Below are 115,475 nucleotides of genomic sequence, written 5' to 3'. Positions count from 1 at the left end.
TGACTCCAATAGTACTATTGTGGTGAGGGACGCAGCCCCGGAGTAAATGGTACTGTCGTAGTCACCGAGGCCCATAGTTTTAACCAGTACCTCAACAGAAAAGGCATGGTATACTTGTTTTATATCCTGAATCAACAGCAAAAACATAAAGAATTATTTAAATAATCGTTTTTTGAACATTTTAGATTTCATTATATTTATTATAAAAAAAAAACATTGTATACAAAAATTAACATTTGAACATTTGAAAAATCTTAATAACATTTAAGAATTAAAAAAAAAAATCATCATACACAATTTTCACTCCAAAATAGTTCTCCCAAATAGTACCCCCAAATAGTACGTTTTTCAGAGCAACCTTAAAATGGTTGAAATATTTCTTGTCACGTGAAAAGCTCTCAACCAGTCAAAAACAATACATTTTTGATGCAGGATATAATATTAACTATGTAACTTTCCCGACCCGGAAACGAAATTCTTGTGGCCGTGATTGTGTAACTACTTGCTCTTCTGCACTATAACAGATCCCTGTGAGCAGAAGGTGACACTCCCGCCCCCACTCAAGTGTAATTTAGGGTACGCATATGCGTGTTCCCTCCTTTTGAAGACACCCCCCTAAGTCCGGTGTGTAAAGTCAATACGGGCCGGATTTTTGTGTACTACGAGCCGGACTTTGGTTCGTGAAAAGTACCCCTTTACCGGACATTTTGGGAACACGCATGCGGTACTTCCGACCCCGGAGTGGGGAAAGGGGGGGGGGCGTGGTGACACTATGGGTAGAATATACCACAATTTAGTAGTCATTATCCTATTTTATACAACACCTACGTGGATCCCTGTCATTTGATTGGAGGATTGTTGGTCACATGATATTCAATAGATGGTATATTGCACGGTCGTGCATTTTTGGTTATATGCGCCGTGCATTTTTGGTAATATGCAGACTGCGTACCTCTCTGCCGTGCGCGCGCGTATCACTGCGTGTATCTGACGCGAAGCTTAAGGCAATCTGAATGTAATCGAGAAGGCTTGAATCCAACTGGAATTTATCTTTAATATAAGGAGTAAAGCATAATTTGTTGATTAACGTTCTATTAGATCTTCTTCGATGTTGTATAAAACAAATAATGAATGTTTTTCATTCGTTCAATGGTGCGAATATTTTCATTCTATTCAACTCGGCTGACGCCTCGTTGAATAGAATGTTAATCTTTCAACTCATGAAAATATTCGCACTATTGAACTCATGACCATTCATTATTTGTATACTAGTGGGAAAAATATGATACTAGAATAAGCTGTCCTCCTTTCACGACCTATAAATGAGATCACAGCGGATAGAATATATACCATCATGTACGCTATCATGCTTTCACGACTCACAGAAGAGATTATAATGGGTAAAATGTGCCAGTAACTATCCTACTATTACGATCGAGACCTATAACATACGTTTCTCTTTAGTTCATGATCATCGTAGTGATGATTGCTTCTGCTCAAAAACATTTCTCCATTCTATTCTCAAACCTTTTAATTAAAAGTTTTTTCTTCTTTTTATTATTATTATCTTTATTTTTATTAATACTTTTTATTGTTATCATAATTTTATTCGTAATGTATTGAATACTTAAGATGATACTGTAAAATGTAAAAATGCCAAAATGTAAAAATGTAAAAATGTAAAAATGTAAAAATGTAAAAATGTAAAAATGTAAAAATGTAAAACTGTAAAAATGCCAGAGGTAAACATTTCAGAAGTACAAATGTCAGAGGTAAGGGTGAACTCTATACAATCAATGGGCTTGATTACATTCGGCTTTCACCATTCCTCTCGATAGATCAACTTATTCAACTGTATCTAATAACTATGAGCCTACATGCTTGGTTCCAAAATACTAAATAGGGGGAGGGGGTTCTAGGGTTGCTGTTCAAAACTAGAGCGACCACTAGGCCTAAAATAAAAACTTGTTGTATTGCCCTTTGTGACCGACCCAAAAATCTGAAAATCTATGGTCGGTATTGTAAAAAAGGTTTTATTTTTTTACCGTTTTGTAGATTTTTTTAAAAATTAATGAATAAAAAGATAGGTATTTTGTTTGTTTAAATGGGATATAAATGCATAAAATCAAATTATTCCTAAATTCTCACTCGTGCAAGCCATGGATAATTATCAGGTGAAAAAGATATCAATGGAATGATGACGCTAAAACACACGTATTCAAGCATTACAAATTGAGGAATATCAGCCAAAAGAGGGCGGGAAAAAAAAAATCAAATCTGAAAAATATCGGCCCAAAGAGGGCGACAAAAAAAAAAGTTAAAAAAAAAAAAATTCCGACCGACCGACCCATGTTTTGGCACACAAAGGGCAATGCAACAAGTTTTTATTTTAGGCCTTAGGGTGTGTGGGAGTGTCAATTAGAGCTTTTTATAAAAATCTTGAAACGATGCTACTCTACGGAAAAGGAATTATAATTTGTTTTGTAGGACAGTGCCCCATGGGCTACAGTAGGCTGGTGACATCTGATATTGTTGCCTCTAACCTTTTTACCTGGTACCGTATTATAGTGTATATTTGTACATGTATATTCAAATTCAAAGGATAAATGTTGACATGGAGAATTAAAAGAGGAATATAAAATGTTGCCAGAGACCGGAGCTGGGTGTGAACGACATTTTTACTAACTTCTAGTTCCCATCAGCAACTTCACCTCGAGATATGCGTTTTCCATATAGGCCTATATTTAAACGAACTATGTAGATCTATGTCTATGTCTACATATACCAGTGTTAATCCATGTATTAACAAACAAACAAATATATACATACATTTGTATAACCCTACTTGTTTTATTAAAGGACATCTATATATATAAACCTGAATGTTATATTGACAGGACATCATAAAAAAACTGGTGTATTACCCTAACCCTAACCCTAAACCTATAATCCTAAATTCAAAAAAATGTAACTAATTAAACTAATTACTAATGATTAAACCTATTGTTTCTTGGGAGGCCTTTAAGTTTCCCCTGTCTGCAAACGTACGTAAAGGACAGTAATTCTATTGTTCAATCGTTAACAGGACATCACGAAAATGTCCTACTTATGACCATGTCCACTTTATAATGACTCATTTGTTCACTACATATATTCGTCTAATGACGCTGGATGTATTACTTTCACTCTTTAATGTATGTAGTTATGTATCACCAGGGTCCCGTCTTATAAACAGTTGCGATTAATCGCAAGTTATTTGCGATTAATCGCAAGTTATTTGCGACTGTCAGTCGCAACCAAGTACCCAATTCAGAGACAGAAGACTGCAAACTTGCGATTGATTCGGATCAATCGCAACTCTTTATAAGACGGGACCCAGTATTGTCAAATTCATTTTGGAAATAACCTGTCGTTATTGTAATGTGTTCTTCATAAATTTAAATAAATTTCGATGTACAAGTAAGGGCTTTTATTTTTCTCATGTCATTTATTTGATCATTTCTTATTATCAACATGAAGCAAGAAACAAAAAACAAAACAAAACACATACACACACTCACTCACCCATACACTCACAAATTGAAATAGATAAATACATACTGCCGGCTCTAAATGGGCATCATTTCCTTTTCTCCATTACAAGAGAATGAAGGATATGTTCCAACACTTCAATAACTGTAATGTCTGAGGATATTTGAAGAGTTCATTTCCAAAACAGGCTATATTATGTCAGTTATTTTCCCCACCTTAATGAACTAATTGACAGTATCAAAATACATTGATCAACACATTTTGAAAATTAATTTTCTCTGAAAAAGACAAACAAAAAACAAACCAACAAACAACGAAAATAAACAACAAAACAAATTACCCAAAACAAAATTTATCGCCTTGATATTGATAAGTATCAAATATCCATTAAAGTTTGGTTTAAAACCATAAAACATCCACAAATATTTGTTTAAAGGTAAATAATTACGAGGAAAAAAAAGGACCTGGATATTTTATAAAGATCAAATATACTATCACGTTGCAGAGTATTAAAATAGGACCTAGTTTCATTGATACCAAGAGAAGATTAAATTCACACCTCTTTTTAACAGTGAGAAAATAGAAAAACATAATGGAAGAAGACGAAAAATAGCTGGAAGAAGAAGAAGAAATTGTTGAGAGAGAGAGAGAGAGAGAGAAGAGAGAGAGAGAGAGAGGGGGGGGAGAGAGGGGGAGGGGGGGGAGGTCGGCAGAGCTCCTTTTTTTCCTTACCTAGTCATCCTACCGCTGCATTTGATTGGCTCAATAGGAACTTATACGTCATGCGCTAGTATGATACGCACGCACACAAAATCTAATGCGATAATTTATCAAAATGAGATTTCATACGAAAATTACAAATGCAAAGCTATGTTTACTTTAAATAAATGACATTGCGAGAAATTCGGGAGGTTTACCGTAAACGAATGACTCGCTCAGAAGCCCCCCCCCCCCCCCCCCCAAACTCAATGTTATTTAGGATACGCATAATTATGCGTGTTCCCAGCACCCCCTCCCCCTTTTCAGTATAAGTCCGGTGTGTAAAGTCAATACGGATAGACCTTTTTCTTTGTAAGAGATGGGGACAGAAAAGGGGGGAGATGTCGGTCGAGAGGATCGAGGATCGAGTATTAAAAGGGGAAGAGACTAGACAATAATGAGTACGAAAGAAATACCAGAGAGAGAGAGAGAGAGAGAGAGAATAGACAATAAGGAGAAGATGGATGAGCCTAAAGTAAAAGAGTTTGATGGAGAGAGAATGAAGAAGACAAAACAAGAAAAAGTTTCAGAATAACCAGTGGCATATTTAGGGTTCTTTTTCAGGTAGAGAGAGAGAGAGAGACAGACAGAGAGACAGAGAGGAAAAAGAGAGAAAACAAATATTAACAAAAAAGGTCATAAGCTCTCTCTCTCTCTCTCTCTTTATTGCCCCCCTTCTTGTGTGTGTGTGTGTGGGGGGGGGGGGGGAATTGAGCCAGAGAGGTTAATAGACAGAGAAAGAGCTGCGAGAAAACAGTCCATACATTTACAAAGGAATTAAAATGTAAAATTAGAACAGCATGGGTTCGGGTTTTTACAGTAGCGGAAGTGTACAGAAAATAATGTAATAGGAATTTACCCATCCATCATAATTATGCTAATCTTCTTCCGTACAGCTGCGACACTAATGCTCGAATTCTACTAACTATAAACCTCGGCTTAAACCTCGGCTTAAAGAGAAGGTTGAGTTCTGGGAAGAGGTGAAAAATAATTTGAGAGCATTACTCATTCATATAATTATGCAAGTGTGGAAGAACATCAGTTAAGACATGTTCCCTGAAAAGCATGGCTCTTCAAATGCCTTCATATTCTAAATATGCATGTAACATCGTAAAAATCGGGGGCCGGCTTTTTACGCCACGTGTTCGTGTAGTCCCATATATATCTTTCTGTGCAGTGTTTGTAACTTTACCAAGACTTGGCTAAATTTCTTATCATTTTGATGATTCCAGAACCTTGCAATATACACAAATTCTTATATGCTAGATGATCAACCTTTTCTGGTCGGTTCCACACCGTTTCTTTCACAATTCAATCGCATGACCAGAACTCAACTTCATCTTTAAACCGGGCTCTTGGTGGCACACTAATTGCCCTTTCTACTTTGACACGTGTTTTTCAATCATCTCCATTAGCTCCCCATGGAACGACGTATACCGTCAGCCGGATGACAGAAGGGCGTTAGCGCGTGAGCGACTCGAAAACTACCTTTTGAATTATTCGCATTTAAATATTTGTGTCATTTTTAAACTGCTTTCCGTCCCGAAAATTGGTTTAAACATTAAAGACTAATAGGAATGTTGTAGTAGAACACGGCCACAATGTTTTCTCGGAAATAAGTCAGTTTTATAAAAGTTTGAGGCGATTTAGTGCTTACGCCCTTTGGCTTAAATTTTCATTATTGACCTGAAATTTGAGCTAACGCCCTTCTGCCAGCCAGGCGAGTTCCAAATCCTGACTTTAACATACTAATGTCTCCTCAATTCAAGATACTATGTCCCTTTTGCAGCCAACATCAAATTCTGTAGCACTTTGCAGGAATTATGAATATGCCATGTATGTCCTATTTGTGAAATTTAAATTTTTAGCAGTGTCCTAGTATTTAAATTATGCAAGGAAACCCGTTTACCTTTTATACTCCACTGTCAGACACTATTGAGTGACTGACTGACATTTTCTTCTGTGGTAATAACGTACATTAAATGAGCTGTAACAGGTACATGAGCATTTTGTCTACATCAATAACCCACTATAGTTGTAATGGCCAAAAGTAAACTGATTGAATCTTTGTGCAGCACAAAATGTACGACCATTAGGTAAAAAGGGTCTGAAAATCAGACTATTACTTAGGTGATTGCAATCACTTAAGTCGATTCGACAACTAACAGTCGTTATTTTGCCACTAAAAGCCATTTTCAAGCCCTTTCGTTTTGAGGGAAGTTCTAAATTAGTATGTCTTTCAAATAATGTTGGAATTTAACGTTTTCATTTTTTAGCATGCAAATGGGACATATTCCCTTCAACGTCCCATCTCAATTCAGCACTCTTCTCTCACCTTACCACTACTTACCATCATGAAAAGGAAAAGTTATTGTGATGTATCATACTACACTCACTTCATAGAATGTGTAAAGATGTCAGAGTTTAAGTTATACAAGAACAAACAAGTGGATATATGTCTTGACCTTCAACATTCATCCATCAGCGTATCATCCCACAAAACGCGGAGAAAATGAATAACTATTGACAGACAAGATAAATCTTAAAAGTAGGGGTAAATTAAAATGACTGCATATGAAGAAAATTGAAGATAATTGCTAGTCCGATCTGTGGGGATTATGGCACAAGTAACATCCAGTCCGTAAGTGAATTTGATTGGGAACATAACCCGTCGGCATTACAGGTGTACTGTAAACTGAACCAGGGGGCTCCTTCCGAAATTAATTTGTCATGTTATCATATTGTCTTATTACTTATATTTTGTTATACTTGGTAAATAAAATAAATCCATCAATCAATCAAATAAAAAGCAAAGCCAAACAAAGATATAACAAAAAACCAATCAGCCATCCAAACAAATAGACAAAATAAAAGATAAAGAAAACAAACAAGGTAGCAATTTTTTTTTTTTAATTATTAAAAAAAAACGAAACAACAAAACAAATAAGCAAAACATTGAATGATATGAAAATCGCTTCAGAGAATTTGGTAATTGGTCTAGCTAGAGCGACTACTTATCATAAGTTTTGTTCGTATATTTTTTTCCCAGATTATGATTTACCTTTCCCCTTGTCTGAAAGTATGCCGACGGTGACGTGTAAATGCATAGTGCAGCGATATAATTCAATATTATCATAAACATAACAAGACGGGATGATACCTTCTTAAAGGCCCACTGCACTACTTGTAGCTACTTGCGCCCTCTATATAACAACCAAAGCCTAATCGGTGACCATTGGTCCCCCATGATCCTCTTTGTCTTATGTTAACTGAGAGCTGAGTTGATGAGATAACCACCTGTCCAGTGACCTTGTAGAGCGCTCTAATCCCTCCTGTAAACTATGGCAGATAAGTTTTAACATATGCGTATCTATAAACATTTACTTTGTGTATAGCTCCATACAAAAATATATTCGATTGACGACCTTATCATAACAAGACCAAAATTATTATATTTAAATAATAAGTTTGTTATCATATTTCCTTCGATGCCACATTAAATACAAACACTCATTCAATCCAACATCACCCAACATACACATACCTGTAAAACATATATATAAAGAGAGGGGAAGAGAGAGAACAAAATAGACTGCAAGATTGAAGTAAAACATACAACACAACGATGCAAATAAAATATGATTTTATAATTCTTGCAGACATTTTAGACCGGTAAACGCTCTCGACATGGAATCGATAGAATTCTGACTTAGGTCTCTGTTAATGTAATGACCAAAAAATACAAGAACTAAAACTTAACATGCAGAACAAAACCAACTTAACGAGTAAAGGATTAAAGTATTGCCATTCTTTATGGGGACGTTGAACCAAACAGGCGGGGTAATTAAAATATATTAATCTCCTCAGTTTCATAAGATAAAGAGCAGCATATTTCAGAACGATAAAGTCTACTATTGTCTTCTGACACGTCGTTACATTAATGTCAAGCTCTTATAATAAGTAGATTTTCATGAGATAAATGTTATTAGACAGGAGATTGAGATGAAATCCGGTCGGGAGCTTTTACCACTCCTGTACTAATGTTATATACTCTCTTTTGTTACCACTCGTTATGAATGTGTGGTTTTAATAATAATCCAGCAGATCTCTTTCATAGTTGTCAATATTTTCCCCAAACACGTTTCTCCTGTTTATCTATTCAATCTAATCGACACAATATCATAGAATACTCATTCCTTTACAATGATTGAACACGTTTTGGTTCTGTCACGGATTAAGTATTGTGAACATTTTCAAAATTCCGGCTATGTTCACATTTTACGTTCCCCAGGAGGTATTGGTTCATTTTGGGTGGGTAACGTTTGCTTAATTGGATTTGTTCCTAAGTGGTATAAATTCATATTCTAATTCAACTTATTACCTCACCCCCCCCCCCCCCCGAGATAAAATAAAAAATATTTAAAAAGAGACCCAGAGAGAAGATTTAAAATTATTAAACAAAAATGGTATTTTTGTTCTCATTTCAATGCGTCTGTATAGTGGTATTGCTCATGTAATTAAATTTGAGTGTGAAGTAACTGCGTATACCTTACAGAGACCTTTTCTAACCCACACGCGCATTATAACTAACTTCCAGTGGCGTAGACAGGTTCGTACACCTGGGGGGGATGACTCAAGGGCGGATCTAGCTTTTTGCTAAGGGGGGGAGGTTGACCAATAATGACGATGCGGAGCATCGTCCACGAGCCGCGAAGCGGCGAGCCGATTTTTTTGGGGGTGTTTATTTGAACCCCGTAAGTGATGTTTTCCTGGCATCTATTAACACAATGGAGACCATAAAAAGCAGTGCATGATAACGTCTTTTTAAATCAAGTAACAGTTAAATACACAGTTATATCCAGAGTTATCATGTGTTTGGTTAAGTTACCAGATGAGTTGAATATCTTCTCACAATATTTGCACTTGAAAGGGTTTCTCTCCAGCGTGCGTTCTTTTTTCTTTCTTTTTTTTTTTTTTTTTTTTCCTTTTTTCTTTTTGTTTGTTTTTTGGGCCGCCCAAGGGGGGGGGGGTTTAAACCCCCTAACCCCCCGTAGATCCGCGCCTGTTTAATCTTGTGGTTATCTTGTGGTTTCCAAACCACAAGATAACCACAAAATACTTGTAAGATTTTCTTTTTTTTACCGTCTGAATTGGCTTTCACCGTGTGAATGCGGCTAATAACAATAAACACAATTACAATAATGATGAGGATTATTATTATCATCATCATAATTATTATTATTATTAATATTATAATTGTTATCATTATTATTATTACTATTATTATCATCATTATGACTTATTAAGTAAGCAAATATCATTCCCCAAAACCTGGGGGATGATTGTACATGCCATCCCCCTCATCCCCCCGTTGTCTACGCCCCTGCTAACTTCCAAAGCCCTGTAAAGAATCTCATTTTTGCAAGCACTTACGAAGATCATATTATGTTATGAGTTTTCCTATCAGATAATTTGATCTTGAGATCTTTACACGACTATACTCATAAATGGCTAACAAATAAATCTTTAAACAACTGCATCAACAAATAACAAAAAAATATATAACACTATCGCAACTACATCCAACAAATCAAAGGCAATTTCAATGCTTTGTTTGTCACATATTGAAATTTGCGAACATGACAATAACGTATTATGTAATCTGAATATGATTTACATTGGATGCACAAAAGGTATTGAAATTGCTTTTGGAATTGATTGTTCGAAAAGAGCTGTGATCGTGTTATATTGAGCTGTAAGGTTTTGTTACATGGTGTTGTGCTTAAAGTGACTCGGTAACATTGTTGAAGGTAGATGAAAAAAAGGTATAGTTTTTGTATGAAATGTTACTTTTTATTTTCCTTCTACTGTACTTACCCTCTAACAATACAATGTATTCAGACGCGGATCCACGGGGGGGGGGGGGGGGGGGGGCCGACGGGCCCGGCCCGGCCCCCTATTTTTTCAAATACCCCCCAAAAAATTATGCATACTACCCCCCCCCCCCCCCCCAACTGAGCGAGATATCGGTAGGCTCGATTTTCACATTTTCGGGGTCATATACCAAAAAAAAGTGATGCTCCACTACCCCCCCCCCTCCCACAGAGCGAGATATTGGTCGGCGCGATTTTCACATTTTAGGCCCCCCCCCCCCCCCCTATAGGCAAATCCTGGATTCGCCCCTGAATGGTTATACATGCACATGTACTTTCCAGTTTTGATACTCATCATGCTATTATGTTCTTATCATTTCATTGCTTCTGTATTCACTACTTGATTTTCTTTTCTTTGTCCATAGCTCTTAGAGACATAATTGTAATTTGCGCTATGTAAAAACTGAGTATTATTATTATTAATGTGGCAATAATACAAAGTATAGAAACAAGACAGTATACATTTCGGAGAAAAAGAATTATTCCGTGGAAATAGTATGGAAGCGGAGCCGAGTCATAAAGAGAATTTGAAATAAATAGAAAGTCTTCATATCACTTGGAGAGCGAAAAGCACTCTAAAACCACCTTTAGACTTGTCGTTAAGTTTTGCATAAGAAGAATAGCGGTACAGTAACAAAATGTGTATAACAAGACGAATACGTACGCACGATCGTTCACTTAATAAATTATACTTGAATGAAACAATAAATGTGTGTCACGTCAGGTTACATTGGTTTGTAACAATCTGAAAAAAGTTCTTAATACTTACAAGAACTGCAGGGTTTGTAGATCCAAATCCCCACACACCATGAAAAATTGAAAGAAAATGTTAAAAGCGTGCAAAACACGTTCCAAACAATTACTGTACAATTTGATATAAATAAAGAAATGTTCAAACGAAAGGAAAAACTATTAAAAAAAAAAGACGGTATAAATAATACATCATCTTGATAAGCAATACCATACAATGCAATAAAGTCATTTCTATATCGCTCTTACAAACTAACTGTTGTTTCACAGCACTTTACATAAAAATTATCCAAGAATCTATTGTTGATCATGGTCAAAGAGGAGAGTTTTGAGACATTTTCGGAAGACATCCAGCGAAGGTGCTAATTGAATAAAACGTGGAAGCTCATTCCAGAGTCGAGGAGCACATGCATGGAGAGCATTGTCGCCAGCTTTGGTTGTATGTTCGATATCACTTTTCAAACAGCATTGCGTCAGCTTACTCACTTTTGATGCGGATTTAAAGGTTCGGGATACAAGCAGCCCAAGCCCCCCCCCCCAACCCCCACCTCCACTTAAATCCCAGTTGAAAAATTTAAGTATTAACCATAATTTATTTATTATGATATTGCTAATACTATAGGTTTTCCCGGCCAATTTCGTAAAAGCAGCAATCAATATCATTAACGTGCATCCATGTTCGAGCAAAATTTCTCAACTCGTTCCTCCCCTGTTTCATTTTTAAACTTGTTGCACTCAATTTCGTTTTAGAGTCACCGAATTTTCTAAACATGCACATTCAAATCAAAACTTGGTTCAGTCAATTTGGAAATGCGTAAGGGTCATACAATTTTGCCAATGTTGAATGGCAGGTGAGTTCTTTGGCGAATTGCGGTTTCATTTTTGTCTATGGGCAACCTCTTTCGCAATCGAGTCATTCAAATTAAAACTAGACCTCATAATCATAGTATGAGGCTCGATGCTCATTCGGATATTCAGTATTTCATGTTCATTTATTTATTCTTTTTCTCTATGATCTTTTCTGACATGATTTCACATTATACAATGTTCTTATTTGTCTGATATATTTATATTGCATTTTATGTTTTCTCTTTCTTTCGACATTCTTTTTTGTTGTTGAAACATCTCTTTATTCATATCTTCATATTTTTCATTACAAATGCCTTAGGGGTTATTTTGTTAATGTTTTTCTGTTGATCAATCTTGATTGAGTAGGTGATCTTTCTTTCTTTTCATTTAACATCTTTTTCTTTATTCATCATTGTATTTTGTTTCCATCATGTCCATGTCTATTAAACCTGGACTCTACCTCTGTCCAAGATCTGTTTATATATAGCTTGTGCGTAAAAAGGAGAGAAGTCACAAACTGTGCACCTTCTCTGGGGACAGTTACCTGTGTAATGACAGAACGAATACGCAGGTCATTCCTCCAAGTAAACTTTGCATGAAATTATTCAAACAGAAGTATATTAAGTGACAAATTAACATCAAATGAAAAGCAATGCACAAATGTCACATAATGTATACCTAATCACGAAATTGAATGCACGAAGACATACCACCGTCTGTCCAGCGCGAATTTAATGCTCGTTTTGCACGTCTCCGTGACAAGAGTATGAAATCGCATGCTACTAAATCAAATTGAATGACGCAATTAGCTTTTTGAATGTTGATCTACAAAGTCATTCAATTTCGCACGAACTTGAATGAACGTAACGTTAATTCGGATGCTCAGTTTACGAAGTTGGGCGGGAAAACCTATTATTATGTTTATCATTATCATTATTGTTTTTGTATATTGTTTTTGTACTATACGGTCATTTCAACATCTGATTGTACTGCCTATAGAAATTTAGTTTGTAATAAAAGTAATTACAACGGAAGTCTCATCATGACTACTGATACTCCGAGTCTTTTAATTGCCCTAGAGTGCATTTACTGAAAATCTTTTCAATTGTTGTTTTACTCTGATCAATGATATATTACGTAATGACGAAAATCACTGAAGATTTTTTTTTTTTAAGTAGTTTTTAATGGCACTCTAAAAACAAAAATTAAAAAGTTACCAAACTTCCAACCATTCTATTCACAATGTTGAAATTTAGTTTGATACAAATTTCTATCATCTTTAATTGCATCCTTTTATGCAAGGGTCCCGACTACTCTACAAGCATTCTCTTTTCAATGGACTTGGAGTGCCTTGTATATATAATTCGATTTTGTAATGTCAATTGTGTCAATTTTTAATATATCAACTCTTGATAGTGATTGGAAGTGACTTTCAGGAGATCCCCTCGAGCGAAATTCAAAGAAGGGCGTTGCGCATCGCCTATCATCAAGTGGTTCTTTCAATCACTCTTTATATAATGCCTACACAATTGCTCTAGCCATTACAATAAGATGATGAATGAACCTAAATTGGTTTCTTGAAATCCTATGCATAATTCGTTCAAGTGATTTCTTCATTGAAGAAAAAGTACTTGACACGTTGAAAAAATGAAAGGAGAGACAATTAGTAAACCAATTGCAAAGACTTATAAGGAATATAAAAAATGTATTGCTATTCATAATTATATTGTACAAGTTTATTATATAATTTTATTGCAAATATGGTAATATAATTCGAATTTCTGTATATGTACCAAGCAATTTGCCAAGGTCGTTGAAGCACAATTATATATATATCATATGTACAAAATAATTCCAATTTTACTACCATAATACTACCATGCATAATGTTTTACATGTAATTTTACTTTGTCACTGATGTATACCTTGTAAAAGAAACTGCAATTCGGCTCTCGGGCCGCGAATGTTTTTTAATGAAATAAACCATTTTAAATAAATAAATTTAAAAAAAAATAACAAATCGACTCTAGGGCCAAGCGCAATGATAATGATGGGAATAAATTAGAGATATTTACAAGACGAGGCGGGTTGGCTCAGTCAAGCGTCTGATTGTCGAACCAAAGATCTCGGCTTCGTATCCCACCCAGGCAGATGACTGATAGGCCAAGAGCATTAGTTTTAACATGGAAATTTTTGGTAACAAGCTGATTTTTTCAGGATAGGTCCAGGAATATGTCTAGATTAACATACTAAAAGTCCTCATAAATCCTCCTTGAGCGTTTTCCGCAATCCAAGATGGCGTCCAAAATGGCCGCCATGTCCTGAATTTGTTATAGCTTTGCAACTAGATAACCCAAATACAAAATTTAAATGTCTAAATATATGTTTTTTAGCATAAGGAACTCAATAAAATACATGTTGATAAATTCTTAAACACACAAGTAGCTATAAACCCCTTTTAGCCCTTTTAGAAATCCAAAATGGCGCCCAAAATTGCCGCCATTTCCGATTTTCTTCTAACTTTGCAACTAGATAGCCCAAATACCAAATTTAAATGTCTAAATATATGTTTTTCAGCATAAGGAACTTAACCAAATAGTTATTAACAAATTTTGAAACACACAAGTAGCAGTAAAACCACTTGAGCCCTTCCCGAAATCCAAAATGGCACCCAAAATGGCCATTATTTCCAAATTTATCTCATTGTAAGTAGATACGTAATGAATATAATCAAATGTCTAGACTAGAAAAGCACCATTGAAATACATTTCAGTACAACAATCTTTTAATTAAAAAATACTTCTTATGCATAAAGTACACACACCCACACACCTACATACACATATGGCTGCTTCATACTATGGCCATCATCCTCAACGATATCAGACTGACAGTGTGCAACCGTGAAGAGTACTCAACATTAGATGGAATTGAAAATGTAGACACATTAGTACCAAGGTCGCTAAAGCTTTTTATACATAATGACTGTAAGAGGTGCGGTATGGATGTTGCTTTGCTGCAGCACTAGTTGGAAGTAGACTTTTTAACTGAAAGGATGAACTCAGAGAACTGCGACCAATTGCCCGTTTAATTGTATGCAGTGTGACGGTAGTCATCAAGAACTGCTGGCCCCATAAAGGCTTTCCCGGATCCTTTTTTTTACCTCGTCATGGGTGCTTCCACTGCGAATGTATCAAGCAAGCCATAGTCAAGTTTCTTGTGGACCATATTGAAAGTTTTACGACTGTCCTGACGGTAGATTTGCAGAGACCGTATCACACCCTGTCACAGGTTAAAGAAACATCAGCACAATTATATATATCATATGTACAAAATAAATCCAATTTTACTACCATAATACTACCATGCATAATGTTTTACATGTAATTTTACTTTGTCACTGATGTATACCTTGTAAAAGAAACTGCAATTCGGCTCTCGGGCCGCGAATGTTTTTGAATGAAATAAACCATTTTAAATAAATAAATTTTAAAAAAATAACAAATCGACTCTAGGGCCAAGCGCAATGATAATGATGGGAATAAATTAGAGATATTTACAAGACGAGGCGGGTTGGCTCAGTCAAGCGTCTGATTGTCGAACCAAAGATCTCGGCTTCGTGAAGCCTGCATTGTGTGTTAACGTGTTCCTCCCCTTGTTTCATAGACGCAGGCTGTTAAGTGGAAAACACTCCGTCCCTCGGGTAGGACGTTAAATGGAGGCCCCGTGTAGAGAATAGTCACTACCTTTGCACGTTAAGAACCCACTGCACTACTCATATAAGCACTGGCGTAATGATGGGGGGGGGGCAGTTGAGCCCCTTTGCTTTTTTAATAACTGGCCTTTTTCCTTTTGATAAGTGCTTACTTTTCCTTTCTCCTTAACATGCACCCCTAATTCAAGGCGACTTAGAGTCCCTTTTTCTTTAATTTTCCGTTGATCTAACTCGCTACGCTCGCTGTTACTTACAAAAGCAATTTTCAGTCTTTCTTCATTAGATTGTGCTTAATAATCATCAGGGTTTTTTTTGGTCTTCTTTAAAAGATGTAATTTTTCGCACTGGGACCTCACAAATCTTAAAATTTTTGCTCGCTCGCTCGAAAATAAATATTCAGACCATCACACCCAACTGCAAAGTATGTTTCTTAATTAAGCAGTATCTTGTACTACGTAAAGAAAGAAACAAATATTGATATCATCACAAAGATGTAGGGGTATATACCAATGTTTAAAATGGTGTAGGTTTTATTGATGTTTCCCTTTGTAGGTGCCCCTTTTTTTCCAGAAAGTGCCCTTTATTGTTGGTGCCCCCTCCCTATTTTGGAAGACGCTCCGCCACCCCTGCATTATGCTATTTGGTGGTGGTAAGGATTTTGTTCTGACCCCCAAAAGATTTTGCTCACTACGCTACTGCGTATAAGAGTACATGGGGAAACCCCGGTGAAGTCCTGCACATCCCAGTATACGACAACACTCTGTAAAGAGGGATGTACTCAAATGCAAGAAGGAGCTCTGATACAATATGAACGCAATTACAAAAGCAGTACAATATGCTACTGAAGTGGCCCTTAAGTAGGTTTATTGAAAATCTAGAAATTAAGGTGTGTTAATTTTTACTTCGAGTACTTTCTTGATGAATCGACTTGAAAGACAACAAATAAAATGATTGCGAAAGCGTAAACTAGGTCAACTTAAAAAGGCAAGCACACCACCTTATTCTCATACTTGACGATAAACTTCCTATACACATAACAAATATACACTGTCTTGAGAGGTTCTGGTTTAAACTATGCGCAAGAGGTGACTCACTGATGGTACTTTTGGAGTCACCGAGGCCCATAGTTTAAACCAGTACCTCGAATAAAAGGCATGGTATATTTGTTTTATATCCTGCATCAAAATTTTATTTTAAAAAATAAATCCTATTTTTTTTTGGGGGGGGGGGGAATTAGAATTTTGTTTAAATGTCAATTTTTATCAAAAAAAGATTAAAATTATTTTGTTTTCATTAAATTAAGATTTTGAAAAAAAATAAAAAAATAAAAAATGTTCAACTCCCAAATATTACTCCCAAAAAGTACTCTCACATAGTACTTTTTCAGAGCAGTCTTAAAAGAGATGAAGTATTTCTGATCACGTGACTAGCTCTCAACCAATCTAAAGCCAATAAATATAGGCAATACAATAGGTTATAAATATCGCCTTTTAGTTGATTTCTAGGAAGTTCGTTGTCGTTCATGGTACGGACTACGTCTTGATTACGACGTACATGTATATCTCAATCATTGTCGCTTAATATAACTGCTGACAAGTCACTTAAACGAAATCCACACTTTAAATAGGCATTATCATGACTCTCTTGGAGAGGAAGGGAAGGGAAAGTATAGTTTAGCACTGCACAGTTAACCCCTATTATTAATAAAATACTCGCACCCTGTTCATGGTCGACACCTAAATTATTGCCCGCACCATCGAATAAACGGAAGCTGCACAGTACATGATACCCACTGAAGAGGAAAAGAAACAGCGCCATCTAATCATCAGTGATGTAAAACTAAAAAAAAAAAAAAACAGCACAGCCAGGCAGAAATAATCTTTTTAGATTGGTCAGCCTTAAAACCCAACAACAACAACAACAACAATCGACAAAAGAAACAAAAGACACTGTTTTTCTGTTGATATCATCTTTAAAACATATCTTGGAAAGCGCACATTGACAATATCTGCAGTCATTGCTCGCAACACGTTGTATCCTTAGCAAATCAAGACACTTTCTACCCCTTTATATTATGTTTATCTTCCTTACTTATATATTACTGGATACTTATATATCACTGAATATTGTAGGATCGCATATGCTTCCAATATGTTCATTTGAACCAAATTCATGACCCCATACCAAAACTTTGTAATACCTTTGAAGAAAAAAAAATGATATCTTACATTAGTATGTTTAATGTTAAACTGAAAAAAGCTATTAAAAAAATATCTAACTATTCTATCAGTAAAATTAAATACAATGCATTATCCGTGCGATTTCAGGGTATCATGAAGGGGGGGGGGGGCAATCTTGAGCTTTTAATTGGTAGAAAATCAATATATTTTCAAAGAATTATTGGAATTTTTCACAGGATGTTCATGAATACAAAGCAAACACATACGTTTAAGTGTGATTTCCAATTATTTATTAGAAATGCACTTCCTGCCCAAAAATAATATAATAATAATAATAAAATCAATAACAAAAGCATTTTTATACAAAATGTGGCTGTATTTATGTAATCATCAATCACCAATGAAGTTATTAAGCTATCAAGCTACTCAATGTACCCCCCCCCCCCCATTTTTTCTTTGATTTGTCAGGGTTCGAGATTAATTCGCTAATTGCTTATCTTGAAAGGTTGTCTTCATTTGCCTACAAACCAAGTAATCTTCTTCTTTGTGGTTGAGTTATGTCGGGGGGGGGGGGGGAATAAGTATCATTGATGTAACCGAATTAGTATCAAATCAGCTCTCAATTAACATCAGAAAAAAGGATAATGGGGGACCAAAGGGCACCACTAAGGAATTTTTTTTCTATATAGAAGGAGCAAGTAGCTACAAGTAGTGCAGTGGGGCGTTAAAGAAACTGATTAATCATATCTCACAACCTCTTGAATAGCACTATTTTCTGTCGACGAGAACCCATCATTTCACTGGTGGCTTGAAATAGTGCATGGTATTTTGTTTCAAATTCTCAAACCAACCTTCATAATAATAATAATAATTTCTGTCACCGAGGAATCCACAAAATCAAGACTGAAAGCTGGTGCAATACAAGTACTGCAAAAATAGTTGAATGGACGAGAACAGCCTGATCACATCCATGTGTATTTATGGCAAGCCGCTTATTCCTGTTTCTTGATATCACGAATTCAATTCTTGATATCAAGAAATTATTTTCTGTTGTAAAGCAATGTTAATTCTTAATATCAAGATATAGGAATGAATGTTAAAATGGCTTACCATTGACCCCATTGACACGTATTCACGCCGCTCTCGTCCATTCAATCCAAAAGTCCCTCGTATTGCACAGCGTGAGCGCCCTGACAACGCCAGAGTTGCCCGCTGGATTCGAACCAAGGCCAAATAACACTGAGCTCCTTACTTACTATTTAACATATTCAATTGGTTTTCGACATTTGGACATTTATTTGTTATGCTCTTTCGGAAATTGAAGAAATAATTGAGAAATTATAAAAATATAATTTTTTTTATGACGTCACACTACACTACTCTATACTATTCCGTGGATGACGTCATGGTATATCACATTTTATGTATCGGTAACATCAAAGCAATGTTGTGTTTGGTCACATGATGCTATGTTTACACTTACTGAACATGATTTCATTAAATATAATACTTTGTGCAAACGTACTAAATGCTATTTATTATCATTATTAATATTATAATTGTTATTATTATTATCACCATCATCTTTAACAACATCAGTGAGCAACAAAATTTGTCAAATACCTTTTCCACAGTCGCATATAGTTTGTTTATTTGTTTTTATTTCTGCGTTTTCAAAATGGAACATAATCATTAGGCCTACTTAAAGTAACAATTATTTCTTCTTTTTACATAATTCATTTTGTTTAAGTACATTAAATAAGATGCATACAAACACAAATATTTTTCAATGAAAATAGATAAATTACAGAAAATGCAGGAGACCGCCATCGTGAGCGGTAAGCTTGAAATCGATGGCGGCCTCGAGAGAATAGCGGCAAACTCTTAAATTATATAATTGTACACGCGAAATAGATCAAGTGGCTGGGTGAAGTGAAAGTGCATGTGCAAGTGCGAATGGGGTTCTGGTACGTCATGTTTATAATCCAATACTAGTGTATTTTAAGAATTAATAAATTAAAAATATATTCGAATTCAGAGACGTAAGATGGTGTTCTTTGGTGATCGTTTCATTTTCATTACGAGCTCCTCATGATATATATTTTTTTTGTGGCCGCTCAACTTTCAGTAATTATTGGCCGATCATCTAGTTTTATTCTCCATTTGTCACAGGTGTTACAATATGGAATTTGTTTAAAAAATGGCACCACTTGTCTTATTACGTAATAGCAGTGATCTTAAAAGTGATGCAATTAATGTATATGTAGGTATGCTCACATTTGTTAATGGTTGGTCTTTTAAAAGCACATTCATTTACACTAACGAGGCTTCTTGGAAGACAGTAGGCCTAATTAAGAGCAGCGAGAATAAGAGCGACAAACAATGAAATCATCATCCCTTCTAATTAACTACACGGAGGTATAGTCAACAAAGGTTCCCTTTCCAATTAGATTCAAGCTAAAAACCACTTAGGCCTTAGTCATAAACAGGAGAGTGGCGAAAAAGGAAAAGGCCACTATTTGTCTTTTGCGGGCATCCATTCTGAAATGAATGCTTTGTCGTTTCCATAGTTGGGGATTGATGCATTTGTACCGACGGAAAAAAATTCTTCTCCTTCTTAGTTGATCCCTCCACTATTTTGGAGATTCCTGGAGTCCAAATAAAGTAAATTTTTAAATCCGACCGGTTAGGAGCTTTGGATAGTATTAGAACGAGAAATATTTCCTCGATCACCAACAATATTAGAGCAGTGAATGGATGTTTTGTGAAGCTCCTAACTTAGATATATCAACGTGTTGGAATTAAAATTTGTTTGTGTGGTGTTGTTAGTGGCCATGAATGCAACGCCAAACAATTATGATCATCAAATCTTCTATCTAAACCATCATTATCATTTTCTATGAAGAAAGGCTGTATTTTATCAAGTCTAAGCAATCGCACAACCTTTGTAAACATCCGAAGAGCAGTCTTCTTGACATCGATAGAGGACCTAGCTGATTCAATGACTTCCAATATTCATTGAATATTTTGGGAGACGATTCCTACTAATTCATTCAGCGTACTGGAAATCGACTTTGTTTGGTGTAGGTATCAAGAGGACCAAGAGAGCAACGCGAAGTAATTCAAACTTTTTATCTAATTGTCTTGACTCTTGAATCGTGCGGGTGAAAACTCTCACAAAATCCTTTCAACAAACTGAATTCGAATTTTGTCAGTGACCAAGAGAGCAACGCGAAGAAATTCAAACTGTGTATCTAATTGTCTTGAATATTGTGGGAGACAGCTCTTACAAAATCCTTTCAACAACCTGAATTCAAATTTTGTCGGTGTGAACTTGATATCAAAAGGATCATGAATGAAACGCCAAATAATTCAAATTTGTCAGTTAACTCCTCTATTCTGGACGAATATGATCAACTTCCTCCATTTCTCGCAGTATTGGGTTATAGCTATTTCATATTAAACATTGTCTCCTGTCTCGGGTCTACACTGACTATGACTTGCATCCTGTTCAATAAGAAACTGAGAAAACCGACCAACATTATACCCTTCAACATCATTCTTTGTGATTTCATCACCGTTTTTACACATTGCGTTCTCTTCGTTCTATTAATAGTAATAACATTTCCATAAGAATTTTCTATTTTTAACAAAAATTACTATAAACAATTGAATAATAAGGTATGAATTAATGATATGATATAATGACCTATATGAGCCACTCTCGCAATGCTTGAGGTTCCTTACAAGCATTCATCAAATTTAAATAATGTTGATCTTTATATACCTTGTTACGCATTGACATGGAAGGTCAATTTTTTGGTCATTCCGTATGAGCTAAATTATAATACTTTATTAATTCGATGAATGGCTGGTAGGCAAAATAAAAGTGAAAGTACGTCATATTAATGCATTTGTTATATCATTACTTGGTATTTTTGTATTATTAAACTGTCTGTAAAAAGATAAATCAGAATTCGACGTTGGCCGACGTCGGGAAATGACGTTGGGCCAACATTGGACTGGTGGACATGTTAACAGCGGGCCAAATCAGAATTGAATGTTCAGTTGCCTAACCGTTGGGAAATAACTTCGGGCCAAAATAGGGCAGGCGGTCATTTTAACATCGGGCCAATGTCGACGCCTCAAGATATGGCCCAAAATCTGCCCAATGTCGTATTGCTAGCTGGAATACTCTGTTTGAGCCAAATAGGGCATCCGGAAACCAAGGTGCGATAGCTCAGTCGGTAGAGCAGTGGTCTCGTAATCCGGTGACCTGGGTTCGAAACCAAGTCGATGCGCTAAGTGCCCTTTGGCATTAATCCTTATTACCAGGTCCCTCGGAGAGGAGCTAAGCCCTCGGCCGCCTGGCTGCTTATTTACAAGCATTTATGCTTTCTTAGCAGTCAGGTAAAATAACCACCACCGTCACCAAGGTTCTTTACCACACATCCTGCACTTGTCAACATGCAGTATCTTATGGGAGGATTGATTGATTTCTTATAGGTCGGAGTTCTGACCATCTGATCGTATGGCAAATATCGTGTGAGTCAAAAAAAAGTTTACACTCAGAAAAGTGTCATTTATTTTGAAAGTCAACTATGAACGAAAGGTTAAGTGTTTTGAAGGAGTGTTATATTCCGAATAGTTTGGTATCATTGTTTGTGTGGTATGTGTTCACGCTTGGATGAACAGGAGGCATTGTTTGCAAGAGTGCAAAAATCGACTTGTGCAAAAGTATTAAAGTGAGAGAATGTATCAAATGAGATGCATTGCATATGCTTTTTGCATATGCAAAGTCACGCACACACGCGCGCACAAAATGTTCTTTGATATTTGATATTTGATATGTGTGGCATGACTTATTTTGTAAGGGATGTTATTTATATCTGCAAAGACCGAATTAATACTCAGATTTCAATTGTTTTATTCAAACATCACATTAGCAATCCCGGCGCAAGTCGATTTATGCACTCTCTTAAACAATGTCTCCTGTTCATCAAACGTGAACACATACCACATACAAATGATACCAAATGATTTGGGATAAAACACTCTTTCATAAGATGTATAATAATTTACTGTTCATAGATGATTTTCAAAATAATTAGCAATTTTCTAGGTGTAAACTTTTTTTTGACTCGCGCAGTATTTCCATTCCATTCCAAGCTATATTTCCCATACTTTAATGACCACAATTACAGTTTTATATCAGATGATTTTATCAATTACCAAGCCCTACAAGAGCTTGGAACAATTTTCTAGGTGTAAACTTTTTTTGACTCACAACTAGACCTCCCTTTCACCTTTGAGACCAGCAGACTTCAACCTGACATTTACAACCATTTATAGGTGCACTGTTTTGTCCAGAAACTGCCAATGTGGTTCGTCGTCATTCTGTGCTTAGAGTCTGATATCATTCGTATATACCGAATGGTTAAATGTTGCTGAAACATCATTTCGTACAGACCAATGACGTGTACCTTGAAGGATGGAGCATACCGGATTGTGAGCCAGCTGATCTGACGCAGGCGCGGATCCAGGATTTCTTTGGAATCAATTTAAAATTTAGTGTGCTGAAATTTGAAAATCGTGCCGGCCAGGGGGGGGGGGGGGGGGGGTGGTGAGCACTAAACTTTTTTTGGCCGTCGAACATTTTAAAAATCGCACCCTCCCCCCTTGAGCGCCAGGGGGGGGGGCATCTAAAAAAAAATCACGTGTTTTTACACGTCCCCCCCCCCCCCCCTGGATCCGCCACTGAGCTGACGGACGAGCTGATGAGACAACGAATCTCCTTGAATATGACTTCTGGTATCGAACATGAACCGAGCTGCCGTTATAGGGTCAAAGTTGTCTTCCATAATTGTAATCATTACTATTATTACAATTATTATTATCATCATTATCATTATTATTATCATCATTACCATTACTATTAGTATAACTATCATTATTGATATCATTATTATTCTTTGATTAAGTTAATCTCACTTCTCTCATCCATTCGCAGGATGGGGGTACGAGCAGTTTCTCCAGACTTGTGATATATACAGCCGACTTCGTCTCTGTGATCAACATCCTTCTCGCCGCCGTACATCAATTCATTACCATCCGGGTGGACCCGTTTGGCGCCCATGGCATCATTACCACACCCCGTATCATCGCTGCCTGCGTCACCACATGGCTGCTTTGCATACCAATAGCGTACCCCATCTCGACCACGCAAGACCTATTCGCTTTCTACATCTCCGCAGTCTCCACCGACGTCGTGCTCCTACTCATCACCGGCCTCTTCTATCTCTTCGTCTATACTACCGTCTCCAAGGGCCCACCTGGTGTCAAGTTTTCTGAACAGAGGAAACTCGAAAACAGAAAAGTGTTTACCACAATAGCATTTGTATACGTAACGACATTATTTTTCCGAACGATTTATAGGGTGGAATATGTCATTGCGGTGTGTAATAATTACTCGATATCACACATTTTAATTGGTAATATCTTCTTCAGCATAGGAACTATGTCAAACTCGCTGGTATATTGGTGGCGACTTAAAGAGTTTAGATCTATGTTAACGAAGTGCAGAAATAACAAAACTGATGTAATGATTGACGGTTTAAATGTTTGAAAAAATAAATTATGAATCAATACTTTCCAGGTTAATTATCTTAAAACAGAAATAGTATTATAATACTTTTATCTTGTACGTGGTTTGGATAATTATTATAATATATGATACAATTAAATAGTGGATACTCCGCGGGTTCGATTATTGATTAGAGGTCAGAGGATAATGTGAAAATGGTTCAATAATTGATTATGTAAGATAAAATAATTCTTACTAATCCAGGTTAATAATATCCAGTTATTTGGAAGCGCATAGAGAACTTAATACAATTAGGACGGATTATTACTATTAGGCTAGTATGATTTGTAATTTATATTATAGTTATCAATATTATTATTATTATCAGCATCAAGTATTTAAAATTTTTCATTAGTAGTAGTTCCAAGGGCGGTTATATTATTATGCAGAATATAGAACATTTTGAATATGAATACGAATATAGAATACTGTGGTACATCTATCATCATGCATGATCATTTTCATGCCAATCAATAAACGAATATTGTGATGCGCAAAAAGCCCTTTATGGGGAGTATCAATAATCATGCCTCGTGCCCTTTTTGCGCGTTCCCCAAATCTCCGGTAAAGGGGTACTTTTTCGCGCCGGACCGTGATGACTTACACACAGCGGAGATATGGGGTGCTTTCAAAGAGAGGGAACATGTTTATACTAGGTTACGTATGATTGTATACATTGTATTTACTACTTAGATAATAACAAGGATGGCAAATACAGTGTAAGCTTAAAAATGCATAAAATATAAAAGAGTGCATGAAAGTAATTGTTAATCTGTCCGAAGTATGTGAAAATATATGGATCCTGTAAGTATTAAGCATAATGATCAATGCATTGAAAATTTAAATAGAATTAACAAATCATTGAGATATATGTATTTGGTATATACATGTATGTATGTATATATATGAAAGTGAGCAAGTAAATGTACCTTTACCCATTTAAGGATATCATTAGATAACTATATTCAGCAATTATAAATGCATATGTACGAGTCTAAAGGAAAAAAAAAATGTATATAGATTAAAACTTTGTGGCCTGAATTATGAATTCGGGCCTGTGTGTTTAACACATTAGTAACCGATATACATGTATCCATCATGTAGTAGGTGTTTTCTAGCTCTTTCTTTTATATATATATATATATATATATATATATATATATATATATATATTGTCTCTAAAGGAAATTTAAGAGGAAAACAAAATATTATGGAAAAAAATAATTTGAGATTTATAAGCAAACTGATCGAGAAAATAGTACAAACTTTATTTGCGATTTTTTTTTTTAATGTGAAAATATAATTTTGTGTATGTGAATATTTTTCATCTGTAAATGTGTAACTTTAGTTGTAACCTTGTTTGTTAATGTAAAAGTTCATTTGCAATTTATTTAGACCTATGTTAAAATTAATTATGTTATAAATTATGTACAATTTTTCTTTATGAGAGAAATGAATAAAAACCTATGAAAACAAAAAAAATCCTGTATTTATAAAATAGCACATGATTGTTGTTTGTTACCAAGATGAAACTGTAGTATACTTCAGATTTTCTTCAAGGTTTCAGCATTGGGAATATGCTTTTGATAGTGTCCCCACCTCTTTTAGTCACAATGGCATGTACCTTACCATGGAGTATCCATCCATGTTGATGTTACCTTGCTATGGTTAAGAGTTTCAAGCAGTAGTTGATGCCAATGTTTAGAACGATCTTCAAAGATGGCGATACCGAAAATCTTCAGTTTATTTTTTCTCTCATGATCTGTTTTTATCCTGTCACAAAATCTCTTCATTTCAATATTTCATATTTCTCTTTTCTCTCCTCGATCTGTATCTCCCTTCCTCTCTTTTACTCCATATTCAATCCTTCTCCTCAGACGCATCTCTCCATCTTTCCTTTTCCTGCGCATCCTCTCTCCTCCATCCCACCTCCTCCTCCCTGTGCCTCCTCACAGTCTCACTCAATCACTCTCTTTCTCTGTCTCTCCCATTCTCCATCTCAACATGTAACTCTTGTTTCCCTTCGCATCTCTGCCTGTCCGTCCGTCTCTCTGTTCTCTTCAGCTGTATCCCACTCTCTGAATATATCTATCTCTTACACAGTCACAACTACTTTGGGAAGTGAAACCACAGGCAATTTCAATAACCTTGTGCATGACCTATATTTCTATTGGATGTAGAGTAGGGTATTGAAATTACAGTGGCATAATTTTTTTCGGATAATTGCAAGAGTGTTCTCTGTTTTCTTCATTTAAGTTTAAAATTATGTTTATGGATACATTCTGTATTTATTTTAGCAATATAATCTTATTTTTTACACATTAACAATATTATTTTGTTTACACGTCATTTGACATTTTTTATCCTATGGATGCTGCCTTTCAGCTCTTAGATATTGAAAATACATAATTATGTAATACATGTTATGAATAAATACATGTACTCAATGTGTATACTGTCCTGTACAGGGTTTTGTGAGTTGATATCAGTGTAAGTGGAGCATGTCCCCCCCCCCCCCCCCCCAAAAAAAAAAAAAAAAAAAAAAAAAACAGATACACACACACGAACAAAAACAAAGTGGTGTGGAAAAAAAGAAACGGAAAGAAAAGTCAACAAATGATAGGGAAAGGAAACAGGAGAAAAAGACAAGAAAAGAAGCCACCTGGACCATCTTGCACACCCTCCCTCAATCACTAGCATAGCAAATAAAAGGGATTTGTTATGACAATCAAAATATCTCTCTAAAGTTGAAAACAAAATAAAATTGCCAGAATGCTATTCCCAACTCAAGTCTTAAAATACTTCTGAAACCATCAAAGAAAAAACGAATTCCAAGCTTTGTATGACATTCAAAATAATTTATTGCAAGGACACATGTACAAAATACTGATCTGTATGTTGAACCTCACTCACCCGATGCCTGTAGCATCAAGATCACTTTTAATAAAACGATTCCAGAATAAGTTTACAAGGGCAACTTACTCAGCAATACATAGTGCTAACATGGGATTCCTGATCCTAGAACTACAATAGTATAATATGCACAATCAAATTCATATCATAATCACACTTTATTCCCATTTAAAATGCCCGGACGTGAGGAAGAGGAAGAATAAGGGTGGGCACAAATACCCTTTTTATACCGCAACTGCATTTTCTGTGATAGAGCCTCTTATATGTGTTACAAAAAGGGCGTACTGAGAGGGTTAAGGACTCTGGGTGGTATTCCGGTAGCGCATACTAAGTTAGTCCACACTTTTATGGAGTGCCTGTTTCCAACTCATTTACCCTGTACAGATTATTTTCATCCTTCAATGAAAAGTGTCCAAAAAATTAATTTTGCAATGAAATGGGAAGAAAAAGATAATATGAGTATGAACTGAATTTCAACAAAGTCCTTGGTAGATTATCTTTGTCATGAATATAGAGGGAGGAAGATGAAACCTAGCATTCCATAGATGTGTGAACTAAAATTCTTGTTTAGTCTGGACTTAGTCCCGGCTAAAGTTATGAGAAACGACCCTCTATCTTTACAGTGTCATAAGCTATATTGCAATTTTATTATCAACAGTCCCACATATTGAGATTTTCATTTGACCTGTCCATTGCTATTACTAGCATCTGTTACACTCCACAATTTGGGCAGTTCCATACATGATGGCTCATTGCTGTAGGTTGATGGGGAAGGTTCATTTAGATGTCTCCAATCAACATCAAGTGATAACTCCTACAGATCAATAGAATCAGCTTTGACATGTGTCCTCTTCAACTCCATCGACATAAGGCTTTGAGCTATATACAGGTCCTGCAATAAAAGAACAAGTAATAAAAGAAAATAATGAACTTGCTAAAATGGTACCGGCCATCTCAGAAATAATAATTAGTGTGCAGATAGAATGCATAAAATCACCCTCAAAAACCTTTACCATGTATTATCTAGGTTAAAATTTAAGGAGTATGAAGAAAATTAAGGATACATAGTTTAGCCCAAGATAGGCTTAATATGTTCAGTGCCTGCGCTACTCTATGCGAGCACATACAGTGGTGTTGACGTCCAAGGAATTTGGTCATTACCAGATATTGTGGTGTTATGCACAGAAAGGGACATAAATAGTGTCATTTAACTTCATATTTTTCTGACTCAACTTAAGGCCCATTAACTGAATAATATTATGAGATATATTGATCATTATTTGTAAGGCAGGTTTCATGCAACTTTCATTGAGCATTCCATGGCCAAATTCTTTGAGGGTGGCGGTTTAAAGTTGATTAAAAATAAGGTTAATGTGCACGTTAAACAACAAAACATTACATTGGTGAAATTTAGGTTCCATACAATGACCATTGTCTCAAATGGCTTTCCTTCTTGGGGATTATCACACTCAGGCCTAAAAAAGAAAGAATTTGTATTGCCCTCTAGATGCCAAAACATGGGTCAGTCGGTCAGAAAACTTTTTTTTTTTTTAACTTTGGAGTTGGGCTGACATTTTTCAGTTTTGAATGCTTTAATACATATTTTTGTATTCATTCAACATTTTTTCCTCTAAAAAATGTAAAAAACAAAACACTTTTTTTTAAAGCCGACCGCAGATTTCAAGATTTTGGGGTCGGTAACAAAGGGCAATACCACATTTTTTTTTTACGCCTCATTATCGTGCCGATTTGGCTTTTGCGATATATACATGTACCCTTGTATCTCGCTCAAGTCCATTTACTTAGATGTGTTACAGTAGGTAACATCTTAGACTAAAAAAGCATAAACTGGCCCACAGGTTCATATATGTACGATGATTTTATATCAAATAAGTTTGTATCTCGTTTATGCTAAGTATTTATTTCGGGATCATTCTCATCAAGCCAATTTTGGCTTTTATGATTTCCCCACTTCCTTTTATCTTATGTTGATCATGAACAAACATGTATACTTTTGATGTTTTTTAAAAGAGACAGAAATAATAAAATGAAATGTTTGTTTACCTATATTCTAAGTTGCTCTAACTAACATCAATCCTCATCATCAGGGGGAATTCCCAGCTCTTCATCGGTCCACTTTGATGGATCTGGATACTCAAAATGACCCTGAAAAATACAAGTTCAATTTAGCATAAATGGCAAATAGTTGCTATTTGAATGGTATAATTTAACGATATTGACACACACAAAAATGCATGCACTGTAGGGTACAAATAAAGAGTTGGGCAGAATGGGGATAACTTTAAAAAAAAAAAATCATTCTCATATATTTTGTATTCATTTTTAATATTTTCAAATCCAGCATAACGCTTTGTCATTCGCATTCTCCTGAAATTAAAATCGTTTTAATATAATGGTCCATGTAATCATGTGGGCAATCAGTAATACTTCAATCTTCAAGGAAATGGAAAGAATTATAATATACATCATACATGCACATGTATGTACATTGTATGCGGATGTATTTAAGCACACTTTCTCCAAGGGGGCAAAGGAAAAAAAAAAAAGGGGGGGGGGGGGGCTTTCCTGCCTGATAATTAAATTCTAATTTCAAAACTGGTGGACCTAATATATACAAGGAGACCTGCAAAATTAAGGTGTCATCAGGCTTTTACCTATAACCAACATGTACAAGGCTACAACAATTACGACATGACAAAAGATAACCAATTGAATATTCTGAAATATAGACAACATGTACTAAATGTAGTTATGACAATAAAGAAACATTAACGATCAACAAAATAATGTAGAATGTACAGAAATGTGAACAAGCAAAGACCAATTTGGATGAGTATAAAGTAAAGTGATTGGTAAAGGTACCAAAGATATTGAAGATAAAATTGAGGACTAGTCATGCAATTATAATATTGTGGAAAAAACTGTCTGGAAGCAATGGGGGGAAAAGTTGATTGTGTAGACCTACATGTTATGATGTATGCACACATATGGCATGAAAATTTTGTCCAAATCTTTTACTGGGTAAGCCATTTCTTATCACATATTGAATAGGAGGGTATTGACGAGCAAACCTTTTCAGGGGAAATTTTTCCTCTGATATTCTTCCAAAACTGACATAAAAAAAAGAATGACAGCTCATAAACTAGAATTTGTTACCGGTACCTTTCCTTGCACTCAACCATCTCACTAGGCATTTCTTCATCAGCTCGAAATCGCCAAATAGCCCGCTATTTCTGATTTGGGAAATAAGCCCGAAGTTACAAATTGCGACTTCATCAACTTGAGACTCAACGTCAAATCTTGAAATTCGAGCTCAAGAAATCTGCTCAAGATATTTTGCTCAGCGTTCGAGTCTTCAGCCCAAGATATCTTGGGATGATTATCTCAACCAAATATCCCTCTAAGTGCAACTGCCGGGCTGATGAAGATGCAAATTAGCTGGATAATTTGCGATCGGGATACTTAAAATAGCGGGTTATTTGGCAATCTCGAACTGATGAGGACAGGCCTGTTAAGAAACTTACGAAGACATCGGCAGGCTCGTGGTAAAATCTCCAGAGTATCCAGAACCACATGGCCGAGACGACGGCCATTCCTTGAATCTGTCTGGTCCTAGATGGAGCCATAGCGCCACGGTACACTGCACTACCACTGTATAAATGACAAATAAAAGGTAGTAGGAAACATCTTCTTCTGGATACAACTTTTTATAGTAAGGTATCTCCATGCCAGAGTTCTAGTTACGGGTCAAAGAGTGAACATGGTGAAAATCAAAGTATGGATATGATTCACAATTAGCAGTAGGGGCGCTGGTCTGACAATCGTCCTCATAAACGAGGATATCCTCATAAACGCAGACAAAGTGCGTCCTCAAAAATAAGGATCGTCTGCATTTTAGTGGACGTTTTTTTTCATCGGCGCTCTGCAGGTTTCGGGTTACTGAACCGCCCGCTGGCGATGCGAAAAATGGATTCTGCGTAAGAAAATAACCCTAGTTCACCGTCTACTTTTATGGGTTGTCCGTCTTCCCGAGGATTTATCACTCATAATGTGAAAGTCTCTGTACAAAGTCAATGTAAAATGCATCAAGAAAATCATTTTGGAATCAGTTTTTTGCATCACCAACGCCAATCAAAAATATGAAACGTCGATCTGCAAAAATGTGGACAATCTTTACTTTTGAGGACGCATTGGTCGTTTGGTCCACATTTATGAAGACGATCCTTATTCTCGGACTAGCGCCCCTAGACCCTACTAAAAAAAGATAAGAAAATTGACACGAAAGGGGTAAGATATAACGACTTTAGATATCATGTCCATTATTTGAACAAACGATGAAGATTATTTTTGTATGTTTTAGAAGGGCATATCCACGCTGGAGTTGCGGGTCAAAAATGGATACGAAACTAGAGTCTAGAGCCGCGCCAACTCTACACAAACGAGTCCGTCGTCCTCTACCATGTCTACAGCTACACACACTGTGATTGCATTCATTGACCATTTTACTAGTTGAATTTGAAAGCAAATTAAAGACCTTAGTAGTTACAGTTATAAACCGTTTACACAGTACTTACTTCCTCGAGGGTGCAGCTCTGTTGATTCCTGAGATCATACGCAAGCCGTGATTAATTCTGCTTAAACCAAACATTTTGGAGTCGGGAGGGAAAGGGTGAAAAAACTAGCAAAATACGAAGTATTCGTCCGAGATCTGCATGCACAATCTCCCCTACGCGTACGCGATCGGGAGAAGCTATGGTATCTTTGAGATTAAAAGTATTTCAGCCCGGGAGGAAAAATACACTGAGCTAGCTTAAAGTGGGCGGGACCAGACCCCCCCCCCCCCCCATACTCAGCGTTATTTAGGGTGGTACGCGTATGCGTTTTCCCTCCCTTTGAAAGCACCCCCCCTCCCCATCTCAGGCCTGCCAACATTTCTGAACCCCCCTTTCACTGACTTTTCCTGCCTTGGAGATCCCCCTAAATCCGGAAAACTGCTCCATTAATCCCCTATAGACCTATCTATGATATATATATTCAAGATATTTTATAACCCCCTTTTAAAATTTTCTCAGGAGTCCAAAGAGAGAGAGAGAGAGAAAAAAAACACCCCCTTTTTAAAGAAATCTCCGGGTGAAAAGTCAACTTTGTCGCGCGAAAAGTAACCCTTTACCGGAGATTATGGGAACCCGAATGCCCCGTTTAACCCCGGGGTGGGGGATGGGGGATGGGGGGGGGGGGGGAATAGTGGATTTAGAGGCACTTTAATTTGGGGGAATATGTAACCCTTTTGAAAGATTCTCCTCAAGCATTGGGTCATGCAAATGCCCAATTATGCGGTCATAGTGGGGGGGGGGGGGGGTGTCAGAAGTTCAGTTGCTGATACCAGTGGCGGATCCAAGGGGGGAGGGGGGCCGGGGGGCCCGGGCCCCCCCTCCCCTGTGAAAAAAAATGTGTAAAAACATGTGAGTTTTACCTTTTTGGGGGGATATAGGCCCCCACGATTTTCAAATTTTCAGAAGCAAAAAAAAAAAAAATGGGCCCCCTCCCCTAAGAAATCCTGGATCCGCGACTGGCTGATACAACTGCTCTTGAAGATGGGATGGGACCATAATTGCAACTATACAGACAGGCAGTAACGTCTCTAGCACAACACAACTTGCTCTAACCGAATACACCATAAGCTATATAGCCAACATTTATTTTCCTCGCTTCATAATCAAAGCTCCATACAAGTCAGCAGAAGAGCAGGCACGTAGCCAGAGTTAGTTTTTTTTTTTTTTTTTTTTTTTTTGGGGGGGGGGGGGGCACATACATGTAATCGACCGAGGTAAAAAATGGGGTCTAAAAATGTTTATCCGATCTTGAAAATTTTGGGGGGCACGTGCCCCCCCCCCATGCCCCCGTGGCCACGTGCCTGCAGAAGAGACCACACACTCAAACTCTATTTTCCTGAATACAATACTCAATAAAATATAGACTCAGTCATACAAGTTCCCATTCTGTCCCCGGATCGGACCACTCACATCTGGAATCAACTACCATGTCATATTGCAGTTACTGCCCCAACAGTTGCCTCTGCCAGGAGGGCATATCCTTTCTGTCATTAGATGATTGGAACCTCATTTAGGTTCCTATTCTTTTAAGTGCCTTTTACACTTCTAATGAACGCCCCTTTTCAGATGTGAGCTAGAAGAAGTGCTCCTTTTCAACTCTGATAAGTCCCCCGTTACTTTGATACGTGCCTCCTTATTCCCTCTAATAAATGCCCTTTTCCCTTCCGATAAGTGCCTTTTTTCCTTTCGTGGCAAGTGCCCTTTTCCTTTCTTATAAATGCTCCTTTTCCCCTCTGGTAAGTGCCCTTATTCAAATCTGATAGGTGGCCCATTTAATTTAAAAAGTGCCCCTTTTCCCATATGTGATGTCCCCTTCCTTTGTTTTTGAGGGCCTATCATACAATACCCAAAATTAAATTCTGAGTTGTGCTCCAAAGGAAGCGATTTTAGGCACAATAGAAATTAAGTAATTTTCAATTATACTATTTTTTAACAATTAGACCCATTTTTCAAGGTCAAGTACTTCTCAATTAAATGTAAAAATTGCCATTTGAGATTTGCATAGATTTGATTGAATTATCGTTTCAAAAATTCATAAACTTCTCATTATTTGTCCCAATTTCTTTCACACTTTTGTCATTTCTCCAATTTTCACCTTTCACACAGCACAAATGAACATAATAATTGTTAAGGTTGAATTGATACATTTCATTTAACTTATTTGGTCTTGCTTTCAATCGGCTAACTCCTTCAGTGGACTTTCCACTGCAGTGGGAAAATATGTCCTTTTCAAGAAGAAAGTGACATAACCTTTTATACCAAAACACACACATTCCACTAAAAAAAAAATGCTAGCCACAATGAAATGTAACAAAATAAACATGTTCAGGATACAATATATTCTATTTATTTCATTATTTCATTCTTTACAACATATTTGTTCTGTTTCCTATTTTAATAGGTTCTTTCACCTTTCCCCCCAAATACTAGCTGCCAAGTATAAAGTTGGAATGTTTTCATGATAAATGCCCTTTTTAATACAAAAACTCTATATGTATTTTGAAAGGGACAAGGTATAATATCACTATTCTCTGGGGTGCAATAATGTGTGAATAAAAGAAAAGGTATGGGCAATAAAATATGTTAGCATATCATGTGGAAATTCTTTGCGCGTATGAAACTTGGCGATGACAAGAAAATGGAAAATAGACCCGTTATACAGTTTTATTTTGCCTATTTCCCACTGACGAATACAAGACCTTGACTTCATTACAAATACTACATGTACATGTATTTCATCGATTCACCTTCGTGGTAGAGTGGAGCTGTACTTTTATTCAGATTGAAGTCCTAAGTGTATAAATCATACATCAAGTATCCTATGTTTATTCTCTTTTTTTTTCCATCAATTTTCTTTTGTTTTCTTTTGTTTACTTTTTTTATAACTTTTTTTTTTACTAGTGAACTTTTTCGAGGTGATAGCAGAGATCGTCTCAGGAAAATTTCCCAATGCGATCTCCCTATCAATGATGATGACGATGAAGACGATGATGACCGGGAGAAGAATTTCAAGAAATTTGAAATACTCCCCCCAAACAAAAAGTGGTAATTAGCTATGATATTTCAACAAATAAATGATTAATGGCTGCTAAAATATGTAATTGTCATACTTAATTAATAGAACAGTTGCAAATTGTTCACGGCAGAAGAAGACAAATTTCAGCAAGCACATCACATAATGTAGAAATATTAGCTTACTTCATGCAAATACATCTACAAAATATTCTTATATCACCATCAAAGATATTGTTACATGGCAATGGGATGGTACAATTTGTTTATCATAGCTAGTTAACACGACTGCATTAATTAAGAATATATTGTTTATGTAAGCATTCTCATAAGAATAAAATGCAGATGAGAATGATAAAAATGTAACAATATTAATCCAAAATATTCTCAGAACTGGCAATAAAAATTCATTTACAGAATTGGAGCCTAACAACTAACAAGCTTTGTCTATACTAAGTAACAGGTAGACACACCACATACCATTTATGAGGAAAGATCTAAAAAAAAAATAAATTGGACAGCATTTGATGTCACAACAGCAAAAACATATTTTATTTTTGAAATGGAAAACATGATTGCCAGTTCTGAGAATTGAAATATTTACAAATCTTTTTATCACAAAAAAGTCAAAATGAAGCAAAGAGAATGAGAGAACAGAAACAATAAGAAAGAGAGAGAGAGAGAGAGAGAGAGAGAGAGAGAGAGATGGAGAGAGAGAGAGAGAGGAAAATAGAGATGGAGAGATGGCAATCTCATGGGGCGTTCTGAAGAAAAAGGCCTATTGGTCAGGAGTTGTCGGACATTCATGATATAAGTCCCCATAAGTAACACCTCTCAGCTCTTCTCATGAAGTTTCTTTTGAAGACTGGTAACACGGTTGGGCAAACAAGAAGATTGTCTGGTCCAGATCTGTGACATTGAGATTAAAAGAGGTGAAAGAGAAAGAAAATTAATGGCAGCTCCTTTACAAATATAAGATTTTGTAACTTTTTGTGTCATTTGACCAGAATTTTATAAAAGAGAGAGAAAAATCAAGAAAAAAGAAGAAGATAAAGAGCCCCCCTCCTGACTACAATCAATCATCTGTGCATGAGAGTAGTATGTAGTAGTTTCAGATAAATCAGGTGTAAAGCTTTTCATTCAGTCGGAAACTGTTGGCTACTCAAAATATACAAATACCCCTAAATATTTTTTTCTTCTCTTCATGCTAATACAAGCTTAATCAAATGCAATTCTTTTATTGGTTACTTTCTTCATAAAATATCCAATATCTTAATAATTTATGATCTGTTTACTTTATGGAGTGATTACAATTCAAATGTCAATTTCCAGACATTTGTCAAAACATCTTTTCATGGAGTCTTTACACAGACTTTACAAAGTAGCAATCCTTTATCCACCATTAATCATACTTAAAACATATTTGGCTGTACAATACTCACCTAAAACTACAGAAGGACGAAAAACAAAACAAGACTTGTGGATGCTATACGTAGATGCCGACCCATAAAAGCAAGAAAAGGACTCCAAATCCCATAAAAAGACTGGCAACTAAAGCTACTAGCAGCTCCTTGTAGAGATCCCTTGTGTATTTTGTAGCTGTGACTTCATAGCTGATTAATTCAAGTCAAGGTCAAACGTCATACATATTGTAGAAAGTCTAGAAACATACCAGCACAAAAAAAAAAAATACATGGGAGCGTGAGAGAAATAGCTCTTGATAAATTGATAGCTCTTAAAGATAAAGTTGAGTACTGGTCATGCACTGCATTGTGAAAGAAACGGTGTTGAATCGATCAGAAAAGGTTGATCATCTAGCATGTAAGTATTCTTGTGTATTGCAAGGTTCTGGAATCATCAAGGTGATAAGAAATTTGGCCAAGTCTTGGTAAAGTTACAAGCACTGTACACAGAAGGATGTATATGGGACTACACGAACACGTGACATAAAAATCTATCCCGATTTTTACGACGTTACATACCATATTTAGAATATGAGGGCATTTTAAGAGCCATGCTTTTCAGGGAACAAGTTTTATCTGATGTTCTTCCACCCTTGCATATAAATAACAATGATAACGATCAAAAATTATTTTTCACCTTTTCCCAGAACTCAACCTTCTCTTTAAAGGGATCCAGTAACTTTGTCTTAGATCCTTTAGAAATAATCCTTGACTTAGCTCATGCTGCAATGATAATTATAAACCTTAAGGTCAGTCAGGAACTCCATGGCTTTTACAAGCCGATCTGATTATCAAGATATTAATGATTGGAATTACAAATTTTGAAAACCGTTCGCTGATCGGTTTTCATAACACTACAGTGTATTGGGGGAAAACGAGTATGGTAAAACCGGTCACTCAAAGATTTTACAATTTATTGAGGCACTTCTTGATCATTTTGAAGCACAATTTTTTTTTAGGGCTTGAATATTACACCATATCACAGACACTGGTAACATGTAGGACCGTGTATCTTAGATTTAACATTGTTAAACGATCCCTTTAAGTGCTCTGTTAAACTGAAGGGGGAGAAAGGGCTTTGGTAAACAAAAATATATACATGTGTTTACTTTTTTATCACTGTGAGAGAATTGCACTTATTGAACGCCACATCCTAAAAGAGAGAAAAGTGTTTTTTTCACATTAACAAAATTCAATTACATTTTAAGCAGTTGCTATGTCAGAAATCCCGAAGCTACACCATAAAAATAAAGGTTTCAATGGGCTATAATATGAAAACATGCAATGCTCTAATGCAATAAGGCACTCAGTTGATGGGAAGGGACATACCAATGTCTTTGATCATCTAGCTGACTGATGAATGACTGGCATGATGATGCCACAGAAGTCTACTGCTTTTGGAGGGTTTTTTTTAGGGGTGGAGCTTAGCAGGTAGAACCAAAGTAATAGACAAAATAATATAAAATATATGACTTATATGTACATCAAAAGTAAAAAGAAATGTGATGTATATATTATTACAAATCAACAAAAGTCAACATGAATTTGTAATTTAGTCACCCTTTAACCATTGTGCTTCTCTCATTTTTCTGTTCTCTATTAATTAGATTAGTTTGTTATTAAGGTTGGATTTCTCTTTAAAAGTTTCACACCTTTACAGATGTGTGTGAAAGGATACACAAGGAACCATGCCATGAAGAAGATCCCTATGGTCAAGAGGATGAGGGTGAGATGAGGATAGACAGCCGGGTTAACCGGACTGACGTACCGCGTCATCGACTCAATGGCTGCCGACTGGATAAGAGATAAAATGAGAAAAAAGATAATTAATAAAGTTGTGTTAATAATTTTTATCGCCATACCTTATACCTCCACTTCTCGCATATCGTCGGCTGTATGTACAGCTGTAAGCAGCTGCCATACATACACACGGTTAGAAAAAGGATTGCATTGTCCTGAAAAAAGCAATTTCCAAGATCGGTTGAACTTTTTTAGACCCCTTTTTTTTACCTCGAACCATGTACATGTATGTGCCCAAACATTGAACTCTGGCTACGTGACAGGGAAAAATGCCTAAAATTTGACCAAATGAGTTCAATAATGAATTTGGACTAGTTATTCTACATCAATGATGATCATGAAGAAAGATGACGTCCGGCGTCATCCATTGACAGTAACAGGTAACAGTTTAAAATACAGCTGAAAGAATTTCAATACGGAGTTAAATTTCAACAATGAAAATCAGGAAAACAGACCCTTAAATGCATCATACAGTCAATCGATCTGGTAAGTGGAACCGATGTATATTAGCCTACGCCTGATTTTCGAGAATAAATACGTCATTATATGATTCCGCTAAAATATTGATAAAACCTATTTTAATTTTAAGTCCAGAGTCTCAGTTTGGTGGCACTTTTGATTTGTTTTGTTTTGGTGGCATGATTGTGCCACCAATTTCTGACAGCAGACCCTATAGCTGGCTTCTGTCTCGATTCTAAAGAGAGGAGCAGACCCTACCCAAATAAGAGGCTAAGGGAAGAGACAGACATTTTCGGTCTAGTTTCGAAGTTCGAACTTGCAGCCATTCAGCTCAGCGATTCACACATTTACCTTAGTCCCACATACCCATCATTTTGTTGGAAGAACTTGATTGCAACACTATAAAACACAATTTTATGACGTTTTGAAACAAATACACTACACTCTATCTTCGTACAGAAATTAATGTTCATACAATCCCATAATTATGTCTGAAATTGAATTAAATTCGTGATAAATGTTAAATTATTCATTTTTTAAAATAAATAGTACACACTGCCATGCCACGTATGCATCACACACTGCACTGACACAGCACTTCCGGTTGCAAACCTGGCTGAACACTCGATTTCAGGAAAAGAATATACAAAAAATGAAGAAAAACTTGAACGAAAAGGTCTATTATATTCGAGGCCGGTATATCATCAAACCAATACTTCAAAGAATTTAACACATTAAATTTCGCTTACCATGATTACTTTCTGGCGAATCACGAGGATGCACGAAAAACACGACAAGGGATATGATCCGAAGCGAAGAGAGCTTGCCCAGGCCGAGGAGGTCAACAATAGTATAACGTGACCTCAATAATAATTGAATTGGATTAGTACATTATTTTGAAGGGGTGTTTGAACCATAGAATAATAGACTTAGTTCTTTTTTTGAAATATTTCTTACCCATTAATCCATATAAAATTAGAAAAAGTACTAGAAGCTTTGTAACCAAATAAAACCATTTATAAATTTGATTATCCTCATGTCTACTTTATGTTTAATTTAATTCCTATTTTCAGATCAATCATTCTTTCCTAGATTGAAAGTTGAACAAGCATGCAAGGTAGTCATGGGGGAGGCTGTATACAAATTGACAGAAGAAGAACTACGTACGAGTACATGGCATCTTTTCATAGGATAATCGATAAAGTCTAAAGAGGATAAGTTAGTCTTTAAATCGGAGGATAAGTGAATAGGCTGGTAATTTTTGTTGTCGTTGTTGGCGTTCACTCGTTCAGAATATTTGCCTCTACTCTAAGTTAGAGACTATAGTAAAACTAAGACTTAAGATTTAAACGGTTTAACTTAGACCTAGCCTGCATGGGCACTGATGATATGGGCCTGGGCTAGAAAAAAGAAGCGGAGGGACAACAACAGAGAGCTAGAGAGAGAGAGAGAGAGAGAGATGAAGACTGGCTACATAGCTACAGTACAGCCAGTAGATAGAGGCTAAGTCAAACTCAAAGTGCAATATCCAGCCAGATTCCAGGTGCAGGATGGCTACACAAACAGCTACAGTTTTTAGTACTCTGGCCCATGGATGTGGCTCCTGGGATGGTGATTTGCAGAAAGAACTTGATGATGGAATTGGAAATAAGGTGAGCTATTAGTTACTCAACAAGTTTTATGCCAGGGCGCTAGTTTAGAAGTCTATCCAAACTTTGACCCACCCTAGATCTACTAAAACATACCCAAAATGAAGTAAATATTCATCAAATGTCAAAATAAAAAAAAGAAGGTCATAATGTAAAATTTGATATGTTTGTTACCTGTTTCATCATTTCATGTCAATTTTCTTATCTTTTTTGGAGTATTTTTCCTAAAAACAAAGACTTATAATATAAATCTATGCACTTTCTAACGGGATTCACGGCAAACTGCAGCACAATACAATTGCATACCCTACCGACGGTGGGGTGCGGGCGCGTGTGTGTTCAGTTAGTGACCGTAAACTTAGATTACAGTTTTCATTATTTCACGTTACTTTCAGTTTCAAAGTAATTGCTTGTACATGTATGAAGGGGTGACCAAAGTTCGCGCAGATTTTAGAACAAATTAGAAAATGTGATATTCGATCCATGTTTTCTCATATTCTACACAAATCTATTTATTTTAATTACTACCAAATGGACGGCAAAGTATTTTACTACCAATTGGTTCAACTACAACATTTATCGTCGAAGGATTTCGGAGATATCGCGATCTAAAAATTCGATGTCCGATCGTGCATGCGCGCTGCATCTAAAAAAGTCATAAAAACAACGAGACCTAAGTTCACGCACGGGGGTTTACAGCTGATTTATACAAAAATACGATCCATCAAAAATAAGGTAATTTCATAATTTGCAAGGCAAAATATCATACAACCAGACGGTACCACTTATTACTTACAATTTTGAGGATATCTGCTCTCAAAATGAAGATTTCCAGACCCTTATCGGTAAGTTGGTAATTTTTCGGAACGGACGCAAATAACTGCAAAATGTGCCGATCTTTTGTCAATATTTTCACAATTTCGCACCCAATTCCAAAGAAAATTTCGTTTCTGGGTAATTTCATGATCCTCTTTCCATTGGTGATATCAGATTTTCGAAATCTTACCGATTTTTTGAGAAAGCGAACTTTGGTCACGCGCGAACTTTGGTCACACAGCCATACATAGGTCTATATTCTTTTTTTCCCCACAGTCCAAGCTGCTGCCGAACAGATCAAATCTAGACGGTGAGTCGGATGATCATCTGGAGAAACGGGTGCACATTCCAATCCGCATCAAGTCCCAACTCTCTCAGATCAAGAGCATTCTTCGCGAGGCATCCAAGAGATACCCTGAACACTCCAAGGCAGCAGAACAAAGCTTGGCTGACATCATCAAACAGAAGACTGAAGGCACAGAGTATTCTCATCCGCATGGCTTGATGAAGTCTCGCCCTCGGACAGGTGTTATCCGTGCCCACAAACAGCAGCACCGACCCGGCCTGGGGGTGGGGATCAGGCCCCATCGGTTTCATCAGCGAGCAAAGAGTGCTCCATCGTCTCGCCCTTCGTCCCAGAGTCAGATCCTGTCGAAGAAGAAAAGTTCAGCGTTGCCAAAAACCCTGACGACCAGGAAGGGCGCCCTTATGATCTTCACATCGCCCAAGAATGTAGCGTACTCGGTACCGGAGCAGAAGTGTTATTATGTTGATCCTGAGGCTGTGAACTTGGACGAGTGGGCAACCAATCTACGGTCTTTCAAAAGATTAACTAATAGTGTCATGCAATATGGCTCTGAGGTAAATACAAGCATCAACACTATTAAAGTTTGTGTGATAAAGATTGTAATTGGTTTAAATCAATCAAAAGTTCCCAAATGATTATCAGTCAACATACTAATATAAGGATAATAGCAGGTGAATGAAATGCTTCATCACCACACACACCTGGGAATGGAGCATCCATAAATTTTAGCACATTTACTTGATAAACGACTTCACATACATGTAGAACGTCAATTTTTCAAGAAAATGGCGATGCCCATGCATGTCATGCTGAGAAACTGTACATTACTTTTGCTTTATGCTCCTTTCATAAACTTTGGTGGGAAATCTTGTAAATTAATGGCAATAATAAAAGAAATCGTAGAATAAGTGAATTAGTTATTCCTTGGGTTGAGGTTTCCTCTAATATGTATATATGTTATGTTTTTTTTTCATTTGTAGGAATATATATACCGTATTTGCCGGCGATAAGGCCGCACCGCCGCATAGGCCGCACCCCCAACTTTGACATTTCAAAGAGGAAAAAAAAAAAAAAAAAGGAAAAAAAAAACAAACGGACAAAACAAAATAATCATAATTTTCTCGAAAACACTATTTTTTTTTTTACAAACTGATACCAAATTCATCCATATTCTTATAATTTACCGGAAGTTTAGCTAAAAAAGTGATCGCAGGCAGATTTGGTGTCCAATATACCCCTACCACAATGTACGGTGTAATGCGAAACTGCATGAAATGGAAAAACAAAATGGCGACTTCGGATGGATGTTCGCGGCAGCTCCGTTAGACTGTCCCTTCCTTTACCTTTGCAATGCATTTGCACGAACTTAGATCAAGATCTATCGGCAAATGTTGTGTTAGGACGTTTATTTTCGTCTTCATGTCAACAATGCAAGATAAAATTGTCGGTAAGATGTTTGGAAATGTCCTGTACTGTATTGTTATTTTACCGTTTCTAGTCCCATACGTGCAAAATCGTGTTGGTTTTGACTTTCGTTTTTTAAATTTTTTTTTACTCTTTTGTCGTAAAGGCCACACCCCTACTTTTTGATATTTTCTCTTCCAAAAATACTATGGCCTTTGCCGCCAAATACGGTACATGTATATATTGAATGACCCCATTATTTGTTACCCCACATAATATAGAACATTAAATGTAATGGTACATTTGTGAACTATCGATATCACATTACATGTTATCCAGTGCTCACACTACATGTAGATCCATCAACTGACCCCAAATGTAAACCCCTGAGTCATGATCTCCCAATGAAAAGTATATACTGAAAAAGGCATTAATTTGATTTTGTTCATAAGTGTAGATGTACTTTTTATTCTACCAGCCTAAGTCATAACAAATGTAGATTACTGAACTACTAAATGAGTATACATACGTTAGACCCTTACTCATATTTCACTCTTTTTGTTGTTTCAGATTGGAGATGATATTGAGTCTCTGGCCTCGGACTACGACACGTCTTGCTTCAAGTTTCAACGGCAAGAAGATGATGATGTTGGTGTGGATTATAGGATTCAACCCGGTGGTGACTTTGTCTTCTACCTCAAAGACTTGAAGACCAAAGCAGCGTAAGTCAAGCACAATCTTTCATGGTCTCACTCTCTCTCTCTCTCCTTATCTCTCTCTAACTCTCTCTGTCTCTCTCTCTCTCTCATCTCTCTCTAACTCTCTGTGTCTGTCTCTCTCTCTCTCTGTGTGTGTCTCTCTCTGTGTCTCTCTCTCTGTGTGTCTCTCTCTCTGTATCTCTCTCTCTCTCTCTGTCTCTCCCTCTTCCCCCTCTCTCTCTCTCCCTCTCCCTCTCCCTCTCTTTCTCTCTGTCTGTCTCTCTCCCTCCCTCCCCCTCTCTCTCTCTCTCTCTGTGTCCCATTTCCCCTCTATGTTTCACATTCTTTTGTTAACTGTCCCAAAATATAAGTAATATGAAAAACAATAAGAAATTAACCCACACAGGACTGGGAAGAAATATCTTTAAAGGCAAGGCAAGGCAAAGAAAAGCAACCAAAAAAATAAAAGGGGGGGGGGGGCATGTACAGTGCACAAGTAGTATGACAGATATATTTATGAGCAGCATTTGGTCGCATGTTTGCTTCTCTGGTCGGGCAGCTAAAAATTTGAACACCAAGCAATTTCTGTGCAAATTATACATATCGTAGCTGAAGTCAAGTGCTCAGAATATTCTTTTAGTTGAGCAGGACTTTTATATTGTACAATTTTAAAGTACAATAAAAAGTTAGATTGTACTTTAAATTTTAGTACAATAAAAAGTTCTGCTAAACTAAAAAAATATTAAAGTTTAAATCTTCTTAAAGTTACCTTTTTTTAATGTTTTTGCTAGTGTAAGGAACGTTGTATCATCCCTGTCGTATGGCTCTACACCGGTCCTATATGAGGAAGAGGAAGGAGAAGATGTGCATCAAAGACTTGATGAGGATGAGACTGACACATGGCCACAGGAGGATGACAGCGTGCCGCCCAAGATGGAATTCCTACATCCAGTTGGAACAGAGCCAAGAAACCGAGCATGGGGGAGTCGGGCAGAAACGGAGAGCTTGAGCAATGGTGATGCTCTACCGCAGAGCAAGACTGAGCAAGGCAATGGTGGAGAAAGTAATCTACGATTTGCTACAAGGAGTTCCACTGCACAATCTGTGATGGCCAGACCTGATACTGCAAGGTAAATGTTTATGAAGATCTTCAGATTAATTGTTTGCTTTTTTAGGACATTCAAAGTCCTGGCAAGAGGCACACTAATTCACAGATGCTTTTTTAGGCCATTTGCAGATGCTTTATTATGATTTTCCTTTTTTAAGATATGGACAAGTTGCAAGAAAAATAATAAAACGATTCCTTAATATCTTCTGCAGGAGGAGAATCGGCTAATTTTTTTTTACCAAAAACATAGGGTAACCCTAATGATTTAGACTATCACCAGGAATTCACATGAACATCATTTCAGGTACAATTTATAGTGTACAATAACTGTACATGTATGTATGCAAGTGATGCAGGCTTCAAGCTGCATGTAGAGATTGAGTTCAGTGGGATCTGTTTGAGAAGTAAGAGTATAAAGATGAAATCTTTTACTCTGTGATAGATTGTGAGAAGACTTCATGCAGAAGCTTGCATGCAGCAATAAACATTGCCAAACATTTCTTTGTTTAACCTTAGGTAAGATTCACAAGTGCAGTTGCTCTGATTGAGAACATCAAAATCATCTGATCATAGGAATGCACACTGAGACGGTCTTCTACATTCCGTAAATAACCAATAATGTGAGCGATGACTTGCTGATGATTGATGCATTTGCTGATAGATCATATACACTGTATGCATTAGTCGCAAATATATATATCAACGTATAAAATTATACCCCTCATAGACTGGCGAGTCCAACCCATTGTAAGGCCCCTACATTTATCAGCTCAGGTGACCGTAAGGTTAATAGCAGAAAGCCTTGTTCTCTATGTATTCAATTCAATCTGCAAATGGATTGGACTTGCCCTTTCTTTATATTGTTCATGTACATGTAGTCAATTGTGCTGCCAGTTATCAAAACTAATCAGATAATCATTCTTGACAGGTCAACCAGATCAGTTACAAGCCTCAGGTCAGGCACGCCTCTGTCTCTCAGAGATCTCACAGCATCTTTGAAATCTGGTGGATACCTCGGCCGACCAGTGAGTGCCCCTTTCCCACCATACTCCCCACATCCGCGAACAGCATCACTGCCAACGGAAGAAGAGGAGGAGACGGAGGAAGATGAGGAGGAGGAAGAGGAGGAAGAGGCTGCTTCCGTGATGTCACACTCGCGGCAATCATCCAGACCTCGTTCGAGCAGACCAAGCTCCAGGAGGACACAGGGCAGCGCAGAACCTGCGGAAGATGCCATTGATGGGAGGAGCTCGAGGGGTACCAGGAGTAGGAAGTCATCCGCAGGGATGCGATCCAGGCATGGGATGGAGGATGATGGTGTAGGTGAAGGGGAGGATGATGATTGGCAGTCTGAAGATCTTGCCGAGTTAGGGGTCGATGACCTGGAGCCTGATACTGCCTTACCTCTACAGGTATGCTTCGGTAACAGTGTGGAACCATCAAGAAAGGGGTAGAAATAACGAAAATAATGTGAGATAGCAGAGAGAAAGGGAGAAAGAAATGATGAAATGTGAGAGAGAGATACATAGATAAAGAAAGAAAGAGAGAGTGAGAGATAATGTAGTGGCAAGGAACATAAATGTATTTGTGAGGTCTGATGTGCATGTAAATGTAATTTTTAATTTGTTTATGTCTCCTTACAAAATAAAATTATGCATTCACATGTAAGGTACTATATTGTTACAAATAATTTAATTGCTGTCAATTTTTCAACTTGCCCTTATTTCAAATTTAATGTGACATACCATATTTGCTTGTATTGTTAAACAAAGATATTACTTTGTATAAATCATTGATGTAGATCAAAACCGTAAATAAAAAAACTTAACCCAAAGTAAGGGCACTAACAAAAATATTCACTCATTTTGTTTTTCTGTATTTTCTTGTTTTGCCTAGGTTGATGATATTGGTGGAGATATTGATGTAGGTGGGCAAGTCTTTGCACAGGCTGCTGATCCTAGGAGCCAATCAAGAGCATCCTCTATCCCGCCCAGGATGTACACCCCCCAGACCAGGTCCTCCCTGAGATCTACCCCACCCCCTGAAGGTGACCAGTGGCCAGGGTTGGGGGGCATCGGAGGGGAGGGAGAGGCGGTGCTAGCAAGGAGTAGGCCATCCTCTGGTGTAGCACGAACAAGCTCGGCCAAATCTAGACAGGTATGTGTCTTTATTGTTTCCTCTTTTCCTCTCCCTCGATACCTTACTCTCTCTCTCATACCTTCATCTAGTTCTTAATTATATAATTATTGGTAAACTTCAGACCGTTGTGATTCTACAAGTAGTTTATCTAATGGGGTTTCTTATCAAGTTATTGTGGAAGACATAAACTGTAAGCATTTATACATCATTTCTGAATTATATGATAACATTTAATTCTATGCACTATATGGAAGGATTAAAAAATATGACTTGAAGCTTTCTAACTAATTTTGTCTTTGATTTTAATTTTGAAATATTTACATTTTTGACAGCTGTTGATATCTAGTCACAGGGTATGATTATTGTTATTCTTAATGGCCAAGTCCATTGCTCAAATCTTTCTGTTTATAATTCTTGCAATATAAGATTTATTAATGAAGCATTTTTCTGAAAGAGATAATTATTTTTGAAGAACGATCAAGATGACAATATTGAATGGATAGGTAGGGCATATGAACATTATTACTTTGGAGGAGTATCTTTTTCTGCTTTTTGGTGTACAAGATATAAATTTGCTACTCTTAACACAGGTGGGTATCCAGTAGAATGCAAGAGTCATTGCAATTTGCTCAACATTGTGAGGCTCTAACATGCTCCCTGGGGAGTGAAGAATGTGCATACATTGTGTACAGGCAAGCCTGAATCCGATTAACCCAAGTAATAATATATGATCTGTAAAGCGCTTGTATGCCTCAGCCACACCTTTGCGTTTTGCTGCGTATTTATGGCAAGCCGTTTTAACATTTAAATTCTCATTTCTTGATATCAAGAAATGATTTTCTCTTGTAATGCAATGATAATTTTTATATCAAGAATTTAATTTCTTGATATATAAGAAATAGGAATAAATGTTAAAATGGCTTGCCATAAATACACAGCAATACGCAAGCCAAATACGCAAAGGTATGAAAGAGGCATTAGAGACATCGTCGATGTAGGAGTAGGTGCCATATAAACCCAGGATATTGTTCTTGTTATAGTCGAGCCGTAGCAGACCTGGTACCTCAGGTTCAGCCAGGTCTACTGGCCTAGGAGAAGATAACATTCAGGAGGAGATAACGGGTCCTAGTCCTACAGAAGGATTGCAACAACATCCTGCTCAGCATGGACAAGGTAACCGATCCTAAAGTCTCAAGTAATTATAATGATAGGACAAGTCTGTGGTATTTGATCATTTGGTGTAAAGAACACAAATCTCTATCTCCTCCTGTTTCAGAGGTTGATTGCAACATCTTCTGCCATTCTGGTGCACTCTTGCAGTTTTAGTCCACTCCAGCTCTTGACATTCTGTTCCCAGTTGATTCTGGGTCTCGATCCTCTCGGTCTAGTGGGAAGAATGCGAATCTACATTTGAAAAAAAAATCATTATATAACTTTTCTGTTCCAAGCTCTTGTAGGGCTTGGTAATTGATAAAATCATCTGATATAAAACTGTAATTGTGGTCATTAAAGTATGGAAAATATAGCTTGGAATGGAATGGAAATACTGTGCGAGTCAAAAAAAAGTTTACACCTAGAAAATTGCTAATTATTTTTAAAATCATCTATGAACAGTAAATTATTATACATCTTATGAAAGACTGTTTTATCCCAAATCATTTGGTATCATTTTTGTGTGGTATGTGTTCACGCTTGGATGAACGGAAGGTATTGTTTGCGAGAGTGCAAAAATCGACTTGCGCCAAAGTGATGCCTACAGTATGTATTATGTTGGGATTAGCGGAGAATGAATTGAATGTATCACATGAAATGCATTGCATATGCTTTTTGTAGAAGCAAAGTCACATACGCACACTCACACGCACACACATTGATATTCGATATTTGATATGTGTGGCATGATAAGGGATATAATTTGGATCTGCAAAAACCAATTTCATACCCAAATCCCAACTATTTTATTTAAACATCACATACCGGAAAGCATCTTTGGCGCAAGTCGATTTTTGCTTGTGGGAAGAGAATAGCATTTTCCTACCTTGAATAAATGAAGCAAGTAACTTGTTGAGTACGTAGCACAGTTTTCATCCGAAACTGACAAAACAAATTTGTAATCTAAAATATAATCTCTGTTTTCATTTTCTAGGTGATGGAGACACTTTGCAACTTTTTGGTGAAGGAGTTGGTATAGTCCAAGAATCTGGTGAGAGCCATTTGCATTTACAGCTATACCATACATGAGATATGAGAGTGTGTCTCATATTTTGTCAGGTGCCGACATGGCCAAAGCATGAGCATCCACATATGAAGAGTTTGATTCCAAAAGGAGCTAAATCCATTTGTGTACCTTCAGAGAAAAAAGGATTGGTTTACCAGATTTTGTACTTGCGTTTATGGAAAAGTGATATTAGAAGGTCCATTTTTTCATAATTGCTCCCAAATTTAGGTAGATACTTTTGTTGAAAGATGGGTACTTAAGTGAACAATGTTCTGAAATCAATAACTCAATTTTCATCAAAAGTGGATTTAGCTCCTTTTGGAATTATATATAAACTCTTCATATTTTATACATTATACTTTTCAAGTATTTTGTTACAATGAGTTGCAACATCCATTGTTGGCTTTGCTCATTGAGTTTGTTATTATGCATGGTACATTTCACATTTCCTATCTTTTTTTGTTTAATCCTCAAGCCCTTCTTTGAATTACATACATTGAAATCTGCTGGTAACATTGATAGTTGTACTCCTTTCGACTGGCAGCTACATGTAAACAGTTTTCTACTTCATTTATTTTTTAATATGACAAAGTTTTTGACAATCGTCCTATTTGATGGAAAAGTGTTTTTAATGGCTTCCAAATCACTTTGATTTATGTACTGTTGATATTTTTTATGGTCAACAATTCATGTCAAATCACCATTTGTTGTTACTCTTTATTAGTTGAACCATTCTTACCCTCATTAGTGGTAGCTTTTTTGGACAAACCTTTGGCAAGTTACTATGACAACAAAATCACTCCGTCACAAACTGTGTATAAGATAGTAAACCATTAGTAAAGATGTCAATAATCTAAAATTTTGTCTTCACTTTATATTTTGTGTTACTTTTCTTGCCTCACCTTCACCTACAGAGGAGAACACCAAGCCCTCATCCGTCCCGTCGCGCCCTTCAACCAGTCACAGCCCTGCCCCGCCTCAACCCCTCATAGAAGACTCCCCCAAGCCCCCTACCCCAAAGCCTATGATCATCACCCCCAAGGTTGCCCCTCCGGTCGTACTCCACACCCCTACCCCACCCTCGGTCAGAGTGAAGTCTGCTGTAGGGAAGGTCAAGGTTGAAACAAAGACTGAGGAGAAGAAAATGGCTAAGGTTGACTTGAGTGGATTGCAGAGCATGGTCTCCAAGAAACCGGCAGGATCATCCATTCCTAAGGTAGAAGGTTGGATCTTTTTTTTAGTATAGAAAATGTAGATACTTCGTTATCAGGGATCAAGATCAAAATAATATATGCCGAGACCAGATCATCTGAATATGTGATGTATACATATATCATTCAAAAGAAGTGAAATGTTACAAATCTTAAAGTTTGCTTCCAATTTACAATGCGGTGCGAGAAATAACGACTATCCTAAACATTGTAGGTAAATTAATGATGTTTTGACACATCATCTTGATCAGTGTTTTGGTGTATACTCTCATCACTATTGACTGCATTTTTTTTCATCTCTCAATTACTTATCTTTTCACTCTGAAAATGAAGGAATTTGCAGGAGCTTAGGTTATTAAATTGTTGTTTGGTATATTGTATGAAATAAAATTAAAAGAAAATTAATTTCCAAACATTTCTCTTTTGATAATTCATAAAACACTTCCTTAGCACTTAGTTGTAATATAAAGAAGGCAAATTTGACTAAATCTTATTTAATGCATATTGATTTTCATCTAGCCTGAGAAGAGAAGTTCAAGCCCCAAGGCCAAGAAAGGAAGACGAGGGAAGAAGGGCGGTGGTTCAAGCCCCAGCAGGAAGTTTCAGGGTGTAGACTTCGTGGACAATCCCCGGGGTAGTGCATATGATGGACCCTCAGAAGATGAGATAGCTAAAATGATTCAGCAAGAGGTAAGAGTCGGATTATTCCATTATTTCATTTCATTTATTCTTTTTTCGCCATAATACGGCACATCTAAACAATACAATAATATAGTATAGACGTATATTCATACAAGAAACAAAAGTAATGCAGTAAAGATTACAACAAGAAAAAATGGCAAGCACATCTGAAAATACACAGAGCAAAGGTCAAAGAGCAAAGAACAACATTATACTGGCTTAGTTCTCATCTAAGCAATGGAATAAAAGTTTTTTAATTATCGCCACCAATACCCCCAAATGCCTGGATGTTACTTTCATGTCCCCATTTTAAATGTACTCTGGGAATGCTTGGTGGCTAATTGGTCGGCCAGTAGTTGAGTCACTGAGCTAGCTGTCTATATACGCATTGCAATTCTGGTAGATGAAAGGTGCTACCTTTCACTTCGTCTTCGGTTTCTTTGATAGTATATCATAAGCAAAAGATTTGACATTGTTTGATATTATTTTCTGGTCTTCTACGTACCAGCTCGCTGAGCAACTAGCTGAAGCTAACATCAATCTAGATGCTGAGGAGGAACCAAAGGAAGAAGAAAGAGGTAAATATTGAAATGCGGGAATAGATAGATGATAGACTACTACAGTTAATCATCTTAAGAGAGACAAGAAAATTATTTTGGTATAGGTAGGTGGTCATTATGTATCTAGGGTCCTTGAATACATATAATGCAAATCACTATTCAAGAGAGGGAAAATATGGTCTTTATAGAGAGGTGGTCTTTTAGTACAGCTGGGCCCCGGCCCTCTTGTAAACATTTGCAATTAATTGATATCAATCGCAACAATGTACTCTACATAGGAGTTGGAACTTTAAACTTAATTGCGATTGATTTGAGGTTGTGTGATTGGTTCGGATTAATCATAACTCTTTATAAGACGACTAGAGCCCTGATTGCTAAAGCAGGGGCCTGTTTCACAATTAAGACTAAGATTTACTTTCAGTTGGACTATGGCAGGCCAATCATGCCACTAGTTCCTTTAACCATTCCTGGCATTGGTTTCTCAAGGGACGTTTAAATCGTGGTCACAAATCTACAAATTTTACATTTTTTGAGAGACCAATATTTAGAGCAACCAGTGGCTATTTTTTTAGAATTTTTTTTTTTTTAGTGATCACTATCACCCCTGAATGTATCAATAGATTTGTGATTACTTGGAGGATTTATACTTAGATGCATGGACATACATTATTCATTGTGTACCATACTAAAGTTTATTGGAGGTAAAGGCCCGGTCCCACTGCACTTACGGATGCAAAGAGGATGTAAAACGTAAACAAATCTTGCCATCCGTTGGAAAACGCTATGCATTCGTTCTGTACTCTTTGCATACTTGTTTCATACGCTCTATCCGTCGAGCATCCGTCCACTGTGATTTCATCCGCGCAAAAGGTTTTGAGCTGCACAAAACTTTTAGAACGGATGAACTTCCGCCGTGTACGATGTAAATCCGCGACAAATACGAGCAACAAACGTTCTATGTCCGTTATCATCCGTTAAACGTCCGCTGTATCCTCTCTCCATCCTCTGGGCATCCTCGCAACTCACATCCGCTGCAGCTGAAAACGGAAAAAGGGAGGAAAGATAAGGTACATGGAACGTCTATACATCGTTAGTAGCACGGAAATAGAAAGGATGTAAGCGTATGCATCACGTATATAAAGTATTCAAAGCTGTCATCCACTTCCATCCGCTTTCATCCGCTAGGCTTCCGATGAACATCCGTTTAAAATCCCCGCTACATACTAACCACGTCCATTATTTTCCGTTCTGTTTTCGCAAATTTTGTCCATTTCTGGAGCGGATGAAAACGGATGGAGCCACCCCCGAAATTTTGCTCGTCCGCTGTGTCCTTTATTCATACGTTTTGTGTCCGTCGGCCAGTGGGACCGGGCCATAACAAATCATCAAATTACGGGACATGCATACAACATGGATGATCTAACAGTATGCATTTGATATTTGCTTGAAAATAACTTGGAAACAACGTGATACAGTTTTTCATTTAACTATAATTCTTCTTCTCCTTACTTGCTCTTCATTAGATCCCAACGACACTGATCGCTTGTCTGTTGCTACGGACGACGAGGCGATTGAACAAGAAATCAAGAAACAGAGCAAGACAGAGAATGAGGCAAAGAAGAACAAGAAACAACTGGCCAAGGAAAAGGCTGCCCTCAAGGAAGCTCGCAGACAAGAAAAACAGGTCTGTTTTAACACTCTCTTTAAAATTATTGAATTTTTTCATGAATAACTTTGAGACTGTGGGTTGGAAGTTTATCCTGAATTAACAAACCCCTATGACAAAATACTTGTATTGTTTTACATTTGAAGTGCTGTTGCTAGCTGCCCGTTCTTGAGATGGCGAAACAATGTTTTTGCATGTAGCGTCTTTTCCAGTAATTCAGTTTTAAAAAGATGTACATGAATATATGTTGCGCCGGCGCATGCAGACTTGGTCTAACATTATAACTAATAACGAGCACATCAAAATATCATATTGCCGTGTTGAGAAGGAGCATCTGTAATACCGCATATTTTGCCAACGAATTTAGATAATTTTTTATGGGAATGGGGTGCCATTTTTATTTTGTGAATTGTATAAGCAATTTGAATTTTCATTTGTACGAATCTACAACATTCTCCAGCTGTTAAACACAAAGATGTTTGGTAATGTCACTGAGGGTAATTATGATCCGATCATCTTATATTTCAATTTCAATTTCAAATTCAATTTTTTGTCCAATATTGGAAATTTGATTTACTCACATTTTACAAACGTACAAAGAATCAAAATAATTTTACATACATAATGTATATCATATACTTTGACATAGAAATCCTTCCAAATATTACTATACAGAAGTATTCTTACGTTATTAGAAACAAAACATTTACAACTTTTACAGAAGGAGGCTGCCAGACAGGGAGAACGTGAGATGGTATTGAATTAAAAACAGAGATGTAATCTTGTGTAATTTTTTTTCTGTAGTAGACACTTGATAATAGCTTTTCATTGTAAACCTATCACATTGACACATTTATCTTTTTATTTTGTGAATTGCATGAGCCATTTGAATTTTTTATTTGCACGAATCTACAACATTCTTTGTTATTGTGTTGATATTATTGGCTTCTCTACTATGTTTTGATGTAATGGTGTGTGTTCAGATTCGATTGGAAGTTTAATAGATCCCACTACCGGTATTAAACACAAAGCCAAATACGTTAAAAAGACAATATTTGCAAAAAAACTTGATGTATAATATGTTTTGCCATATTTGAATTTGTTCTTTCTGTATAAGGAAAAATGACCATCCACTGGCAACTAAATTGATGAAAGTTAGAAACCACTGTAATGGCTAGTCTTTGTAAAACACCACATTTGTTAATCAGTGTAACTCCTTGCACCTTCAGTCCACCAAACTTTTTTAAAGGCATTTCTTTCTAGCAAATGGGTACACCTGGTTTGAAAGTGGCAAATTGTCTTCCCAAATGGTTTGCACGTGTCTTTCAATCAATCGGTATGAAATAAAATCAAAATGGCAAATGAATTATTTTTCAAACTACAGTGTACTTAAAAAGTGCTTTCAATGGAGGCGCGATACCTTAGTCGGTAGAGCAATGGTCTCGTAATCCGGCGACCCGGGTTCGAAACCAAGGCGATGCGCTAGTGCCCTTTGGTAAGGCATTAATCCTCATTACCAGGTCTCTCGGAGAGGACCTAAAGCCGTAGGTCCTCTGGCTGCTTACGTTTGCATATAAGTTGTATTTAATATTTCATGTGGTTTATTATAATTCTGAGTCCATATCTGGTTTATTAACATATTTCAATCAATTTCGATGCAGTCCTTATTTTGTGTAATGCCATATTCTTCTTTGCCGTTTACTTGTAATTCAATGTTTTTAACATGTTCCTTTAGTATTTCTCACTTTTCCTTCCTTATCCTTTCTTCTTTCTCTTGCGCTTAGAAACATTGTATTAAGCGCATTATAAATGTAATGTATTATTATTAGTAGTACTAACAAGCATTTATGCTTTCTTAGCGGTCAGGTAAAATAACCACCACCACCATATTTATTTATTTATTTAATGTTTCGCTGGAAAATTTTCTGTAGATTATGAAATGTTTTTTATCCATATCTTTGATTTCAGCGAAGAGAAGAAGAGAAGAAAGCATTGGCAGAGAAGAAGAAAGCTGCAGTGGAAGCTAAGAGAAGACAAGAATATGATGAAAGGAGAAAGAAAATGGTATGTACATTGTGAACTGACACTGCATACCATCACGTTATTATATAATCAATGAAATGTAATTATGCACTGTCTCCCGTCTCCCCCCCCCCCCCCCCCCCCAAACAAAAAGTTAAAAAAAAAATAAAAAAAAAAAAAAATAATAATAATAATAATAAATTGTTATAAAAGAGGGGCCAGGGGGAAAAAGATGAAAAAATGAATAAAAATAATAAGTAGATAATACAAATATTATAAAAATAAAGGCTGATATAGGAATCATTACTATATATGTATGTCTGTACTTTTCTCCATACAAATAAGGACATATAGCAGCTTTTGATTGCAGGTACATTTTGTTCTCCCCCAATTGCCATTGATTTTAATACATGTAAAAGGATCTTCATTTCGATGCATCTCTTTTTGGACATGGTTTGAATTACTGGTGATTTACAACTATCACACTGCAGCAAAGATCTTCCTAGCTTCATTTTCTCAAAATTATAGAGATAGGGATAAGTTAACAGTGTTTGGTCCAGGGTTGAAGTTAGGAATTCTGTAGGAAAATGACACAGAGCACTTGTCACGAGCATGTCTCGAACCTACTACAGTCAAACCTGTCTATAGCGACTGCCCAAGGGAAACACAAAAGTAGTCTTTGTAGACAGGTTCCTTTAGTACATGTTTCAATGAGAAACCATTTTCAAGAGGAAACCAAAAATGGTGTCTTTGTAGACAGGTGGTCACTAAAGCAGGTTTCACTGTACCTGTTTAAAATGTCATCTGTGAAGAGGGATTCAGCATCACAGACAGAACTACCAATCGTACTGCTGTAATTTATTTGTTTGTCAATTTGTTAATTTATTTGTTTGTCAATTTGTTTATTTATTTGTTTGTCAATTTGTTTATTTATTTGTTTGTCAATTTGTTTATTTGTTTGTTTGTTTGTTTATTTATTTGTTTGTCAATTTGTTTATTTATTTGTTTGTCAATTTGTTTATTTATTTGTTTGTCAATTTGTTTATTTGTTTGTCAATTTGTTTATTTATTTGTTTGTCAATTTGTTTATTTATTTGTTTGTCAATTTGTTTATTTATTTGTTTGTCAATTTGTTTATTTATTTGTTTGTCAATTTGTTTATTTATTTGTTTTTTGTTTGTTTGTAGGAGGTAGAGGAACAGCTTCGTGATGCAGAAGAGGAGGCCAGACGAGCAGAGGAGGAGGAAGAAGAAGCAAGGCAGATGCTTCAAGAATCCAGGAGAGCTGCCAGGGATGATCGAGAAAGGAAGAGGAAGGAGGAGATGGAAAAGAAGAAAATAGAAAGGGAACGGCAGCGAGAGGAACGAAGGAAAATGGTTAGTCTAGATTGTCTATATGTATGGGCTTTGTCCAGTCAGGGCCTAAGTTGCTGCTGCTTAGGAAAGAGGATCATTTACAAGTTTTAGGGACCGATTAAGGCTACAGAAATGATTGATTTGATTGGCTATGGTTAAATTTTGTCAGAGATTGTGACAGTAATTCAAAACAGAGAAGTAATCTTGTGTAATTTTTTTTCTGTAGTAGACACATTATAATAGCTTTTCATCGTAAACCTATGATCACATTCATCTTTTTATTTTGTGAGTTGTAGGGGCAATTTGAATTTTTCATTTGTACGAATCTACAACATTTATTGTTAAATTATTTTGAAATGATTGGCTTCTCTACTATGTTTTGATGCTTATATGATATACTAATGGTATTCTTGTTTGTATCATATATATATGGTAAACACAAAAATGTTTGGTAATGTCACTGAGGTTAATGATGATCCGATGATCTTATATTTCTATTTCAATTTCAAGGTTTCAAATTCAATTTATTGTGCAATATTGGAAATTTGTTTTGGTCACATTTTACAAACGTACAAATTGGAATCAAAATAAGTTTACATACATAATTATATCATATACTTTGACCTAGAAATCCTTTAAAATATTGCTATACAGAAGTATTCTTACGTTATTTTATTATAAAAAAACATTTACAACTTTTACAGAAGGAGGCTGACAGACGTAGAAAGCGTGAGATGGTATTGAATTCAAAACAGAGATGTAATCTTGCATGTGTAATTTTTTTCTGTAGTAGACACTTGATAATGGCTTTTCATTGTAAACCTATCACATTGACACATTTATCTTTTTATTTTGTGAATTGCATGAGCAATTTGACTTTTTTATTTGCACGAATCTACAACATTCTTTGTTAAATTATGTTGAAATGATTGGCTTCTCTACTATGTTTTGATGGTTATATGATATACTAATTGTATTCTTGTTTGTACAGTCAAACCTGTCTATAGCGACCGCCCAAGGGAAACACAAAAAGTGGTCTTTGTAGACAGGTTCCTTTAGTACATGTCTCAATGAGAAACCATTTTCAAGTAGACAGGTGGTCACTAAAGCAGGTTTGACTGTATCATATATATGGAAATTGCAAAAATGTTTGGTAATGTCACTGAGGTTAATGATGATCTGATGATCTTATATTTACAACTTGAACAGGAGGAAGCTGCCAGACAAAGAGAACGTGAGATGGCAGAGCGCCTAGCAGATGCCTCGGAGAGGAGACGCATGAGAGAGGAGGCTGAGTGGGAGGCTGAGGAAAGAGAAAGGGAGGAAAGAGAGAGACGGGAACAAGAAGAAGAAGAAGAACAGAGGAAGATGGAGGAAGAAGAAGAAAGGATAAGGGAGTTGGAAAGACAGGTAAGAAAGAACCTCAATATATTGATTGTTTGTCATTATTTTGAGGGATCCACATTTTAAAAGCTCTGCTTTTCAGTGGATCCCTCCATTTCCACAGGTGTATCTTAAAAAAAAACATTATACTGGATATTTATGTATGTATACTTTCAGTTTCATAACTTTAAACCATGTAAAATATATTATGTTATTGAATGTTGAATTGTATATCTGGTTTCTTGTCAAAATTACTGTTTTGTTGGAAATGAAAAATAAAACTGAAACTGAAACAAGAAAGAAAGAAAAACAGGTTGTCAAGTTTGAAGGGAAAAAATGCTAGAGATAAGCTTTGATTTTTGCTTTTAGGTCTGACACCTTAGCTAAATTTTGTTTGAACTTCTTTCTGGTGCTAATTGCAAATTTCTTGGATATATCAATTGTTAATGCTTATGATTATCATAGTACAGTTAAATGTTGATGACTTATTATTCATGTTTGGCTGTCAGACAATTCCCTTGGGAATATTCTAGATGTGCTTGTGCAAACTACATGTAAACATGGACACTACCTATACAAGTCCATAATTCTCTATGATTCTGCTCTTTACAATGGTTGAATCGGCTTCAATATTTTTCTCTTGTATCTGATGTTGTTTGCAGGCTGAACAGGAGGCATTGGAGAGACTGTCTCGTGAACGAAGGGCAGCAGAGTCAAGAAGAAGAGAAGCAAGAGAAGAAGCAGAGAGACAGAAGGAGCAAGACGAGATAAGGATGTAAGGCTTTTATGTGTTGTTAATCACCTATACATTATTCTGTCCTATCTATTAAAGCCCCACTGCACTAGTTTGGCCAGGAGGGATTAGACTTCCCTGAACGGTCACTGACAGGTGGTTATCTCATCAAATAAGCTCTCAATTAACAGGTGGTTATCTCATCAAATAAGCTCTCAATTAACATAAGAAAGAGGGGATAATGAGGGACCAACGGGTACCGATTAGGCATTGTTTGCTACATATAGAGGGCGCAAGTAGCTATAAGTAGTGCAGTGTGGCTTTAAACAAATGTTAGCCTCATTTGAATATATATATATTTCTAAAAACAATCCTGCTTTAATAATGCAGTGTCTCGTATGGATATAGATCAACATTTAAAACATTTAAAACATAACTTACACGAATTGAAGTACTAGGTTTTGTTAACAATGAAATATTGTTATCATGGTATTACGTACTTGGTATTCATCCTCATATACTTTTACTGGGGGATTACAGAGAAGACTTTATTTCAAAAGAATTTGAACCAACAAGATATAAAACAATTAAGATTGTAATAATACCTTAACCGTGCCAAATCAGGATCTTTGTTTTAACTCTATATAATGAGTTCTAATAATGATCACTCTTTCAAAGTCTAACACACTTCTCACCAAATGTTAACCAATCACGCATAAAATGAACATGTAATTGCATGCTGATTGATGAGCATGTATTCTGTAGATACTTGACACAATAAAACTTTCAAGTAGATTTCCATTGAATTTAAATACAAATTTCGTTTTTAGATATGGATTTTATAAATTGTATCTAAGGTTCTAAATTGCCAGTTGAAAACAAATATCAAAATTATATTGTAGTTCATTTCTAATAATGTCAATCCCTGTGACGTATTTAGACTTTTCAGCCAAACTGTTCAATATTTTCCTGTGGTTGGTATTAACCCTCTTCTGACTGGAGGGGTCATTTTGACCCCCCCCCCCCCTTACGCAATCCACGACTGCCGCGCAATCGGCATATCACAAGTTCCCTTTTTGTGATATTTTCCTTTCGAATGTCTCGCAACGTTTCAAACCAGTTTGCACAAATCGGTCAATCCGTTGCAAGGTCACATATCGGGTCAGAATAGAACGTAACAGAACTTTTGTGTACAAAATACAGCTTTTTTTCTGAAAATGGCTCTATCAGGTCTCTAATATGTCAAAACTTGCTTTCAAAAAGCCCAGTCAGAATAGGGTTAAACATGTAAATAAAAGAAACACTAATGCTAAATATATTACTCATTGCGGATATAGTATTGAAAATAATATCGCTAGTGACAATAATTGTCTCACAATGTGTGGTTAACAAGGGATCAAAAGATCACAACGTTTTGTGTGCCGCTGCAATACTTTATCAGGTGATAAAAGAAACACTGTTAACAGATCCTTTCCATATTGTTTCTTGTGTTTGCAGGAAAGAAGAGCTGAAGAGACTAGCGGAGGAGGAGGAGAAGGATAGACAGCGGCAAATTCTGGCTGAGAAAAAGAGGCAAGAAGAACTAGAGAAATTAAGACAAGTAAGTATGCTTTTTGTCAACAAATTGACCTTTTCTGTGTAGTGTTTGAGTGTGTTTGGATAAGCCAACTCTCTAACTTTTAAAGATTATTTCACTGAGAATGTTATATTTTATAGAAATTAAAAATTTTACAACACTATATTTAGATGCTGCTTATAACACTGTATTTGTTTTAAAATAGTTGGACATGCTTAAATTCAAGCTTGAACAATGAAAATTGTCTTCTATTTTCCCTTTAGTTCAAGTCTACGTTGGATACATTATCTGTAGGTCATGAACCAAAAATATGAGATATTTATAGTGAAACCTTCTGTGATACATGTTCATATAGATAAATGAAGCTTTGAAATTTGTGATGTGAAGAATCCCTTGACCTTGACCTACCTTGACCTTGACCTAAGCCTTCCGCACCATCTGGGGGATGTGTGATGGCTTCTGCTTCATGACCTCAACCCAGATCTTCCTATCTTGTGATGTTCTGGTCGCTTTTGTGAGGGATCCTGGACATCTTGTAGCACCACCAGCCTTTACACAATCTAACCATTTCTTGGCTGGTCTGCCTGGGGTCTATCACCATGAATATTAGAAGTTAGGAGTATCTTTGAAGAACCCATGTTTTCATTTGATGTATATTTACGTTGGCGACCATGGAATGCCACAACTCTCTGTCCCATATTCTATGTAATGAATAATTCATTCTCCACAAGATCCATTCCACTTTCAGAAATCCCAGTCCTTAACCTACTCATCCATGGAACTCCTCCTCCCCTCTATTCTTCCAGTCAGTGCAAGATTTTCCAAACCATTCTTTCGAATAACATGACCCATGTTTATTTACTTGCTATTATTTATTTCTAGATTCAAGCAATGGAGGAGGAGGCTCGTGCGCGAGTTCAGAAGAAGCTTGAGAGTCGACGCCTATGGGCTTTGAGGCGTCGTGAGCGCAACAATGAACAGCGAAGCCACATGAACGGCATGCGCTCCACACAGGGCATGACACGCCCTTGGGTCTTCAGCTACTATCTGCTCTGGCCGCGGGAGACGTACGAGAGGAGACTACCTTCCAAGGAGAAGAAGAAGGGATTCAGACCCCGTCCCAAGCCTCCTGCACTCCCGCCCCCAGCCAGGTAAGGAGGAAATGCCCGGCACAGGACCGGTCTCTAGCTAGTCAGCTAGTCACAACCGGTTCAGGACAGGTCACAACCGGTTCTGGATGAGAGGGGAAAAGAGTTTGATTTGCTGCAATGCTATACACAGGGATGCCAGTTTTCAGGCTCTGGCAAGTTATTTTCAGACCATATTTTAAGGCTTTTTTGTGTACCAAATAGCTCATTCTAAGTTAATTTTCAGGCCCTCTGATCTTTTCTAACTGGCATCCCTGTATACACTTCAAGGCAGGATGATTCAGAGAAATCTGACCCTGCATCCTTTCAAGAATTTAGAGTTTAATGGTTCAAAAATGTGACGCTAATATTCTTTTCGTAAACAGTGCATATTTATATTTTATTGACTGGGCTTGAGGGGTACATCAGAAATATTGACCAAGCTAAGATCATCGTTGGAAACCTGGAAGAGGGCAATATGGCAAATGTTGCCTGCTCTAGTTTCATATTCAGAGTAGCGTGCAAAATACGACTTTTTATTTTGCAGCTAAAATGCCTTGTATACTAGGTAATACATCATGATCAAATTGGTCTTCAGATATTAAACAAGCAGTTTCATTAAATGTTTTTAACTCAAAATCTAGGCACTTTATTTTAGACAGGTATTCACCAAGTTTGTTTGTTTAAATGTATAGGCATACCCCCCCCCCCCCCCCTTTATGTTGTTGTAAGTGATTTGTTATTTTTTGTAGCATCCTTAATGTATTATGTTACAGGGTCAGCTAATCACAAGGCTTGTTCCTTTCTTGCTGTCCCTCTCATACTTAATCCAAAGTATACTTTATTAATTTTTCTTGTGAATTTTACCCTTTTTATCATGTTGATTTATGAATGTTTGCATGTGTTTTCTGGATTTTTATGAGCAAATAAATTGAAATTGAAAAAAATTGATGATATAACTGCTCTATGCACTCCCAAAGGACTGTGGATGTACCTGTCTTCACCTTTGGCAACTGTAGTGCTCAGTGCACTCAAAGTCTAAATCCTACCTGTTACTCATGCACTACACCTGGGTCTAGTGAGGTAAATGTAGATCAATGTCTTGCAAAAGGATGTTAGTGCGATGGCACAGAATTGAACCATGTATCTTCTGGTGACCGATCCATTAGACCTGAGGGTGTTTCACAAAGACTAAGATCGACTTTAAGTTGGACCTAACTATGGCAGGCCATTCATGCCACTGCATGGTTGCTCTCACCATTGGTCTCTCAATTTTGATCTTTAGATAATATTTTTTCCTTCAATAATGAATTATCAAAAATATTAATTCTGTAGATTTGCGACCATGATTTGTACATCCCTTGAGAAACCAATGCCAGTAAACGGTAAGAGCACATTGGTATGAATGGCCTTCCATATTCAAGTCCAACTTAAAGTTGATCTTATCTTTATGACACCTCTATGGAGATGCACTTGACTCAAAATGTGAAGGTCTTGTGTTCAAGCTCCAGGCGCTATAATATCATTTGGCAAAACTTTAATTTGAATTTGCTGCTCTCCACCCAAGGTGTAAAATGGGTACCTGGTAGGAAAGCATTCCTTGAATGCCAAAGTTGGTAGCCTAGCTGGAGCCGGGATAATATTTGAATGCCTTGAGCACCTTGCATTGTGATTAAGTAAGAATGTAATTAAGCTCTTCTGCAGATCACACAACTATAAATAGTTTTAGCAGGTTCACTATACCACATCATTGTAGTCAAGATTGAAAGCTGCATACATGTACAGGTAAATGCAATTCATTGTTAATTACTTACTTTTTCCCATTGTGATGACTTTAATAGAGAGACCGTTATATATTTTTCAATGAGAATTGAAAAAAAAAAAGTTTTTCAATGGTGAAATGCATTGTAACAACATATTGAGATTCCTTCTCAACAGTGCTTGTATACTTTGAACAATAGAAATTAAGTTTTTTTCCTTTTTTTTAAATGGAAGTTGTTTAAATTAAAAGTGAATGTGGCCTAATATGGGTATTTTAGTTTGATCATTTAGAAGCAGCTAGCATGCACATCTCATATAACAAAGCCAAAGGTCTGCAGAATAAATTGCAAGCAATGTTGTATGTGTGTTTTAGCAAAAGTAAAGCAATGCCAATATGTACATTATGACAATCATACATGTATTATGTACAGTGTCAGTTATATTGAGCAAACACGGGTAGGATGAATGGGAAAAGGTGTTCTTTTTGTGCAGGAGAGATCAATTCCTGTTTTAGGGGACTCTTGTGTGATTTTATTTGACATGCAGTCATGTGATTCAGTCACATGTGTGTCATATGACATGTCATGTGACCTAATTACCTTGGGCCTGTTTGAACACAACATGCTTTCAGTAACTTGGATTTGACATAGATCCCAGCTAGAGTTATCTTGTCCATTAATTGCTCTGATGACTCTAGACTTTGCTCTATGGTTATAATATGAAAAGAAAAAACATTTGCACTTCTGAATGTACCGGTAGTACATATAATAAATAATATAAAGGTAAATCATAAGACATGTTTGATAATGAAACTTGCAAGGTGATTCAACTTTCTTTAAAATTTAGGAAAAACACTCAACTTGTTAGTTTCTAAAATGTAGTTTCTAAAACTTGTAGTTTCTAAATTGAACTGATGACTTTCAAATCATTTTTTAAGAATTGTTAATATTTTACCTTTAAATATATTATATAAAAATATAAAAAAGAAGTATATTCCTAAATAGCTACTGCATAGATAATTAACACTATATTTCTGTAATGAATCATGTTTAAGCCAAAATATATTTATATTCAATATTGATAGAAATCTGGTTGTAGAACATTATGTATTTTTATAAAAAATACTTGTACAGAGTTGTTTATATACTCTGCCAGCATTTTTGCTGCATGCAGTCAGTCTTGTTACTTTTCTTCTTTTTTTTTCTTTTTTTAATTTGACCCATTATGTAACATACATGTATGGTGTTCCTACATGCAATCACTCATAAGCTATTGGGCATTTTATATTCCCTTTGATTATTCTAGCTTAAACTTAGAAATGAACGAAAAAAGATTAGATTTTGCACCAACTGAGTATTTTTTTATACAGATTTTTACCTTTTTGTTTATTACACATTCTTATATGAACATACATGTACATTAGATTATTTTTATCCAAGCCATTTACATGTACCGTACATGGTGCTTTCACTTTTAAAATATGATCGCATATTATTACTTGTGCCTTTTGTAAGTGGTGCCTGTTTATAACAAAAACAAGTATTGTCAGTTTATCAATTTATACCATTTTGGTATTTTTTTTCACCTTCAAGTACTTCTTGTAATATAATGTATTTTGTATTTTATACACCATCATGCAAACCATTTCACTCCTTTTAAATATGAGAAGTATATTATTATATGATGTGTTTATTAATCATTTAATGGAAAGTGCATTCTCTTACAGTGCATCACAAAATGATTGTGTATTACAGACTAACATGTTTGCAAATCTATGTGCAGTAGAAAAAGGTGGAAGAATGAAGTGCATTAATTAGTTTTCTGAAGTGCCATAGGTTTTCATGAAGCTCAGTCAGGGTATGTGCACATGGTTCAACATTAGCAAAATCGTGTTCATTAAATTCAGATTCATTTATTCTGATGTTGATGATAAATCTGTGCCGTAATAATATATATATTCATGTATATTTAAGGATTGTGTGGTAGCTAATATTGACGTAAAATACACAGTTTTGCTGTTATTGTATTTGTAAGCTTAGTTCCTGTAGAATTGTGAACATTTTCCACCATTTCTTTGATGTACATCTTAATTTCTCTTTGAATTCTTATTGAAGTGATATGGTGTGTACCTGTAAAGTATAGAGCGCATACAAAATATATACATAATGTACTCGTCCAGAGGGATTGGTTTGAATAGAAGAATTCATGTAAGAATGAAAATTGAGCTCGACCCTATTTAAAGTGAAAAATGAAATAGGTGAATTATATATCATCAGAAAGCTTATATATTACAACAATTTCAATTATATGCCATTTAAGAGGAGATATATCAGCTCTCTGTTTAAGTGTCTGTCAGAGGAGTATTAGCTCTCTGAAAACTCAAAATCTAAAGCTTTGAAAATCAGGAAGTTGTCGACTTAAAAACTTGCTATCGACTTAATGGCATCATTATATGTGGAGTACGCATATTCACAAAGACTTTGCATTAATAAAGCACGGCTAATCGCCTCAGCTTTAAATTAAAGATTAACCGATCAGGTCCACATGTTATGTCGTCACTCAGAAAGTTCTCCATTTATATTAAGTTGTACATTGGGAGTGTCGTGGTCGAGTGGTTTAAGGCGCTTGACTGGAGATGCGAAGGTCGAGGGTTCGAATCCCGACACGGCACTAATATCCTTTGGCAAGAATTTAACCTGCACTTGCTACTCTCCACCCAGGTGTCAAATGGGTACCCGGTAGGATGCGGCCGTTATTGTTGGTCAAACAGCTTGTGAGCGTCAAGTAACGCCCAGCTGGAATGCTCCCCAGGGAGTGGAGATTGTGCACACAGTGTGTGCGGGAGAGCACTGAATCCAATGACCGGGGTAATTGTAAAGCGCTTAGAGACATTTGTATTAAGTGCTATAAAAAAAATTAAATATTATTATTATTATTCTTCAGATATAGTCTTTAAGTTCACCACAAATCTACGCTATGTCAATGTAACTTGGTAATGATAATGTTTGATTATGATATCTTGATTCTCTGCACTATGTTTCCTAGCCTAGAATTCACAATATAATATTAAGTTCTTGCAAAATGGTCAAGAAGATCTCACCAATAATGATTAAGTGCACTTATCAAATTTGACACAGAAAAACGTAGTTAAATTGCGCAAAAAGTCTGTACTATCTGTATATTATATTTTTTGAAAATATTATTTACATGTTGAGGAAATATGAAAGATGTATTGCAAAGGTCCTTGTTTGTTATTTGATGTTTGATGTCTTGCCTTAATGTTTTAGTTTGATTTTGAGTATGGTCATTTTGACATGTTTCTGCCTGTAAATGTTATGTCTCTCATTAAAGATGATTTGTATTTTTTGGTTCAATTTTCCCTTTCCCCCTTTCTACAGGGCATTTGGAATTAATGTTTTGCTGGTAAAAGAACGAAAACTTTGTTCAATATTTTCAGAATTACAGTATACATGCTTAATGTATGATCTATTTCAAACAACCCTTGTGTTGACAATGCCCCCTCTCCCCCCCCCCCCCCAAAAAAAAAAAAATGCAACATGTTTATTAATTTGTGTCTCCCTTTTGTATGTTAGTGTTATTATTATTTGTTTAACAAAACATTATTGCTCAAATGTCTTTGGCTTCATTGCAAGATATGTGCTACAAAAGACAGTGATTAAAGAAACATTGATTTAAAAGGGAAGGTGGTGAATAATAAAACAGGAGGTAGGTTACAGTATATATTTTTTTTCTTCCATTTTCCGTCCATTACAATTTATATTTGTTATGTTGTGCCTTTTGTGAAAATGCGATAATGATCAAGATCAATTAAAGATATATTTTGCACAGTTTCAATTCACAACCATCGACCTGTGTTGTAATTTGTTTTACTACTTTGTTGGTGAATGGGAATTTGGCATCGCCAAATAGCCAAGCATGTGAAAGGTTTGTGAAACAAACTGTTCTCATATGAGGGCATTTTGTGTTGGAGAAAAAAGGCTGTTAGAGCTGGTGAATGCACATGGGGGGGGGGGGGGTGTTGGAGAGAAAACAGTGCCCCCAAAACTTTTTCAAGTACTCCAAAAGTGCCCCTTTTTACATAGGAAAGTGCCCCTATTACTTTTCACCTATGATAAGTGCCCCTTTTCCTTCAAAAAGTTCCCATTTTGCAATGAGTGTCCATTTTCTATTCTCACAAGTGCCATTTTTAATCTCTAGTAAATGCCTTTTTTCACTTTAAGTGACATCTTCACCTCTGATAATTACCGTATTCTAATTTGAGAGGTGCCCCTTTTCCTTTGTAAGAAGTGCCCCTTCCCCTTTTCATAAATACCCCCTTTTTAACATTGATAACACACCTTTAATTTTCACGAGTGCCCCTTTTCCTTTTAATAAATACCTCTTTTTAACTCCGATAAGCGCACCTTTTATTTTCACATATGCGCCTTGCCTTTACTCTTATAAGTGCCCTTTTTAAGTATAAGTACCCCCCATTTAAAAAAAAATCCTTCCCCTTCTCATAAATGCCCCTTTTCACCTATGAAAAGTGTCCCTTCTCGTTCTCGTAAGTACCCCTTTTCATCTCTGAGACGTGCCCCGTTTATTTTAACATGTGCCCCTTTTTCTTTTTAATAAGTGGGACTTCCCTTTTCTCTTGAAAGCCCCCTCAAATCTGATCGGTGCACCTTTTCTTTCAACAAATGCACATTTTTCCTTTATTAAAGTGCCCTTTTTCCTTCTCATAAGTACCCCCCTTTTCATATCTGCTCAGCGCCCCTTTTTCAGTAAAGTGCGACAAGTTCCCCTTTTTAATTATATAAATTTCACTTTAAACAATGATACGTGCCCCCATTTCCTTTCCAATAAGGGAACTATACCCTTTTATAAATGCCCCTATCAAAATATGATGGGTATCCCATTTCCGTCAAAAAAATGCCCATTAGCTATTCTCATAAGTGCCCTTTTTTCATTCATGGTTAGTGCCTCTTTTCAGGTATAAGAAGTGTCCCATTTTCACTTTTGATAATTACCCTTTGTACTTTGGCACGTGCTCCTATTCTTTTCAAATAGGTGTCTCATCCCTTCGATAAGTGTCCCCTTTTCCTTTCATCATTAAACGTGCCCTTAATTTCAAGCGAATAAGAGCACTTCCCCCAAAGCTTGCTCGCTACACTCATTCGCATTTATAGATGATGTAATTATGTTACTGACCAAAGGTCTTTTCAGTCTTCCGTTATAAGAATGTGCTTATAACCCCATCAGGATAGGTTTTTTTCTCTCTTTATAAGATGTAGGACAAATCTGAAGAAAAATTCCTCACTTGCTTTGCTCGCTCGCAAATGAATACGCACACCCAAGGTATGATGCTTAAGTATTATTTCGTATGATGTATATTTAAAAAATGAAAGCATCCACGATAATGTAATCACAAGTAGGGGGTATATACCAATGTCTAAAAATTATATATTCTCTCTTTGAGATTCTTATTTGTAGGTTCCATTTTTCCCCCAAAAAAAATCCCTTGGGGTGCCCCCCCCCCCCCCCCCGCTTTGGAAGTCGTTCCACCGCCCCTGTTCTTAACTATTAACACGTGATTTAAGTAGTTAGACCCGTTGTTAGTCAGATATGGAAATCGTTCATAATTTACTTTATCTGTTTTGTGGGTATTCAATAGTGCTCCAGTCGGTGAAGAACAACCGTTTGGTATGACTGAGATAAATTGTACATTTGCCGAAGTATTTGATATTATCCTAGAGCCTATTAATTTTCTTCAGACCATGTTTATATGTACAAAATGTTAAAAATACAGATAGCCAATTGAACTACCAACCATTACTTAATCATCAAGTTAGGTTATGTCCATATCCATAACGTCACACCACGAAAAACAGGTAATGATTGCGATCATATATTTTGTAACGGTGATTGTCATATTGATTATCTTATCAATTATTGTATTGAATATAGAGTGAGGCACTATAAATCAGTGGAAAAGCAGTGCATATAGCTCCGTTTAGTCTCATTTGACAACGCCCCCTATCGTCAGAGTTATGCAGCAGCCTAACATGTTAGCCTATGGACTTTTACCCCCCAAAATCGTTAAAAATTCTTCTTCTTTTTTTTAAACGAAAAACACATCCACCCAGACGTACGTTTTCACTAGCACTTTCATAGGAACCCTCATGTCTCCTTGACTTTTGAAAGTTTACCCACCGTAATTTCATCAAAATAGGTCGCAAGTTCACCATTGCCTATATAACACATGTACAACAAGTCGAACTTTGGACTCAATTTACCACGCGTTTGTAAGGTTATAAGTCAAGCACACGAAGGATCAGAAGCATGAATTATCATAGATCAGTTCTGATTTGTTCATTATGTCCATTTCATCCAACCCCTCCCCCCCCCCCCCCCCCCCCCCACCGTAATTTTTCCATTTAGTAAAGGCAAGCATTTTGCCGAGGTAAGCAAAAACATGAATATTCATGAACGGTCAGACAATACAGCCTTTAGTACGTAACGTATAGTGACCCGTATCACTCTTGGAAGTGTAAAATGGCCGTCGTGGCCGAGCCCACTTCAAGCGTTATCACGGGCGGGAATGGGCGATGATCCGTCCAGGAGGTAGAGGTCAGTGGTTTGTGCTGGCAATGTTCCAGCGAGCGAAAATGAGACAACCGGAGCAATATGGTCTGACTCGTAACTTGTAGCCATGTTGATGCGCCAGTGCCCTTTCATAAGGCATTAGTCCTCGTTACCAAGGCCCTCGGAATGGCTTAAAGCTGTTGGACCTCTGCATGGTCTCTTACTTATTAACATGCATACACATGATTTCTTACTAGTCAGGTAAACCAACAAGCCAACCAATCTTCAACTATGAAGAAACTTCTCATAACGCTACATTTTACATAAATGGTTCATAGGTTCATTTTTCTTTGTTGGCATATGTACAGCCCACGATTCAGGGCTATAATATCAAAATAGTGGCAATGTAAACAACGGTGATCGAACAGCTAGACTTATATTATAATATTACAGTCTTTCATTTATATTTTGTTCACAACAGACAAGACGCGGCCAATCGTGTTCATCGGTTCATCTTGTAATGCATTATTGCCAATTAAAAAAAATATTGCCCGAATCTTAGAAACGCACTAACTCGTTCCTAATTGTCAAGGAGTTTGCACAAAAACGGAATATTAATATACGTATCAGGACAATTACCCCCTGGACATTGAAAGGGTGAATGGCAAGGCAGTGAAAAAAGATGTCCGCAAACCCTTGAATACTATCACCCCATATGACGACCTTGCTCTTTGGTATTTCATTCACCCCATTATAAATAACAGTGCCAACTCAATGAGTGGAACCAGGTTACACCACTTTTGTCAAAAATACTTGAATCACGATCAACACTAAATGTTCACCTTGTTTGAAATATTTGGATTTTCTATTAAGTATCATCACAATTTGTGCATATAATAGCCTAGTATATTGCAAATATACACCAAAACAAGAACAAGAACACCTCGATGATGGCTCAATGATAAGATCGACATTGTTTTAATACAGGAATTGCCAATAAGTACGCTGAATGTTAGTCTACACTCGATAGTTTGAAGACAGGCCGGCCGGAAACAAACCAGTGTGTTAACTCTCTAAAAAAAATGTTAAATCCATTAGTGTATTTAAATGCATGTATGAGCATGGAGTTGGTATGAGGATGTAGGCTAATAACTCCATGATATAACATAAGGATGTTTTATTTTCTGTTGTTTATTTCTGATATTTAGACAGGGTGACTCATTATCACCAATAACGATGGTCTTCCATGAGGGCCTGTTAAACATAATGAGGTACATTATAGTTTAACAAATATATATGATAATAATATTTTTAACAAAATCTTGAACATAAATTCATAACAGCAATAAACAATAAGTAAGAACGTGTACAAACATATATACAAAGTCTTTGGTATCCTCGTAAAAAAATGGTTTGTTTGTTTTGTTTGCTTTGCTTTTTGTTCAAGAAAACGTTGTTGAATAATTATAATATTTTAATGAAACATTATAGCATAGACAGTAGTTAGTTTTTAAATCCGATGAAAAGTAACTATTAGCATATTTCGTTAAGTATTAGACCTTGAAAAAAGGCAACATATACTTTGAGAGTTCAATTGTTATATACATATTAACAACAAAATATATTACAGGATAGTAAATTACTGGATAATATGAAAAATTAATGCATGCAATCTAGTATAGCAATTGAAAGTACACTCTTAAATAACATTAAAAATTCAAATGTATTTATAGCTGATAATACATTATAAGAAATCATTCTTTAAGTTTGAAAAAGGGAACGCGTGAACACATACCACACAAAAATGATAGTAAATGATTTGGGATAAAACACAACATGTATAATAATTTACTGTTCATAGACGATTTTTAAAATAATGAGCAATTTTCTAGGTGTAAACTTTTTTCTGACTCACACGGTATAATACACACATGTGCAATGTAAAAGTTCTTTTTCCTCATGAGTGTTAGATTTTCATGATGAACTTGGGCCATCTTCCTTTTAATGTTGTCAATTATTGAAATAATAAAGAATACATTAATTCACGGTTGAAGGCCTTTTTGCGCAACACATTATTCGTTTATTGGTTGGTATAAAAATTATCATGCATGATGATAGATGTACCACAATATTCTATATTCGTATTCATATTCATTATGTACTATATTCTGCATAATAATATAACCGCCCTTGGAACTACTACTAATGAAAATGATAACAATACTTGATGCTGATAATGATAATAATAATATTGATAATTGTAATATACGACACAAATCATACTAGCCTAGTAGTAATATAATAATCAGTCCTTATTGTATTAAAGGGAGTGTATCATGGGAAATACTGGTTAACGCTATTTACGTCTTCTTTTGGACAACTGCACATAACCGAATGGTCTTGATTAACTGGGTCAGAGCGCGCTAGCGTTCGCGAAACAGACCAAAGTGCTCCTCACGCTTCGGTTTCGCGTATTTTGCCAGCACGTGAAAGCTGCGGTCGCGTCGTCCGTATACCCGCTTGGGCCCGGACGCGGCACAGATTGGGGCTTTTTTATAAAAATTTAAAAAAAGGGGGTCTTGATTTAACCCTAACCCTAACCCTTTACTTTCCTATAGGCTCAACACGCACCTATAACCCCAATCTGTGCCGCCGAAAAAATAACGCGGCCCACGTAGGGACACGGGAAAGACACATAGACTCCTCATGACACACTCCCTTTAAATTCGCTATGCGCTTCCAAATGACTTTGGATATTATTAACCTGGCATTAGTACAAAATTATTTTATCTAACATATTCAATTATTGAACCATTTTCGCATTATCCTCTAACCTCTGATCAATTGGTCGAACCCGCGAAGTATCTACTATTTAATTGTATCAACTATTATAATGATTATCCAAACCACTATTATAAAACTTTTTCTATTTCAAGAGAAATGACCTGCAAAAGTATGGATTCATATTTTTTTTTCTTCAAACATTTAAACCGTTAATCATTACATCAGTTCTGTTATTTCTGCACTTCGTTAACATAGATCTAAATTCTTTAAGTCGCCACCAATATACCAGCGAGTTTGACATAGTTCCTATGCTGAAGAAGATATTACCAATAAAAATGTGTAATATCGAGGTATTCAACAACGCAATGACATATTCCACCCTATAAATCGATCGGAAAAATAATGTCGTGACGTATACAAATGCTATTGTGGCGAATACTTTTCTGTTTTCGAGTTTCCTCTGTTCAGAAAACTTGACACCAGGAGGGCCTTTGGAGACGGTAGTATAGACGAAGAGATAGAAGAGGCCGGTGATGAGTAGGAGCACGACGTCGGTGGAGACTGCGGAGATGTAGAAAGCGAATAGGTCTTTCATGATCCAGATGGGGTATGCTATTGGTATGCAAAGCAGCCATGTGGTGACGCAGGCAGCGATGATACGGGGTGTGGTAATGATGCCATGGGCGCCAAACGGGTCCACCCGGATGGTAATGAATTGATGTACGGCGGCGAGAAGGATGTTGATCACAGAGACGAAGTCGGCTGAATATATCACAAGTGTGGAGAAATAGCTTGCGGACCCAGTCTGTGAATGGATGGGAGAAGTGAGTTTAATCAAAGAATAATGATAATATAAATGATGATAGTTATAATAATAATAATAGTAATGATGATAATAGTTGATAATATAATGATTATATACCTCACTTAAGAAATCAAGCCATCTGATTGGTCGAAATTGCAGTCGTGATTTTAGCCATTCTCGTAAAGAAACGAAAAATGCCAAAACCATTTAATAGTCCAAGAGTAAAATCCCGGCAAATTTCCAGTTACCGGGAAAATAATAAAATCTTGCTGCGATATCCGTTGGTTTACGTGTTAAAATGTTCTTTGAGCGAGCGCGGAAATCATACAGTGTTTTTTTGTCTGCGATTCCCAACTGATCGAAAATTTCAGTAATTTTTCGGGCGGTGATGAACAGACAGTTTATCAGATTTTCTGTGATGTTTTAACCAATCTTTACTCGATAAAAAGATAAGGTAAGAATTTTTGGTAGATTTTTGATTGAATTCGGCATATAAAAGGGATATCGACTGCTTTAATACTCTAGGACTGCATATATGGCTCTTCCTATACTGGCTCTCGGGAACCCAGGCGCGCCTCGGGGTTATATAGCAGCGGAGGTAAATTTCCCTTGAGCGTATAAAAACAGCCAGTCCTCTCGTAGCAGTCGATATCTCTATATAATAAAGTTAATAATGGTAATGGTAATACTAATAATGATAACAATAATATGAAAGACCATTCCGACCATATTGGCAGCTAGGTTCATGTTCGATACCAGAAGTAAGATTCAAGAGATGCGCTATTTCAAGGAGATTCGTTGTCTCCTCAGCTCTTCCGTCAGCTGCATGGCTCACAATCCGGTATGCTCCATCATTCAAGGTACACGTAATTGGTCTGTACGAAATGATGTTTCAGCAACAGTTAACCATTCGGTATAATACGAATGATATCAAACTCTATGCACATAATGACGACAAGATTCATACATTAATAAGAGTTGTAATACAACCCACCGAGGACATCAAGATGAGATTTGATACCGACAATTGCGCAACAATTACATTACTGCGAGGGGAAACGGCTGAAATGGGCAACATAACTGCCGCCGAATGGTAAAGCTTCAATCCAGGAGCTGAAAAATGAATTGACTATATTGGTGTGAGAAAATGATAATTATCATCACCCACAACCGGGGTCGTCGCTAGACCTTTTTCAGAAGGGGGGGGGGGGGTACTAGAGACCATAGATTACCGAAAAAAAAAATTAGCCACCAATAACCGACAAATATATTAATGCCAATGCGTCAATGTCTATAAAATTAACCCTATAAACCCAGGGCCAGGAACTAAATTATTTTTCCGATTCCCCCTTCGCGGAAGTTTTGATATTTCATTAAATTATTAGAGAAATAAGACGATTTGTTGTACCGTTCTCGACTCTTAATTCTAGTTTGAATTCAGTTTCCTCCCCTCCCGCGCGAAGCGTGAAAGCTTTGACGTTTCGTTAAATTATTAGAGAAAGAGACGATTCATTGTATCAACTCTTAATCATTGTCTGAATTTTCAATAATGTTTCATTGTCCAATAAAAAGTCACAGTTTGTAGGGGGAAAAAAATTGCCGGCCGACCGACATAATACATCTCACCGACTTCAAACTTCTGCATTGATATAGTACACGAGGATCGAGCAAGAATACCGACACAGCAACATTATCTATGCGTATCTTTCTTGCTCCCTCGACGTGGCGACTCCACCCAACATCCCCCCTCTCTCTCCCTCTCTCTCTCTTAGTCCCATCCTTCATCTTTATCTCAGGCTCTTACCCCCCCCCCCCTCTCTCTCCTCTCTTTCATCCCCCTTTTTTCTTTTGTCTTCTTCTCTTTTCTTTTTGTTTTCCTTTATTTATTTATTTTCTTTCTTCTCCTTTCTCTTTTTCTTTTTTCTCTTTCTTTCTTCTCTTCTCTTTCCTTTCTTTCCTTTCTTTCCTTTCTTTTCCTTTTCTTTTCTTCTTCTTTTCTTTCCCTTTCCCTCTCATTTTCCTTTCCCCCTTTGCTCATTTTTCCCGACAGCAACCAAATTTCAATATACCACCCTCCTTTAGCGACGTCCGTGGCCACAACGCGCATGAAAATGATGACCGTAGTCAGAGTATACAGTGCGTATAAAAAGCGCAACCTACTTTGGTAGTTTCTAATTAAAGATTTATAAAATATGTGACCAGGCGCGCCGGAAGCAGTTTGGGATTTTTTTTTTTTTTTTTTTTTTTTTTTTTGGGGGGGGGGGGAGGGGGGAATTCCAGGGGCTCACCTTTCATCACCACCACTCTACCGCGGAATGCTTTTCAAAGTCGAGTATTAGTATTAGAGGTATAGACCAGTTCTGGTCATGCGATTGCACTGTGAAAGAAACGTCGTGGAATCAATCAGAAAAGGTTGATCATCTAGCATATAAGTATTAACGTATACTGCAAGGTTCTGGAATTTGGCCCAGTCTTGGTAAAGTTACAAGCACTGTACACAGAAAGATGTTTATGGGACTACCCTATATCTGTCCAGTCCAGATAGATATAATAATTTACCAAATACATCAATTAGTAGGCGGTTTCCCGGCAAAATTTGTATCATCACGTATTAGTCAAAACATATTCTTTCACATGTTTGGTAATGAGAGCTTCCATTGCATTGCATTGAGGAGGGCGTTTCTAAAACTGGTCTTTACCTTGAATAACAATAATGATAATAATAACAATATGTTATATAGCGCCTTTTCCAAGGATACAAGGCGCTGTCTCTTAGACTATCAACAATTTAAGAGGAGTTGTACAGGTAAGTTTCCAGGTGTTTTTTTTTTGTTTGTTTGAAGAAAGCTAGTGAAGTACTGTTTCTTAAGAACGAGGGGAGTTGTTCCAGAGACGTAGGGCTAAGAACTGAAAACGAGGGGATATATTGTAGCGAACAAAGCGAGTGGAGCATAAATTGACGTGGGGTCCAGGCGCGGAGCCCCCGGAAGCTCAGGGTTTAAGGCATTATATAAGGGTCAAATAAGCATATTTAGATACCTTATCTGTGACACTGGCAGGTCAATAATTGGCTGTGCCCGATGAAGCTCGTGGGTTTGAGGCATTACATTATGATCAGATAAGCCACCAGTGGCACCCCTTAGAGCCTTGGTGGGGTCCATGGGCAGAGCCACCGGAAGCCCAGGGGTTTGGGGTATTTAATTACGGTCAGATGAGCATCCAGGGGCCCGCCTTAGGGTCCCTGGTGTGGTCCAGGGGGCGGAACGCCCGTAAGCTCAGGGGGATTAGGCATTTAATTACGTCAGATGCGAGCATATTTTGATACTTCATTTCTTTCTCTCTTTCTTTCTGATTCTCTTTAACATACTTTTTTAAACAAGTGAGGGGCTTGATCGAGCCCCCGAACCCTGCCGTTCTGCAGGCCCTGGCATGAAGGCTGCTAAAAAGCATTAATTTTATGCAGCAGGTTGAGATGACAGTATACATCAATCTATCCCACACAATCTAACCCTCCTATACTGACACGTATGTCTTATGACCATGACAAAAACCAGGCTATCTACATTTCCAGTGCACAAGCCTTAAGGATTCTGGCAAAACATCAGCTAAAACTAGTTATTTAACGTATGGTGATGGTGAAAAATAATGATTGAAATGTTCTTCCGAAAAAGAACTGAAAAAACTACCGGCGAAACACACTGCCGTCATGAAAAACAACCACATCGGCAGTTTCTGGACAAAAAAAAAAGCACAATAAAATGATTGTAAATGGTTGAAGTCTGCTGGTCTCAAAGGTGAAACGGAGGTCTATATTTGTCATGGTCAGAACTCCGGCCTAGAATCAATCCTCCGATTAGATACTGCATATTGACAATGGCATGATGTGTGGTGAAGAAACTTGGTTTAATTCCGGATGCCCCAATTTGGCTCACTGAAATAGACTATACCAGTTAGCAATACGACATCAGCCTAACGTTGGGCCAATGTACCATGAGGCGTTGGCATTAGCCCGATGTTAAAATGACCGCCAGCCCTATGTTGGCCCGAAGTTATTTCCCAAATTACGGTTATGCCAACATCAAATTCTCACGTTGGTTCAACATAAACTTTTTGACGTTGAGTCAACATCAAATTCTGATTCGGCCCGATGTTAAAGATGAAGTTGAGTTCTGGTCATGCGATTGCATTGGGAAAGAAACGGTGTGAAATCGACCAGAAAAGGTTGATCATCTAGCATATAAGAATTTGTGTGTATTGCAAGGTTCTGGAATCACCAAAATGATAAGAAATTTGGCCAAGTCTTGGTAAAGTTACAAACACTGTACACAGAAAGATGTATATGGGACTACACGAACACGTGGCGTAAAAATCTACCCCCCGAGTTTTACGAGTTACATGACATATTTAAAATATAAAGGCATTTGAAGAGCCATGCTTTTCAGGGAACATGTCTTCATATCTGATGTTCTTCCACACTTGCATAATAAGAATGATAACGCTCACACATTATTTTTCACCTCTTCCCAGAACTCAACCTTTTCTTTAAAATGTCCACCAGTCCAATGTTGGCCCAGCGTCATTTCCCGACGTCGGCCAACGTCAAATTCTGATTTTATCTTTTTACAGACAGTTTAATAAAAATGTACCAAGTATTGATAAAATAAATGAACTAATATGACGTACTTTCACTTTTATTTTTCCTACCAGCCATTCATTAAATTGACAAATCTAATTATTATTATTATTATTATTATTATTATTCATTAAATTGATAAAGTATTATATTTTAGATAGCTTTGTTACGGAATGACCAAAATTGACCTTCCATGTCATTGCGTAACAAAGTATATAAAGATCAACATTACTTAAATTTGATGAATGCTTGTAATGAAACTCAAGTATTGCGAGAGTGCCTCATATTGGTCGTTATATCATATCATTAACTCATAGATTATTATGCAATTGTTTATAATATTTGTTTGATAAAATAGAAAAAATTCTTTGGGAAATGTTATTACTATTATTAGACTTACAAGGTAAAGAACGCAATGTGTAAGAACCGAGATGAAATCACAAAGAATGATGTTGAAGGGTATAATGTTGGTCGGTTTTCTCAGTTTCTTATTGAACAGGATGCAAGTCATAGTCAACGTAGACCCGAGACAGGAGAGAATGTTTAATATGACATAGCTATAACCCAATGCTGCGAAAAATAGAGGAACTCTTTGATCATATTCATCCAGAATAGAGGAGTTAAATGACAAATTTGAATTATTTGGAGTTTCATTCATGATCCTTTTGATATCAAGTTCACACCGACAAAATTCGAATTAAGTTTGTTGAAAGGATTCTGTAAGAGCTGTCTCCCACAATATTCAAGACAATTAGATACACAGTTTGAAGTTCTTCGCGTTGCTCTCTTGGTCACCGACAAATTTCGAATTCAGTGTGTTGAAAGGATTTTGTAAGAGCTGTCACCCACACGATTCAAGAGTCAAGACAATTAGATAAAAAGTTTGAATTACTTCGCGTTGCTCTCTTGGTCCTTTTGACGCCTACACCAAACAAACAAATTCGATTTCCAGTACGCTGAATGAATTAGTAGGAATCGTCTCCCAAAATATTCAATGAATATTGGAAGTCATTGAATCAGCTAAGTCCTCTATCGATGTCAAGACTGCTCTTCGAATGTTTACAAAGGATGTGCGTTGCTTAGACTTGATAAAATACAGCCTTTCTTTATAGAAAATGATAATGGCGATTTAGAAAAATTGATGATCATAATTACTTGGCGTTGCATTCATGGTATTAATAACACCACACAAACAAATTTTAATTCCAGCACGTTGAAATATCTAAGTAAGTAGGAGCTGTTTCACAAAACATCCATTCACTGTTCTAATTTTGTTGGCGATCGAGGAAATAAAGTATCATTACAACAAACATTTCTCGGTCGGTACAAATGCATCAATCCACAACTATGGAAAGCATTCATTTCAGAATGGATGCCCCCAAAAGACAATTAGTGGCCTTTTTCTTTTTCGCCACTCTAGTGTTGATTACAAATAAGGCCTAAGTGGTTTTCAGCTTGAATCTATTTGGGAAGGGGCCTTTGTTGACCATACCTTCGTGTACTTAATTACGAGGGAAGATGATTTCATTGTTTGTCGCTCTTATTCTCACTGCTCTTAATTACTGTCTCTCAAGGATCTTCGTTAATGTAAATGAATGTGCTTTTAAAAATCAACCATTAACAAATTTGAGCATACCTACATATAAATGCATTGCATAACTTTTAAGATCACTACTATTACGTAATAAAACAAGTGATGTTACACATACTTGTAACAACTGTATTTGCGGTATTTCCTTTTAACCCTTGAGAAACGAACACAGATTGATAAATAAAGAGAAACTTACATGAAATTATAATAATGATAACAAAACAAGGTGTCTTGGTCTTCTAGCAGTGGATATTTTTGTGGACCGTGAGTCTCATGGTTTGCGGGTCGAGTCCCAGTCGCGACGCTAGTGTCCATGGTCAAGACATTAATCTGCCTTTGATTACATTCCACTAAAGTGTAGTAAGTGGGTACCTTCCAGCGCCTTTGGGCAGATTGACTATAGGGCCACGTCAACGGTGGAACTTTAAACATTCCCTATATAGGATTAAGCCAATTATACGTGTGACTTTGATATCATTAATAGTGATAAGTTTAATCTATCAATTCATTAATACTATTGGTATTATCATTATTATTGATATTATTATAATAATCATTATAATTATTGTTATTATACACTGTTGGCCATAATGGTGGAATAATTTTTTTACCCCAATTTATGGAATGATTTTGACAATGATTTATTCCTAATAGATCTAGATAATAGTATACGTTCTCAGATTTTATTGAATAATAATTTGTGAGTGTTTGTTTGGCGTGACTGCTAAAGCATGTGTATGCTACAATGCTAATCAACTAGGGGACATACGGTGTATAAAAACGGCGGCCAATCGGGGTCTAAATTTGTATGATAATTTGTCCAAATTTGTGGTAAGAAGTGCTGACGAATAATAATAATAATAATAATCTGACAGGCCGGGGTCCTCAAGGCGCCCGGGCGGGTGCCGTGCGGGGCACTGAACTATGTATCCTCTGACATTCGCACCTCCTGTCCTTAAAGCTGCGTTGTACATTTTGAGATGCCGCCGTGAGGGGCCCGCACGGGCAATATTCATTTCAAATGGCCCCTGGACGGCAGACACCCGGTGTTGTGCATATCCCCGGGGCTCTTGAGGGGCCAGTGAGGGAGCCGTATAATTTATTATTCAATAAAATCTGAGAATGTATAATATTATCTAGATCTATTAGGAGTAAATCATTGTCAAAATCATTCCATAAATTGGGGTAAAAATAATTATTCCACCATTATGACCAACAGTCCATATGTAACACTTTTTGTTCAAAAAGGCCATACAGAAATCCCTATTCGGCAAATACATGTAAATTTAAATCAGTATTTAAAAAAAGAATACATAAAACAAAAATGACGGGCGTGAATGATTAAGATTCAGATCCTTATTTATTGATAGGTATTAACAAAAATAATACAAAATATCGATAAATGATCAGTATAAAACTATTACAGTTACAAAATAAAGGCCACCAATATAAGAATATAACAATTTAAATACATACATCATATAAAACAAAAATCCAGAAAGCGAAAGAAATTATGAGTGAATATGTACAGGTGCAATACATTTCAGGGGGGATATTTAAATGTAACATATTTTATTTACAATCGAATTCTATCAGTCACAAGAAAAAGGACCTCCTTTCTTCCAGATATAGTTTTTTTTACCCTCTGTCCCACATGGTTCTTTATTAACATTAAAATTCGACAAATTCCACATCCCCAAATATTAGACAAATATTCAAACAAAATATAATGGTCACACAATAATCAGGATTATCACAAGAAATTCAAAACGAATATTTTAATACATATAATATTAGTAGAGACAGAGTGAAATGCTGTGATTATATTCATTTTGCCACGTTTCACAGAGTCACGTTATCCCAAAAATTAAGTTGATATGCAATGTCACCAATATTTTATATAAGACCTGTTTCTCATGAATATGTGATGACCTCTCTCATTTACTGGCATACACCTGACATCGAGTAAATAACCGAATGGTGTCAAAATTCCCTGATAGAACGCAAGACTTCGAGTCTTTAAGAATAAGTATACAGGTTACAGATGAAGACGGGAGCATAGAACAGGACGATCTCGGTTGAGTGATTTCTCCCGTCGTCTTTGTCTTCCGTCTCGTTGCTAAAACGCCCTAGTGAGAGCGGGGTCTAAAAGGCTGCAGCTCATTTTCTGCAATAGCTAGGCCCATAAGAACAAAGCTCATTTTTCAGTCCCTGTTAAAGGAATCTCCGTGACGTTCGATTCTACTGCTCTTCGCCTGTATAATATAGTAAATCAAGTATATATTGTTGAAAAATGTACAAGGATCCCTTCACAAACCTTTTAGTAATAATGATAACAACAATGATGACGATTATAGAACAATAATAAGGTTAATGATTAAGATAATGATAATCACATGATAATGGAGATAAAAATGATGATACTGATGTCATTAATATCACTGGTAGTAACAATGAAATTGATATTAATACATTGATAATGATGGAAAACCCCATATGAAATATAATAATGATATGAAAAATAAAAAATAATAATAATAGTCATGACAATGATGATAACAATTTAAAAAAAATATATTTACAATTTCAATGGTGAAATAAAATAACTTATAAACCTCTTTTGATTGGTTGGTACGTCCCCAAAGTTCCGCTTTACGTAATTTGTGTATATTTATACAAGTTGTGCATAATTTATCAAGAACTTAAGTGAAGTAAATTTTCTGTTATTCATTTTATATCCAATTAATAAAATGTTCATATCGATTTCAATTTCTATTTTAAAAATGAAATATACAAGTCTTGAGATATCTTTCCAGAAAACTCTTTAAGTTCTTTCAACGAAATATAAAATGCTCAATAATTTCTTTTTCACAAAAAAATTTCACATTCGTTAGACTGTACTGTACTTACGGTTTTCTATGTAACTTAAGAGATTATCTTTAGAAGGCAATATCCTATGAATGAATTTGAAATTATATTGTTTGACATTATTGTCTCTTATCTTATCAAATTTGAACTGAAATATATCTTTCAAAACAAGTGTTTCTGGTAGGCCTGAATTATTTGCCAAAAATGGAAAACAATTTTCTCTTTTTTCGTTTCTAGGACTAAATTATACTAACTTTTCGCTTTAGTACATTTAACGTTTATAACATTAAAATGTGCATTGTGAAATAACTGCATACTGTACCTATACAGCTGCATCCTTATTGTCAATAAGACAATAACAATAAGAGCCACTAGAATGTACACCACCTGAGATATAACCAAGGCTATACACAAAATAGAAACAAAGAAATGACATAAAATTACTCCATTAAACATCTACTAATGCTTTGATAAGTACTGAGTTTAATAACTACCACCACCACCAGAACCAATGTTGTTGTTGCTGCTATAACTACTACTTCTGCAACTAACAGTGTATATATACTATATAGATACACGTACTACTATCATAATTACTATTATAATCGCTACATCAACAGGCACAACCAAAACTACAAATACTACTACTACTACTACTATTACTTACTACTACTACTATTACTTACTACTACTAATATTAATACTACTGCTATTTTTACTACTACGAATAATAATAAAAGTACTACTACTAGTACTACAAGTACAAGTACTAGTCGTGCAAAATAGAAACACTTACCGAATGTTTTACGAGCTGGCAATCCCGATGGATTTTTGGTGGTTGCTTCGTTGTAGCTCGCCAAATTTCCGGTGACGTCTGTGTAATTACAATTACGAGATCATTAAAATTATAACCAATTGATTCCTTTAATACTTATAAATAGTAATTATAATAATAATAGTGGATGCTTGTATAGCGCTCATGTCTGTCATACGGCGCTCTAGCATTTCAAGGAATTAATTCCTGCCAGGTACCCATTTACATCACTTGGGTTGAGTGTGGCAAATGTTCGTGTTTTCTTAAATTTCAACAATAAAATCTTGCTGAATCATTTCATCTTGTATAATTACATTTTTCTAAACTGAGTATTGTTTGAGGTATTAATTATATTATTTGTTTACTATCATGATAATGTTGTAATTTTTATGTAACTTTAGAAAGAGATCACAAAGATAAATTGATAAATTAAAGGAAATCAAAAAAATTAAATAAATGAATGAATAAAAAGACAATTTAATTCATAATAAATCAGCGCCGCTAACAGCCTTTCTCTGAAGTGATGGATCTACGTCAGTCTAATAAATGTATTTATTTATTTATTTATGCATGTGTGTTCAAAATTTCACAATTCATTGGAGCTCACATCACATCAGTGAAATAACTAATCCTTTTCAATTCTACAATCCATTTGAATTGACTTCATATGAAAAAGAATATAACAATGTTTTATCAAAGACAAGTTGCACCTATAATACAGTTTAAAGAATGTACAGACAAAGGTGATGAAACATAAGCATAGAGCTTAAATCGTTACAACACCTTTCACATATATGATTTATGGTATGATATATGACAAATAAAATTCCAAAAGGGTTATGAGTTATTTACACTATTTACAAAGAAAAAAAAGAGGGAAAAAAAGAAAGAAAAAAGAAGTACATTGTTAAGTCTAGTAAAATGTCTCATAGATCGTAAAAGACTTAAACTTGTGTTCGATATAATGAGAACTGATATGTATGGTTAGATATATCATGTAAGTAATATCTTCTGTCTGTGAAATGATAATACATTTGAGTGCTCTTTTAAAGGAGTTTATATTGCGAGTATTGTTAGGTGGAGAATTCCGTACATCTGGATCCCTATGTCTGATTGATTTCTGGGCTAATGTAGTGTGCGGAGTGACCACATACAAATCTGATGACTGCCTTGTTGAATATGAGTGAATCATAGCCCCGTTGCATAAAACTTTCCATTGGTGGTAACGTTGCCTTAAATAGAAAATACCACGGTAACAGGACTCAACAGCCAATCAAAACCAAGGTTTCCATGGTAGTTACCATTGATGGCAAAGCTAACATCAACTAATGGTAAGTTTTGTGCAACGGGGCCCAGGTATAATCTAAGTTTGCTTTACTAGCTGCTTTCGTAGAAGAGCTCCGTGTTGAAGAGGTGCCTGTTGTCCAATCGACACACTTTACACCGACATCCTCATCATGCGTACAGTCGTGGTAATGCTGGACCCGACAATGCCCGATGTTCACCTCGGTTCCATCGCATTCAACTTCGTCCAGAATGATCTGCTTCCGCTTGGACACCTTCTCGTATTTCTCGCAGGAGAAGTAGCTCTCTGCCCGCTCGTACCCGAGCATCCTGCAGACCACGTCGGAGTCTGTCAAGTCCCAGTTGTCATCGCAGATTGTACCCCAGGAGCTGTCCGACTTCACTTCGACTCGCCCCTCCAGTTTTGATGCGCCCCCTACCAGGCGGATTTGATAATCAACTGTTGAATTTAAAGAAAATAAAAAAAGAGGGTGAAAAGGCAAATTTACATAAATATGGAATGGCGGGGGGGGGGGAGGGGTAGGTGGAGCAAAACCCGTCAGTATCCACGGTCACACCCCAGTGACATTTTACTATCCCCTTCCCCCCCCCCCCAAAAAAAAAGGTGTCCCCTTTATTTATTTTCTCAGAAGGAACCTGAAAATGTAGTAGCCATTATGAATTCGTTTCATGTATCAACCCCCCTTTTCGTTTGCCTTCCTATGAGAAAAGAATATTGGATTTGCCTCCCTGTAAACATGTGGCCCTGTTATGATAAGTAGCAATGCGGTACTTTTCAACTTTTGAGTCTAAACTTCACAAAATTTGGTTGAAATTCAAGGTGTGTTTTGGCAGAGATGACAAGCAGGAAAAGAGCAAAATGACAGTAGATAAGAATAAGAAATACCAACTTTGCGAATCGGACCTTGAAGGTGTCAATCTATTTTTATTCCCTATTACTTGTAAGGGGTAATTTTACCTTTGAATTAAAATGCATATTTTTCCCGGTCCGCAAACAAGCAGTTTCAAGCGAGCAATATTTCCTGATATTTTCACTCTTCCGGGTTTCGCCGTTGAATTTGTCCACACAAATTGCGATCAATATTCAGCCCAATACGTCTTGGTCCCATTTAACATCCGGGACCTTCCAAGCAGCATGTACCCTTTCTTGATTACAACGGAATTCAAATATTCACTGGCTCATCTTTCGGGAGATACAATGATATAGTGCCCTTACTGAAATCATATTGACCTCGTCTTCGACTCGGTCAATATGTTTTTGTAAGAGGGTGATAGAGTATCCTGGTATCTTCTTCAAGGCCAGTTAATATTATATAGTTGTAGTCCTAGTAGGTTTAATACAGTCTAATCTCATTATCTTGCACTGGCAAAAGACAATTTTACGGTAATAGCATTTTCAGAGAAGACAAACCGTTTTCCTGGCAAGTTACTCCAAGGTCCATTAAATGACGGCATCGCCTGTGCAATCCTTGATCGCTCCGCGGGCATTCGAGGATGTTGGCTTCCTTGCCAGTGCATTTGAGAGTATCAAGAAAGATGCCTCCGAGACCTTGTCCGTAGTGGCCGCAGCACTCGTAAGACAGCGCCCTCGGGAACCCGAGCATCCGGCATATCACGTTTGCGATGTTCATGGCGTAGTGCGGCGTGGAGGTCGTGCTGAGGTCGTCTGCAGCACACACAGTGCCCCAGGAGCCGTAGTAGAATAGTTCGACCCTTCCCGAATGAAAGTCAGCTCCTCCAAACAGTCGCACGGGTACCTCAACTAGGGCAAAATATGAATCTATCAATTTCTTATCAGTGATATATCTCTTGCAGAATACGGGTATATTGCTTATAAATGTAGGCTTAAAAGGTAAACAAACAAATTCGCGTTATCTCTAATAAGCGGGAAGTTCGTCGACAATATTTTACGAAATAAAGTCGAAAAAATAAATATCAATTGCTGGAGAAAATGAATCTGGAATTTGAATTTTCAGCTGTCCCAATACCCTAGAGGCACTTTACACGTGTTGGCCTACAAAGGTAACTAAAATACTTATTTTGATATAATACGATAAGAGAAACATACGTAATTTTACCCTATATTTGTTACCTCGTTTTCTAATTGTTTAGCATATCTTTCTTTTTTATGTGAAAGGGCTCCATTTACCCTGCACTATTATATAGCTATAATATGATGAAGATGATAATCATAATGTTATCGATCTTGTGTTATATTGTTATATTTTATGTAATCATCCTTGATACTTTATGTTTGTTTTACTTGTTATTATTTTTGTTGTTAATAAACTCAAACTCAAACTCAAACTCCATTACCCTCTCCGGCACACCTAGCAGCTGCGTATCCATCGAGGTCACACCTTCCCCGCCGAGACTCCGACATGTTGCAATGGGCAACGTTTCTTTCCGTTCCGTTACACTCGATGCTCTCATACAGGATGCTCGCAGAGGGCGCTTCAAGTAATTCCTCGTCACGGAAAGCCGCAGAGGCGCCAGTGTAGCCCAACATTCGGCAGACAACGTCGGCGGCTTGTATGTTCCACGAGGTATAGCAGATCGCTGACCATGATCTCCCATGGTAGACCTCGACTCTTCCTTCGTTGTCCTTCTTAGAGACAAGACGGACTGGGACTATGGTTTTAAAAGATTATAGTTGAAATATTTGACAAAATGATGGGGTACAACAAACCAGAGGGTTACACAATAGAAGGCACTTTCCTGCACTGGTTACGGGCTATATTTGGTGAACCAAGATGTTATTTCCAACGGCTGTAGTCGCAGCTTTTTAATTTTAATACATCACAAGAAACTTTTATACTCGGATGTTTAGATAGTGAGTTTATTACCCCATAAGGCGACATTACAACTAGACCACGTTTCGTTAGAATTTGACGTTACGAATAAGGATCATCAAACATTATTGTTTTTTCTAAGAACTCAGAACTTTCTCAGTTTTGTATTTTATGTTGGAACCAAATTTCGCATATAAAGACAGTCTCATTTACAACCTCCTGTCACATTGTGATATCTTTTTTTTTTCTTTTCAGATGCTTCGTGTTATTGCAAACATCATGCGACGTCATACTTCCACGTCTCGCTTTACGAAGTCCATTTTACATTTCTAACCAGGGCTCCGTCTTACAAAGAGTTGATATCAATAGCAACTATCGCAACATAAGAGACAGGGGACTGCAAACGTGCGATTGATTGAAGGAATTGCGATTGATTTGGACCAATCGGAACTCTTGATATGACCGGGACCCAGGGGTATATTCTGGAGGGATTTTAATTCTCGAGTCTTTGGATATTAAAGTGTGGTGCGGAAAGGTTGAAGGGAAAAGGGAAATTTTTAACTTACGACTGGTGCACGTAATCCCTGCTATCCGTTGGTCCCTACTGCAATTGACAGCCGCTCTACTCTGCTCCTCACAATCGGCTACACTGTCTTCGTTGCCCTGACACACGTAGGTGACGTTAAGAACAGCGCCCTCTTCATTGTCCAACAACTCCATATCATAGTAGGACTTAGCGGTATGTTCTCCAAGCATCCGGCATAGGACGATGGCGAGATTGAGGTCCATGGATTCGGTGCAGAAAGCTTTCCATTTGTGTCCTTGCAACAGTTCTACTCTGCCCTTCTGGTGACCGAGGCGTTTTGAACCGTTCCGGATTCGTACTTCACCTGCATTTTGATGAAAAATTAATCGCTAAATATAAATTTGGTTGTTTTTTTTTTGCGTCGGAAAGTTAGTCTTTTTATACAAAACCTTGAATAAACAATACAATTCTCGCCTTTTCTCTCTTTACATTGATGGCAGTCCATCGTGTCGATAACGATAGCCATCCAATGTTTTCTGAACTGGCTCTGCGGAAGCCACATACATTGTATTCATGAGAGCAAATTGCTGTGAAATTCTCGACATCGCTCTCAACAGCTTGACGGCGCTCTGTTTCTGCCATATTTGATGCTATAGAACGTCATTTCTGTGAGGCTCTATATGAGGCTTTCCTAAGAACGGCTGGAATTAATTTTAACTGCCTCTTCAAAGTGTCGTTGTAAAAACAGGGGTTTCCCCCAGTATGGACCCTTTGCCTCTCTTCCATTTTCTTGTTTTACATGGACTAACTTTATTTACCTGGTATGCATACTAGTCCTAGATCATCCGAATGGTCGCAGTACTCGCCCGTAAAATCAGATGAAGAGTAGCCGGGTTGGTGTGGAAGATGACTAAACTCGCACTCCGTAATATTAAACTCGCTCCCTTCACATTGTATATCCCTCATCACGTTATCGCCAACCCCTCTACCGAATTCCGCGCAGCAGTGATAGCTACTGGCCGAGATGTGCCCGAGCATCCTACACAGGACGTTTGCCTCTTGGGTGCGTATACGTTCGTCACAGACAGTTGCCCAGGAGCCTTCGTGGTAAATCTCCACCCTGCCATCAAATGGAGTTTCTCCACCTACGAGTCGAATGTCAAACGAGTTGCTTTCAACGTTACCTGCAAAAAGAAGGAGGAATGCGAACGTGATGCATGACAAAGAAGAGACACAAATAACGATTATCTAATTATTGCATATACAAGAAAAGCACATGCGTCGTGAAACCAGTGTTTAAAAAGATAGTTAAATCAAGGTTTTTACGACGCAGGCTCGGGCGACAGATGCTCCCTAGGCAATGTACTACACTATATCACCGTGAACCTGGACAAATAAAATGTTTTACCCCTAACCCTAAACCTAACCTTTTTTTTTAACAATGACCCTAGCCCTATAGATTTTGATGAAATAAAAGCCAAGGCAATCGTATATGGTGACAATCGAATCGAATTATGATATGGAAATATATATTGCACGAACAAATTAAAAAGAAAAAAAATTCCTGAAAAAAAGTTTCTGTTTACCAAGTATTTGAGTATTTTTGTAATATATGTACAATTGAAATTTGATAAATATATATTTTGCTATATTTGTTCATCATTTCATGTGTCGTGATCAGATTTAATTTGTATTACAAACATCATACTCAATCATTTATAAATTTGTTCTTTGTTTACATAATAATAATAAAACCCTACGGAAGGGAAAATATGTTGAAAAAAGAAATGGCCTGTTTTTTGTTTAATCAGAGATCACTCAAGTCTAGATATGGCATTTGCCCGAGAGCATAATCAATCGGAACGGGATGTTAATAAAACGAAGATGTGATAAAACTTGATTTAAAAAACACGCCCTACTCACCGGGATCGCATACTAAAGCAACATCTTCCGAATGATCACATGAGTACTTCGAATCGGAAGAGGAAACTACCGCCGCAGAATAAAAACTATATCTGCATTCCGAGATATTAGTTTCGTGTCCTTCGCAGTAGACATTACTAAATATAGTTTCCCCAGATCCCTGTCCGAATTTAGAGCAGCAGTAAGAACTAGTGGCCGAGGTGAAACCCAGCATCCTACACAGTACGTTAGCTGCCTCGGCATAGAAGTAATCGTCACACACAGTTGACCATACACCGAGGTAGAAGATCTCAACTCGTCCTTCATATTGATCGTTTCCACCCACTAGTCGAATTCCATTTGGATGTGCCCTGCTATAACCTTTTTAAATGTACAAAAACAAATTAAGCGTTAAATCTACTTTCATTTCAGCAATCGTCATCATTCCAAATAATCATTACCATCATCAAGCCAAAGATGAATATGCTTAATACAAAAGAGATTGAAGGTCATAAGAAATTTATTTGAAAAAGCCAATTTGGGTAATTAATATCAAGGTATTAGTTATTCACTAATTCATCTATTTTTTCACTCATTGTAACTGATATATCTTGGATAAGACATGGTCAGCCAAAATTGTTGGACGTACAACATTTGAGAAATTGCATACAACAAGAAATAGAGAATATTTGTACATTTTCAAAATTAAGAGAGGGGGCAAACGAAGGAATATCATAAAACTTGTATTTACTATCGATCCCGTGATATTTATTTATTCACTGTAAATAAGCTCTTGAGCTTTCGTGGGTTATCCTGTTTAAGATGACTTAATTTTGATCTGTTATTCTTGTATATTCTTGAGTGGTGAAGTGTGACGTCATCAAAAATCTATTTTTAGAATTTCTCAATTTTTTCTTCATTTTCTGAAAGAGCATCAACAATAATGTCCAAATGTCGAAAAGTAATTGAATATGTAATTGGCTGAGATATGACCATCTAAATAAAAAGATTTCCCATAGCAACTCAGTGTTATTTGCTCTGGCTCCTAACTTGATGCTCTTTCCGAAAATGAAGAAAGAATAGAGAAATTCTAAAAATAGATTTGTATGACGTCACAGCTTCGGTACTCTATATTGTTGTATGTTGGAAGCTTAGCGAATAAAAATCAGTCAATCAATTAGACATAAATATTGATTCCTACCTGCGCTTCGTGAAATAGCTACAAACGTGAACACACAAATACAACCAACAACCAAACTTCGCATGTTGTTTAAGTAGAGACTATGACGTAGTAACCTGTAATTATCCAATCATATAAAAACGACCACATTCATCCAAGAGTACCAATTTGATTTGTCAGATCCACATCTATGGCACGGCTTTCCTACTGGTATCCCGAACTTAGATGATAATATTTCGGCATCGGACAGAACAAGCGTTAAAATTTAATTTATTTTCACTCTCTGACATATACTACTAGCAATATTTTCTAGTAATGCACATTCGTGGCTTTGGCAAAGCTAGAGCGAATAATACATTTAGAACTCTTCACGAAGTCACACAACCATCTTTGTTTGTATGCAGCAACACTAACTTTAAAACTAATAATTTATGTTGACATGGCTTTGTGTTGTAACATTTCGAGATTGACCTTCGCTATTCCTTCTTGCAGTGATTATGAATTGATAGGAAGGAGACAGGAAATGTTGTTTTGTTTAAAAACCAGGTATACCGAAACACAGGATGTCACCCCGGTGGATTATTTTTGGTTCTGCAAGTTTCCATGGTTACGTTCAAGTTATATTTTTAGCCCTCTTTTTATTTGACTTGTTAATATGTTGTGTAAGTTATTCAAATGGTACCCCGAGGCATTTATCCTCTCTTGTCTTTACATATACTATGTCCCTTTTGCAGCCAACATCAAATTCTATTGAACTTTGCAGGAATTATGAATATGTCATGTACGTCCTATCTGTGAAATTTAAACATTAGCAGTACTAGTGTCCTCGTATTCAAATTATGCAAGGAAACCCCTTTTACCTTCTAGACTTCACTGTCAGACACTATTGAGTGACTGAATGATTTTTTTTCTTTGGTAATAACATATACATAAAATGAGCTGTAACAGGTGCATGAGTATTTGCCTATATCAATAACCCACTACTGGTGATGGCCAACATTAAACTGATTGAATCTTTGTGCAGCACAAAACGCGCAACTACTAGGTAAAAGGGTCTGAAAGTCAAACTACTAGTCAAATTGAAAGTCAAATTACTTAGGTGATTTGCGATCAATTATGTCGATTCGACAACTAACGGTCGTTATTTTCCCACTAAAAGCCATTTTCAAGCCCTTCTGTTTTGAGGGAAGTTCTAAATTAGCATTGTCTTTCAAATGTCATTGGAATTTAACCTTTTCATTTATGGGGCCTGCAAATGGGACAGAGTACTTTTAAAGAGATCATGCTCTCATCAATAGTATTTTAGTTTTAATTTTAGTCTCAATGTTTATATAAAAAAAGGAATGTAATGTTTGCTGTTTTTAATGTAGGCCTATTTACAGACTATAAAAGTCAAAAGGTAAATGTGGATTTTGTCTCCATATTTTCTCCTCCACAAGCAAAAAGTAAACAAACATATATTCAAGGTAATAAATAGGGAAAAAAACCAATACAAAAGACACATAATTATCGTTTGATAATTGGCCAAACAATTACATTGTTGTGACTACTCCTAATGATTTGGAAAACATATCTCAAATTGGCAACACCCCAAAGATGGTGCACAATAATCCAGTTATAGTATGTGCATAACCAGATCAAGATCGACTGCAGCAGATTGTGAAGTCAACCGAGTTCAGGCTGGGGGCAACAATGCCACCAACCAAAAGCTTTCGACAGAATAGATCATGGACTAGCGATTAGGAAACTACTCGAAATGGGGGCATCCCCGTCTTTGGTGACATGGATTTCCAGCTTCCTTTCCAATCGAGAACAATGTGTGCGCTACATGTCACAGCTCTCTGACTGGATGGAGATCTCGGCAGGTGCGCCACAGGGCACTCGACTTGGGCCGCTTATCTTTCTCTGCATTATCAACGACGTGTTTAAGGACAGTGATGTTCAATGTTGGAAATACGTCGACGACCTCTCCCTGCTTGAATGTAGGAAGGCAACGGATCAACCTAAAATCCAAGAAGTGGTAAATGATCTTGAGAAATGGACCAAAGACAATAGCACGAAACTGAACCCTAGCAAATGTGTCTTCATGACCATTCAGTTCATGAGAAACCAGGCAACCGTCCCAAAATTAAAAATTGGTGACCTGGAAATGAGTGAAGTACAACTACTAATTAAGCTTTTGGGTGTGTTTGTACAGGAGGACTTAATATGGTCATATCATGTCACAGAAATGGTCAAGGCGGCAAGCATGAGGCTACACATGATGCGTATCTTGAAAGGTTTTCGGCTACCTGTTGAGGATCTGAAAGTTGTGTATTGTTCGTACGTGCGCCCGAAAGTCGAATATTGCGCACCTGTTTGGCATTCAGGTTTGACTAGGGCAGACAAGAAATTGATAGAGAGAATTCAGAAACGAGCGTGTCGCCTCATGCTTGGCCAAAGATACACGAGTTATGATGATGCCCTCAATGTTCTTGACCTTCCCACACTGGAGGAGAGGAGGGAAAGGTTAACAAAGAAATTTGCGAGTAACCTCACAAAGGAAACGCCCCCTTCTATCACTGGCTCCCCCTACGCGAGCTTCCCGCACTTCCCGCAACCTGCACAACGCTAATGACTATTCCGAAATCAAATGCAAAAATGAGCGCTATAGAAAGAGCGCACTCCCCTTCATTGTGAGGTTACTCAATTCAAAACTGGAATAATGTAAAGACAGATCGTTTGTTCATAAATGCTGAGCACATACGTAAATCAAATTGTTATCTTATAGATGTGCTTGAATGAAAACTTATATCGTTTACTGAAGGTTTACTGTTTTGTTTATACGGATTATATTAATTTCAATATTGCATTACCAACCATATTCTCTATTAGCCAATAATAGGAAGTGAAACTATAATTTCACTCTCCAAGCGTCTTAGGTGAATTACACTTCTATTTTGTTCTCCATATACATGTACCTTGCTCACATGACATTGTAGGCCTACTTTGAAGCATGCACAACAGATAATTTTTCTTAGCACTGATCCTAATTTATTCAACTGTTATATTCCTCCTATGAATTTGCTTTTAAAGTCATATAAAACACTTATTTTTCCACATCCATTACCCACTTCCGTTATCCCACCATCAATATTCTTTGATCTAAGGTGTACCTATAATTGTTTGTTCTGAATGTACTATTTTTAATGACTTTGAAATACTATTGTATTTTGTGCAGTATCCTTGTGTTAATACTTACGTAAATTGCACTCAATTCAGCCGAAAAGCTGCCAGGTACAATGTTTTTTATACCACAATAAATAAATAAATAACCCACCCACTAACACAATAGTTACTGCTACGTCAGGCAAGCCCCATCATTAGGGACTTTTAGATTTGCGTGGACTGATACGTGTGACGTCCATTCAAGGCAGTGCATTAAAAGGACGTCGACCGTAGCAATCCACATTGTCTTCGTGCAAATCGAAAGGTCCCTATTGCACCGATGAAAGGCCGCATAGCACCACCCTGAAACATGCGACCGAGCGCCCACAGCCATGACAAGGCGCCCCAAAACTCGCTAAGCCTTCATGAAAGTTATGTAATCATTCATTTATGCATCAACCATGAAGCTACTAACACATAAGTGCATTCTGTAATAAACGGGCGGATTTTTTCTTCTTCAAAAGGAACACAAAACTTTTATTCACGGTGCTCTATATCACCGCGCCTTGAGGGTAGTTAACTGTCAAATGCACAGTAATGAGTGCGAGGCGACTTTTCTTTGTAAAAAAAAAAAGAAAAAAGAAAAAACATTGGTTATTTGAGGTCAAACGCTAACTCCAGACATATCCATTGATTTACTCACGTCACTTCCCGTGTTATCCATTTACTATGTAACAAAAGTCTGATGAGCCTCTTCCTTAAAGGGTAGACAAAGAAATAGATGATATTAAATCACTCGTAGTTCCCCTAAACTGAATTTGTGTCATAACAGGAATCTTCATCTAAAAATAATTATGCAGGCCAAAAATATAGACGAATATCCGTTTTTATAAACAAAGTCCTGAATTAAAACCATTTTATTGTGAATGTGTTATTTCTTCAATTCGAATTCAATATACTTTTGATTTCTGAAATAATTTATAAGTGAAACTCTGATATTATCAAAATCAGACAATTTTGCTAATTTATTTTACAAGTATACAACCTCTGTCGAACCACAATTAGTATACAATTCAATGCATGATTATTTGAACATCTTAAACCAAATAATTTATCTTGTAGTGGAAATAGTATTCTATTACCGGTCCCAGTATATATCCAGTGTTCCAGCTGTGGATTAATGTCTTGCCGAAGAACGTTAATGTCGACTTGGATTGGAACCCATAACCCTGGGATTGAGAGTCAAGTGAATGAACCACTAGACCACGACATCACCACTATTTATATGCAGTAATGAATTACTGTAAAAGCACCTGAAGGAATAATATCGATTGAAAATATTGTCATAAAAGGCGGAACAATGTACAATTAAAAATATTGTCATAAAATGCGGAACAATGTAAAATTAAAAATATAATATTGTCAGAAAGGGAAAGTCATATCTGACTAGATGTTTTATCAATAATCTATTGGCATGGAGCCTATGACTACATGTACACCACTTCCCCATTTCTTCTTTTTCTTTTCTTGGGTTTCCCTTTTATCTGTTTTGCATCAATACTTCTTGTTTTCCTTATTTGAGTTTAGACCACGCATGCGCAAATTGCGAAGAATATCATACCTTTCTCTAATTACATTATGAAATTGATAATCACTTGTCTAACTCAGCACTTCATTCGCCAAACATCTTTGGGGAAACAGGTTGAGCGTGTGCATCTCTCCAAGAACCCTAAATCATTTCCCGTTATACAGTGTGAGTATTTCTATCATTGCTTTTGATTATTGAGACTTATTTTGTCTACATCATACTTATGCTAAGAAATTGCGAGCTCTAACATATCCTCTAAGTAATTGTGAACTTGTATGATTTTGGAGAACTAAATTTAAAGTAAGCAGTTATTGCCAAATGTACAGTGATTTATGACAGATGAAGGGAGTTATTATGATAACAATTGTAATTAATGTTGCCATCCGTTCGTTGACTTAATTTATATATTAACGTCTGAAGGATTTGAAAACCTAGTTTTGGTCACATATTTATATTGTGTAACAAGTCCTTTTGACACATTTTATCTCTTTGATGTTGAATTGATAATCAAGATTAATGTCATTGATTAAAACTAATTATTGATCTCTTGACATAGTTCTGTCTTCAAAACTATATATTTGTTTTCAATTAATTTGTCTATTTATTTCGTTATTAAATAATCTAAATCAGATTTACAAGCTGAAATAAATCAGGAAAGCCTTTTCAATAAAACGTAAAATAGATTGGCCTATCCAATAATAATAAATGAGTTTTTACAAATCGATTATTTTGTCATAATGATAGAAACGAATGGATGTGATGGTTAATTTACCTGACTGCTAAAAAAGCATAAATGCTTGTAATTAAGCAACCAGACGGCAGACGGCTTTAGGTCCTCTCTGAGGGACCTGGTAATGAGGATCAAGGGCGGCGATTTCTGTTAATGACCGGGGGGACGAAATGCGATTTTTTTTTTTTTACGAGGATGTTATGCGAGGGAGCGTAGCGACCGAGCGAGATTTTTTGCAATTTTATTAGTCTAAACGCTGCACTCTTGGGCCTTCCAGAGCCTAAAAGTGTGTTGCAGTCATTATTCAGTATATGCTATACAATTTGTTTTGCACTTTTTCAAATTTCCAGGGGGGGACGACCCCCCCCCCTAAAAAAATTGAGTGGGGGGGGGGGGACGAACGCCCATAGTTTTAAGTTAACTTTACCTCAACAAGAAGGCATAGCATAATTGTTTTATATCCTGCACCAAAACTTTATTTCAAAAATATTTAAAAAAATTATTGAAATTATACCCCATTCACAGTGGCCTCAAACACCGCGACAGCAGCGGGACTGTCCCGCTGCTGTCGCGGTGTTGTTTTCAGTGTGAAGGCTCGGACCCGTTATAAACTATCGCGGGATAACACCGCCTCGCGATAACGCCGCGACAAACTATCGCTAGGTTCGCCTAGCTACAGCAGCGGGACAGTCCCGCTGCTGTCGCGGTGTTTACTCAGTGTGAAGGCTCTCCGTTATAACACCGCGACAAACACGTGTGATTTGTTTACTTACCTATCACTGACCTCTTTTCTCCAGCAATGGGGAACATAAAGTGAAATAGAAATAAAGTAACCAGTGGATTCAAATTGATTTTATTATTATGTAGATATTATAATTATCCAAATAAAAATATTTCACACTTCAAAAAATTAAAATATTCTGACTGGAAGCAATAAACATGCTAGTTTTTTAAAAAGTAATATGATCGAGGATACAAAAAGCAACTTGACATGTTTACCCTAAAACCCCGCGCTGAAGTATTTCCGGTCATATCGGGGTCACTCGCGGGTCATGAGCCATGCATACACGTGTTTGTTACGGAGGTAATAAAAATCACCCGCTGCAGCGTGAATGGGTACATGATATTTATCCCGCTGCTGCAGCGGGATAACTTTTCTACTGTGAATGCATTTGTAGCGGTGTTATGGCGGTGTCGCCGCTCCGCTACAACGCCGCTACAAATTTCAAAACCACTGTGAATGGGGTACAAGAAGAAGAAAAAATGGAATAAGAATTAGAAAGAAAAACAAATAATCAAATTAAGATTTGAAGAAGAAAAAAAAAAAAAAAAAAAACAAATCAAACAAAAATGTCTACTTCCAAATAGTACTTATACTCCCAAATAGTACTGTTTCAGAGCAACCTTAAAATAGTTGAAATATTTCTGGTCATGTGACGAGCTCTCAACCAATCAAAAGCCAATAAATTTTGATGCAGGATATAAATGTATATATATATATATATATATAATCTTAATTATTAGATATATATATATATATATATATCGCTCCTCATGTTCGTATCCATTTACTACATGCCTCATCTTACGTGTAATTCCATCAACTTCTTTCTCAAGACAGAGACGAATTCGCAGCATGGCTGATGAGAAAGCAATAGCAATCGACGAAGCGGAGAGTGGGGCACAATTAAAGACCCCAGCGACTACGTCGGACTCCACGGTGAACCCGAGGGATTGGAAGAACTGGAAGTATTGGAAGTCCATGGGCATGGTTGCACTGAAGTGGATGAGGGCCAACCTGCTCTTGGCGCTCACCCTGATTGCGGTGATTATTGGTGTTTTCTTCGGGAGTGTCTTAAGGAAGGCTGAGCCCACAGAAAATGTGATTAAAGCGATTGGTCTACCTGGTGATATCCTGGTCCGGCTCTTGAAGTTGCTCGTCCTACCGTTGATAGTCTCGAGTTTGATCACGGGTAAGATGAAAGTAATAATACTAATAATATTCTTTTAAAGCCCCACTGTCCTACTTGTACCTCCTTGCTCCCTCTATATAGAAAACTTCCCCAATCGGTGCCTGTTGGTCCCCCATGATCCTCTTTTTCTTATGTTAGTTGAGAGCTGAGTTAATGAGATAGCCACCTGTCAGTGACCTCACTGTGTGGTCTAATCCCTTCTGGCCCAGTAGTATTGACGGTCTTTAAAGTCCACTCCAAATGTTATCAAGTTAAACCGAAAATGGAAATTGTTTTTGCCCAATTGATCGTGAGCCCGGCAGCCACTGAGCAGCCAGATCGACGTTGCTCTATCCCTTATTGTTGAACGCCAAACAAGGTAGCAGCAACTCCCGTCTTTTAACGCCTTTTGGTATGACGCGGCAAGAGTTAAAGAGCCAATTATTCCAGTACCAATCATTTTTTTATCCGAGCTGAAACAAACCGAAAAAGCGAAAGGACATATTACTCTTACGTTTTCAAACATGTCAAATCTTTGAAGAGAATGCTGGTTTTTGTTGAAGATGATAACGATTTGAGAGCTTTCGTAATATCGATGGGGGAATATAGCATTACTTTCTCATCAGAATTATTGATTTCAAAATATGACCTCAAATGCATTTAAGTCCAGTCTATAAACAGACGAGCAGTTTTTAAGTCACTTGACATGTGCGCAGTCCAGTTTAGAATGTTGATGTATAGTGTTTTCATATATTTTTTTTTAGCAAGATTGAGGCAAAAGATATGCTATCGTCATGACAATCCAGTGCACAGTATCTTTTTTCCTTTCCCAACGCGTTGGGGTGAGCAATACTTAAACCTACACATAAAAGGGGAGCCACATTAAATCTTTATTCTCACGAATTTTATGTAAAGGTCTGACGAGTCTTGACACCAAATCCTGTGGGAAATTGGGAGCACGGGCACTCGTTTACTACTTCACGACATCGTGCATCGCTGTCATCATCGGAATCATCGTCGTCGTCGCAATTCGTCCTGGTAGGCCGAAGTACCTGAAAATTCATGACATCGACCTTGATGAAAGAAGCGATTCAGCAAATCCCCTCGATTCGCTCATTGGTATCCTGAGGTATTGCTCTCATTATCTATCCATATGTATTATATCCTGCGTCAAAAGTTTATTGGTTTTTGATTGGTTGAGAGCTCGTCACGTGACCAGAAATATTTCAACTATTTAAAGGTAGCTCTGAAAAAGTACTATTTGGGAGTAACACACTTTTTGAGAGTACTATTTTGGAGTAAAATACTTTTTGAGAGTACTTTTTGGTAGTTGATTTTTTTATTGATTTTTTTTTTTTTTTTTTTGCGGGGGGGGGGGGAATTGTAATTTTTTTTAATTTTTCTTTTTCTTTTTTTCCCCCTTTTTTTTCAAAGATACATTTTTGATGCAGGGTATAACACAACAACGCCTTCTTTTCGAGGTACTGGTATAGATATATCAACTGCTTTGAGAGGCCTGGCTGTTTTATATGCTCGAGGAAACGCGCGCACCTCCTGCCATGACCTAGTCTAGTTCTGGACCCTATATTGGTTTTTGTTATTCGCCGACTATAAACGTTAAGCCAAGAGTTGGCGCGATCCTTAGTGATTGCGTGATCCCCACAGACCGCCGGTGTTTGTGGGGATCGCGCAATCACTAAGGGTCGCGCCAACTCTCGGCTTAACGTTTATAGTCGGCGAATAACAAAAACCAATATAGGGTCCAGAACTAGACTAGCCATGACCATAAGGCACGCCTGGGTGGACGGCGCGCGAGCATATTATAAAGCAGCCAGACTTCGAATAATATAGCAGTCGATATGTCTTTTATAGGCCGAATTGAAACAAAAATCTATCAAGAATTCTTACCTTATCCTTTTATTGAGTAAAGATTGGTTAGAACATCACGGAAATCTGAGACACTGTTTGTAATCTTTGCTTGAAAAATGACTGAAAGTGTCTATCATTTGGGAATCGCAGACAAAAAGCACCGTACGGTGTCCGAGCTCGCAGAAGGAACGTTTTAACGCGTAAACCTATGGGTATCGCAGCAAAATTTTACTATTTTTATGGTAACCGGAATTTTGAGGGATCTCACTCTTGGACTATTAACCGGTATCGGCATTTTTCGTGTCTTCACGGGAATAGCTAAAATCACGACTCCAATTTCGACCAATCAGATGGCTGGATTTCTTAAGTGAGGTATATAGGCTTCAATTAAAAACTTTGGGCCTCGGTGACTCCAATAGTACCATTTCCTTCGGGTCTGCGCCGCTCAGCAAATAGTACTATTAGAGTCGCCTCTTGCGCATAGTTTTAACCAGAACATCTCAAGACGGTGTATATTTGTATACAATATTTTCCCGAGAGAGTGCCGTTAGTAACTTGCAAAAAAAACTCTTCTTCGGAGAATTTGGGAGGAAAAGAATCCAAGATCCAAGATCCTAAGAATAAATTTTCTCTTATTTTCCTCTTTCATTACGACAGGAATCTGTTCCCGTCCAACCTTGTACAAGCGTGTTTTCAACAGGTAAGATGTTTTTTAAATATTAACTGCTTCGAGGGCACTTTTTCCCAAGGTGATCTCGAAACTGAACTGCAATCTCTGGATCACCGAGGAGCTTTGTTTCTAACCGTGACCTGAAAAAATAAGCACTCGATATTTTGCTATTTGCCGCATCCCTTATGTCAATCCTTAAAAAAACGACATTTGAACAAAATATAACGTCAACAAATATTTTCGAAGAGTCGAAAGAATTTATCCGTCGCGATGTGAAACGCTCATCGTAAACGCTCATCGTAATCGCAGTTCCACGGTGTACTGTTTATGCTCACTTCTCTGGCTCCTCTAGGCAATTCTCGGTGGGTGGCCTTGCAGCTGGATTCGCAAACCTGCACTGAGCATGCTACGTAGACCCACTAGAGGCCAGCGCGTTGACCCCATTTAAATGCGTTTACAAATGATTGTGCGTTTATGCTTCCCCAGAAAACGCACCTTTTTGTGAGTTAACGATCGGCGATCGTGATCGCCGTTTTTCGGTGATTCTACAAAAGTGAGGAAGGACGCAACCGTGTTTTGAACTAAACGCGTAACAGATGCCTGATTCTGGCCAGAAAAGTTGAGCATAAACATACCCTAAGAGCATTACGCGTATCTTATACTGCTCGTATCTATTGTTAACTTCAACCCCATCTATTGGTCCTTGAATTGTACGCACAAGGAGAACTATGCCCAGTCAATATGTCTTCGCTAAATTAGTTTTTATTTGGGGGATTTTTAGCCATCTGATCTAATGGAGCTATGAGAATCGAAGAAATTAGAGAAATATCTTATATTAACAGTGGTAAAGATCTTCATTAATACCCTGTTAAAAGTGCATCCGATACCTACAATAAAACGGGATAAATCAATATCATTTTAATTTCAGGCCAAATCGACTGCCTATTCGGCAATTGCTGATACATTTGAATGAATCTTGGCGCACGCGCTAGACGGAATGAATTTGAATGATATTAATGAAAAAATCCTATTCCGATGAGATACATTGAATTACAGCCGATAATGGTGTTTGCTCCAAATTGAACGAACTTTTTGTAAAATAGACTGAATAACTGCGAAATTGGCCGGGAAAACCTATAGTATTACTTATATTAAAACTGCTACTAATATTATGACTACAACTACTACTACTACTACTACTACTACTACTACTACTACTACTACTACTGCTGCTGCTGCTGCTACTACTGCTACTAATAATGATAATATTAACAATAATAATGATCGTGATAATACAAAATAAATAAATAATGATGATGTTATTGTTAACCCTGTTCCTGGACTCATTTACTATTCCATACTATACAGGCCACACTCTCCACTTCCCTAGGGATCACATTCCATTCTTTTTCTTTCTGTCTATTTCTTCCACTTTTAGGCGAAGTCCTCCTCTGAAGTAAAGAACGTCACTAAGTTGGTACCTATAAATGACACAGTCAAATCGGCTTTTTGTCGTTGGGAAAATGCCTCGGAAACAGATTTTTGCATCTCTAAAAATGTGACGGAGACAAATAGGACGGAGGACTACAAGAACGGCATTAATGTACTAGGTAAGGCAAGGTGCACATGAGGCTACAATAAAACTGCGCCATCAATAATGATAATAATAATAATAACAAAGACGATAATGATGATGATAATAACAATAATAATAACAATAATAAAGTTGATGATGATAATGATGCTAATAATGATAAGAATAATAAATTTGATGATTATAATAATAATAACAATAATGATTATGATGATGATAATGATAATATCAAAAATATTAATAATAATAACATTTAAAATTATAATGATAATAGTAATGATAATATTAGCAATAATAATATTAATACAAATAATGATGATAATAATAACAATTATAGTATTCAAAATGATAATAATAATTATAACTATAATACAAATTATGATGATGATGATTATAATAAAGGTAATAATAGTAATAAGAAGAACAATAATAATAATAATAATCATAATAATAATAATCATAATAATAATTAAACAAAAATAGAAATAACAGTAAAACTAACCACTTTAACACAACACCTCCACACATTGAAGGACAGTCAGGGGAGTTACTTGTTACTTGATAAAAACAAATTTAAAGTAAATACAAATAATCAAAATTTGGACAAGACATGGTAAATGTTAGCCCTAAGCCGTCTGTGTTCTCATAAATTAACAAAGAGACCTCTATGAATACCTCAATGATAAGTGTTGATTTCGGGCAAAATTAGTAACATCTTTTTTCCTAATGTACATGAAAGCTAACGCAGAGTTATATATAAACGTGCACAAAACAAGTTCAAACGATATGTCTAGCTTCAGATGGATGCCTTTGACGTAGGGAGTCATGGCCTAGTGCAATGGTTTTTTCCCGAAAATCGACGGAAAATTGGCGTCAGAATCTATACAAATTAATGCATACAAAACATTTAGTTGACAGCTAAGCTGTCATTATTTAAAATGGGCCTATTGTTGTTGACCGATTGGGGGTAATTGGTGGTAGTGGATGAACACATCGTGTGCATGGGCATTTAGGCATCTATCCTGGTAAAACCACAGTCACAATGCCGATGTAACAACTTCTTGGATATTCGGGGGTCATGTTACTATTTGTCCTATCTGTTAACGTACACGTATGTTGGGGCAGTGGGGGAGCAGTGGCCTCGTAAATGGGAGGTCCTGGGTTCGAAAGAAAGACGATGTGCTAGTCCACTTTGATAAGGTGAAACAAACCAAAAAAGGGAAATACATTTATTGTAACTTAGTGAATGGCGAATGCCTTTCATCAATTGTCAAATCGTAAAATGCAAACATATATTTCACATGATTGTAACAGTTATTTTACATTATGATCTTTTATATCAAAATAAACGTACATTTTTGTTTCGCTTTACTTTCAACGAGGTATTTGAGAATACATGAAAAAAGGTCAGACAACATGGAACTACATACTCGAGCGTTAAAAGACATTGAACCGTTCGAATAAAGATGTTTTTTTGTTCTTACATCCTCCTAATTTCCGATAAAAGCGCGTAGGGGAAAGCGACTTTGTGGTGCCAGGAGGGCGTAAACTCATAAACTTTAACACGGAATTTACTTTCTACTGGCTCTCAACTGGTTATATCACAATGTGGCATGTACTCTATACAAAGCCCCCAAAGTTGTAGGCCTAATCTTAATCTATAACTTTATATTCTTATGTTGGTTGAAATCTCGTGTGAAAGTACTCTTCCACCCCTCCCCCTCCTCGCCAACTGCTGGTGTCCCTATATTTCCCCCTTTGTTTTATCGGTATCTAGTTACGCGTGTGCAGAGATGTAATTTAGACCCATGGTATATGCAAGTATAATGTTTAATGACGTTTTAAGGAGAAAATGTTATCCTCGATGACCAGATCAGGTTCAGATTCATTACAAATATGCATGTTATCTGTTGGATACTCTACGTCCGATTAGGAAGGATGAGATTATTTTAATTTAATGGATCCTTTTTGGATTATGTCCAAAGTCATGAAGGCGTCTGATATGAATAATGATCAGGACGTTTATGAAGATATTGGATCAGTTTCAAATTCATATGGGCGTTTAAGGTTATGTGGACAAAATTATATCAAGCATAATTTTGTCACGGAAGAAGAAATATTATTTTAGTACATCGCCCACCCATCCCCTGCCAATATTGGGATAGTATCCAATAATACAGTCTGTCAACCTAGTCTCTACATATTATTCTTCCTCGTTTATCAAATCATAATTCTTTTCTTGAAAAATAATTTCCCCATTATTGTCAGATTCACTTAAAGACTAAGCCAGTCCAATGATGTTCTGTTTTTTTAATTTGTTTATGGGAGACGACACATCTATAGAAGAATTATATGCGTTTATATTTAAAGGTAATACAAAGTTTTCGGAAATTTTAAAAATGTTGTCATTGTTCAGGTATCGTATAATTAAGTGCATGTCATATTACTTCCCTTTGATTGAGTAAAGTCCATATAGCTACAGTGGGGGAGATCCCCCCCCCCCCCCTCAATCTAGATATTCTTCAGGCTAGGGTTCAGGGAAGCTCAAATATAATAACTCATCGTTCTTTCTTTTATTCTTTAGGTATCCTCGTTTTCACTATCCCTTTCGGTGTACTGCTGAGTAGAATGGGAGAGCGCGGTCGTGTCATGGTGGAATTTTTCAGGATATTGTCTGAGCTCACCATGGAGCTTGTCAACATCACCATGTGGTATGTAATGAGATACAATTGATGATGACGGTGATGGTAGTGATGGTGATAACGATGATGATGACGGTGATAGTAGTGATGATGATGAATGGGATGGTAGTGATGATGATGAAGGTGATGGTAGTGATGATGATGACGGTGATGGTAGTAATGATGATGACGGTGATGGTTACGTGATGATGATGACGTTGATGGTAGTGATAAAGACGGTGATGGTAGTGATGATGACGGTGGTGGTAGTGATGATGATGACGGTGATGGTAGTAATGATGATGACAGTGATGGTTACGTGATGATGATGACGTTGATGGTAGTGATGATGACGGTGATGGTAGTGATGATGACGGTGGTGGTAGTGATGATGATGACGATGATGACGGTGATGGTAGTGATGATGATGATGGTGGTGGTAGTGATTATGATGACGGTGATGGTAGTGATGATGATGATGGTAATGGTAGTGATGACAGTGATGGTAGTGATGGTGATAACGATGATGATGACGGTGATAGTAGTGATGATGATGAATGGGATGGTAGTGATGATGATGAAGGTGATGGTAGTGATGATGATGACGGTGATGGTAGTAATGATGATGACGGTGATGGTTACGTGATGATGATGACGTTGATGGTAGTGATGATGACGGTGATGGTAGTGATGATGACGGTGGTGGTAGTGATGATGATGACGGTGATGGTAGTAATGATGATGACAGTGATGGTTACGTGATGATAATGACGTTGATGGTAGTGATGATGACGGTGATGGTAGTGATGATGACGGTGGTGGTAGTGATGATGATGACGATGATGACGGTGATGGTAGTGATGATGATGATGGTGGTGGTAGTGATTATGATGACGGTGATGGTAGTGATGATGATGATGGTAATGGTAGTGATGACAGTGATGGTAGTGATGATGATGAAGTTGATGGTAGTGATGATGATGATGGTGGTAGTAGTGACGATGATGACGGTGATGGAAGTGATGATGATGACGGTGATGGTAGTGATGATGATGATGGTAATGGTAGTGATGACAGTGATGGTAGTGATGATGATGAAGTTGATGGTAGTGATGATGATGATGGTGGTAGTAGTGACGATGATGACGGTGGTGGTGGTAGTGATGATGATGACGGGGATGGAAGTGATGATGATGACGGTGATGGTAACGTGATGATGATGACAGTGATGGTAGTGATGATGATGAAGGTGATGGTAGTAATGATGATGACGGTGATGGTAGTAATGATGATGATGGTGGTAGTAGTGACGATGATGACGGTGGTGGTGGTAGTGATGATGATGATGACGGTGATGGTTACGTGATGATGATGAAGGTGATGGTAGTGATGATGATGACGTTGATCGTAGTGATGATGATGAAGGGGATGGTAGTGATGATGATGACGGTGATGGTAGTGATGATGATGACGGTGATGCATGGTTACGTGATGATGATGAAGGTGATGGTAGTGATGATGATGACGTTGATCGTAGTGATGATGATGATGGTGGTAGTAGTGACGATGATGACGGTGGTGGTGGTAGTGATGATGATGACGGTGATGGTTACGTGATGATGATGAAGGTGATGGTAGTGATGATGATGACGGTGATGGTAGTGATGATGATGACGTTGATCGTAATGATGATGATGAAGGGGATGGTAGTGATGATGATGACGGTGATGGTAGTGATGATGATGACGGTGATGGTAGTAATGATGATGACGGTGATGGTTACGTGATGATGATGACGTTGATGGTAGTGATGATGATGGTGATGGTAGTGATGATGACGGTGGTGGTAGTGATGATGATGCCGATGATGACGGTGATGGTAGGGATGATGATGAAGGTGGTGGTAGTGATTATGATGACGGTGATGGTAGTGATGACAGTGATGGTAGTGATGATGATGAAGGTGGTGGTAGTGATGATGATGATGGTAATGGTAGTGATGACAGTGATGGTAGTGATGATGATGAAGGTGATGGTAGTGATGATGATGATGACGGTGATGGAAGTGATGATGATGACGGTGATGGAAGTGACGATGATGACGGGGATGGAAGTGATGATGATGACGGTGATGGTTACGTGATGATGATGAGGGTGATGGTAGTAATGATGACGACGGTGATGGTTACGTGATGATGATGACGGTGATGGTTACGTGATGATGATGAAGGTGATGGTAGTAATGATGATGACGGTGATGGTAGTGATGATGATGATGTTGGTAGTAGTGACGATGATGACGGTGGTGGTGGTAGTGATGATGATGACGGTGATGGAAGTGATGATGATGATGGTGATGGAAGTGATGATGATGACGGGGATGGAAGTGATGATGATGACGGTGATGGTAGTGATGATGATGACGGTGATGGTAGTGATGATGATGACGGTGATGGTAGTGATGATGATGACGGTGATGGTAGTTATGATGATGACGGTGATGGTAGTGGTGATGAATCAGAGTGTTGGCAGAGAGACCACATGAAATGCTCCCTAATTTTAAATGTATCGCTTGTACTCAATGTATTGGAATAATAAGTTTCTATTTTTTATTTTCACCGCCCTTAAGATTTCGCACTGATTTCATTTCATTTCATTTCATGTCGATTATATGATCACAGCACTTCGTTTCAGGGAGCCCGCCGATAACCATTGTTTGACTTTGTTTTTTTTTCATGATGATGATGTATTTACTCTGGAAAAACTCTTATGAATGTGTTCTTCGCATTAGGATAATGCAGTTATAAATAAATAACAGATAGAAGGGAGAAAAGACCATTTTGCACCCACCCCCCCCCCCCCTCCCGAAAAAATCAAACAATCAAAAGAACAAAATTCACCTTCTCCATCCCCATCTCTCCTCCAGGTACTCTCCGTTGGGTATCATGAGTCTGATCTGCGCTAAGGTTCTCGACATGGAGAGCTTGTCAGAAATCGTGCCTATTCTAGGCCTGTACATGCTGACCGTAGTGATGGGGCTTCTCATCCATCTTGCTATCCTGATGACTATCTACTACGCCAGCACCAGGAAAAATCCACTCACCTTCTTTGAAGGAATTCTCCAGGCCTGGCTCACAGCATTCGCCACTGCTTCGAGGTAAGTTAATACCATTCATCCTTTACATTTGCATTTCTTCTCTGAATAGAGAACGCGTACCGAGTATCTAATTATCTTTTTAGAGCCAGAATTCATGAATTTTCATAGAAAACAACATGTTTAATGCTGGCGCGCGCAGGAGTTCGGCAAACAAAACAGTCTCGGTACCATTATTTTTTAAAGAATATATCTTGAGCGTTCGACGTGTACATGTGGAAGAATGGTAATTCAACCCTAATTATGGTCCTGTCCGAGAGTTGAGCCCGGGACCTCTAGTCCTTATGGCTCCAAACAGATCTGGTTCACGAACATGACGCGATCGAATTAAAAAACCTTCTTTCAAACAGCATTGGAGCTCCAAGATAAAGAAAATGCTCGAGTCCTTGTAATCTCTAATTACGATGCTATATTATTATATAATCATAATAAGAAGATTCCTGTTAAAGTATGGCACAGCGCAGCAAAAAGAAAATAATATAATATGGGTAAAGCTCGTTAGCCAACCGTGGCCTACGTGAAACAGAATATATCTGTACATGTAGACGGTGTACGATAGGAGTTGGGGGGCGGGGGTGGTGTAGACGTTATGTATGGGAATATTGTACGCTGCTTTAATATTGTGGTATGGGTGTTATTGATTGGCATAATTAGCGGTATTCTGCATCGGGCTTTTGTATTTTTTTCTCTCTGCCTCTCATTCTTTCCCTGTCTTCTTCTCTCTCTTTCTCTCTGCCTCTCCTTCTTTCTCTGTCCCTCTCTCTCTCTTATCTCCCTATCCCCCTCTCTCTCTCAGCTCTGCGACCCTCCCTGTGACTATCCGTTGTCTAGAGGAGAACCTAGGTATTGACAAGAGAGTGACACGATTCATCCTCCCCATTGGTGCAACAGTCAACATGGATGGGACCGCCCTCTACGAGGCCGTAGCGACCATTTTTATCGGGCAACTGCGTGGATTGCCCATGGGGTTCACTAAGATCGTCACAATCAGGTGAGAATAAGAACACTATCGCAGAGACTTTAGACCAATAGGCCTTGTGCCCTTGTCTATCACCTTATGAAAAGTGCGAAGATTGAGATACATAATCGGAACATATTTATAGAAGATGATTGCCCGAGTTAATTCTTCGGAAGTTTTTGCTATCCCCTTGTTTTTTCTTTCTTCCAAATTACCATCCACCATGGTAACCGTGGTAATCATGGTACCAAACAATGAAATACATTGTTTGATGACCCTATGTTTATTATTGTTTGAAACCGTGGTAACCATGGTAACCATTGTTATCAAGGTGGAACAGCTACGGAATACCGCATTACGCATGGTACGCCAAAACTAACCCAGCGCTAATATAATGACACTAAAATACTGATGATTTATTTTCAACTCATTTAAAGTAAATACCGTTTATATGGAAGATAACAGTATTTACCTCTGTGTCTGTGAGTTCACTATCTGAATAACACTTTTCAAACTTATCTTTGCTCTATATTTCCCATTTCCCTGAAAGATGTAATTTTTTCCTTCAGAAAAGCACACAAGGGTCCGGTAAGTGACACACAAGGTTTGCAATCAATTGCACAATGACAATAGCCAATGAAGATCGTCGTTGCATGCACTCGCGTACTGGTGGGGGAGGGGGCTTGGGGGGGGGGGGGCGCCAGCCCCCCCCCCCCCCCCAAAAAAAAAAATATTAAAAAAAATAAAAAAAAATTAAATAAAATTGAACCATGACTTATTTTCAATTCCATATAAAGTGATGTATAAATGTTTGTGATATCACATGATTTTCAACAAAATGCGCGTTTCTCCATTTCTGTTACAAACTGACACATTCCCAAATGGCCAGGAAAAGCATATTTTTTTTTATAGTCACTAAGGGGCCGAGGCCACTAACAGTAATACTAGTAAAAAATCCTTTCCAGAAGCAACTGTGACAAGCACTGCCGGGCGTTCCATACTTACATCATGTAACACTGCACATGTACCGTTAAGGGCCCAGTGGGGAAATTGAATTCAGACGAGATTAAGAGTAGTGAACGGTACAACGAATCGTCTTCTTTCTCTAATAATTTAATGAAACGGCAAAGTTTCTGCGCTTCGGTGGGGGGGGGGGGCAACTGAATTCAGACTAGGATTAAGAGTCGAGAACGGTACAACGAATCGTCTTCCTTCTTTAATAATTTAATGAAGTGTCAAAGGGGGGGGGAACTGAAATCAGATAAGACCACGATACAACGAATCATCTTCTTTCTCTGATAATTTAATAAAACGTGAAAGCTTCCGCGCTTCGAGCGGGATGGTCGTATAAGAATTCAGACAAGGATTAAGAGTAATAGTTTAATGAAACGTCAAAGTTTCCGCGCTTCGCTCGAGATTGGGCGAAAATGGTTTCAGACAAGGATTAAGAGTAATAATTTATTTAAACGTCAAAACTGCCGCGCTTCGCTTGGGAGGAGGGGGGGGGGGAACTGGACCCAAACAAGAATTAAGAGTCGAGAACGGTACAACGGATCGTCTTATTTCTCTAACAATTTAATGAAGTGTCAAAGTTTCCGCGCTTCACGCGGGAGGGGGGGGGGAGAGACTGAAAAATAACTTAGTTCCTGGCCCCGGGTTAAATTTGTAGACATTTGGACATTGCCATTAATAATCTGTCGGTAATTGGTTGCTCGTTTTGTCGGTAATCGGTGGCCTCTACACGCTCCCCACTCTTCCACTGACAAAGATCTAGCGACGCCCCTGATAACGACACAGTTTATACAATCGAGACTACTGATGAAGTACCGGACCACCGTCTTTGTGCATTGTGCGGCATCAAAGCATATACAACGTCTCAAGACGTGACAGATCACTTTTCTCTAACTTCTAACCAATCAGAAGGCCTCGTTTTTTTTCCCAGGAAGTGCCGGTGGAAATTAATGCGCCAAATGTGGTTCTCAAATTGCAAAAAATCCCTACTCTTGGAAGGGGTAGGAGAAAGCAATTTTACGTCATATTACTCCAGGAAGTGCCTGAAAATGCGTCTAATTTGGTTCTAAATTGCAAATGCTTCTTACTCTGGGAGGGGGCCAGAACCCCCTCCCAGACCCACCCCCGCTTGGTCGCTTCGCTCCCTCGCCGCTAAAGCCTCGTTCTGTCGCGTCATCGTTTTACATATATTTAACCCCATGCCATGTTGTCCCCCCCCCCTGTAAGAAATTCCTGGATCCTCTACTGATGCCCATACCCCTGGAGCTTCGGGGGTTCCGCCCCTTGACCCCCGCCAGGGCTTTGCCCTTAGACCCCACTTTGCGAAACGTTCAGCGGGGCCTGCATGTTAGAGTGGGGTGCTGCGGATTTTTTTGTCAGCCCCCCCCCCCCCCCAAAAAAAAAAACAAAAAAAAAAAACATTTTTGCTCATTACGCCACTGGTTGCATGAACATATTATTCAGATGTCTGAATTTTAACCAATTAGAGTCGGCACATTAGATTTACGATTGATCGCAAGCCTTTATGTTACGGGCCCCAGATCCTTTTATGATCAATGTCGAAACAACACTTTCAACTTTAACTAATTCATGAATGTAATTGTCCATTTATTAATTCATTTATTCAATTTCTTTACTCCTTTTTATCTAACCATTTGTTATTATCTTTATTTCAATTGATCTTTTCCTGCAGTCTAACGGCTACCCTCGGCAGCATTGGCGCGGCTAGTATACCGAGTGCAGGTATCGTCACCCTTGTTCTAGTCTTGACTGCAGTCGGATTTCCTATAGACGATGTCAGCCTTCTAATGGCCGTCGACTGGTTCCTGTGAGTAATAGTTCAATCAATCTATCGTTTTATTATTTATAGGGCAAAGTATTTATCTACATTTCCCACACTCTACCCATGTGAGGTAAATGAATATTTAAGCAATTCTGTGCTTTTACTTAAGTCATATTGATTGGGAAAGACAACCTTCAGATCATGTTAATTCAGTTAATCTTTTTCCTTCCTGTCATCCATTTGGCTCTCTTCAACCCTTGCTATTAAATTATTCATTGTTTACTTGATTTTGTCTTTGCCGAATAAATGATGATAGTAATAATGATAGTAATAATAATTATAACAATGATGATAATCATGATAATGAGGAAAATAATAATGATAGCAATATTAACAATAATAATAATATGCGTATCAAATCAACTCAATTTGCGGTAATCTCAATCTTTAAATTATTCTTGCTAATTGTCATTTTACTTTGCTTTTGATTGCGTTGTTTTGTTGAATAAATTATATTATGTACACTCTACAAATATTTTGGAACAAGATTACAGGATTTGTACAAAATGGAAACGCACATGTTTGTGTAATAAGATATTACCCAAATGTGGGTGTGTTTTACTTAGCCTTGTTTAAAGTTTGTTTTTTTCTATTGTGTACAATTTTACCAAACTCTTTTAAAGCCTGTCTGCACTAGTTTGGTCAGGAGGGATTAGATCTCCCTGCTGTTCACTGGTTGGTGGTTATCTCATCAAATCAGCTCTCAATTAACATAAGATAAAGGGGACAATGGGGGATCTACAGTCACCAGTTAGGCATTGTTGGCTATATAGAGGGCGCAAGTAGCTACAAGTAGTGAAGACAGGCTGTAAGAGTGTAATTTTGTATAACTATGTAGTATACATATACTGTATTGTATCTCTTCTTGGCCTGCAGGGATCGTTGTCGTACGTCCATCAATGTAGTTGGTGATTCTTACGGAGCTGGTATAGTGTACCATCTTTCTCAGAAGGAGTTAGAAGCACTTGACAAGGAGGTTAGCAAATTTGCATTTCATATATACTCTCATTACAATATAGATTATCACCGTAACAACACTCATTTATACCCGACTTTGTTCATAAATTCAACTCGCAGGTTAAACGTTAAACTTCTGCGTCGGCAATTAATTAATACTAAAACTATTATGATTTGAAATACCAATGACCAAGGCTTAATTTTGAAACTCATGATTTGAAGTACCAATGACCATTTTTGTCGCTTCATTACCTTGTGCATGTATTTGTTCCTTATTTCATCTATTTCTATAAACGCGATGTATATGTTGTAATTATGTATTTTCTTGAATATTACTGTAACGCCAGTGGAAACCAAATTTCTATGTAACTTGTTTGCAAAGACCAAATAAAGTGTCTTGTATCTTGTATCTTGTATTGACGCATTACAAAGACAATACAGATCCCCTATGCTGACTGAAAGTCGCTCAGTTTTAATCGAAACATTATGGTTTCTCACCAAGATGATGGACCTGCTTATAAAAGATTCATATCTTTTTTCCTGAATATAATATTTACAATCAGAACCAAGGTGAGCTTGCTCCAAATCATTCTTACTGACACGTTAAGCTTATTATGCCCACTGATACCCGTTAATACCTGACTACGACTGAATGTCAAAGAAATTCACATGGACTCAATATGAAATGAATTGCATATGTTCACACACACACACACACACACACACACAACAAAGGCCGATTGGCGGGAAGTCGTACTGTTATCAAACCAGTCGCTCGATAAGCTGCCGACTAGTGACCGTTTTGATTTTTTAATAAGTTTATATTGGAAGGCAAAAGAAAACACGCAAATCCAACAGTAATATTGACACGATCATGGTGAAACAGATACAATACCCACACGCCCTCCCACTCTCCCCATCCTCTCCACATTTCCCAATCATTTATGGTGATGCATTGCCAACTACTTATGTTTACTATTTTATTATTAGGAGGCTGAATTGGAGCTGGAGGCAGGTAAAGGCGATGACGTCATCCACCCCGGGAAAGCCGAGATAGAAGATGCAAAAGTAGTAGAAAACGTTGACAAGAAAGAAGGGGCCAACTGCGAGATAGAAGATGCAAAAGTAGTAGAAAACGTTGACAAGAAAGAAGGGGCCAACTGCGAGTCTGGTGTGTAGACTACACTTCGACGGAAGATAGAGTCATTTTGTTTGTTCAGATGTCACTTTCCTTTGTTTCGTAGTATGTTTAGTTATCACGAATAATCTACAGTGTACAAGTAATCAGGTGCAGTATTTACTCAGTTTCGTTCACATTGCGTTACAGAGAAGTTGAGTTCTGGTAGAGACGAAGAAATAATTTGTGAGATTACTCATTCTTTTATGTCAGTGTGGAAGATTATTATGTAGTATAAATATCCCCTGAACAAAATGATATTTGAACCGAACTGTCATGCCACATTTTTTTTAATCTAGTCTAGTCCATTTTTTTTTAATTCATGTGCGTTGCGTGTAATTTCAAGATAGTCTGAGTCAGTCCGTTTTAATTTCGATCATTCCCGTTCTCTCCATCGTCTCCAGATGTTTTTTTTTCACAATGCAATTGCATGACTACTACTCAACCTTATAGTAGAATATTTAGAATAAGGCGAATAAATTGAAGACTAAGCCTTGAGTAGAAAAGCTTTTAGAATCGTATGTATTTACTCTGCGATATATCTTCGTCATGTTTATGATTAGATTATTTTGTTTTTGTAAGCAGTGTTAAACAGTCAAGTTAGACATTTTGCCATGATTGTATATACATCACAGTGATTATCAATTGTCTTCTTGTTTTATTCTTTCTATATTTTATTGGTGTCATTTTCAGTGTTCCCCTTTACATTGTTACAACGCTCTCTCTCTCTCTCTCTCTTTCTTCTCTTCTCTCTTCCATCGCCCCCACACATAAACACACAGACTCACTTTCTCTTGCCATCTACCTCTTTCTTTCTCTTATTATTTCACTTTCTCTTTCTCACATACACTCACACACACACACACACACACACACACACCTCCCCATCTCTCTCTCACTCTAGATCACTCCTTCCCTCATTTACATGTGTATTTCGTTTCTCTTTATTTATCTGTCGTTTTCTATTCACCAGAACATTCGCTCTATACCTAAGCCCTCTTTTGATACGCCACCTTCCACGATCTACTTTTGAAAGTTTCAATCACTTTTTGTGTATCCCGTACAATACATATACATGTATATACTTAAAAAAAGATAATTATGTATTCCAGATCATTGTATAAGTACAGCATTCGTCTAGTCAATTTACAATTTTGATGGATCTGAATTTATTTGATTAAAAACATTTGTATTATTACCCAGTTACCGATATTGTTGGTTAGTTACAGCTTATATATGTAACTTTTGCTGTATTATATTACAAGTGCAGACATTGATCTAAATAACTGTGAGTTGTATACTAA

At 37.1% G+C, this 115,475-nt stretch overlaps 3 protein-coding genes and 1 long non-coding RNA gene across 4 annotated transcripts; 2 read left to right on the top strand and 2 right to left on the bottom strand.

Moving 5' to 3' along the window:
• Positions 1-27,798: 27,798 nt before the first annotated feature.
• Positions 27,799-32,025, bottom strand: LOC756022. Its single transcript, XR_004064781.1, has 4 exons — positions 31,869-32,025; positions 30,819-30,945; positions 29,338-29,439; positions 27,799-28,165 (listed from the first exon to the last, which is right to left on the bottom strand). It is a non-coding gene; the product is annotated as an NADH dehydrogenase [ubiquinone] 1 beta subcomplex subunit 2, mitochondrial (long non-coding RNA).
• A 7,974-nt stretch (positions 32,026-39,999) lies between these two features.
• LOC100893336 (protein piccolo) lies at positions 40,000-61,964 on the top strand. Its single transcript, XM_030989290.1, has 18 exons — positions 40,000-40,293; positions 41,383-41,967; positions 43,388-43,539; positions 44,307-44,645; positions 45,552-46,035; positions 46,520-46,780; positions 47,803-47,935; positions 48,909-48,965; positions 49,895-50,196; positions 50,711-50,881; positions 51,381-51,450; positions 52,956-53,116; positions 55,067-55,162; positions 56,308-56,496; positions 57,685-57,885; positions 58,521-58,633; positions 60,089-60,191; positions 61,050-61,964. The coding sequence occupies exons 1-18, from the start codon at positions 40,192-40,194 to the stop codon at positions 61,320-61,322; spliced, it is 3,792 nt and encodes a 1,263-aa protein (XP_030845150.1). The 5' UTR covers positions 40,000-40,191; the 3' UTR covers positions 61,323-61,964.
• A 19,402-nt stretch (positions 61,965-81,366) lies between these two features.
• On the bottom strand, positions 81,367-91,209 carry LOC105439307 (deleted in malignant brain tumors 1 protein-like). Its single transcript, XM_030989280.1, has 10 exons — positions 90,862-91,209; positions 89,682-90,041; positions 88,577-88,942; positions 87,799-88,122; positions 86,757-87,071; positions 85,852-86,202; positions 84,514-84,879; positions 83,118-83,195; positions 82,644-82,725; positions 81,367-81,708 (listed from the first exon to the last, which is right to left on the bottom strand). Exons 1-10 carry the CDS (start codon positions 90,923-90,925, stop codon positions 81,651-81,653), a joined length of 2,364 nt encoding a protein of 787 aa, XP_030845140.1. The 5' UTR covers positions 90,926-91,209; the 3' UTR covers positions 81,367-81,650.
• Positions 91,210-97,997: 6,788 nt separating this feature from the next.
• On the top strand, positions 97,998-115,005 carry LOC593172 (excitatory amino acid transporter 2). The gene is made up of 10 exons (XM_030989631.1): positions 97,998-98,278; positions 99,173-99,386; positions 100,784-100,826; positions 102,235-102,406; positions 104,975-105,101; positions 107,998-108,228; positions 109,022-109,216; positions 111,888-112,022; positions 112,914-113,013; positions 113,985-115,005. The coding sequence occupies exons 1-10, from the start codon at positions 98,068-98,070 to the stop codon at positions 114,171-114,173; spliced, it is 1,617 nt and encodes a 538-aa protein (XP_030845491.1). The 5' UTR covers positions 97,998-98,067; the 3' UTR covers positions 114,174-115,005.
• Positions 115,006-115,475: the final 470 nt, after the last annotated feature.

Source organism: Strongylocentrotus purpuratus, unplaced genomic scaffold (assembly GCF_000002235.5).
Source record: "Strongylocentrotus purpuratus isolate Spur 01 unplaced genomic scaffold, Spur_5.0 spur5_contig_842, whole genome shotgun sequence".
Classification (NCBI taxonomy): domain Eukaryota; kingdom Metazoa; phylum Echinodermata; class Echinoidea; order Camarodonta; family Strongylocentrotidae; genus Strongylocentrotus; species Strongylocentrotus purpuratus.
This window is presented reverse-complemented; position numbering and strand designations above follow the sequence as displayed.

Bases quoted from the DNA above. Each gene is read 5' to 3' on its own strand.
- LOC593172 (XM_030989631.1), top strand. From the start codon at position 98,068: ATGGGCATGGTTGCACTGAAGTGGATGAGGGCCAACCTGCTCTTGGCG. The intron at 98,279-99,172 runs GTAAGATGAAAG...TTTTATGTAAAG, and splicing joins AGTCTCGAGTTTGATCACGG to GTCTGACGAGTCTTGACACC. The intron at 109,217-111,887 runs GTGAGAATAAGA...CTTTTCCTGCAG, and splicing joins ACTAAGATCGTCACAATCAG to TCTAACGGCTACCCTCGGCA.
- LOC100893336 (XM_030989290.1), top strand. From the start codon at position 40,192: ATGGCTACACAAACAGCTACAGTTTTTAGTACTCTGGCCCATGGATGT. The intron at 43,540-44,306 runs GTAAGTCAAGCA...TGTTTTTGCTAG, and splicing joins GACTTGAAGACCAAAGCAGC to TGTAAGGAACGTTGTATCAT. The intron at 58,634-60,088 runs GTAAGGCTTTTA...TTGTGTTTGCAG, and splicing joins GAGCAAGACGAGATAAGGAT to GAAAGAAGAGCTGAAGAGAC.
- LOC105439307 (XM_030989280.1), bottom strand. From the start codon at position 90,925: ATGCGAAGTTTGGTTGTTGGTTGTATTTGTGTGTTCACGTTTGTAGCT. The intron at 88,943-89,681 runs GTGAGTAGGGCG...TTCTTTTTGCAG, and splicing joins TGCTTTAGTATGCGATCCCG to GTAACGTTGAAAGCAACTCG. The intron at 81,709-82,643 runs GTACAGTATGCA...TATATTATACAG, and splicing joins ATAAGGATGCAGCTGTATAG to GCGAAGAGCAGTAGAATCGA.